General features: G+C 37.8%; 16 protein-coding genes, 2 non-coding genes and 2 pseudogenes across 29 annotated transcripts; 12 read left to right on the top strand and 8 right to left on the bottom strand.

Moving 5' to 3' along the window:
• Positions 1 to 7886: 7886 nt before the first annotated feature.
• On the top strand, positions 7887 to 14785 carry LOC103429763 (uncharacterized). The gene is made up of 7 exons (XM_029087681.2): positions 7887 to 8439; positions 8556 to 8906; positions 11967 to 12046; positions 12128 to 12244; positions 12385 to 13200; positions 13559 to 13775; positions 13940 to 14785. Exons 2-7 carry the CDS (start codon positions 8615 to 8617, stop codon positions 14338 to 14340), a joined length of 1923 nt encoding a protein of 640 aa, XP_028943514.2. The 5' UTR covers positions 7887 to 8439; positions 8556 to 8614; the 3' UTR covers positions 14341 to 14785.
• Positions 14786 to 15029: 244 nt separating this feature from the next.
• LOC114819308 (transcriptional adapter ADA2b-like) lies at positions 15030 to 20320 on the bottom strand. Its single transcript, XM_029087683.2, has 13 exons — positions 19731 to 20320; positions 19192 to 19247; positions 18763 to 18938; positions 18240 to 18305; positions 18010 to 18135; positions 17847 to 17922; positions 17414 to 17477; positions 17268 to 17326; positions 17055 to 17168; positions 16518 to 16734; positions 15997 to 16207; positions 15513 to 15785; positions 15030 to 15356 (listed from the first exon to the last, which is right to left on the bottom strand). Exons 1-13 carry the CDS (start codon positions 19778 to 19780, stop codon positions 15165 to 15167), a joined length of 1680 nt encoding a protein of 559 aa, XP_028943516.2. The 5' UTR covers positions 19781 to 20320; the 3' UTR covers positions 15030 to 15164.
• A 150-nt stretch (positions 20321 to 20470) lies between these two features.
• Positions 20471 to 22970, top strand: LOC103422494 (uncharacterized). Of its 2 annotated transcripts, none has more exons than XM_008360559.3 (5): positions 20471 to 21095; positions 21449 to 21667; positions 21999 to 22097; positions 22313 to 22414; positions 22550 to 22970. In XM_008360559.3, exons 1-5 carry the CDS (start codon positions 20601 to 20603, stop codon positions 22766 to 22768), a joined length of 1134 nt encoding a protein of 377 aa, XP_008358781.3. In that variant the 5' UTR covers positions 20471 to 20600; the 3' UTR covers positions 22769 to 22970. The 2 variants fall into 2 exon arrangements, with proteins under 2 accessions (XP_008358781.3, XP_028943517.2); XM_029087684.2 differs by having other exon boundaries at positions 20490 to 21095; positions 22534 to 22970.
• Positions 22971 to 27446: 4476 nt separating this feature from the next.
• Positions 27447 to 28784, top strand: LOC103446804 (PLASMODESMATA CALLOSE-BINDING PROTEIN 5-like). Its single transcript, XM_008385945.4, has 3 exons — positions 27447 to 27650; positions 28100 to 28354; positions 28627 to 28784. Exons 1-3 carry the CDS (start codon positions 27584 to 27586, stop codon positions 28659 to 28661), a joined length of 357 nt encoding a protein of 118 aa, XP_008384167.1. The 5' UTR covers positions 27447 to 27583; the 3' UTR covers positions 28662 to 28784.
• A 2252-nt stretch (positions 28785 to 31036) lies between these two features.
• Positions 31037 to 35647, top strand: LOC103446803 (CASP-like protein 2B1). Of its 2 annotated transcripts, none has more exons than XM_008385943.4 (3): positions 31037 to 31473; positions 31706 to 31838; positions 32535 to 32989. In XM_008385943.4, the coding sequence occupies exons 1-3, from the start codon at positions 31250 to 31252 to the stop codon at positions 32790 to 32792; spliced, it is 615 nt and encodes a 204-aa protein (XP_008384165.3). In that variant the 5' UTR covers positions 31037 to 31249; the 3' UTR covers positions 32793 to 32989. The 2 variants fall into 2 exon arrangements, with proteins under 2 accessions (XP_008384165.3, XP_028943513.2); XM_029087680.2 differs by lacking the exon at positions 32535 to 32989 and adding an exon at positions 35009 to 35647 and having other exon boundaries at positions 31067 to 31473.
• Positions 35648 to 40538: 4891 nt separating this feature from the next.
• LOC103446905 (protein NAR1-like) lies at positions 40539 to 45294 on the bottom strand (annotated as a pseudogene).
• Positions 45295 to 54759: 9465 nt separating this feature from the next.
• Positions 54760 to 55511, top strand: LOC103429732 (NADH-ubiquinone oxidoreductase 20.9 kDa subunit-like). The gene is made up of 2 exons (XM_008367860.4): positions 54760 to 55084; positions 55169 to 55511. The coding sequence occupies exons 1-2, from the start codon at positions 54931 to 54933 to the stop codon at positions 55315 to 55317; spliced, it is 303 nt and encodes a 100-aa protein (XP_008366082.3). The 5' UTR covers positions 54760 to 54930; the 3' UTR covers positions 55318 to 55511.
• Positions 55512 to 62019: 6508 nt separating this feature from the next.
• LOC103429733 (scarecrow-like protein 13) lies at positions 62020 to 65167 on the top strand. 2 transcript variants are annotated; one of them, XM_029087679.2, is made up of 2 exons: positions 62020 to 62268; positions 63202 to 65167. In XM_029087679.2, the coding sequence occupies exon 2, from the start codon at positions 63321 to 63323 to the stop codon at positions 64947 to 64949; it is 1629 nt and encodes a 542-aa protein (XP_028943512.2). In that variant the 5' UTR covers positions 62020 to 62268; positions 63202 to 63320; the 3' UTR covers positions 64950 to 65167. The 2 variants fall into 2 exon arrangements, with proteins under 2 accessions (XP_028943512.2, XP_017186243.3); XM_017330754.3 differs by lacking the exon at positions 62020 to 62268 and adding an exon at positions 62868 to 62960.
• Positions 65168 to 65743: 576 nt separating this feature from the next.
• Positions 65744 to 68359, top strand: LOC103412566 (uncharacterized). 3 transcript variants are annotated; one of them, XM_008351108.4, is made up of 7 exons: positions 65744 to 65898; positions 66069 to 66440; positions 66542 to 66703; positions 66797 to 66919; positions 67048 to 67198; positions 67300 to 67402; positions 68087 to 68359. In XM_008351108.4, the coding sequence occupies exons 2-5, from the start codon at positions 66131 to 66133 to the stop codon at positions 67185 to 67187; spliced, it is 735 nt and encodes a 244-aa protein (XP_008349330.3). In that variant the 5' UTR covers positions 65744 to 65898; positions 66069 to 66130; the 3' UTR covers positions 67188 to 67198; positions 67300 to 67402; positions 68087 to 68359. The 3 variants fall into 3 exon arrangements, with proteins under 3 accessions (XP_008349330.3, XP_070661765.1, XP_008349331.3); XM_070805664.1 differs by having other exon boundaries at positions 65758 to 65898; positions 66797 to 66933; XM_008351109.4 differs by having other exon boundaries at positions 65758 to 65898; positions 67048 to 67179; positions 68087 to 68224.
• Positions 68360 to 69583: 1224 nt separating this feature from the next.
• LOC114819342 (small nucleolar RNA SNORD96 family) lies at positions 69584 to 69673 on the top strand. Its single transcript, XR_003766398.1, has one exon. It is a non-coding gene; the product is annotated as a small nucleolar RNA SNORD96 family (small nucleolar RNA).
• Positions 69674 to 70137: 464 nt separating this feature from the next.
• Positions 70138 to 73960, bottom strand: LOC103429735 (thymidine kinase a-like). Of its 3 annotated transcripts, XR_011572252.1 has the most exons (5): positions 73490 to 73960; positions 71348 to 73250; positions 70970 to 71114; positions 70740 to 70861; positions 70207 to 70628 (listed from the first exon to the last, which is right to left on the bottom strand). XR_011572252.1 is itself a non-coding variant. In XM_008367863.4 (4 exons), exons 1-4 carry the CDS (start codon positions 73828 to 73830, stop codon positions 70376 to 70378), a joined length of 861 nt encoding a protein of 286 aa, XP_008366085.3. In that variant the 5' UTR covers positions 73831 to 73957; the 3' UTR covers positions 70138 to 70375. The 3 variants fall into 3 exon arrangements, 2 of the variants coding, with proteins under 2 accessions (XP_008366085.3, XP_070663013.1); XM_008367863.4 differs by lacking the exon at positions 71348 to 73250 and having other exon boundaries at positions 70138 to 70628; positions 73490 to 73957; XM_070806912.1 differs by lacking the exon at positions 71348 to 73250 and having other exon boundaries at positions 70138 to 70628; positions 70740 to 70831; positions 73490 to 73952.
• A 752-nt stretch (positions 73961 to 74712) lies between these two features.
• On the bottom strand, positions 74713 to 76949 carry LOC103429736 (putative yippee-like protein Os10g0369500). The gene is made up of 3 exons (XM_008367864.4): positions 76438 to 76949; positions 76001 to 76109; positions 74713 to 75056 (listed from the first exon to the last, which is right to left on the bottom strand). Exons 1-3 carry the CDS (start codon positions 76578 to 76580, stop codon positions 74973 to 74975), a joined length of 336 nt encoding a protein of 111 aa, XP_008366086.1. The 5' UTR covers positions 76581 to 76949; the 3' UTR covers positions 74713 to 74972.
• A 507-nt stretch (positions 76950 to 77456) lies between these two features.
• LOC103446800 (ras-related protein RABA5a) lies at positions 77457 to 80707 on the bottom strand. Of its 3 annotated transcripts, XM_029087677.2 has the most exons (6): positions 80481 to 80672; positions 80244 to 80290; positions 79462 to 79521; positions 79158 to 79288; positions 78597 to 79055; positions 77457 to 78052 (listed from the first exon to the last, which is right to left on the bottom strand). In XM_029087677.2, exons 5-6 carry the CDS (start codon positions 78934 to 78936, stop codon positions 77715 to 77717), a joined length of 678 nt encoding a protein of 225 aa, XP_028943510.1. In that variant the 5' UTR covers positions 78937 to 79055; positions 79158 to 79288; positions 79462 to 79521; positions 80244 to 80290; positions 80481 to 80672; the 3' UTR covers positions 77457 to 77714. The 3 variants fall into 3 exon arrangements, with proteins under 3 accessions (XP_028943510.1, XP_028943509.1, XP_070662612.1); XM_029087676.2 differs by having other exon boundaries at positions 78597 to 79288; positions 80481 to 80707; XM_070806511.1 differs by lacking the exon at positions 79158 to 79288 and having other exon boundaries at positions 80481 to 80653.
• A 1950-nt stretch (positions 80708 to 82657) lies between these two features.
• LOC103446801 (inositol transporter 4-like) lies at positions 82658 to 85669 on the top strand. 2 transcript variants are annotated; one of them, XM_008385942.4, is made up of 7 exons: positions 82658 to 82888; positions 83098 to 83263; positions 83386 to 83456; positions 83575 to 83910; positions 84018 to 84125; positions 84287 to 84889; positions 85101 to 85669. In XM_008385942.4, exons 2-7 carry the CDS (start codon positions 83131 to 83133, stop codon positions 85581 to 85583), a joined length of 1734 nt encoding a protein of 577 aa, XP_008384164.3. In that variant the 5' UTR covers positions 82658 to 82888; positions 83098 to 83130; the 3' UTR covers positions 85584 to 85669. The 2 variants fall into 2 exon arrangements, with proteins under 2 accessions (XP_008384164.3, XP_017190303.3); XM_017334814.3 differs by having other exon boundaries at positions 82883 to 83009.
• Positions 85670 to 85816: 147 nt separating this feature from the next.
• Positions 85817 to 85897, top strand: TRNAL-CAG (transfer RNA leucine (anticodon CAG)). Its single transcript has one exon. It is a non-coding gene; the product is annotated as a tRNA-Leu (tRNA).
• A 464-nt stretch (positions 85898 to 86361) lies between these two features.
• Positions 86362 to 87158, top strand: LOC103446902 (inositol transporter 4-like; annotated as a pseudogene).
• Positions 87159 to 89211: 2053 nt separating this feature from the next.
• LOC103412563 (U-box domain-containing protein 4) lies at positions 89212 to 92376 on the bottom strand. The gene is made up of 3 exons (XM_008351103.4): positions 90877 to 92376; positions 90417 to 90493; positions 89212 to 89469 (listed from the first exon to the last, which is right to left on the bottom strand). Exons 1-2 carry the CDS (start codon positions 92182 to 92184, stop codon positions 90431 to 90433), a joined length of 1371 nt encoding a protein of 456 aa, XP_008349325.1. The 5' UTR covers positions 92185 to 92376; the 3' UTR covers positions 89212 to 89469; positions 90417 to 90430.
• Positions 92377 to 105189: 12813 nt separating this feature from the next.
• LOC103446797 (cytochrome b561 and DOMON domain-containing protein At5g47530) lies at positions 105190 to 107606 on the top strand. The gene is made up of 3 exons (XM_008385937.4): positions 105190 to 106154; positions 106679 to 106933; positions 107029 to 107606. The coding sequence occupies exons 1-3, from the start codon at positions 105519 to 105521 to the stop codon at positions 107320 to 107322; spliced, it is 1185 nt and encodes a 394-aa protein (XP_008384159.3). The 5' UTR covers positions 105190 to 105518; the 3' UTR covers positions 107323 to 107606.
• Positions 107607 to 107945: 339 nt separating this feature from the next.
• Positions 107946 to 110887, bottom strand: LOC103422491 (inositol-phosphate phosphatase-like). Its single transcript, NM_001328851.1, is given in 12 exon segments — positions 107946 to 108237; positions 108396 to 108452; positions 108533 to 108633; positions 108711 to 108779; positions 109266 to 109309; positions 109403 to 109457; positions 109627 to 109711; positions 109785 to 109888; positions 110011 to 110091; positions 110437 to 110487; positions 110593 to 110648; positions 110764 to 110887. Coding segments are annotated over 12 exon segments (813 nt in total). The 5' UTR covers positions 110777 to 110887; the 3' UTR covers positions 107946 to 108140.
• A 3254-nt stretch (positions 110888 to 114141) lies between these two features.
• LOC103422492 (putative MO25-like protein At5g47540) lies at positions 114142 to 118249 on the bottom strand. 2 transcript variants are annotated; one of them, XM_008360556.4, is made up of 11 exons: positions 117894 to 118249; positions 117320 to 117481; positions 117117 to 117235; positions 116369 to 116443; positions 116079 to 116172; positions 115589 to 115648; positions 115227 to 115295; positions 114963 to 115061; positions 114742 to 114786; positions 114561 to 114663; positions 114142 to 114467 (listed from the first exon to the last, which is right to left on the bottom strand). In XM_008360556.4, exons 1-11 carry the CDS (start codon positions 118011 to 118013, stop codon positions 114394 to 114396), a joined length of 1020 nt encoding a protein of 339 aa, XP_008358778.3. In that variant the 5' UTR covers positions 118014 to 118249; the 3' UTR covers positions 114142 to 114393. The 2 variants fall into 2 exon arrangements, with proteins under 2 accessions (XP_008358778.3, XP_028943506.2); XM_029087673.2 differs by lacking the exon at positions 114742 to 114786.
• Positions 118250 to 121896: the final 3647 nt, after the last annotated feature.

The following is a 121896-nucleotide window of genomic DNA, read 5'->3' as shown; positions in this document are numbered from 1 at the left end:
AAAACTGGCTTTTTTTCAAAGCACATGGAGCTACGGTGCTCCTTTAATGAAAGGACCCACTATCAGACTACTTTTTTTTCCAAAAGCTTTTTTACAAAAAAGTTTACCAAACGCTCTGCTGATTTATTTCACAGCCGCTTATTCTCACAGCACAGCCGTTTATTCTCACAGCAGCTTTTTTTCAAAGCACAGTAATACCAAACCAGTCCTTAAAGAAGGAAGATATTCACCTTAATTAAAAAAAGTAGTTCTCTGAAGCTTCTAGCTGCCACACGTGCTACTACTATAAAGGACCCAAATAAAAGCTAAAAAATTGATAACCACTAACATTTTACGCAGGTGTATATATATCATGTCAGACTGATTGCCATGATATAACGTGTCCATATCCATATGCATGATGCATATGATGCATGAGGGTAAAGAAATGCTTATTATTGTAGAACATTTTATAAAATTAGCAGAGATCGTATAATTAAGAACAGTAGCAGCGGCACTGCACAAGGTTACCAGTACGTATAACTATATAAGAGATGTACTTTTTTAAGCAAAAAATAAATAAAACCATTATTTTCATAAACTGCGATCCTACTATCTGCTCTCAAAAGAAAATAAAGGAAAATAAAAACAAGCTATAATTTGAGGGATTATCACTGATTTTGTGAGATAAGTTGATGATTTAAGAAAAGCAAGATATACCAAATGGTTTAAATTTGAAAAATGACTCAAGAGTGCCTTATCTTGTGAATTTACCTTATCAAATTTCAGTACGCTAATGGTTTTTAATTTTAAGTTGAGGAATGACAATTGAGGAGAATATTACACGTTATCATATTCCTTCCCCCTTTCTAGTCTCCTTCTTTTGTTTTCATTCTCGGTTTGTCCTTGGTTTTATCTCAGTTTTTCTTGAGACGAGTCTCAAATATCCCCTGAGCTTGTCTCAGATTTGGGCTTCATGCCCCTTATCCGGCCTTTTCCACTTGCTTTTACTGTTTTCTGTCTTTTAATTTTCCTTTCTCCCTCCTCTCTAGCTGTGATACTTCATCCCCGTCCCACCATGTGCTCGAATTGGTGAGCTCTGATCAGAAATTGGATATCATATCCACTTCCCTCCCTCACTTCCTCTCCCCCAACTGACATGCCGATCTCAATGAAGCCAAGTGTTGATATTTTACATACCATTTAACCTCACTCTCTACCCATATGTGTTTGTATATATTTGCAGGGGTTCGTGAATGGGACTTACATGTGGTGTCTACTTTCTCAGTTTGGAGTTTGGCTTCTCTGAGGATGTGACGGCAGCTGCAGTATGGTCTTTGCTGCTAGAGATTAGGGTTTTTTATTGGTGTGGTGGAAGACCAAATTTTATGCACCTAAAATTAGTGTGGTCTCTTTGTGACCCAATAAGTAATTGACATGTATTTATTATCTTAATTTTTCTAAAATTTGTTTTCATAAATTTAATATATGTCATATATTTATTGGAGGCACAAAGAGACCACATTTATTTTAGATGCAGAAGATGTGGTGGACCTTCAGATTCATTTCTGACCCCTGCACAGTCTCCATGTGTTAGAATCTGATGGACATGTCCAGAACTGTCCAGAACTCCTATGGGTCGAGACCTTTCATTAATCTTTGACCAAAGGAGGCCCGGACAATGCTCATTCATTGGCCCAATATAATAAAATACCACACCCTTCATCCGTTTCATCTGTAGTAGGCTGCTCATCAACTCATCATGGCACAACACAAGGCTACCCGATAGCTACATATATATTAAATATTCTGTTCAAACTTAATCAAACGTATTACTTGGTTTTTAATTATACGCTCGTTATCTGGCCTTCACGTGCAAGGATCGATGAACTACTGTTCGAAGTTTGACATGGATATTGTAGTTGGGCTATGAAATGTTTGTTTGTTAAGTAGTGCCTCTACGTTATCGATAGTATGTTGATATTGTCTAACGAACTACTTAAAACAACACATATATCATTCACGCATCTTGAACAATATCTTCTATAATGTTTTAATTCCGTTGTTCCTAACAAAATGTACACTAACACGTTATTGATGCATTTTTAACAACGTCAATATATTATCCCTGCTCCCTCCCACTCCTTAATAAAGAATAAACGTTCTGGATAGAGATTTCTTGGAGAAATTGAGTCGAAAAGATAGCAAAATGCCACCAATTACTAGTTGACAAACTTGGATAAGATTTAATAGTACTTCGGAACAAGATAATTAAGGAAGAATTTAACTTTAGACTGTTCCCAATTTGCTTCTACGTGTATACAAAGTGTAACATATAGAGGTAATTAAACTTCCTAGCTATAGATGACATGATGATCGTCAAAAAGTAGTAATCTCTTTGCTTAATTGGCCCTTACTTACATGGAAGGAATCCATGGACATGGATTGATATATCCAGAACCATAACTAAAATCTGAGACATCAACCATGGCATAAAGCACTTGGGAGAAGCTGAAGATACCGCCCCCTAATATTACCAAAACGAGAATTGCAAAGATAGGGTTCTTCAACAATTCGTACAGCGGCGCGAAGGTCGCGTACAGAGCACCTGTACTCACCGTGAGAGCATACAGTCCATATCTCCTTACATTGTCCCAAAACTCTTCCATCAGCGGCCCTTTGGGGCCCAATGCCATCGCCTTCTGATCGTCCATCGCCATCAGCGTCGCTGCAACTCCCACGGAAACAGCTGCCATTACCCAAAACCTTGACAAGTTGTTTCCGGTGGAGTTTCTTGGGGTGGAAGTACCGTTGACGGACTCTTGCCGGATGAGCGTTACATTACATAACTTGGATTTTGTAGCGGATGCTCGTGTTGGTAGAGGAATATTGTTTGTGGCTTCGGAAGGGAGAGATGATAATATGGTTGGAGATTGAGGGTGTTTTGGTAGAGGGAGATGGGGATGAGAAATGAGTTAGGGTTCGAGGATGGACATGCAGGGTACTTGTGGGGTATTATTTTAGGAGGCGGAATTGGGAGCTGAGTGTAGACATGTTCATTTTTTGGGAGCTCTCAAGCATCTCGTAGCTTCCAAGTCCTAAGCTATACAGTATATCCACTTCTCTATTATCCTTTTTAGATTCCAAGTTTGTGGACATGGCCTTTACAAAAGATAACTTTGACAAGAAGAGGTGGAATATTCAATAGCCTGTTGGGTCCCTCAAGCCCTCACCAAAACAAATATGGGAATATTGGAGTGGGATATGCAAGAAATCTTCTACTCTCTTTCTAGCCAATAAATTTTTATCAATCTTTCTTTTTAACTTCTGTAATTTTTTTAAGAGTTATAAATTTATGAAGTTTGATGGAGTTTTAATGATTTTTTATAAACTTGATGTGAAAATTTTAAGCCAATTTCATTCAAAATCTCAAGAACAAAATGCATAATTTGTTAAAACCTAAAAATATAATGTGAAATCACTCAAATTTCATCCACATCATTCATCTTTTAAAATCGCTCAAAATTAAATCTTGATTGAATACATTAATCTTTAGATACAGGAGTTATAATTTCTTCATTTTAGTTTTTCACCTTTTAGAAAACCCAAAAACTTCTCTTAATTTCGCTTCCTCTCTTCCTTAAGTATTTCAATCGTATATAAATGATAATAATAATTACAAATTCGTTATCTTTTAACTTTGTTGATGCACAAAACCGGATGGTCTTGGAACAACGTAAATCCGACCGTGAATCTGCAAGAAATGTAAATAACACAAGATATATCGTGGTTCACCCCAAAGTTTGGGCTACGTCCACACTGATTGTATTGTATTTCTCTGTTGAAGAGGGAGAGAGAGAGCTTAGAGCTTAGGGGGTGTGAGGAAGCTTTGAGAGGGGGTGAGAGGCTTCAGAAATGGCCTCTGAGAGTGAGAGTGAGGCCTTTCCAATTGTGAGGGTGAGGGGTCCTTTTATAGAATAAGGACTCCTCACCTATTACATATTTGCCCCTTCCTTTATCCCATAATTACATTTAAGTCCCCTGAGTATTTGTACGAGATCTAAATACGAGGCCCTAAATATGGTATAAACAGTAGTCCCCCAAGTCTTCAGTCAAGAGAGTCTTTTGGCTGGAGACTTGAAATTCAGTCCATGTGTGGGCCGAAGTAACTAGATGTTATCTTGAACTGATGCTCGATATGAGGCGGTGCTCAATCTGAAATGATGCTCAACTGTCACATGTTGCGAGGTTGCTCGGCTTGTGGCTTATATTGCCTTGGTTGGCTCGGCTTGTGGTGTTGAAGGTGAGGGAGTCCCTTTTATAAAATAAGGGTTCACTCCTCAGTACATGAATAATGGGTGCTCTCTAATGAAAGTGAGGGATTCCCTTTTATAGAATAAGGGCTCACTCCTCAATACATAAGTGATGGGCTAGAGTCCCCCAAGTATTTTTCATGAGTGCTCTCTAAAAGTGAAGGAGTCCCTTTTATAGAATAAGGGCTCGCTCCTCAATACATAAGTGATGGGCTAGAGTCTCCCAAGTATTTTTTATGAGGCCCAGTTGAGGCCCAATATATGGTACATAATGTAGTCCCCCAAGTCTTCGGTCAATAGAGTCTGTTGGCTGGAGACTTCAAATCGAATCCATGTATAGGCCGAAGTGGCGGTTGTTCGGATGTGGTATTTGTATACCCTGCACTGAAGCTTTGTAAGTGAAGCTTTGCAAGTGAAGCTTTGAAGCTATAGCTCTGTAAATGAAGCTTTCGAAACTGGAGCTTTTGTAAATGAAGCTTTTGAAGCTAGAGCTCTGTAAATGAAGCTTTTGAAGCTGATTGACATGAGTGATTCTCATGAATGTTTATGTTGATTGACATGAGTGATGCTCATGAATGTTAGCATGAGTGATGCTCATGAATGTTGACATGAATGATGGTCATGAATGTTTATGTATGATTGTCATGAGTGATGCTCATGAATGTTTATGTATGAATGACATGAGTAGTGCTCATGTATAATTTTGAAGTACTGGGCGTACTTTTGATCACCTAGTTGGTGGTAATAGCAGCAGGCTGCTGAATAAATTTGGAGTATTGGGCGTACTCTTGATCACCTGGTTGGTGGTAATAGCGGCGAGTTGCCGAATAATTGTGGAGTACTGAGCGTACTTTTGATCACCTGGTTGGTGGTAATGACGGCGGGTTGCCGAATAATTGCAGAGTACTGGGCGTACTTTTGATGACCTGGTTGGTGCTATTTCAGGCCTATGGGCCTTTGCCCTCCACAACATGTCAGCCCATTTGTTTTGGGCTTTTCCTTTTTTTTTTTTTTTTTTTTTTTTTTTGACCCTCTGATGGGGTTTATATATATTGCCCTCTGATGGGGTTTATACAGATGTCTCCGAAAGATAATAAAAATAAATTACATCATTCGGGTGGGGTGTTTATTCCTTGCTTTTGCAGTGTTTTTCTGCTGCCCTCTCTTTGTATCTTCACCTGGTAAGAAATCATAATAATAGAAAAATCTTTTGCTTTTCTCTTTTGCTTTCTGCTTTTGTTTTTTGCTTTCTTTTTTCTGCTTTGTTCCCCACTGCTTTTCTGCATTTCTCTGCTTTCCCATTGCTTTGATTTTCGCTTTGTTGGTTGTAATTCCACTTGCATACATGAAACCGTGGGTGGCTGGTTCCCATGGCCGACAGTTGTAGGTTTACAGCATGGGTGAGCAGCGCAAGAGGGTAAACTTTGTCAGGAGCCAAAACCTTCTCTATTGTCTCCCATTTTGTTTGCCATTAAGCTCGAGAACTCTGCGAACTCAATGGTCCCATTTCCATCAACGTCAACTTCGCTTATCATGTCCTGAAGCTCCTCCTCCGTTGGATTCTAATCCAGAGACCGAATCACTGTCGCCAGTTCATCCATAGTAATGCAACCATTTTCATCATTTCCTGTGGCTAAGACAACAAGGTCGGCCATAAGCTCTCCGGAAATGAGGCATCTGAACTCTTTAGGAACGCCAGCAGTACCGCCGCCGCCGTGAAGCTTGAAAGAGAGAGACTTTTTGGACTTCAAGCCTTTCAAAGAAGACAAGGCTCTGATGTTGCAGAGGTCAAGAGAGACTTCCATGCCGGAGTTTCCACACCCAACAAGTACTTTCTTTTCCCTGAAATTTTCACCGGACTTGTACTCACACGTGTGCATATCTTCAGCTCCAAACTCCGATAAGCCGTTGATTTCTGGCACGACACACTCGGCATTTTCGCCGATGGCAACGATGAGCCACCTGCAAATGTACTCAACCTCAGACCGGGTCGACTCGGTTGAGGTAACGGTCTTGACTCTCCAGAAACCGCTTGTCTCATCGTACCTTAGCTGCCTCTTCCGCTGCTCAAAGTCAAGTATCTGCGTCAAAAGGCCTCCAGAAAAAGAAAAGTGGCGAGAAGAAGCGATTCTTTAGCGGAAAGTCTCTCCATTTCCTTAGCATAGGCAGCAGTAGCTCTGGGAACGTCCTGCTGAACCATCGCTCGGCATACGGACCGCTGGAAGCGAATTCTCCCGTCTCCGTAGCATTTCCGGCGACACTGCGGTGATCTACAGACGGAAACGGGTGCAGTGGTGGCGGTGGAAGGGAAGGCCGACGACGGCGAAGAAGACGAAGTCGAATAGCACAAGTTTATGGAAGAAAAACGCAGAGAGGTAGCTCTGCACCGACGCCATTGGAGAGAGAGAAACCCTAGGGGTAGCTGAGAGAGGAGAAGTGTACTGTTTTGAATCGTCGGGAGAGAGGAGAGACAGGTGGGTGGTTGGTTCGATCCTTCAACGAGTAAAACTGAGTCTATGGATCCAAAAGCAAGGATAGTGGTCCCTGAAGGTAGATATGGACTTCAGGCAATTGACGCCTTGGGCCTTGACATGGCGATTGGACAGGAAGGTGTATATTATTTCCATGACATGATTTCTGTTTCTTTATAATGGGTTTTTTGAAATCTGAAATGGGTTATGCTTAAAATTGAAGAGACATGATTGGAGTGGGAGTGAGGGATGTGGTGGCTCTGTGGGTTTTCTGGGAAAGCTTTGGGTTGTTGGGTTTTTACAGATTCTGCGGATTCAAGGTGGAGTGTGGTGAGGTCTCACGGTGGTGAGATGAAAAAATGAAAGAGAACCGACATAGCTTTTTGTGTCGTTTCCCACAGACGGCGCCAAATGTTGATGCACAAAACCGGATGGTCTTGGAACAACGTAAATCCGACCGTGAATCTGCAAGAAATGTAAATAACACAAGATATATCGTGGTTCACCCCAAAGTTTGGGCTACGTCCACACTGATTGTATTGTATTTCTCTGTTGAAGAGGGAGAGAGAGAGCTTAGAGCTTAGGGGGTGTGAGGAAGCTTTGAGAGGGGGTGAGAGGCTTCAGAAATGGCCTCTGAGAGTGAGAGTGATGCCTTTCCAATTGTGAGGGTGAGGGATCCTTTTATAGAATAAGGACTCCTCACCTATTACATATTTGCCCCTTCCTTTATCCCATAATTACATTTAAGTCTCCTGAGTATTTGTACGAGATCTAAATACGAGGCCCTAAATATGGTATAAACAAACTTGTATATACATTATCCCTTTATTTAAACTCTAAACCTCAAACCCTAGATTCGTATATACATTATCGTTACCCTCAATTCGTACCCGCATTCCAATCAAGAGAACTCTTGGGCTAAGTTAGAACAATACCTGAATTATAACCTTAATTGCATTTCATGGATGAATGCTAAATATTTTACGAAAATTAAAAGTATTCTTCGTCAGCTTAAATCACTTACCTAAGTCAATGGTAGTCGTAGATGACGTGGAGCGTACTAGCTACCACGTGTCGAAAGAAGACCGCAAGTTAAGCACGCAAATCCCACTATTCCCACTCTACCCCTCTCTCCCTGTTTGGCTCCTCCCATTTCCCCCTCACCGGATATCATGGGCTGCCTTGGTCTCCAAGCTCTGCAAACCCCTGACTCATGCCCTGCGGCTGCCGTCCCGCTTTCTCTCCCTCTCTAAACATTAGGTCACTCCCTTCCTCCTCTTAACCTCCATAGCCTTCTTTCCCAATCTGTCCTTCCTCCTTCCCTCTCTATCTCTCCTCCGTGCCCTTCTCACCAAAGCTCACTCCTTTTCTGCTCTGCTTTCAAGTTTCAGCCCACTGAAAAACCCCACCTTTTTTTTGTTTCTCGCTTTTCCGCTTTTTGGGGTTTCTTCGTCGTCCTCGCCGTCAATGGCATTTCAATCTCCTGTGTCGAAAGCCGCCGCCATTGAAACCAGCTGAGAGTGACAGACCCAGTTCGTCTTTTTGAATTTGGTCTAGGTTTTACAGCAACCCTAGCTCTCTCTCTTCATTTCCAGTTTTGGGCAGTTTTTTTTCTTTCTTTCTTTTGGAGGCTGTTTGGCTCCTTGAACTTCCGCCCCTTGAGTATACTAGCAACGGTAGCTTTTTTATTTATTTATTTAACATTTTTATGAAATTTATTGTGCATTTTCTTCATTGGGTTGGTTATTTGAGTACCAAAACGCTGATTTCTTGTTAAGTTTTGATTTTTCAGGTAATGTGATAAAAGGGGGCTTCTTGTTCTGTGAATTTGGGGCTCTCTAGACATTAGAGATGATGATGAATACTCATAGTTTTGTGTCATGGGAGGAGCACACTCTGTGTCAAGAGCGCGGTAGCCGTGTGGTCCATTACTACTTGAAGGAGGCATCCGGGGAATTAGTGCTCGCTGTTATAGGGACTGAGAGGAGTATAAGGCACATGCTGTATGTTCTTTCGGATGAGTTCGTGAAGACTTACAAGTCCAAGGGATTCATTAATGTATGTACCAAATGGAGAGCAAGAAGAGAAGTTGTAGAATGGCTTACTTCCTTGGTCTCGAGGCGTTGCTGGTCGGAGGTTTCAGGTATGTTATGCTATCTATTGCACTTTTTCAGGTTCCTTTTATGGAACTTTTTGAGTGGCATTGACTGAGTATGATGAATAATATCGTCCTATGTTGTGATCTGTGAGTGGAATTAAACTTTTGAATACAGGTTATCATAAGCATTGCCTCAATATACTGTTTAGATTACAATTTCAATAGGAAAGAAGAGTAGCCCTTGACGTACCATGTTTAGAATAACAAATTTCATATACATGGTTATACTTATACATTACTAAGGGGTAGTGATACCTTATGAAAAGGTCAAATTGGAGATATTTGTGAGATGACTGTAAATTTCTCAGGGCAAGCAGTAGTAGTAGGTCTCTCCATCATTGCATCTTTTATCTTATTATTTAGAATCTTGAGTTTTCAATTTTGTAAACTGATTATCATAATATTTGGGACCGCAAATTGAGATGATATTTGTCTAAGGTCCTCCCCTAGAATTGCACTTTTGAAAGAAGACACGGTTCCATTTATACTAGCATAGGAGGTTTTGAAAGTAATGAAACTATGTTCTTTAATTTGTACTTGGATTCTGTAGTGTAAGTGAGCATGCATGTGCATATGTGTGCTTTGTGTGTGAAATATAGAGTAGAATGATTTTATTTCTGAACATTTAAACATGTAGACGGTGAATTCTTATGTTAATGATGTGCGAGGTTTTCAAACTTTTTAAATATATGGAGTTGTTCTAATGAATAAATAATTTATGAGTTACGGATATATGGTCTTAAGTAAATTGCTCTGGTAGTCGGCTTTAGTTATGTTAATGGCATGGTGTTACTTATTTTTCGAGAGAAAATAAAATATACGTATTACAGAAGGCAAGAGTACAGAAAGGAGGCAAAAAAGGACAGATAAAGAAATTTTGTTGTCCCGAAACAAATGTCTCTTAATGAGGATATGTTTGTCCAACTACAGTTGCTCGGAATTTGTTCTTTTATGTATGATAAAGAGTTATATTGCCTTTGCCTTAGAGGGGCATTTCATTTTCTAATTGGGTGTGGCCTAGTGGGGGACTTACTTGAACCTGCCTTTGAATTCTGTTAGTAACCTATTTTAGCGTATCAAAGCATTGTGTTTTGCCGGTGCAGTTTTTCCTTAGGATGTAGTTCTATGCTTATGTTCTTTCCATAGAACGGATAGCTAGAGTATCAAAAGAAAGAAGGAAAGAAACTTATTCTTTGAGATAACAGTGATAAAATGTAAGGGTATTTCTGTCCCCAACAGATGTTTTATAACATGATGACTTTATATATGGCAAAAGACATTTCCAATTTTATATATAGCATATATTTTGTCTTGGCTCTGGCGAGGTAATTTCTTTTACATTATTTATATATTTGGGGGTCCAGAGGCATGCTTGAATTTGCCTTTGAATTTCTTACTATGACCTGTTCTAGAATGCCACAGTATTGTGTTTTGTAACTGATAATGTTTTCTTTAGGAATGTAATTCTAAGCTCATGCTTCTCCATATGGTATAGTTGATAGTTCTGGAACCAAGTAAACCATTCTTAATCAAATCAAAGTAAGTTTTTCATTAGGAATGCAATGTAATCAGATGATATCTGGGCTGATACATAATTCCTTTTCTATTAGTTGACAATTATTTGCATTAGAGAAATTTTACCTTCTTTTACCTTTCAAATATTTTCTGTTATGAGAAGGGAGGGAGTATTCCGGCCACCTTTCTTTTAAAAATGAAAATGATTTTGGATTTGGAATCCGAAAAAAAGTCAGTAACTTAAGTCTATACGTTAGTGATTTATTGTTAGAGGAGATTGCCTACATTAATTTGGTTTCTTTTGATAAACCGAAATCCAATTTTTTGTAAAGAAATATGTAAAGCCAATTATATTTCAGCATCTTTCCAAAAAGGAGAGGCTGGCTATTCGTGTCTCACTACCGTCATTCTTTATAAGCTCTTTCTGCCAGTTTGTTCTCATGTCACGTTAAACATCCTGGCCTTCTACTTCTTCAAACTTCACAAATCCACCGCACCTAAGGAAGCGATTGAGAAAGCGAGAGAGAGAGAGAGAGGGAGAGCTAGTATGAGTTCATCAACTGGATTTTCAACCTCAAATGATAGAATGGGTATCCGACCTTAAATTATGCCTATTAATTTCGTTTTCTTAGTGTTTTGTACCATCTTCCGTGTTTATTACCACGGTTTGATTGCTCACTGAACAATTTGGAATTATAGCCTGATGCGAATTATTTACTTTCTCTTTCTGTTCTTTTTTTCGTGGGGTGGGGGGGGGGGGGGGGAGGGGCATGGATGGTGAATCTTAAAATCCTAATTTCGTGAGCTTTGCTTTCTCACCTGTGAAATTTGGGAAGATTTTAGTTCCTGTAAGTAGTCTATTTGTTTACACCCATAGGAATTCAGAATCTGGCTATGGAGTCCTTGCTTCTGTTCAATGTAGACTATGTATCGAGTGTAATGTATCATACAGCATGGTAAGTGGGTAGCAATAGACATGCATATTTGATTTGAACTTTTCCTGTTTTGAGTAACATCTGAAATTGTTGATTTGAGAAATGACACACCTTTTCATTCCATTCAGCCTCTGTTATTGTAAGAAAGTTTTCATCTAAAGCCATAACGTTAAAGGGAAGCATTAAGTTATTTGGACATTAATAGGTTTGAATAATGATTTATCATATTTTGGGTTTTATAAGGCTTTTTTGTGGTTACAAGGTTTTGTAAGGTTTAATCAATTAATATTGTGAAATCAACATTTCGTTTACCTTATTCATTGATCATTAAATAAAGTTCTGAAAGCTGGCTGCTTGTGTACCTTTCTTTCTCATCCATTTTTGTGCTGACTAGTCAAGATTGGAAAGCATACCATGGTGCTATTTTGTCACTTGTTGATAAGCATTTTTTTAACTGCTGAGTTTTCAAATCCCCAAAATCAGTTCTTGCATTATGCCTCTATATTCATGTATGGTCTTTTGTCATGTTTTACTCTACTAATGCTCATTTGACTTTGAAGTATAATTTAAAGCAAACCTACTCATCCTATAACAGATTCACCAACAGATGAAACAACACAACCATTGCCAATTACTGGACTCGGTGCTCGCCAAACTTATATGCCTGATCAGATGGTATTCACATACAGTTATTTGCTAAGTCTGGATTTTGGGTTCATCGATATATTTTACTAAGTTCTCTCTTTCTTTTCATAGGTTCCAAGGAAATTGAAAGTTCACAATTCAGACATTGAATGGTCTGGTATTGCCTGGATTTGTGCCAAACAGCTCAAGCATTACCCTGCATTTCACAGGAATGGAGCTACCATTTCTGTAAGTATCAAATGATTTACTTCTTTTGTTGTATGACTTATAATTTCTACATTAGTGGTACTCTTTCTTTCCTTAAGTAGCATCTTTTTAATTTGCATTGATAAGCTGTGTAATGTTTATTTTGTGACCCTGATTTTCAGGTCCATTCCTTTGTCTTTATATTGGCTTTGGAAGAAGAAAGCCACTACCTAGGTTACGTGGAAGACATGTATGAAGATAAGAAAGGGCAGAAAAAGGTTAAAGTGCGTTGGTTTCACCACACTTGGGAAGTCACGGGTGTAATCCCTGATCTGAATCCACACCCCAGAGAAGTTTTTATCACACCTTATGTTCAGGTGATCAATGCTGAGTGTGTTGGTGGTCCTGCAACAGTTCTGACTCCTAAGCACTACGAAAAATGCTTAGCTGTTGTAGCTCATAAATCTTCCTCTGGAATCCTTATGTGCTTTCGGCAACTTGGGGACTACAAGGTTAAGCCCTTCAGTCTTGCTAAATTGCGGGGGTATTCTAATCAAGCAATTCTGTCTTCTCTAGATGTCCACATCTCCAAGCAAAAAGCCAAAGCGAAGTACCATAAATTATGTGATGAAGATGAGGCAGAGTTAGCACCTGATGATCATCTGAGGATGAGCCTTAAGAGAAACAAAACCAGCAAGGCGAATCAGGGACATTGTGGTGTTAAAAATTTGGTCACTGGGAATCATTTACCAAATTGCATTCCAACATACCCAAAGTTGAAATTAAAATTATCAACGAAAACCATGGGAGTTAAGATTGCTGGATCGGAGCCCATACACCCAGTTTCTTTTAAGGTTGATGAAAAGATGGAATTGCTCTGTCAGGATAGTGGCATACGAGGATGTTGGTTTAGGTGTCAGGTCTTGCAGACATCTCAAAAGCTTCTCAAAGTTCAGTATGATGATTTGCAAGATGTGGATGGATCTGGCAATCTGGAGGTATGCAGTCTTCTAGAGATCTTTGTTTTGAATTCTTTTCTGGCTCATATTAGAACGAAGGGAGCATGAGAAAACATTGTTTTAATATTACTATATAGCAGCTGACCCACTTAGTGGGATAAGGCTTTGTTGTTGTAAATATTACTATATAGCTTGGTTGCTATTCGTCTATTTGTGATTTGAGTGCATGATCTCCATGAGTCAAATTAATATAAAACAGATTGCCTATAAGTCTGTGTTCTAGTATGCGCATTTGCAAGAAATGTTTTTTTTTTTTCTTCATCTTTTTGGTAATTGGCTTGTTTGTGTAAACTAATCGCTGATTGAATTTAGATCTTCACATGTTTTTAATGTGTAGGAATGGGTCCCTGCCTTTAAAGTTGCTGCTCCTGATAAATTAGGCATGAGATACTCAGGCCGCCTGACAATCCGACCCTGTCGTCTCAATGATTCTACAGAGGTTTGTTTTGAGGTTGGAGTAGCAGTTGATGCGTGGTGGTGTGATGGCTGGTGGGAAGGTGTTGTTACTGGAGTTAACATTTCTGGGACTGATAGTATACAAGTCTACTTCCCTGGTATGCTCTCAGATAAAAAGCTGCTTTTATCTGATTCAAATTATGTTTTTACCTTTCAGAGTGCTTTGTTTAGTTGACTTGAACTTATCGAAACTGGTAAAATGTTTTATCTGGTTTTCCGATCAGTTATTGGGGTGAGTGATGTTTCTTGCAATGTATCCTAGGTGAGAAGAAGCTTATGAGTTTCCCGAGAAAGGATGTTAGGGCTTCCAGAGACTGGGTTGAGAACAGATGGGTTGATGTGAAGGCAAAGCCTGATGTATTCTCATACGTATCTGAAAATATCAGTTCTAGCACGAAGCTCTTATCAGTCTCTTCTAGCTCTATGGCAAAAGCTTCTTCTAAACTTGAAGCTGTTGAAGAGAAACAGGAATCACCAGATTTAGCCCCACTGGATGAGGAGTTGGGAAAGGTGACGAGAATGAATATGCGGAAGTGGCCTTGTACCAGTAATGAAGACGAGATTAACAATTCAAGCGATGGCAATGGCGGTGATGATTGTGCTTGCAACAAAACTGAGAAATGTGAAACACTAGAAGCCACAGAAGTGGCTGCACATGGCTGAGGTCGAGAATTTTGACCTTGCTGATAGGATCTTGGAAGGTTTAGGTACGTGGTTCTTGTAGATAAGACGAACCGTCGGCACAGGGGAAAAAGGGAAAAGAACTATCAAGTTTCTAACATCATGAGAATTGGAAGCTGTACAGCTTTATATCTGATAGATTTAAGTTTTTTTTTTTGGATATGAGCAAGTGCTCCAAGTAAATGTGATCCAATGGTGATCAGGTGTTGGGCTATTAACTCGCAGGAGTAATTGGTGTGTGCAAACTCGCAGGAGTAATTGGTGTGTGCTTTTTGCACACATGCCTCGTGTAGCAACTTCTGAAAATTTCCCTATATATGTATCTTAATAGTATCTTTTGAGTCATAGTTTTCTGTCTTCGGAACTAATTGTAAAGCTTATAAAGATTAAGACATCTTTAACTTAATTAGATGCACTTAACTGTTAATCGTTTGATCTTTCACACAACCGCGCTATGTTCTATGTTTGTAACCTTTCGTAACATGATAACAAATGTAGCTGTTAATCATTTGATCTTTCACGCAACCGTTATGTTCTATGTTTGTAACCTTTTGTTACATGATTACGAACATAGCAGACAAGTGAAAGATCACATGACCAGTAAGTACAATAAGGAAAGCAGAGACTGCCAATCTTTTATATTTTACTGTTAAGCTAGTGGAACAGGGTAGTTAAGAAAATCGGGAAATTAAGAAAAGAGGTATAGCAGAAGAATTTGCAAATTTGTTATTTCTCTGGAACAAAATTGATGCATACGAAAATAATTTACAACAAAAACAACACCAGGCCTGCAACAGCGTCAACTATCAAGGCTGAGCGATGCCCTTTTTCACGAGCATGTCATAAACCCTGTCGATCTTATTAGGTTCAATCTTGAATAGTTGATGGACATCTGATCTTTTACTGACTCTGCCACTGAAGATTTCAATTGATATAACTTCTTGCATCTTAAGGAAAACGGGTGGTGGCAATCTAATCTCGCTGCAGAGACGTTTCTCCTGCCATGGGACAAAAAATGTAGATTGTTTCAGAAAAAGGCTTTGAACAAACATAACGAGTACAAAAGAACACACTCAAAATCAATATTAGGAGTGCGCGGCAATTAGTTGTGCTTGCTTGTTGACAAACTAATGAGTTGGTAAATAAATACTTACAGCTTCAGACAGTAGATCTGATCGATAAAATCCCACTGTATCCAAATCGCTGGCAGAGCCTGAAGTGGCCTGTCCAGCTGGCCTCGAATTTGAGTCCTTGCCAATGCCAACAGACTCGAAGGACATGAACAAATTTGGACCTCCCTGACTGCTTGGACCAACTTGCCCACTTTCCTTTGCTCTGCGAGCATTTTCTTCAGCTTCCCTTCTTCGTTTCTGTAAAAGATATCTATCTGCATCCGCTGATGTACGGCAACCAGCAGCTCTGGCTTCCTGCAAGATTATATTACAAGATTCGTGAGAAAGGACTTAATAAAGCCGTACCAATGTATTTTTGCACGTCTGCTACAAAACAAGTGCTTATAGATTTAATAGTGAAAGGAAAGATATGGCTCTTGTCCATGAAAATGGACAATACATTCCAATTGGTAACTGAAAATGGATTAATATCCAAGAGCAGTTTGTTCTCTGCCAAGTATCATACCTTAAGTTCTTGAATTCTTTTCAAAGTACGATGCTCCGAAATAACTGTCTGAAGTAATTCGTCATGCTCTTCCTTGGAATGGAAACACATGAAGACATCATAGCGTCGGCATATAGCCTTTTCTTCAGGCGATAGGTCCTTCTCAAAAGGATTAGGATATAATAAATTTCTTTCAAGTATGAAATCCTTTCTACGCTTCCTCTCATCAAGTCTGCAAACAAATTATCCCCGTGAAGGTAAAAACATCAACAGCTTTACGTAATAATTGCTACGTCAAATCTCAACTTCAGGCAACGGGTCATGTTATATTGCTGAGTAAACTCAACCTCTACTCAATGTACATCAAAAATACAAAAAGCAGTTGAGCCAAAAATAACACACAAAACAGAAATCCTCATCGATTGCATTAATGATTAAATTTCATATTCTTTTTTTCAATTATTGCTAACTTGTCCTGCGTTATGGTACGTCAAGTTCTAGAAATAAATGGATGCACCAAAATCAACTTAGCAAGTGACTACCTCTTTGCGTAGATTCGCAACACTTTTAACTTCAGCTCACGCTCATCATTAGTGTCAGTATCCTTAAACTCCATGTCAGCCAATAGCTGCTCAGAATCGTTATCGTATTCAGTATCGAACTCCTGCCTTTTGGCATTATAGCCACTCGACTCAACTAAAGAAGGATCCTTACTCCCCAAAGTACTTGGGTTCTTTCCTTTCCTTTCTGCTTGAGGATCTGCCAGAAATAATAGAAACAAGTAAGATTCAGTAATTCATCACTACCATATAAAATTATGTACCCCGCACCAATACTTTTAACTTAATAATCACATACAGATAGAAGATGAGTAGACGTTAGCGATACACAAGAGAAATTATTCTTGTGTCACATGATTCCATCTTAGAGAACATCAGTCATGTGATTTACCTGAGAATAAACGCTCACACATGCAAACAGACAAGAGTACAACCATCATTTCTTAGCCTTAGTGTTTAAACTTGTTTCAAATTATGTTAGGGCATATAACCAATTTATTAGTGGAAGCTTTGTATCACCTTCCAGTTTAATGACACTGGGACCATCTTTAACCTGGGCCATGTTGGATGGTTTCTTGTTACCAGCTGCTGCTGCAACATTTGCACCACTAGAGCGAAGTCCAGATTCTACATCTGAATAACAGGAAAGCAAGGAATAAACCTGAGATTCGTCCAAGGTCATCTTTATTTGATAAATCGTTAACAGGGAGTCAAGGATAGATCTTATCTGACCAGAGTTGATGCTAGGCATTAAATGGCCAGAAGGGCCGCCTTTGTGCGTATCTTCCACTCTGAATAAATTAAGAAAACTCCCATTAAAAATATATCATGTGTACTAATAGTCTAATATCATGAATCTATTGGGATGATGACCATACTTGGTTCTTGAAGGAGAAAATGGAGATTCCTCCTTCACATTATGATCCCCCAGCGTAGGAAATCCTATAACAGTCACAGGTATTTGATAATAAGAAAAACTAACACCAACCATAAAATGAAAAAAATATAAAACCAAAACAACCAGAAGGCACACATAAACTACAAAGTATGTACCTCCTAATTCACCAGAATTTAAATGTTTTTTCTTATTTTAGTAGAAGAGAAATATATAAAAGCCGAATGCGGGAAATTCAACTAATCTGTGTCTTCCATGAGATTTATCATTAAATGTGAGGACCATTTGCATACATCAGCCACCCTATATGCAGAAATCCAGCAATACGAAAACAATTTTTTAACGAACATGCTACCGGTTCAGAATGGAAGGAATCAAAAATACCAAAACATAGAGAAGAAGTAATCATCACTAACCTTTCTTGTCCTCGCCATGCCCTTTAGCCATAGCAAGAAGCTCCTTTCTATTTTTTCCAACTACATGAGACATGTCCTTGAACAAATATATTCCACAACTTGATTACTTTTGTGACAAGTTAAAACTCAAAAGAGAACTGACTTGTTTAAAATTTCATTATACCGGAAGAGGAAAGTATGGTGAGTTCAAATAAACATTTGTGTAGTGTTCTATACATTGCTCTTTACTCTTCGTCCCAACATGCTCCGCAACTTCAGCCCAGTTCCCCAATCCATACATTTCAGTTGCCTACAATAAGGAATGTAAACAACAAAGACTGAAATTAGATACAAGTCAAATAGAAAAGGATCTCTAGCAACTTCATTTGAAGGATTAAAAACAAATCAAAATACCTCCAGAAGCAGTATTTCATCATCTGCATTCCAGTCTGGACAAATAAGTGGGAAAGATAAATTATCCTGTTGAAAGGGAAATGCAAATGTAAGCATAAGTGCAGCGAGGGATACATTTCATTGTCACTATTACTTGCATCATAACTGGATAAAAACTAGACTAACAACCCTGTTGTGAGAAAAATTAAATATATAATGAAATAAGTTAAAAAATAAACGCCTGACTGGACATTGTTTTTACCATTAGAAAAGCATTTTACAAACAGAGTTTCAGTTACATATAAGAACATAAAGAGTAAGTCAAAAGATAAGAGTCTTAGATGACAATATTCCTCTCAATTTCTCAACTTCATAGAAAAAGGAAGTCTAACTCGTTAGCTGTTAGATAGTTTCTTAAACAGGGATACACTCATTTCTAATTTACAAGACACTTCATTCACATTGCTCATCAAATAATTAAAAACCACGGAGAACTCTACTTAACAAGATACAAGAAAAAAGAGACTGAAATCTTAATACTAACCATAACCCTGTAAGAGTGGTTGCTTTTATGGGATGTCACCTCAGCTCCAACAGAAAAACACTCTATACATAGGTCAAAATCAGGGCACATACAACACTTGATTCGGACCTTCCCTGTGATGTCTTTATTGCAATAATTGCAGTGGTAAGCCCTTTTTCCTTCACTTGTTCCCTGACCTGCACCCAAAATTTCGAAAATTTGAAATGAAATAACAAATGAACAAAGAAAACATAACTATTTTTGGATGATTATAACAAATGAAATAAAGAATGTCATTTGACAAAGAGGAGACAGTGATTCTCTGTTGGCCTGATTATAACATCGTAATACCACTATAACAAGAAGTCGAAACAGCAAATTACAAACCATTTGTAACATCTCACTTTTAAACGGATTCAATTTATAACTACAAGATAGTGGGGAAAGTACCTGCAGCTGAAGACTCTAAATTTTCTCCACTGGAAGGATTCTTTTTTCTCCTTGATCTGCTTGATCAAAAGTTGGTAAGCAGAGAAACTTAATAAACGTCTTGAAAAGATAATGAAACATCAGTAGAATCCAAGTAGCAAAACGGATATTGAGTAAAGAATTCTGCCATAGGATACAGGCAGCCTGATGAGCAGAAACAATGCGAAAAATAAAATCAAAACATTTGCAAAATTATAACTTGCTACTTGGGCTTCCCTACATTTTCCGGGAAAATACAAATCCTACAAGTTATCTGGGATTGACTAAAATTCCAGGCAAGTTCACATTTTCCAGTTGACCGGACAGTCAGTCGTTCTCTTGTATAACAATTTAACAACTTTTAGATGTTTTTAACAAAACCAAAGTTCCAAAGCGTACCCCAAATGCCAAATTTTCCCAAACACCAATCAAAATCCCTAACCACGCAAAGGTCAAATGCAACTTCAACTAATAATGTACAACAAAAAATAATAAAACTTTAATTCAAAACCAACTAAAACCTTTGAGTGGGGTCCTCATCAGAGTGAAAGTTTCCACGAGAACGACCCATATCGTTGATTCCTGAAGCTGCGAGAGCTCGCGAGTAGCACCTCCACCTGCTTTAACTGTGCCTGTTCAAACTTCAAACGCACGTATATATCCAAGAAGCCTTCTTCAACCCCCAAAATTCGAAGCTGTAAACTGGGTCTGCTAGTTTTCCGAACTGGGATCAATGGGTCAATTCAGAAATTCAGACACTCGTGAGATATTCCCTCCTCTGAAGATTTGGGTTTTCGGGTTTTTGTGTGCCATAAAAAGCTTAAAGCTTTCAGAGGCTGCAAATAATGCCTGGTTTTGACTATGAGTGTAGTGCAGTAGTTTATAGGTAAAATCCGAGTTTGGGATTTTTATTTGGGTTATTCAGTTGGTGTCTGTTTGGTTGGCGAGAAAATGGCGTTTGCCAGACAAGAAAAGAACGAGTTTTTATTTTGGTCTGAAAGTAAAAACCAGTGGATATTGAAATGGACTTGATTTGGGCCGAGCTTTCGTACGTTGTAACTGGGTCTGTGAGGACTTAGGTTTGCCGAGCTTGCCCATTTCGCCATCGTCTTGTAGGCATGTAGTGGCATTTCCGTAATACGGATGCGGATCGAGGGGCATTACACAACCAACGAAACGAAGCCGGACGGCGCGGGTAGCTCAAAAAAATTTGAAATGAGACAGCGGTAAAACACCCGATGCTGACAGCGCCACGTGTCACTCCGCTTCCTTCATCTTCTTTTCATAAACTCATCCAAACGGCAGCAGCAGACAGCAGTAGTTGCTCAGTCCCTCCACCTTCCTCAGAAACCCTATCAGAGCAGAAGAGCTGAGTAAGTTTTTAGCTCACAATGAAGCCCTCGTCGCGGTACAGCTCGTACGATGCCCGCTCCTCAACCTTCTCGCACTTCTCCAACCCCTCGTCTTCCAGAGAGCTCAAGCACCCCGCTTCCTCACGCGCCGTCGTCAAATCCAAGCCCTCGGATCCCAACATCTCCACGATGGTGAAAAAGTTCATGGAAAAACGGTCGACTTCCAAGCCCAAGCCGATTAACCCGACGGGATTGGTTATTCCGTCGGATCTGATCGCCGGTGGGTTGAAAAAACCGGCTAAAAACGGGTCGGGTTCGAATTTCGCGGCGCTTGGTAGGAAGCTGTTTGGAAAAGAAGCGGGAACGGCGTCGTCGGATAAGAAGAAGGAGGTGAAGGCCTTGACTGAGGTCAAGGGGAACACCAGGACGCTGGCTATGGTGTTGAGGAGTGAGAGAGAGCTCTTGAATTCGAATAAGGAGCAAGAAGTTGAAATTACCGAGCTTAAATTAATGATTCAAGATAAGAACAGAGAAGTGAGTTTTTCACCTACTAATTCCGTTCCAAATTTCAAGAAGTTTTGCAGTTTTTCTGTGTTCAATCTATGTTTTTATGAAGTAGAAATTAGTCTCTCAAAGTTCAAATGTTTAAAGCTTAATTTTTTGATATCATTTGTCAGTAAATTAAAGATCTTTCTGAAAATTTGACAGGTTTACAGCTATAAGATTGGAGTGCGATATTTGGAAATTTAAGAATTAAGTAATTAGGATGGAAAATTTCAAAACTTTTTGAACAATTCAGCAGTAATGTTCTGATTTATTGTGATAAATTGGTGTATTTTGGTGCGATTTTTAGATAATGAGGCAGTGGGGTTGTTTGGAAAGTGCAGGTGGATAAACTGAAGGATTTGTGTTTGAAGCAAAGGGAAGAAATCAAATCGTTGAAGAGCGCAATTTTGTTCCCGGATGTTATGAATTCTCAGCTTCAAGAGCTGTTGGAGAAGCAGGGGTCAGAGCTGAAGCAAGCAAAACAAGTAATCCCAAATCTTCAGAGGCAGGTCACTTCTCTTACTGGTCAGCTTCAGTGCCTTGCAGAGGATCTTGCTGAGGTACTTATTTCCAATCACCATTTCCACTTTTTAATTAGTCTTTTCATGCGTTTAATGCAATTCTACTGGTAGGATTCAGTTTGGCAAAATTGTCTTGGATTCTGTCTTGTTCGGTTGTTGTTTAGTTCATCGGTAGTAGGTTGGATAATCGTGGTTGGGTTATTCACTTGGAGTTGGTTAAGAACTTCCTGGCATTATTCCACCTTTTCCAGGTGATGTATAGAAGGAACATCATGTTCTGTTATATGTGGAATATTATGCATATTGAATTCAAAGGAAAGAAATGCTGGTATCTTACAAATGTTATGTATTGATTAATTTGATTGAGCAGGTGAAGGCTGATAAAGGTTCAGTTAGGGCGTGTTTTCAACGTGGTGACACTTCTCCAAGAACCCCAACATATGATGACAAAGAATTCTCTAATTCTCTTGTAAGACAGTATGCTAGTAGTCTTTCTTTTGTTTACTGCAGTCGATAAAGTAGCAATTTCATTTGCATTTGGTTTTAAGTAACAGAAATCGGTAGCAACTTTTTTATGGTTCCAAGTCATTTTACAAATGGCTCCTGTCAATGTTGTCAATCACGACTTGATCTTCGATGTCATTTCCTATTCGCTCTCCAATAATAATATGTTCATTCAAATAGGAGTTCAGCTCTGGTGATCTGGCCAGCCCTGGTAGTCCAGATGACATGTTCCTGAAGGATTTAAATCCTTGCTTGACCCCATATGCAAAAACAAAGTCCAAGGTGACGTTATATTTCATTTTACATATTACGTGTTCCTTTGGTTCTAGTCGTTTCTTGAATGACTCAGAAACCCTACATGCTTTTCAAGGTTGGTTGCAAATCATAAATGTTTGCATTAGGGTTGATCTTTTGCAGGAATTTGACGAGATGGGCTATGACTCTCCATATCGACATGATGAATGCTTATCCGAAAACAATATGGAGTTTGGATTTAACTCTTGTTCCAGGAAGTTGTCCAAAAGTTCTGATTGTTGCCAGAAGTCCGAAACAGAAAGCAGATTAGCTCAAGGAAATCGGAGATCGGGTGATGCCAAACGAACTTATGGAAAACAAATTCATCGTAAATTTATTTAGATCAAAGGTCATATGGTTTCTATAAGTCATCTGTTTCCTTCTGTTATTTTTCCATCTTTTGTTGCATCTGGGAAGTATTTTTCCATCTTTTGTTGCAGAAGAAAAGTTTGTACATGGTGCACCTGAAGAGCATGAATAATGAAGAACTGAATGCTTTGTGGATCCCTTTTTCTGTTATATAATAAGCTATCTATTTCTTCAATCGATTAAATTATGATTTCTTTAGCATGCCTTAGGGTGCGTTTGGTACGCAGACGGGACGGGACGGAACGAAGGTGTAATTTTTGAAAAAGACATGGGGTATATTTGTCTTAAAATGGTAAAACATTGTGTTCCACATACGTGGAACAAACCCGTTCCAGGGGGGAGGTGGAACGCAAAAACACCCAAAATCTATCCCGTGGAACAGCCCGTTCCACCCATTTTTGGCGCACCAAACGCGGGACGGAACGCCTCGTCCCGTTCTGTCCCGTCCTGTCCCGCGTACCAAACGCACCCTTACTGAACGAACAATAACCAACAATAGGAGTACATTCGTTCACAAAACGGTAGGATCACATCTAAAGAACTTGTAATGTTTTCTTCAACTCTAACATAAAATATTTTCTAAAACTAAAAATTTCAATTTTTTTCACAAAAGCTGTGAGTTATAACTCATGTTTTTCAATTGATTTTGTGAACTTTTACAAAATTCATTACAAGCCATAGTTTGAGTCATTCTAGTTGCACCACATATTTTCTAAAATTAATTCAGGACATTTCAAAATTTCAACACCTACAAATTTCTTTGGGGGCCTCACTATCAGTTTATATTATTTTTCTATTTTTTCAACTTTAAAAATAATCAATAAAAAATAGTCTTGAGACCCAATAAGCGGTAGGATTCAAAAGATATTGCAACATTTTCGTTAATTCCCACGCATATTTCCTAAAGCTAAAATTTCAATTTTTTTCACAAAAATTGTGAGTTATAACCCACAGTTTTCTAATGAAATTTGAGGATTTTAACAAGATTCAATATAACCCAAATTTTGAGTCATTCTAGTCACACCACATGTTTAATAAACTTAATTTAGGAAATTTCCATGATGTTCGACACCTACAAATCTCTTCTCCTAATAAACATTAGGATCACATTCAAAGGTCTTTTAGCATTGCTTAAGTCCTGGTTGGTGAATGCAAATAGAGGTGATCTCCATGCACGGAAAACGTGGCGGATTTTGAGCATGCAGAACGAGACGGACTTCGCTCACATTAAATGCGACTGGCTTCTGACGCATAAAGCAAGACAGGCTCTACTCACGAAAAACGAGGCATGCAAAACGAGGGGGATATGTCGCTCATACAAAGGCTGGCTTGGCACACGGAAAAGACGGCATGCAAAACAAGGCAGGCAACACATGGAAACAAGGCACAAAAAATGAGGCGGGCTGGTGGATGAAGGATATAAATCTAAGGGCCCGTTTGTTTGACTGGATTAGGGAGGACTGGACTGGACTAAACTATAGTCCCTTGTTTGGTCTACACTAGGATTAGGTTTAATGACCTTAGCACGGACTCGCTCGGATTATACGCCTTCTTAGCAGTTCTTAACGAGGATCCCCAATTTTGGGCGGACTCGTAAGCCAGAGAAAACCACGAGAGATTCAGTCGTCCAAGAACCCCTCAACGTCGCTCGTCCTGCTCGTCCTCATCTCTGCGTCTTCCCTCATCGTCGTCCTTACCCTTCTCCCTCATCGTCGTCCTCCTCGCCCTCATCTCTGTGTCTTCCCTTATCTGCATCTACTCGGCCTCATCTGTTCCGAGTTGTCTGGTAAACTTCGAATCTTCGATTTATTTCGTCGATTTGGTTTGCATATTGTGATATTATTGAGCTTTATTTGATTTTGTTGTTTTGGGTTTGAGAAATTTTCAATCATAGAACTCTGCACTTGAACAAATTAGGGTTTGATTTTTAGGTCAAATTGAGATTAGAATTTGGGGTTTTTTCATATTTCAACTTTTCTTTCAAATCCGAACTCAGAAACATGGGTGACTTTACCTGTTTTGTAGCCTTTCACATTGCGGTTAAATTCATATATGTTTTGTAACATGAAGTACCACAGATGACTGGTCTTGCATTCATGCTTGTTTATATTGATTATCTATTTCTTGCTTCACTAAGTTTATGTTACGTCTTTAAGGTATGTCAAAAGGGAATTGCAGTGAAGTATTTGATGGCTTTATAATGTTTTAGGATTGTATATAGACTATAGAGCAATAATCTCTAGTTATATCATATGTTTGGCATGTTGTGCCTCTAGATGTTGAATTAGGTCCGGATTGATAGTCTAGCGAGAAAAAATTACTTGGTAAAGTAGGCAGGGCACAGTAAGTGAAGCAAAATATCTACAATTTTTGTATGCCTTAGGCATTATCTTTCATATTCCAGAACAATTTGGTAAGAGTAAACTAGGCAGGGCTTATAGGGTGAAACAACTAAAAAAAAATTCATTTTAAAGAAAAATGGTTAACAGTTAACTGGAATGTAGTGAGAGGGATACCCCTATGAGAAGTGACCAAGAAATGGCTATCAGATTTGCTAGTACCTCTCCTTAAAGTAGTTTTGCCGAGTTCAGAGAAATTGGTCTCCAGTGCATCTATGGCTTACTTGTCAATATGATCCCAAGGCTACATATAGACAAACACCATGAAAACCATCATATATGCTATTGATATGATTAATACAGTAAGAAACCTGAACAACTGGTTCACTCAGAGGGTTTAGACAGTGTAGAACATATTCTTCATACTGCTCGGTATTCACATTCTACTACATCTACTACGTGGTGCTTGTTTCAGTTGAATATAGGATTAGCATCATTAGTAATAAGGTTTGGGTGCTTGCTCATGTCTAGTTCTAACCTTCTTGATTCTGTTAGTATACAGTAATTCTGCATGCACTTTGTAGTCCTACTGCTATTTGAGCTTTGTCATTGTAATTTTCGTTTTAAGCTTCGTAGTTGGCTTTTCAATTTGAAGTATTGAAACTCTACGCAAGCGGAAAGCCGCATTTCATTTCAGATTTAGTCTTTTGAGCTATGGCTTTTATCTTGAAGCTCTGTTTGTCAGTACGCAATAGTTGAGACCATTCATGTCAGTTTTTCAGTTGCATCATAGTTCTTTGCTACAACTGTTAAAACTAGAGGAAGACAATGATCTTTGCATATGCTATAGTTTCAAGTTTTTTATTTTGGCTTATGAACTAGTCTTTGCATATACTTACTTTTTGGTATCAGGTTGGACTAGCCATTTAGGAAGCTTGAAACTCTGGTGGGAAAGTTGCCTGTGGTAAGAGAGATTTACACTCACTTCTACGACAAGATAGAGTGCAACTGCTACCCAAAATGCAGGCCAAGTGAAATGAAATGCAGCTAAAAGAGTATGCAAATGCAAAGCCAAAAGGACCCAACTACTGAGCCTATATCCACGATGTTCCATTCCCTAATAAGCTAAGCATGCCGAAACTAAATTCAAATGGTTCTCTTATCTCATCCAATCCATGTAACAGAATGTTTCAACTTAGTTTGAATGAGTCAACGATCTTGGAAGTATGAATTTTGTAATTTATGTATTTAGTTCTTAGTTATCTGTTATGTTTTAATTTGAAGAGTTTGGTTTCATCTCAAACTCTCTGTCAACTCTATATATATAATGAAAATATACATATGGCTAATTCATCTAGCCTAATTATACTTGAACTGAGATTTCTATCTTGGCATCATCCCTCTCTGCGTCTAACAACAAATCTCTCAACTTTTCCCATGGATCTTGTTAATCGTACAACCTTAGGATATGGGTGTATTTTGTTCATCCAATGCTACTCTTGAATCATTTATGTTTCCTTCGTTGGCAAGAAATTTTGTTTTTTGTGTTTTTATTGAATCTCACTCTCATCCAATATTATTAATTTTAATAATATCTTTAATAAAAAAGCAATTACAATAGAACAATAATGTAGTCCTAGTCTGAGAAAACACCAAACTGGTGACATTACTGTTTTCATTATCCTGCTTCTTAGTCCGACACTGCACCAAACGCTTCACTATGCTAGTCCAGCTTAGTCTAGTCTAAGCCAGTCCAACTTAGTCCCTGAAGCTAGTCCAGTCTGAGACAGTCCGGTGCAACAAATGCAGCCTAAATGTTAAGGTATTAGAATCTAAATAAGGTAACGCATGAAGAAAGAAAAAATCAATGAAAAAAGAAAATAAACAAATAGAAAATGATACGATCGGTGTCCCTCATCCCATCTTCTCAAGGGGATGTCGCTACTACTATAGCTACTACTGTAAGAACAAGTCGCTAGTTCTGTAGAAACTACTCTGATACTAAGTCGCTAGCATCATATCGATCGCACCTTCAATTATTTTCTTCTTTTTCAGTTTTTGTTTTGTGTTACTTAAATTTCTCAGAATTAAAGGCTTGAGCGGGTTTGTCAAAGTAATATGACCCCTTCTGCACTGCACGTATGTTAAAATTCTTCTCGTCGTGGTTTAGATTAAATTAGCATACGACTCAAAACTAAAAGATGAGGGCTTATTACGAATTGTAGAGAAAGTAACACTTAGCTTAGATTGATCCCTTATTTCGTGGAGAAGGAACGTATATAGCATGTTACTTCAACTTTTTTAAAAGATGAGAATATTGTTGTGTCAAAGTTTCTCCATAAATATAGATAGTGCTGGGCTGTCTGGTTGTCGGTGGAGATCTTTGAAATCCCAGTTACAAGTGTGGACTTAAAAGCTCTTGGAACAGAACAGCTTCCGTTGAATAATCATGTCTTCTATTTTCCTTTATGTTCTGCTAGCTCTGTTATTTTTGTCTCTAACTCCACAAAGATCTGGTAATATTCAGCTAACCTCATCATTATCTGTTAAAGTTTTTCTTATGTTGGCCTTGCATGAATGTGTGTGTATGAGAAATTTCATAAGGTAGATCTCGTTTCGCTGTTCATATAGCGAGATACTCGATATGTCATTCATATTATAAACTTTAATTATTATCGATATTGTGTTGAAACATAATATCGATGTCTATATGAATGTCGAAATATTCTGGCTACATATTGTCAATTTGGTTCAGTAATATTATCGTGAACAGTGGAGTGCGATTCCCTTAAGAAGTAGTTTCATATATATTGGAGAAACTTTTTCTTTAAGAAAGACAAGACAGGTTGAGAAAATATCATTGGCATATAAGATGAACATGTCATCTATCCTAATTCTGGTTGTTTACTATTAATAATTGACAATTAAGTAGTAATCAAATTGATTTATTGTGAAATGAAATTAGATGGGCAGCTAGATCCGGAATGGTGCATAGCAGATGAGCAGACACCAGATGAGGATCTGCAAATGGCGATGAAGTGGGCTTGTGAAGTGGGAGGTGCCGACTGCAGCAAGATACAAGAAAACCAAGACTGCTACTTACCTAATACCATGCAGGACCACGCCTCTTATGTCTTCAACAATTACTACCAAAGATTTAAGAAGCAAGGAGGAACTTGCTACTTCAATTCTGCTGCATTGGTCACTGCCCTTGATCCAAGTAATAATCATACCTAATTTCATCTTTGAGCTCCAAACTCTCTTAATTAGCATGCACTCATTTCAGTTGCTTAAATCGACAATACTTTATTTCAAACTATTCTAATTTATGGGGAGGAACATTCGAATTAAGATGCAATAGGACAAACACATTGCTGTGAGCAATTGGCCTAACCCTGTGCTCGGATCAATCTTTTGATGAGTCATTATTCATTAGTTTGTTTGCTATTTAACAGATACCATAATTCTTTCTTTTTTCTCCTTTGATTGCAGGTCATAATTCGTGCAAGTTTGAGTATCTTCCTTGAGGAAAGCGTGTGAAGATTTGGGGTAAAAGTTGTTAAGATTTGCATGTGGTATCACATACATACAGATCCAATGAAAATTTTAGTTTCTGTTCAATGAGAGGTGCCTCAGATTATTTTTCCAAACAGTGTTGTGATCGATGCATTGACTCTTAGCAAATTTTGTATGGGCTATGCTTAAACTAGTTAGTAGGCTTTGGATTCAGAGAGTAGACCCAAGTATTTTTATCTTAGGTATAAAGACCCCAGTATCTGGTTTGCGAATCACAGCAAATATTTGGGCCGGTTTCAGCAAAGTGACGTATAACCATTTCTTCACAAAAAGATTATAAATAAATAAATAAAGGTCAACCTATTTGTGGCCTTCCAATGTGGTAAATTCTAGGTCTTGTATGTCAAACCACGTAAAGATTGTGGATGCAAATTTTCGCTGTCTTCTCCTTTGGTAAAAATTTATCTGTAAAATAATAACACATAAGATTAAGGTTAAAAGCATCACGCTCCCACGATGAATGGGGGAGCTTTGATCAAAGAATCTTTGTTACCAATGTTAGAATTCTAAGAAGAATGTGGGTAGCAAATGACTTAGTTTTTTAGTAGGAGAATAGAGCTATTTATAGGGGAGTGGCCATTCCTATTTGGGGAATAGTGGCCGGCCATATATAGTGAAATTGTGTGAATAATTGCAAGATATTATGTGAAATAATATCTTGCAATTAACATGGCAATTAATCCTAAATTAAATAGAAAAATTGGGAGTTACATTTTGAATAAGGATTTGATGAGGAGCGATGAGAGGGATTTGAATCAATACCATTTTTATCACCTTTGACTCTTCTTTGATTGAGCTGTTATTAACCGTTGCATGAGTGTGGGAATCCCGATGTGCCTTGAGGGTAATTTTGTCATTTTCATTCAAAAGTCTACGTGTCACCTCCATAATTTTCTTGATTATTTTTTGCTCCATAAAGATCCCCACTCCCTCCCTCCTTTTGTCTTTCTCCCTCCTACCAGTAACCCCACGTGTTTCTCTTTAGATTTGGATATTGCCTATTGAATACGACGGACCCTAATCCGACGTTTTTACTTTAATTTCTTTCATCGGGTTTGATTTAAGGTTGGTGGCTCCTATAAAGTTCAAACAATTTGTTGCTCATGAACTTTGTGGAGGACTTTGGTACGGGGATTAGTGGAGGGAGTGAAGAAAGTCAGGGAGGCTTGGGATTTAGGTTTAAGGAAGATGATGATGAGGACGACACCATACCAGACCCAAACGATGTCAATCAATTGCTCACCACATGGCAAAATAATTTTTGTAAGATCAAGAAAGCGTTTCAGATTGAGACAATTTGGCTCCTCCTAGGCTAAGCTTTTGACTCCGCCATTACTATTGAAGATAAGTTTTTCTCCTCCCTCCCGTGTTGCGTTGCTTGATATCGGAGCAGTGTAACTCATTAATATCAAGTTGGGGACCCAGACACATGGGTTGTGAGCCATGTTTATAGGTAGAGCAACGTTCTTAAAACTGACACAGTGATGTGTAGCTAGTGCCAATTCACGTGAAGTTAGTCGCGTCCATAGGACCATAAAATATTTCTTTCATCTAAATGCGTGAAAGCTAGCTAGCCGATTGAACACGTTGAACAATGAAACAACATGATCATCTTAGCCTCTTCTTCTTCTTCTTCTTCTTAGCGTGGCATTAAAAGAAGATGGGGTGCTTCGTCACTTTCAGACATATATGTGTGGCTGGCTTTTGCCAGAGCCCTAGAAGGTCATGTCAACAACCACTCCATCCCTGATCTCTCCAACTCTCAAGCCTTCTCCATTCCAGTATCATCACAAAATCCATATCACCGGCCACATTTCAAGAAAGAAACATAGATTAATCCATAATCCACCTCGTTTATTGCTCAATAACACAACTAAAGGTCTTTGTGTAATCTTTCTTACGAATTAGACGAGTTTTTTGGGATATATTATAAGAAAAATTAATGAAAAAAGCTTGAAAACTTTGAGTTTTAATAATAAGGACAAAATAAAAGGTAAAGTGAATAGTACCATGATTGATTTTTAATATAAAAATGTGATTTTTCGTTAAAATGAACAGTACCGAAAACTTTTCGTTAAAGTTCTTATTATTATACCCACACTCTCACGTGAATTTAATAACACGTCACACAACTAAAACCAAGGCTCCATTATGTCCGTAATTAAGTGGATGGTGAGGTGCCCTTTATTCCTAGGTCTACTAGTCTTTCACCACTTGGCACTTGGCAGGCCCCTTTCCCCACTTGGCGGGCTTTGCATGCTGGCAGCAAAGACCCCCAATCACAAAATATTTGGAATTTATAAAAGAAAAAGGTTGCACATAAATAATATTAATACAAAAAATAGAAGCCTTCCTATATATCACCACTGTAGTGGGAAGTTGATGTTAGGTGGGCGCGTGATGATATGATAGTTCATATTTTCTGGGTCCGAGTGAGGTGTTATGTGGGTTTGAGTCTTTCTTCTTCTTGCTCTGTTTTAAGTGATTCTTCCCAAAGCACCTTTAGGCTGTTAGCAGTGTAAATTTTTGGGGAAGAAGAATGAGCTACTTAGCTGTTGGTGTGAGTCCTGGAAATGTTCCGGTGTATCACAGCACCAATTTAAAAGTGAATGATAGGAGGTTGAGGGTGGCAGAGTTGGTTTTGAGGTGCTTGATCTGCGGTCTAGGAGTTGTTGCTGCTGCTCTTGTGGGAACTGATACTCAGGTCAAAGAGATCTTCACCGTCCAGAAGAAAGCTAAATTTACAGACATGAAAGCTCTTGTGTACGTACATCTCAAACCTTCCTCCTATTCTCTTTCTCGCAAATGGTCATATTATGTTGGAGAGGAAAATAATTTCCGCCCACCTCTTATTTTTGTTTTTTGATTTTCTTATTCAACTTGACCACCAGAACTAAGCAGTGGAGTGCGAAATTCACCACCCTATTTGACAATTTTCTTCCTTTTCGTAGCTATTTGAGTCGATTTAATTTACCTAAATCGTTTTGTAATGTAGGTTTTTGGTGGTGGCGAATGGGATAGTTTCTGCCTACTCTTTGGTGCAAGTGGTGCGTTGTGTTGTGAGCATGGTTAGGGGCAATGTGCTCTTCAGCAAGCCCATCGCTTGGATCATTTTCTCTGGGGATCAGGTAAACATAATTGATTAACTGAATCAATGAAATTCTTAATTAGTACGTAGTTCCTTTTTTTATATACAAATAAGTAGTGATCGAAACCATAAACCACCATGAATGTAACAGAGAAAGCTTGAAGATAAAAGCTAAGAGAGGAAGACTGATTTTCTTTTTTATGTGAAGAATGAACATTACAGACCTTATCCCTTCAGGATAGTATATATAGCTCATTACATAAAGCAAACCTATATTTACACCACTTAAACTATCTTAAGACAACACATCAGCTCACTTAAGCTGACGTGTCACTAGTGTTATCTATTTAAGTAGCTCCTTTTGATTAGTACTACTGATTATTATTATTTATTGGTAGTTTTCGCATCCTTAAGTGCATTCAGTTAGCCATTGACTTGGAGTAATTTATACCTACTCTTGTGGAAGGTGAAGAACTTCTCTTCAATGGCCAGATGCCCTTATGGCGGTATTTCAAGACAATATTCTCTCGTGATTGATTTGGGATACCTTCATTAGTGTCATTTCCGACAAAGATATATGTGCTATACTATACCTAGTTTGTGATTGTGCATTAACCTTGCAATTATAATAGACAGTCAGAGTCAGCAGAAAATCCTTACCTCCTCTTAATTAATCAGAATTTGGTACTAAATTAATGTGTAAAAAAATGTGTCAAGATTTTTTGTGTGTACGTAGGTGATGGCATATGTGTGTGTGGCAGCAGTAGGAGCTGCCACACAGTCGGCGGTGTTGGCCAAGTTGGGGCAGCCAGAGCTGCAATGGATGAAGATATGCAATATGTATGACAAGTTCTGCAACCAAGTTGGGGAGGGAATTGCCAGCGCTTTATTAGTCAGTCTAAGCACAGTCCTGCTCTCTTGTGTTTCTGCTTTCAATCTCTTCCGCTTGTACGGTGGCAACAAAAACAAGACCACCGTCGCCAGTAGGTGGTAGGCCGGGCAGCTCTGTGAGTAGGAACCACCAAGAGTCCAAAACCAACCAGTTGCGTGTAACTAAAAAACTAGTCTCCTTTGAATTTGCAATAAAATTGAGAGCTAGCCAGGCTCTTGTACATGCAGTTGTTTTTGTTGATGAATTATACTCTGGTTTTGGAGGCTTATTAGTATTTGCAAGGTTTAAAATATTGAAAACGAAGCACCCTTCCTTTTCATCCTTTGATCTTGTAACTGAGAGGTTAGAGAGTCCTTAGACCTCTAATTCCCGAGTTAACCCCTGGAGACCTAGACCTTCTTCAGTCACCATAGAGGTTTTTGTTTTTGTTTTTTAAAAAAGGACTAGTTGGTTGCTTCATCACGGCATTCCACCTTCCGGGAGCCGAGAAGACTCACAGAGGAATTTTAGCCTCTCCCTGTACACCATCAAGCGATTTACTAGCGTCATGAATCGAACTCAAGACATACTATGTGAAATACAGGTCTGGAATTCGTCCCAACCACGGGATGATGTCACCATAGAGATTAGAGACGGTTCTCTAATTTCTATAAAATTACAAAAATTAAAATTCACTAATCTACAAGGAACCAAAAACAACAAGACGTTATGATTAATGATGGACTTTTCTGATATTGGAGCTGCTATCATTTGCTCTCCCCCTCGTCATAAAAAGCCCAAGGCAAAGGAATTGTTTGATATATTTTTCTTTTTCAATTTTTGGTGAACAAAATGAAAAGGTGAAGAAGCAACAGAGATGGGTGATAAACATTTTTAGACACACCATGATCCACAATTAACATCACTAATATTATTCTCGACTTCATACAACTAACTAGTTAATTTAGAAATTTCAATTAAATTATGAGTAAACTGTCGATTTGCCCTCTGAACTATCACCCAACTTTCGATTTGCCCCCTGAACTTTTTAATTGGAAAATTAAGGACTTAAACTAATTTTTTTGGCCGATTTGCCCCCTGCTGTTAATTTTTCATTCATTCCATCCAAATTTCTGTTAAATGGAAGCATATGCACAACATGTGTGGGTAGTTCGGTCACTTCATTCTTTAAAATAATTGAAAACCTTAGATTTCTAAAATATAAACCTATGCAAATATGTGTGATTCTATAGCTTTTCTGTCTGAATGTCTAGTGAAATGACGCTTTTGTCCACAAATGAGAGTTACGTGGTTTGCACATGATAAGAGTTAACGTTAATTTGGATGAAATTTATGAAAAACTAACGGTAGGGGGGAAATTGGCCAAAAAAATTAGTTTAAGTCCTTAATTTTCCAATTAAAAAGTTCAGGGGGCAAATCGAAAGTTGGGTGATAGTTCAGGGGGCAAATCGACAGTTTACTCATTAAATTATTGATACACGAGAAGTTGCTTATTTGGGAAAAACACTTGGCCCTTCAAACGGTATTAGACTTGTTATGATTTATGATTTCCCATGCTTTAATCAATTTCAAATAATGTGAGAGGAAGTCATGAATCGAAGTAATTTCAATTCTGATTAATGATCAATTTCTTCTTATGCAGTTGTGCTGCTGCAAAATATAAAGAAGCGTCCAATTAATAATCCACTACTTCCTCTTGTATCCGCAGCTTTCTCTTTTCTGCGTGCCATTCCATTCCAAAGACTCCAAAACAAAACATATATACATCCTCATATATATTTTGATACATATATAGAGAGAGAAATGTTATATACGTCGGTGTATTTGTCTCTGTCATGCATTATTGTTCACACCGCCCCTACATTCTTCCCAACAGAGGGCAGGAGTGAATCATTGAACAAAAGAACAAAGGAAAAGCAAATTATTCCTCCAAACACACCCTTCCATTTGCTAGTTTTAACATTTTCCCTTGGACTTTTCTCCAAACCCCCTTTTCTTTAGCAATGCAGATGCCTATCTGTCTCTTTCCACATACACTAATAAAATAAACCCACAGACAAACTAACTCCCTTAGATTTGGTCACACGACCATTTTCCTTTTGGACTTCGCAGCTTCTCCGCCGATTCTCATTTCTTTCCAGATCACTCAGAATTTCATCGAACGACTCGACCCCAATCATCACTTCACTTATTAATAAAAAACTACTTATAACTGATATGAAGCAGATTTATAGATACATATATATTGTCACTGTCCTATATATAGATGAACAAGAAGCCTAGCTCCTATACACTTTCTAACAGTGAAAATAATGGAGAGAGAAAGCCATGATGCCAAAGGCACCATTCATTCCTCCTCCATTGCTCTATTGCAGAAAAGGTTTAGAGAGATGCAGAGAGTGAAGGCAATGAGGGAGGAGAGAGATAGATCGAGAATGCTAGCTGAACCAAAGCATAATAAGCAGTTGATGATGGTCGATAGCAATCCCACCAGCATGCATTACGAGCAGGCAAGGGCAAGGTTGTTCTTCCACCACCACCACCCTGATCATCATCATCTTGCCCTTCCACATGACGATCATCGGTCATCATCACCATCCGGCAGAGTTTGTCCGTTCTTGTGGCCATTATTAATGAGTAAGCTTGAGGAGGATTACTACATATCTAGGAGCATCAATGAGACCCCGCTGTTGACCAACTTATTGCCCTCAGTCACAGCAGAAAACCCTAATTCGTTAGACAGTACTACTACTAGTTGTTCGAATCAATTCGAAGATTCCGATTGTAACTCTGATGTCAGTGATGTGGATACTTCCCTTCATCTGTAGTAAACGAGCTCATACTTGTTCTGATGTAATCATGCCATTGGGACGATATTATCCGAGGCTTGATTGGTTTTAATAAACCTGCGTTGTACGTCCATTGGTTTAATAAACCGGTCTTGCTGGTATAAGCAATATCTGGTGTAAGTCTCTGCTAATCAACATGTGTCATACGTTCAATAAACCTGGGGCTATAACACTATAGTATATAGTATACATATGATGTAGGTTCATTAGCTCTAATAAACCTGAGCTTTAGGTAAAAAGAACTTGTGAACAGCGTACCTGTGTGATTGGGGAGAGAAGGGTGTTTCAATAGACCATTTTCTTACTCAAGACGAACCGCAATGGAGGATCACAGCAAGAGAGATGAAGAAGATGAAAGATAATCACAATAAATCCCATTAGCATGGCCTGATACGGGTTAGAATATAACAATTATCTTGGTGTCAAGTGTGTTAACAATGCATTCATGCACAGTAAATTCTGTTCATTATTCGGTGTAATACCAAATTTAACATCACCCATGGAATGGAAGTGAAGCTAGCCTGTCCATCACAAGACTAATGTGACTACGTATATATGCACTTGGCATGCCTTAAATATCACATAGCACTTGGTAATGGCGTATATGAACACATTCGATCCAACTATACTTAAAAAAAAGTTATTATTATTAAGTGAAGAGGAAAAGGATTCAAAACTTATTACAAAATTATAAATAAAAAAAAGTTTCGAACCCGAAATGCATAAGGAAGTTTCTACTTGAGAATTGAGATCATTCGATCTAGTTATATATCAAAGGCTATCTATCATCAGAAAGAAAATAATATCCCCTCTGTTTTTTGTTTTTTTTTCTTCTGAACTTTTTGTTTCATTTGCAATTGCCAAATTTTCTTCAATAATTAAAATGCCGAAGACCCATTACCTCAGGTTGGGTGGGGGTGGCATCAAAGCAAAATGAACTTTAGATGTACAGTTTTATCTTAAAAAAAATTGGTGCAATTAGGAGTGAACCACTTATATTTAAACATTACATTATTGTATTTCTCTAATATGAGATTCTCTTTACATCCTACTTGGCTTGTATCGAGTAAACCTTTACACCAACAATAACAATTGCAGCCATCTAAACTGGAATTAAATTGACATCCTTAGTTATGATCATTATATTTGTTTTTAAACAGAAAAAAATTATGATCCTCAGTTGGGTTCTTATTTAAGTTTATTCCGAGTCACACATTTGCTTGCAACCTTTCTTATTTGCATGTGCATTTACCCAAACACAATGCAAATGGATAAGTATAGAGTATAGAAACTTTAATTGCACGCCTTGTCTAGATTAATTAATGTTTATTTTTCATCATCTTTCGATCTTTGGAGACTTGGAGTTTGGGGCTTCGAAATTTGAAAATAAACAATAGAGCGAGCCAGCTAGGGGACCCCTTGTGCTGCATAAAAGAATCATCCAATCCAATCCAGTCCACCTCCTTTTAGCAGCCGCAGCTTTCGTTTCTGCATGGCATTCCATTCCAAATACTCCAACACATAACATATATCGAGAGAAGAATGTTGGTACGTTTGTCTCTGTATAAATAAAATATATATAAATACTGTGTGGTTTTTCATATGAACATGGTGATTTCTCTTCAACTGCAAATTAAAGTTTGACATAATATAATGTAACTTGTTAAAACCAAAAAAAATAATTTATGTGTACATATCAAACTGTGAGTTATCTACAAGGAAGGACTCAAATCCCAAATGTTCCCTAACATATATAGTACAAGGAATTTGATTATGTAAAGAAAGAACAAAGAGCCACCAAAACAATAAAAAAGTTCCATCATCTTCAAAAGCTAAACCTAAAAAGGTCCTTCAGTTGACAGGCCATCATCCAACCTATTATTCCTCCAAACACCTCCCTTCCATGTGCTTGTTTCTATGTCTCACTCTCATTGGAATTTTCTCCATACCCTTTTCTGCTTTATCCTTTGCCTCTCCCCCGACATACACTAGTTAAAGTACACAAACGAAATTCCTTTTCTTTTTGGACTTTGCTGCTTGGCTGCGAATCTCATTCCTAAATTACTCAAATCACTTTAAAATTTCACCTCATCAACTTAATCCACTCATTAGATTACTTAACTGAAGCACGCAATCTTATAAAACATACATGCATCATGCCTGTAACGATCCTCAAATCCTATATATACATACACACACACACACACACACACACACAAAAGCTGAGAGGCCACTTCCCACAACCCTAATTCTGAATCTAAAGTTTAACTCTTTTCTGATCAAATGGATAGGGAAAGCCACGAAACGACTGTCGTTCATTCCTCCATAGCTCTACTGCAAGAAAGGTTTAGAGAGCTGCAGAGAGTGAAGGCAATCAGAGAGGAGAGAGAGACATCGAGAATGCTAGCTCTCTCCACTGACTCCGAACCAAAGCAGTTCACGGCGATGGATAGAAATCCCACCATGCAAAATCAGCAGGCAAGGTCAAAGTTGTTTTTCCACTTTGATCATATTGTCCATGGTCGCGGGACGTCAGCATCCGGAGGTTCTCTGTCCCTGTGGCCGACATTGCAGAGCAAGCACGTGGACCGTCCGCATAGGAAGACTGAGACGCTGCTTTTGATCAATTTATGGCCAACTTTTACAGACACCACCTCGTTAAAAACCTGTTCAAACAAATTTGAAGACTTGGATCCTAATTCTGGCTCTGATGTAGATACTTCTCTTCATCTGTGAACCAACTTATACTTCCTCCAGTATTAGTAACCGTAGTATTACTGTTAGATGACTTACTGTATTATGAATACTGCTAACTATACTTCTACGGTTGCGTAGTGCATATTTGCGTATTATTCTTCATGCATCGTATATCAACATTATTTGAGCTTCGATTTTGATGTATTTGGTATTGTGCTAGGATAGCACCAAACCAAATGGAACCAACTCAAGCTAACTCACAGGAAATTTATCAAATGAAATGCAAGAACAAAAATATAAAAGACACCAAGATTTTAACGAGGTTCCTCAACAGTCAGTGTAACTGGAGTACGTCCTCGGAGCAGTAGGAGCTCACCCAATAATCCACTATCAACCAATTGGGAGTTTACAAAGTGTTGGCAATCTCACAACCCAAATAACTCAATACACCCAATAGCTCTCACACACCACAGAAACAAATAGAGAAAGAAATATAATGAATAATTTTTTTTCTATACATATAGCTCAAAGCTATTACAACAACAATTACTTTGGTGGATGATTACTAACCAAATGAAGCATCAGCTTCTTCTTCCTTTTGGGCTCTCTGCAACTCTCCCTGCTCTCTGCAGAAAAATGAGCTCTCACTTCTCTCTTATTTTCCATCCGAAGAAAACCAATAACTATGGCTTTGAAAAAGCCACAAAGCAAGGAAACATAATCATGATGCCTCCTCATCAAGGAAGAAAATATCGGTAATATCGGAAATATCGGTAGTCCGAAAACACGGAAATATCGATGGAAATATCGGGATAATATTGATATCGATAAAAATTACATGGAAACCACGGAAATTGTAAGAAAAACTTGGAAATTTTTATTGAAACTTTGCAGGATGTTTATTTAGTCAATTATCTATTAGTTTATCACAAAAAATTGGAAGGAAATGCATTGCATGATGGATTTAACTGATTTAAGTTGATTATATAGCGAGCTGGCAAACATTGTGAGTGTAGAAAATATATAATAATTAATGAAAGAAGTTTAAACACACCATAATCATTTATATATAATGAATTAGTACAATATTTTACACTTTATACATTGCATGGTAAGATACATGAGTGACTAAGTACCACATAGAGTTCCTATGAGGTTCAAAATTTTCACTATCTTCATCATCACTATGTGTAGAGTAAGTGTATTGTGAAGAGTAGTTAGCAACCATGGCAATGGCTTTCAAGAACCGAAACCCAAAAGTCAATAGGAAACCGAATACTTCGGTATTTTTCGGGATTTTAGGATTACCAAACAAATGGGATTTGGAAACCAATCCCATATCGAAAATTTCGGTATTTTTCGGGATGGTTTTGGTTTGGGACTTTTTCGGTTTGGTTTGGGATTTTCGGGAATTTTTTCCAACCATACATGTAAGTGACCAAATAAAACATAGAAAAATTAAAAACCACATGCCATTGACTAAGTAATTAATTGACACAATTTAAAATATAATACCACAAAAAATTTGGAATATGTGCAAATTTGTTTCTTGCAAAAAGAATTAAAAACAAAACGATATATATAAATAGTTTAGCATGTTTTCACAAAAACGTAAGTGGTATAGTGGTCAAGTTGCTGAAGGAGTTAGATGGGAGAGGTTCGAATCCCTTTATGTGCATGTTTGAGACTTTTTAGAAATTTTCAAATATTTTTAGGTTCATCTCGCAATATTATATATAATATCGCGATAATATCGATATTATCGCGATATATTAACGATAATTAAAAAATACTCACGGAATATCGTTATATGAAAAAAACGATAATATTGCCGATATCATCGATTTTTAAATCTATGCTCCTCATCATGATGTTCCCTCATCATTTTGTCTTTCATTCTTTTGTTTTGTTTAATAGCCGAAAGTGGATGCCAAGTTGGCCACTAATTTAGCCACTATCCAACATTTGGCACGCTCATACATACAATTGATTACATGATATCAAAATCGGGGAAGAAACTCACAAAAGTGATTCCACACGCTGATTTTCTCTTTTGCATACTCATGTTTATTTAAACCTTTGAATTAAACAAAATAAATAAAAAAACAAACAAGGGTATGCAGAAAGAGAAGGAGAACATGAGTGCAAAAAGACAAGTATTGCAGAAATTATTTACCAAGCCAAGTGAGCGCCGATAAAAAATGGATATACAATGGAAAGCAAGATATATTTGTACTGAAATCAAAATAAAAGAATTATATGGTTTCTTACAACCGCATGCAATTGATTTTTTTCTATTAAGGTATGTTTCCTATACACATTAGTTAGGAAAAAACTGTGAACAAAATATTAGCTCTCTACATAAAAAATTTGACGACTCCCAGAAGATGACGAGCAACGGTACTCAAATGAACCGTCACTGGATGGTCGCCATTGTTGAGGAAACTGGCGTTCGGAAGGTGGCATTTACCAATTGTGCAATTGAGAAGTTAGGCATTTCACGATAGGGTGGTACTCTGTATGAAAGAGTCGCTTAGCTTTCTCTATCCAGGATGCTCGAGCCACTCGTCGCATAAGTTTTGCACCAAAGGATTTCCAAAAGGATCAGCTACCAAGACCTGTATAATATTAAAGGATTAGCATTTCAAAGCCAAAAAAAAATCACTATTCCCAGGCCAACGATAAAATAACAAAATAACTGACGATAAGTCCAACTCTTAAGTTTTCCATATAAGCTGCTTGTAATAACTGAATCAACTCCTTTCCGGATTGTTCAGGCTGTGGCTTAATCTGTCCTCCACCATTTAAGCAACCTGTTTAGTTCCAGTTAGTATTACTTCCAAAATCCCAAATCTACGTAATGGATAGTCAACGTATTAAAACACATATCTATTTGAAGGGTTAGCAAGTAGAAAAATTTCCAACCACCAAAAAAATACTGGAAGGGCAAGCCATGATCTCTAGAAAATGATAATCACATTTTACCAATTTTTATTTTCCTGACAACGCTTTGCAGGTTCCGGAAGCCATAACACAGTGCATATTTCAATAGTCTTCCCATCCACCTAAACGAGAGGCCATCAATACTCTACATAAAAATGAACAGAAAATGCTAATACAAGGAATTAGCCCCTAGATTTTCCAATTATACCACTACAAATACTATACGGATGCAAAATTGACGAAGCTTGAGTTACAATTACAAAAAAGCTACGCTACAAATGTGTGAGCAGAACTAAAAGAAAAACTTGACTTGCTTCCAAAGTCAGTTCCTGGAAGTCTGAATTTTTTAACTGAATTGAAATCAATAGGGCCCTTGACTTCTCTTCCAAAGAGCACTTCAGCAGCATAGCTGAATATTGTCTCCTCATAACCCCCTAAGCTTCCATGGACACCAAAAAGACTCCCTTCATTAAAATTTGTCAGCCTGGCAGAACAACATATTTCTTAGAATAATCAAAGCAGATAGGAGGAGCCTTTATTGAAACTTTTACAGCTCTTACATGTTATCTAGAGGGGACTCTTCTAAGCCTTTGAAATCTGCTCCTTTCAACTGCAACCACCAAAACGAAGAAAGAAAACAAAGAGTGGATATCAAGTCAGCACTATTTGGAAATCTCAAGTTGTAACCACTAAAGCAGAGATGGTAATAAGTATTTCTCACCTGTATCAGTTCTAAAACTTCCCCGGATGTCAACACCGAGTCTACCTCTGTAACCCTTAGACCTTCATTCTCATTATTTTCAGATTGATCAACTTCAAAAACGAAGTCATCACGTGAAGCCTCAAGCATTTTATCATAACAAGGCATCACAATTACATGGTAAACATCAGCTGTCCTGTCAAGTGAAATCATTCAGGGATATGTAAATAGTTCAGTATAATCGTTCAACTTCACCCACAGAAAGTTATATACCTAAAATTTTCAACACTAAATAAGCCCAAGGCAGAAGAATAATCAGAGGTGTCTGAACAAGTCTGCCTATGATCCAAGAACATTGGGTATGTCATAAAGGTTAACAGAAAATGGTGCTAACATATGCTAGGATCTTGCAGAAAATTGTCAATTTCCATTGTACTCGATAAGTTTCTAAGAAAAATATGATGTACGTCTTCCAATAGATGTGCTATCAAATGGTTTACAATAATCTTGGGGAAAAAAAAGAGGGAGGAACAAAAATATTTTGACATGCATAACAAGTAATTACACACAAGAGTTTCATCACTGATATAGAATGGTCCTACAAAGCAGGCTATGCCAACAACCGAAATTTCATAAATCATACATACACATTATCGAACAGCAATGATTAGAATTGTTATGAATACTTATCAAGCGATAAGTGCACCGCAGAAATTATGCACATCACAATTATCGGCCAGAAAAAGAAACAAAGGACACAAAACATACCTTAGACCCATTTTTTGGCATACATGAGTTTTAACAATAACTCCAATTGTTTGCTGGGGACTCTTCCTTGATGAAATATAAGGCAGAACATAGGATCCAAGTTGTTTTTCAGCATAGCATATCCAACCTGCAATAAACGTAGCTATTTTATAGTGCATCATAAAAATAATTTTCCAAATTTCTTTAATAAAAAAACCAAAATGTTAAACCCTGCTGCAAATAAGTACCGAACTATTATATTTAACCAAATAAAAACCCTGCTGCAAATTAGTACCAAACTATTATAGGCTAAGATATTTACACCTGGACATGCTGATGAAATCATGGGCAACAAAGATTGACACCTTTCACCATCAGATGACCGCCTTTGTTTGTACCTTGTGATGAACTCGTTACAATATTCAACAAGTGTTAAATCTCGACTGCAACTTGTGTCAAATACAGCCTTTACACCCAAGGACTTAAAAAAAGTTGTGAGTTTCCTAGAGACCTGGAAAATTGAAATTAACTTCCGATGTTAAATCCAATGACAAAAGTGTGCTCGACTATCTTATTGAATACATCAATACTGAGCAGTTACTGGGATTCTATTAGAAACAAGTTGAAATATTCTAGCTAACCTGAAGTGGTGAAATTCCAAAATAAACGGCAAGGGACGCTCTTGATTGGGGAGATAGGGAGACAGTGACAGATTTTCCTTTGTCAAGATTAAGAAGAAACTCATCCAAACTTTGCTTCTCCAGCATAACTGTCTCAGCTGATGTTACACAACCACTGCAAAGAACCCAAAACCATAGATATTATCCCTTTTGCAGGGGGTCATATGAATCCTAACTCGGTTATCTAGCTGGTAGTTCAGAAAGTTTAAGTCGGCTATTCTATCTTTACAGTACCTAGCTTTGCACAACAGATCAATACACCAATTCTATGCACGCAATTAATTTTCTGTGGAAATTGTGATATGGTAAATATCATTGCACGCATATATTGATAGTAAAACGTGGGCAAAACAGCAAGTCGACACACCAATTCGAAAGAAAAACGAAATTTAAATAAAAGATTAAAACTTGAACTTCGTAGCATCACAAAATAAGAGACCCAGTAAGCATGTGTACGAAAGATGATTTACCTGCATGCCAAGCAATCTTTGAGTGAAATTTTAACTGGTTCTGTTTTCACTTGCTTGCTAGAAGTTGAAACCTTCACACCAAAAAAATTACTAAAAAGCTTAAACATTACTAATTCAGCTCCAATTAAGCATAAATGCACAGGTAAAAAATGGAAGAGCTGAACCAGATAAAACAATCAGTAAAAGTAGCAATTTTTAGGGAAATTTGGATAAATAACCAAAGTTTGGACTCCGTATAGAATTATAGTCACTTTTTTAAATTTATGATAATTATAACCAAAAGTTGATGTGAAAGTACTAATATACCCTACATAGTCTCGAACTTTTCTTTTCATGTCAAATGTTGTTGTGTTGCTCTGGATTTGCACTGCAATGGAGGCACAAGCTTCTTTCTTTTTATTCATTCATCAAACACAAGGACAAGTTGCAATAACAACAGTAGCACCTTCCTGCCCAGAATTTCCTCTTTAGTGTGTGGCGTACTTATGTCTTTCTTCAACTTTTTGGCCATCAAAAGTGCCTTTGTTCGAATGGGCTTTTTGAACGGTCCTAAGTTAAGCTGTTCAACATTTTTTAACACCATCACAAACAAAAAAAATGGTAACGGTCAATATTTTTCACATGATAAATAGTCAATAACAAAAGTATGATAAGTAGTCAATAATAAAAGTGATTGTCAATGACTTTTACATGATAAGATACGCATAATACTCACATTTGCTTTTAAAACTTGTGAATGTTAAATATAAATAAGAAAATAAATAAAACTACAACTCCTGTAGGGATTTACCAAAAACACTATAATTCCTTTTGAAAACAAGTTATAAACAATCCACTGTATTAAAGAACATCAGTTGGTCTCTCCAAACTCTCTCTCTTTCCCTACGTCGGAAATGGAAAACAAGGAAGACTGGGAAACCATATCAAAATTTGAAGTCATGTTTCAAGAATTGGAAGAAAAAAGTCCTTGAAGAGTTCAACTACTTGAAGAAAATGAAGAAGACAATCAGGGATGGATAGTTGTGAACGACATGGTGCAGATAACCCAGAAATAAGTTCCTCAAATTGAGATATTGAAAGTTCTTGTAGCCAAGGTATGCTTGCAAGTGAAAGACTCCATCAACATTTCTGGTCGGTTAGTCGGAACAATTTTACAAAAAATGGACCAAAAAGATGTGGCGCAACTCATCAACAGCTTGATTGTGGAATTCAAGATTTTTAACCTAGAAGCAGGCAATAAGGTTCTTGAGGTTACATTATGGACCTATATGCATAAAATGGGAGAGATGCTGGTTCCAAATCAAGAAACTTATTGCTTGCTTCTGGGGTAAAAATCTTGAATTCAACAATCAAGCTCTTGATGAGTTGCGCCACATCTTTTTGGTCCATTTTTTGTAAAACTGTTCCGACGAACCGACTATAAATGTTGATGGAGTCTTTCACTTGCAAGCATACCTTGGCTACAACAACTTTCAGTATCTCAATTTGAGAAACTTCTTCCTGGGTTATATGCACCATGTTGTTCACAACTATCCATCCCTAATTGTCTTCTTCATTTTCTTCAAGTAGTTGAACACAGTGGATTGTTTATAACCTAGAATTACAGTGTTTTTGGTAAATCCCTACTGTACTGTAGTTTCATTTATTTTCTTATATATAACATTCACAAGTTTTAAAAGAAGTGTGAGTATCATGCATATCTTTATCATGTAAAAGTCATTGACAATCAGTTTTGTTATTGACTACTTATCGTACTTTTTTTATTGACTACTTTTGTTATTGACTACTCATCATGTGAAAAATATTGACTGTTACCATCATTTTGTTTTCATGATAGTGTTGAAAAACGTTGAACAACTTAGCTTAGGGCCCTTCAAAAAGCCCATTTCAAACAAAAGCAATTTTGATGGCCCAAAAAAATGAAAGATTCATGGTCGTTCAAGAGCTATTATAAGTAACTTAGCTGCCTGGCATATTTCTAAATATTTGGTATGGTGTGTCGTACTTATAATAGCTCTTGAAAGACCGTGAACCTTTATTTGGCATGGTATGTCGTGCTTCAATTTTTTTTCATTTCTTTTGGGCCATCAAAAGTGTTTTTGTTTGAAATGGGCTTTCTTGAAGAGCCCTATGTTAAATTGTTCAACATTTTTCAACATTATCACAAAAACAAAATGGTAACAGTAAAAAAATTTCACACAATAAGTAGTCAATGACTTATACATGATACGAATGATACTAATATAACAAAAGTAATTCTCAATGGCTTTAGACCAAGATCAATTATTTATTATTTACAAAAGAAATGTTATTACTTTTGTTATTTATTATTTAGTATTATGCGGGTAAGTCACAAATAAAGGTTTGCGGTCCTTCAAGATCAATTATTTATTATTTACAAAAGGAGCGTTACGGTGCTGTCAGTGTCCAGCATTATGAAGAACTTGGTCTTGTAATAGCAATAGATAAATCCGGCAAGCATATATATTGGGGTTATGATGAATCAGTCTTGTAATAGCAATGGTATGTCTTCGTTTTGCTCAATTGAGTTACGAATCAGAGTCTCTAAACTGCATGTACTAGTATTTGATCATGCAATAAAATACAGTCTGGAAAGTCATTTCATGTTATCATTCCCCAACTTTAGTTAGCACTCATGTGTAATCAGCTTGCAGCTTGCTGATACTGATGGATTATGCACGACGCCATCACCACTTCTTCCCTCAAATCCTTAATTCTAAAGCGCGCAGAGGTAAAGCTAAACGTCGAACCTTCACACTCTCGCCAGAGCCAAGCAAGTCTTGTTCAATTATTATTATTATTATCATCATCATTATTATGTGCGTTGCTTTTAAGTTTTTTCCCTAAAACTTGCTCTGGCGCCCTGACAATGGTTTGTTAAAACTTAAAAACTTAAAAGCTGCACTGGCATGGCTTGTATTTTAATACGTGAAATTTAGTGCAATTTTCTAATTTTCATCCCCTTTGAAAATTGAAAGGCAACCAAGTCTTCCACACAATGTGTTAAATTCCACACGCACACAAATGCCGCAGTAACCACTTGAGTAAAAGCGATAGGAAAATCTTGTTAATTCGAGCAACTTGGGTTTGAGTTGGTCCAAACCCACCCGCGTCTAATTGGGTTGGCCCAAACCCACCTACGTTTAGTTCGACTTTATCAAACAAAATTAACTCCATCTGAGTTGAGGACTTGCATGCCCAGTGCCCACATTCTAACTAACCCAAATCAACTTAACCCAATCCATTTAAACAAGAATTCTATTGCCATTAGGTGTCTTAATCCCATACTAACCCTACTACTCGATCAAAAACCAAACTCTACAATTCAACTTGTTCACTTCTTTCAATTAATCTTCTTATATATATCGATCCTCTTCTCATCTCTCGTCTATCTTTTTTCTTCCTCTCTCCCTCCTTAATTTGCCTGTCGCACGGAACGAAGCGCGCAGGATGGAAATAAATAAAAGTGTGCTCCAAAAATTAGAATATCTATTACAAGAGATTGCAGAATCTCTAAAGGAAGAGGTGGCTGTGATAAATAATTTGCGTCCTGAAGAAACTTATGCATCTTATTTGAAGCATTTGGCTGCTTCTACTGGAATTCTTGGAAAACTGGACTTGAAGGAGCGCAACGGCCATGCAGATCATGTGAGTGGTGACGGCAAAGAAGCATTATTGGACACGGAGGATTCATTCAGTGACTGGGTTCACGTTATCCACCCACTTGCTGATGAGTTTGAAGGAGACTCCTCCGTATCATCAGCCGTGCCACCAACAACAAAGTTTAATTCTGTGGCACGGCTGGTTATGTTAGGAATGTCGGTACTACAAGATAGAGAATGCACAAGGTAAAGTAGAAAATGGACACCAAGAATTTATGTGGTTCGGCAATTTATGCCTACGTCCACCAAACAAGGATCAATCTTCACTATATGAAAAAGATGAATACAACAAGAGTAGTCTTACCAAGCCAAAGACAAGGCTTGATGGATACAAGAAAGTATAACACACACTTTCTATCACTCTAAACTTCACTCACACAATGTGTAGTGGAACACTCTCACTCTCACTCTTGGAGTGGAACTCTAGCTTTGGACTTGATCCTTTGCTACTCACTCTTCTCTTGATTTGTTGGTTCACTACAACATCACACCCATATTTATAGGTGAGGGTTTGGCATTCTACTAGTTTCTAGTGTATTCTTCAAACCTCTAGCATAGAAAGATCTAGACTAGCCACAAAAGTGTGGCTTCTAGATCTTTCCATTTGCAACCAAGGAAGCTAGTACTCTCTAGCTTCTTCCATCAACTTAATAACATGCTAGAATTGTCTAGCATGCTCCAGCCATCTCTCTTGCTTACTAGAATAATCTAGAACATTGATCATGGGCTGGACCATATACCAACAATCTCCCCCTCCAGTCCATGAGGGAGGAATTCCGATCATGACTCCAAGTTACCTGGAGTTCATCCCAGCAGCCTTAATGCAAAATTCCAACTTTGATTTTGTGACTACCTTTGTCAACATGTCTGAAGAATTATTATCGGTATGAATCTTCTTCAGCTGTAGCAACTTGTTCTCGATAGCGTCTCTAATCCAGTGATAACGAATATCAATGTGCTTAGTGCGTGAATGATATGTAGTGTTCTTGCTCAAATCCAGAGCACTCTGACTATCACAATAAACGCCATAATCACTTTGCTTCAAACCCAACTCTTGGAGAAACTGCTTCAGCCACAACAACTCCTTGCATGCTTCTGTAGCGGCTATGTATTCAGCCTCGGTTGTGGACAAAGCAATGCACTTTTGTAACTTGGATTGCCAAGACACGGCTCCCCCTGCAAAAGTAAACAAGTACCCAGACGTAGATTTTCTACCATCCAGGTCACCTCCCATGTCAGCATCTGTAAATCCTTCCAAGATTGGTTTGGAACCGCCAAAGCACAAGCACATCTTAGAAGTCCCCTTCAAATATCTGAGAATCCACTTAACGGCTTCCCAGTGGTCCTTCCCTGGATTAGAGAGAAACCTGCTCACCACACCTACTGCATGAGCAATATCTGGCCGTGTGCACACCATTGCATACATGATACTTCCTACTGCTGAAGAGTAGGGAACAACTGCCATTTTCTCCTTTTCTTCATATGTTTTTGGACACGACTCTTTGCTCAACTTGATATGATTGGCTAAAGGTGAGCTTACCGATTTGGCTGCTTTCATGTTGAACCTTTCAAGCACCCGTTCAACATACTTTTCTTGTGACAGCCACAACTTTTTGGATTTTCTGTCACGAATTATATCCATGCCCAAAATCTGCTTGGCTGGCCCTAAGTCCTTCATGTCAAAGGACTTAGATAACTCTTCTTTGAGCTTTTTAATCATAGAGGTATCTTGTCCGACAATCAACATGTCATCAACATAAAGCAATAAGATGATGAATTTACCTCCAGAAAATTGTTTGATATAGACACAAGAGTCAGCATGAGTTCTCTTGTACCCATTACTCACCATGAATGAGTTGAACTTCTTATTCCACTGTCTCGGAGCCTGCTTAAGACCATATAAGCTTTTCTTGAGCTTGCACACCAAATTTTCTTTACCTTTGACTTCAAAGCCTTTGGGTTGCTCCATGTATATCTCCTCTTCTAAATTGCCGTGGAGAAATGCAGTTTTAACATCTAACTGCTCGAGCTCAAGATCCATACTTGCTGCCATACCAAGGATAACTCGAATGGAAGTCATCTTCACCACCGGTGAGAAAATCTCATCGAAGTCAACTCCTTTCTTTTGACCAAAACCTTTGACAACCAAACGAGCCTTGTACCTTGTCATGTTGTCGTCATTTTTCAATTTGAACACCCACTTGTTTTTCAATGCTTTTCTGCCATTTGGAAGCTCCACCAGCTCATAGGTATCATTCTTTGATAAGGAATCCATCTCCGACTCCATTGCCTTCATCCATTTGTCACTGTCGTTATGAGCTCTGGCCTCCTCATATGTTTCAGGCTCTCCATAATTAGTCAACATGATATACTCTGATGAAGAATACTTGGTAGACGGTCTTCGACTTCTGATGGATCTTCTGACCTGATCTTCATTCTCTTGTAGGGCTGGAGGCTCCCCCTGATTGGGTTCTCCTTGAATCTGCTCTTCTTGACTAGGCTCCACCTGATCAGCAATCTCATGGTCTGGCACATCTTGATCAGGCTCCTCTTGATCAGCATTATCTGATTCTGCAGGCACTTCATTGGCAGTTGCTTCAGGGATGTCATCGTGACTTTCTTCATCTGAAGCTAATGGATCAACTCCTCTGACTGCGCCATCTGGTTGTGCCTCTTTATCCGAATCCCCAATTGTTTGATCTTCATAAAAGACCACGTCTCTACTTCGGATAAACTTCTTCTGGTATGGGTCCCATAATCTGTAACCAAAATCTTCACCGCCATAACCAAGAAAGATGCACGGTGTAGCTTTGTAGTCTAACTTCGATCTCTGCTCTTTGGGCACATGCACAAAAGCTTTGCAACCAAACACCTTCAGATGAGAGTAAGACACATCATTACCAGTCCATACTCTCTCTGGAACATCAAGACCTAATGGTACTGATGGAGATCGGTTGATCAAATAGCAGGCTGTCCTTACAGCTTCACCCCAGAACTGCTTAGATAACTTTGCAGTCCTCAACATACACCTGACTTTCTCCATGATGGTTCGGTTCATTCTTTCAGCAACACCGTTATGTTGTGGAGTTCCAGGAACTGTCTTCTCATGACGTATGCCATGTTTTACACAATACTCTCTAAACTGGTGAGATGTGTACTCGCCGCCGTTGTCGCTACGAAGACACTTAAGAGGTTTCCCAATTTCCCTCTCCACCATGGCATGGAACTCCTGGAATGTCTGAAACACCTGGTCTTTGGATTTCAACAAATACACCCACACCCTTCGTGAAGCATCATCAATATAAGTAACAAAATATTTATTTCTTCCAAGTGACTCGACTTCCATGGGACCACACACATCTGAATAAACAAGATCTAACAAGTTTCCTTTCTTTGTAGATGGAACAGAAAAACTAACTCTTCTTTGTTTTCCGAATAAACAATGCTCACAAGAGTTTAACGACGTACCTTTGGCAAAGGGAATATGAGACTTCTTTGCCAAAACTTGTAGGCCTTTCTCGCTCATGTGGCCTAGCCTCTTATGCCACAAGTCTAGAGATGAGTCTTCCACAGCATTCAACTCACCTTTCAAAACCTTGGCATTTGATCGGTACAACGTACAACAAAGTCGTGCTCTTGCTACCACCATTAAGCCTTTAGTAAGCTTCAATTTTCCTTCGCCAATATGGTGATAATATCCTTGTCGATCAAGGGTACCGATGGATATCAGATTGAGACGTATATCAGGAATATGTCTCACATCTTTCAACATCAATTGGCAGCCGAGATTAGTTCTTAAGCAGATATCACCAATTCCAAGAATTTTGGAATAGCTTTCATTCCCCATCTTCACTATGCCAAAGTCACCTTCTTTGTATGTACTGAAGAACTCCCGTTTGGACGTAGCATGGAAGGAAGCTCCATTATCAAAGATCCATTCAATGTCTCTGTCAGAGTTGCCCATATGCAGACATTCACCAACAGACAATATTTCTGGTACATCACCACATATGACAGCGGTGGTATTGCCAGTATCATCTTTCTTCTGATTGTTTCCTTCCCTTTGCTCTCTCTTCCAAACTCGACAATTTTTCTTCATATGGCCTTCTTTGCCACAATGGTGGCATGCACCCCTGAACCTTGACTTGGATCGGCTAGGACTCCTGCCATGACCTCTAGGCCCTCTACTCTTGCTTCTTCCGCGGTTCTCTGTGACAAATACTTGGCTGCTATCTGTGCCAGAAGTCTTTCTCCTTGTTTCTTCATTGAGCATGCTATTTTTAACATTATCAAGAGTAAGAACACCATTAGAAGCAGAGTTACTTATACTCACCACAAAGGTCTCCCAACTGTCTGGCAAGGATCCAAGTAACAAGAGCGCTTGTAGCTCGTCCTCGATCGTCATTTTCATAGTAGCCAACTGGTTGATGATATTCTGGAAATTGTTCAAGTGTTCTGCTACACTTAAACCATCCTTGTACTTCACATTGATGAGCTCTTTGATCAAGAAGACTTTCTTGGCTGGGGTCTTCTTCTCGAACAAGGACTCAAGCTTCGTCCAAAACTCGCGAGCATTGGTTTCATTAGACACATGGTGAAAAACACTATCATCCACCCATTGTCTAATTGTGCCAATAGCCTTGCGATTCATCTTCTTCCACTCGGCATCGGACATGCTCTCGGGCTTAGCGGCATCTCCTTCAATTGGCTCATGCAAATCCTTGCAATAGAGAATGTCCTCCATCCTTAGCTTCCATGTTACCCAATTGGAGTTGGTGAGTTTGATCATAGTGCCACTTCCTTCCATCTCGTAGTACGAGCCAACCGGGCTCTGATACCACTTGTTAGGAATGTCGGTACTACAAGATAGAGAATGCACAAGGTAAAGTAGAAAATGGACACCAAGAATTTATGTGGTTCGGCAATTTATGCCTACGTCCACCAAACAAGGATCAATCTTCACTATATGAAAAAGATGAATACAACAAGAGTAGTCTTACCAAGCCAAAGACAAGGCTTGATGGATACAAGAAAGTATAACACACACTTTCTATCACTCTAAACTTCACTCACACAATGTGTAGTGGAACACTCTCACTCTCACTCTTGGAGTGGAACTCTAGCTTTGGACTTGATCCTTTGCTACTCACTCTTCTCTTGATTTGTTGGTTCACTACAACATCACACCCATATTTATAGGTGAGGGTTTGGCATTCTACTAGTTTCTAGTGTATTCTTCAAACCTCTAGCATAGAAAGATCTAGACTAGCCACAAAAGTGTGGCTTCTAGATCTTTCCATTTGCAACCAAGGAAGCTAGTACTCTCTAGCTTCTTCCATCAACTTAATAACATGCTAGAATTGTTTAGCATGCTCCAGCCATCTCTCTTGCTTACTAGAATAATCTAGAACATTGATCATGGGCTGGACCATATACCAACAGGTTAGATATTGGCTCGGTTTAACAGCAGACACAATATTGTCCGCGACAGCCGATATTCTCGTTTCGGTGACAGCCGCCATTCTTAGAATCATTATCACCACCATGCTCGATAGGGCTCGTGCACTTGACAAACTTAAAGGGATCCTGAAAGTTATTATTCAAGAATTGGAAAAGATAAACCCAGAAATACGGGAAATCGTTACTACCTTGGTTGCCGCGAAAGTCATGATCAAGCTTTCAGAAGAAGATGAATCTGAAGTCTCCAAGGGGTTCTTGTCGATCATACAACAATGTCTGCTCAAGTTCCAGGTACGTTACACATATAAATCTATATAAATTAGGTTATACATGGGGAATATACACATGACATTATTGTGAGCGCCTCTGTCGTATTTCAAGGCGTGGACATGTAACAGTAAAGGGTAATGTTAGGGATACTAACTTTTTAAACCAAATTTTAAAATTTTGTAAACCATAAACATGATTGTTGAGATTGAATTATTATTTAAGTGTTGATTGAAATGCTTACTTCCTATTGCTGACACGTCATTTAGTTTGCAAATTTGATCTAAAAATTTGGTATATCTACCAATGTCAAATATATATTAATAAAGTGTATTATTTTTATTTTAACCTAACAATTACGAGTCTTTAATATATATACTGATTTTTTTGTTATCAATGTTTGGAATTTTCTGTGCAGAAAAAATATCCGGACATCTTGGATGGAGAAATACAAGCTTCAGATGCATAAACTATATTTACAATTTTATTTCTTTTTTTATATTTCTGTTAGAGGTAAATAAGAATTCTTCACCAATAGGGAAGGAATAGTATTAAACCGTAATATTAGTTTATGTTACTATCTAATTAGTCTAATTGAATTAGTTTTTTTTTCTTTGAAAAAGTACAATTGAATTATGTTACTATTTGATTAGTCTAATAAATTAGTTTTTTTTTTTAACAAGTATAATTGAATTAGTTATGAGTAGTAATTCAATTAATCTGCTTTACTTTTTTTTTTCTTTAAATAATCTCTTAATTCCTTCATATCATGTTATGTTATGTTAGGATAGGTCCTTGGTACACCACCTCCAATTCAGATGGTATGAGAGGGTGGAGGGGTCAAAACATGGGTAATGGTGGTCTCAAATCATGAGTAGTCAGTCATGGAAATTTTCCGAATCTAGGTCGGACCAATAAAGTGACTCGTCTTCCGAACTTAAGACCTTCTCAAGGATTTCTTACAGAGTAATTTTGATTAAAAATTTCAATCACGTCATAGGTTCGAAGCAATTATTTTAGTTTATGTTCACGAATTTATTTTCACGTCTTCTAAAAAGCTAGAACGAACAAGTTGAAGTGTGCCTCACTAACTCCTAATTTCTCGACAACGCTTAGTGAAATACATATGCAGTATGGTCGAATAAAATTCCTCTTAACATTATTTAACATGTCATCTTTGACGATTTGAGTTGTACTTGAAATTTTCCGTTCAATATCATCGCTTTTGTACTCAAAAGGTTTTACGTGGACCTTTGGGCGCAACCAATTTATAATGTACTATAATGTATACGTGGTTTGGTTCCAATTGTGATTTTCATGTCACTTGTTCATAGGTGAGTAATTCGTAGAGGTACACAAAATAATGTTATGTACTCAACTCAAGTTATAAAATATGGATTTGTTTTTATATCTTATTGATAATACTCAAAAAGCGAGACATATAATTTCTAGTATAATACACAAATTAAAAAAATAGCACCACGTGACAGTATTTCTCGTACCCAAAAAGATTTCAGAGCGAAGGGATTACAGATTTGGGCTCAAAAAGTATTTATAAATGATGGCCCAAAATAAAGGCCCACCCCACCCACACTTCTAATATCCACACAGATAGTCGTCATCGTCTGCGACGCACCGAGTGTCAGTGGGCGAGCGAGACCTGAACTACTGAGCTCAACAAAGCCCGAGCCTGAAGAGTGCTACGGCGTCGCTTCCGAAGTAGAAGTTGAAGGAGAGAAGAAAGATGAATACAGACATCACAGCGTCAACGAAGCCCGAGTACCCGGTCATAGATCGGAACCCTCCGTTCACCACAGTCGTCGGCAACTTCAGCACCCTCGATTACTTCCGTTTCGCCACCATCACCGGCGTCTCCGTTACCGTCGGCTACCTCTCCGGTATCCCCATATCCCTTTCCGATTTTCACGCTTTCTTCGATTAAAGCAGTAATCTTGATTAAGTAATTTGTGTGAATTTGATAGGGATTAAGCCCGGGATTAGAGGGCCGTCAATGGTTACAGGAGGTTTGATTGGGGTAATGGGCGGATTCATGTACGCTTACCAGAACTCGGCGGGACGCCTCATGGGCTTTTTCCCCAACGACGATGAGGTAGCTCGTCACAAGAAATGAAAATGCACATTCAGTGTTCACATTTCTAGGGTTTCTCTCTAATAATCAGACTGTTCCTTTTGTGCTGAATTCATTCATGTGCTACTTAATCGGAAATTAAAAGTTGCAGTTTTTTGGATCCGATGCCAATGCTGTCGTTTAAGTGTGTTTTGAAATGTCATACAACTGATAATAAAATGCTGCTGTTGTTGATATGTTGCTATACAATGTTGTCCAACATTTTGTGGTGTTGGCTCTGAACAAGTTTATTTTATTTGTGATTCGTTCCAATTAATGGGATGTTAGCTCTCTGAGTTGGAAGTATGCGGAATTTTATCGTATTGGATCAAGCTTAACATGTAGTTTCCAGAGCTATGTTTTGCTTTTATGTAATTGTTGATTAAGAAGAATAGCTTCCGGTTCGGGAGAATGATCATTTACGCATTTTTCCTTTCATGATATCCTTGAATTGGTGATTGTCAAGCTAGAATAGAACCTTTAAAGGTCTTATTGTAAGAAAGTCTGTTTCTTGATATGCTTTTGTGATTGGCATATGAGAAGGACATAACTTCCATTAAGGAAAACATCATATTCACTGGAGATCGGTCAGACTTTGACAGTGCTAGTTACGTGATTTTGCTTATTGAGTATTTGAAACTTGTGAGCCTGTGTCTCGTTCAAGAGGAGACGGAAACAGGCGGAGGATGGTTTTGCAAAACAGCTGAGGGTTATAGAGTAGGAGCAGAAGGTGCGCGTAAAGGTAGGAAAAGAAGCTAAGCACTAGGCTGGGAGCGTTACAAACTGATTGTTCCCTTCACACGTTTGCTGCATGATTTCCTGATCTGGACAGATAATAGATAATAAGCTCTGTCATAAGCTTTAAGAGAGGAGAGGGAGAAGAAGGAGGGGGGGGGGGGTGGACGGGGGTGTGACCGGCTCAGTTGGGGTTGTTTTATGTGATAATACCCGTTATTTTACCCCTTCTTGAAAAATCTACTCAAATCTCTATGGAGCTTGTGGATTGTTCTATTAATTTGGGAGGCTGATGTTTGGTATAACGAAATGTCATGGGAAGTGGTTGAAGATTAATGATAACCAGTTAGGGCGTCGTTTCTAATGCAGTATTGCTATTCGATTATTATTTTTTGAACCTAGGCTTGTATGTGTTCTGTTTGTATAACTTGTAGCATGCACAAGCCCATACTAATATATCTTGTCTCTTTGATTGTTCCCCCCTGTAGTTATTTGTGTTGTTTGTATGCAAAATGATTATGTATGGCTGACTTTATACAAAGTCCATATCCATGGTGGAGATGAAGTAGGATTCTCTCCCATTTTTTTCTCCTCTCCTTCCCTCCCCTCCTATTTGAACAGTCATATAAGCCTCGTCAACATCTTATATTAATTTTATATAGAAAGAGAAAGACAAAATAGAGAATGTGAGAGGAGGAGAGGGAAGGGGATGGAAATAGGAGAATCCTAGTCCAGTGGAGATTAGGCTTTGTAATTGTAAAATTAAAAGTACAGATATTTATATCCACCATTGACTTTGTGCTAAATGAAAACAAAAGTATATATTAGGCTTTGTAAATTTAACTATTTCAGTAGAAATGTATGTAGGTTTTAATCTTGGCTCTGATATGATTTGGACCCGAACTGCTCCATGCAAATGTTGATGCACCTTGGTTGCACTCAGCTAGGTCTGCCGCAGCACCTCAGGGTTCAGTCATCAAGTTGATACCCTGAAGATGCGGTGATTTTGAGTCTCTGGATGATCTCGGAGAAACCTATCCTCCGTTACAAGAGTCTTTGTCGTGGTCTCCCGTCGTCCTTCATCCCCCGTCTCCATCTCCATATCCAATTTTTCTTTTCCTTCTCCACTAATCTCACCAGCAGCAGCAGCAGCAGCAGCAGCCGCAGGAGTCATCAAAGTCTGGAGGTATTCATGAACAGTTGGAACAAATGTTACTATCGGACAGTACATCGTTTTCCATTGAGTAAATAATGAAGGACCCACGTTGGAACGTCAATATCTCAATTCAATTCAATAGTGTCTTGAAACGCGGCTGGAGTCTGGACCCACGTAACACGTTGGATCCGGTGGGCGGCACTTACCGATTCATTCAACTACCTTCAAGGCTTCAAGCATAAATGCTGTAAATTATACCAAGTGTTAATTAATTAATCATTATTTCATTTTATAGTGTCACTGTCTTATTTTCATAATTAGTATTATAAAAATTATAAAATTGTGATTAAAGAAGAATGGTGATCTCATCCCACTTCCCACGAGCACCCGCACCAGGCAAAGCAAAGGCATGGTCGGAGTAGGTAAAGAGAAAGTCCTCCACCCACTTCCATACAAATTACAAGAGGTAGTTCCCAATTAAATATCAAATATTTGCATTTTGCTTCTAATTTTGGAAGCTTCCTTTTACGTGTGACGACCATTTTAAGATTAGGACAAAATCTTAATTGACACTCATATCATTTATGCCATATTTAAGGTCTCCCAACAGTGGCTTCCATGAATATTAATTAACAGCATTTACATTTTATATGACGACTCATGTTAGCACAACTCTTATAATATTAGTGAAGGCATGAGCTAGCTAGCTAAGAGAGATAAGAGAAATATTAGAGGACCTTACAAATGTTTGGCATACTACTCCTAGAAAGTTTATCCCTTTCTTATGATTTATAGCAGTTAAAAGTGAGTCTCATCACTCATGTCAACTGACACATTTTACGCACCGATGTTTTTTTTTTTTTTCAAATTTTAGACAAAAAAAAAGGACAAATCTTAAAGCGTGTTAAAGAAAGGCCATGGCAATTGGGAAGGTCAAATGGACAATACATCCTAATCTTACGACGCAAAGTCCAAATCTTCACGTGCCATGCAATGACTGGTCCCCCCCCAAAAAAAAATCAACTCGTTCATTAATTTATACCCGAGCAAAAATTTTAGTGTTGCTATCCCATACATTAAGATGGATTTCATTTCATTACCATTGGAATTATGTACTTGTATTAGGCTGAAATATGAAATTAAATGTCATACAAGAAAACCCTAGCTGCGAGAGAGGAAAAAACCTACCTCCGCCGACTGCAGCCCTTGATGTTGGGGTCGATGACCATCCTTCTTAATTCCTTCCTTCTTTCTTGTTTTTTTTTTTCTTTCTGTTTTTAGTAGTGATCATTCACTCGCTTTGTCAATGAGAACCTTTGTGTTTGTGGTTGTGGGTCACTCTCTCCTTGTACGGAGGAGAACTTTTGTAACAATTATGACTTACAGCTCAATCTCGAATCTTAGAACGATAATTGTTGTTCAAATATGAGGTGATGATTTTGTGGCTTGTGCACTTGGTAAGGATTATGTAGAAGAAGCTCAACGTTTGTTGGAAGTGATTTAAGCAGAGTTTTTTCCTGCAATTACAGGACCATTAAAGGGGTTTGGGATCTTTCTCTTATATATGAGGTCGTTCCAATGGTTTGATGGATTCACAGTCATGTTTTTGTGTCATTGCAAAGTTTTCAGGTAATGGTATGTGTTTACCTTGTGTGTCTTGACAGTGTAGGTCCGACTTGTAGGGTTTTGGCCTTATGAGCTTATCTTTCCTGTTAGTTATATGTGTAGTCTCCTGTGGTTGAAGAATCATACATCCAAGGAAATTGTTTTGTTTTGGTTGTGATTTCGTTATCTGTTCGCCTGACAAAAGACTATGAGTACATCTATTCTCATAGCAAGGCTTCCTTGTCGACAGAGCATCGTCCCTTGCCATTTCATCATAAAGAGATGCAAGGTTTGTCCTCGTGGATGTTATCTTTCCATTTGGTTATATGTGATTACGTGGGGCAGGTTTTGCATTGTCGGCGGTGTTTGTAATCATGGAATTGTATTTCCGGTCAATAATGTTCCTCGTTTTATTCAATTAATATTACCTTGAATAAAGAAATGTGTTATCGGAGTAGACCACTATAGTTCTCATAATTATTAATAATTTATGTACTATAATACGTAAGGAGATAATAGTGTTATATTTATAACGTATAATATATAGACTCGTACACCGACATATCCTCAGAGTATTTCGCGAAAATTGTAGATTGTGAATATTTTATGCAACTCCCATAAGGTACGTAGTCTTAAAGATATTTCTAATCCTAATCTTATTGGTTTCATCAATTGGGATCAATAAAAACCATTATCTTCTTGACGAGTACTTGCTTTTGTCGTTTTTCTTAATTAATTAGATTTAACTTTAAAAATGGTTTATCTGTCTGATTGGCTAGTTTCAGTACCACCTGCACGCATTAAGAAAATCCAAACCTAACTATGTTTTTAATCTTTTCTTGATAAATTATAATTAGGGTTTTGGAGGCTAACATGTTCAGCACCAGGCTCCGAATAACATCAGATCTTTTGTTCCTTGGAGTGGAATTCAAGACGCTGACACATTTTAATCATTGTTTAATTTCGAGTTCAAAAAACGTTGGTTGAAAGCTTTAAACAAAAATAAAATATTGAGCTAAGGGCACCACAAGGGAAGTTCGAAGAATGTGGGGCGTGGCAACCTTCCAGGCAAAAGCCCTGCTTATAAGATGTCCCTTCTTCTCCCACTATATTTACGAGAATGGCATTTGACCGTTCTGTCCCGAGAGTCCCTGCCCCGAAAGTCTCCAAATCATACCATGCAACTTCCAAGTGGACGGGAATCGACTGAAGCCACCCATGGTTTTTGTCTCACTTAACTCTCATCGATGAGTAGCCTTTGCTTCTTTAATTGCATAAGATTCTACAAAATATCAAATCAATATATTCTATTCGCATACGGTAATTTTTATAAAGATTTTACGTTGTATAAAAGTTAGTCATGTATGTTATTATCAGTATTCAGAAAATGAATATACTTGTTGCTCAATTTGTATTTTGATTTTCGCGGTAACGGTTAATTAGTCTATTTTTACTAAGTGTACATGTTAAAAGTTAATTTATTTTACAACAATACATGTTATTTCAATTAAGCTTGTATAGCTTGCTGCACAAACCTCTTACACACATAAACAAAATAACAAATATTTGGACTCAAATAACCTAATACATTTTACTCCTTTGGATAATATATATGGTAAAGCCCACTTGTCTCAATTAATAAGAGAGTTGTTTATCTATTTCATCTGAAAAATTGTCTCCAACTGGATTGTTTCTTAATCATCATAAACATATTGTGGAGCCAAAAATATTCACTAGGCGACACGTGGACTTTTGGACAAAAGAGGACAAAAATACCTTGAGGCATACCGAGGTTCCTATGCGCAAGCAGCCGAAAATTATCTTTCAACCAAGTCAGAAATGCCCAAAATAGGTAACAATTCAAAACCTATTTCATTCCATATATTTTTTACCTCACTTTCCCTCTTTTAGCCGAACAATTAGCTAATCATTCTATAACCTACCAAATCTTCCGCATAAATTAAGTTAATTGACAAATTAATGGGATTATTACCTAATAAACTCATTAATTTTCAATTAAGTTATCATTTAAGCCTAAAAATCACCCTAAAGGCCGGTTATCTCTCTCCAAAATGGGGGTTGGCCATTTCCTTTGTTTTCCCACCATAATTTGCCTTTTTTTACATTGATTAGCTAATCTTGTCAACCAATATTTTATTGATTAGCTGATTATACCATTAAAAACATTCATTTTATGTTTAATTAGCCAAATAAATTGGCTAATTAAACCTAAATTAAACCTAAAAACCCTAGCTAGGCCGGCCACCTCCTATCCCTATATATAGGCTCCCATTTCCACCAAAAAGCAAGGCGAATACTCTTGCAAAAATCCCAAAATTCTCTAAACACTATTTCTCTCTAAATTCTAACTTTGGCATCAGAGGTTCTTCGGCCAAAACCCCCCTATTCATCGTGGGCGTGTGAGACTTGTGGTCATAACCAAATGTGTTATTTATTTTGTAGGTGGAATTTTATCCAAGATCAAGGAGGAAGAAATTTGCATCCACACATATATAGAACAAAAGAGCCGAGTAGTGACCTATGTATAAACAATAGAGGATAATATTTGTTCTTTTATTTGGTTAAATTTTTTAAAGAATTAACGGTTCAAAACTCTTATGCATACCATGCTCCAGTGCATGGTAGAAAAATTCAAAGTTTTATCTCTCGTCTTCTTCCAACTTTCATGACGGATTAAACCCTTGTTAATTATTTATCTTTTTTTGTATTAAATATGTACATTGATATTGCTGACATATATTAGAGCAGCCAAGTTTGAGTCTTTGAGATGTTTTCCAATCGTGGATAGTTAACCCATAATTAACAAGACCAAACGAAGAAGACCCAAGTATACGATCATTTCTTTTAGCTCATTTTAAGACGATTAAACCGCACGTTGGATCAATGATTTAAGTTTATCAAATGAAGACTTAATAAGGTGAAATTAGAGTAATCATAGTTCATGATACGTGTATATATATGTGTGTGTATTATATAGGTCCTAAATCCTGTCTTAAATACGCTTTGACTGTAAGTAAAAGTCTACGAAGTACGGTAGTCCATTCGCCGTTTCTTTCTTAGTTTTCTACTCCACTTGCCTGCACACGGTCATCCTAACTCATGACCACACGTCGCGACGACGTTGTTCATGAGAAGAAGGTTAATATCGTCATTTCGTACCACAGCTCAAAGCATGTACACGGTGGTCCAAAAATTCTACTTAAAGGGGTGATCTTGTAATTAACTCTAAACGCAGTGGCCTTTGTTTCTCAGGCACAACTATAAAAAATCTACAAGGTCGCAGCACATAGTTCTAGGACAGGACAGAAGGATTCCTCTTTGCCTGCCGCCTGAACAAGAGGAATCTGAAAGCCTTTCGTTAAGGTTTTGCCGACCCACCAATCCCGGCTGACCTGAGCTGACTAATCCAGCTGAGACTTGTCTTCTTTGTGATTAAGGTAAGCTTTCATTAATTTCGACAAATTTCTTGTTTATGAATCATGGGTTCGGATTAAGAACGTTTGTTATGACTTGGGTGTTTGTTCTTCTGAGGATTTAAAGGTCAAGATTTAAACTTTTTGGATTAATTCATGAGAGCATGAGTTTCTGTTGGATTTTTTTTGAGGTGGACTTGTTTTACCGATTGAATTCTAATTTGGCGTCTGCAAATGGGAATTAAAAAAATTTACCATGTTTTTTGTCGCTATTATCTGCCCGGATTGTTTTATGTTCAATAATTTGTGAAATTATTTTATTTGAGTGCCATTTTTGTTGTTCCGAGATCAATTCATTTGAAGAAATCAAACGATTGGGGAATTTAGTAACTTTTTTGCTGTTAAAGTACCTTTCTTTTTGGTAGTAATTAATTAGTTACTTTTTCTTCAAATTATAAGATAATATGGAAAAGTTGAATTAATTAATTGCAAAAGTGAATTTTAACTAAATTCAAAAACGCGTTCGACATCCGTGTGCTCAGAAATTACACGTTTTACTGTTTGTTGGTCTGGGGATGTTGGAGGAGAAATTAGTAGTTAATTAGAGTAGTGGGGCTGTGCTGGTTAGGTTTCACCTGCTGAGTGCTTTTTGTTCTTCGGGTAGAGAAAAGATGTAGAATCCTGATTTATCTATGGCGGAGTTACGTGTTTGGTAGGTGAGTTTTCAGGTTCCGACCTTCCGAGTTTCTAAATAGAAGGGCGAGTTTTGTTGTTGTAGTGGTTTTAAGGATCATATTTTGCTTGTAAGGTATTCAATTTTGTTGTTGTGAGGTGCTGATTGGTGATCAATCTCGCATCTCGTGCCCATAATCTTTCGTTTAAGAACATATTTTGGTTGTGATCAAGCTTCTGGTTTTCTTGGTGTTTGGTTAACATAAACTTATTTCCTATGTGCAGACTTGGTGGTTCTGGTGATTTTTCTTCCAAAGATCTAACAGAGGGGCGATCAAGTCAAGTTTTAGGAACATAAGGTGAGAATTATTCTCTGGGTTGGGTCAATCATTTCATTTCCTTAGATGAAAACATCTCAGCAACACCGAGGTGTGGCTAGTATCCATCACAAGCTGTACCACCCGCCTGTGCAGCAGATAGATGCCTACGGGTACCAGATTTTGGAAAACAGTGTGTTTCCGGATACTGGTAGCCAAGGAAACAATGTTTCCTTTCAAACGGGCAAGGATGACGAAGAGCAGTTCTTTACCCTGGAATCATCTCCAGCCACTGCCTTTGTAGCCTGTGATTCCCCTTCTGCTGTTAGTGGCTTGTCTAACAAGAGTCCATTTTCACCGCAAGGTTCTCACTCGTGCTTGTCTGATCAACACCATTCGTCTGGCAACAATTATGGATCACCAACAAGTGGGTGCTCCGTAGTTGAGGATGACAACGAGTTCAAGTACAGGCTCAGGGAAGTGGAAGTTTCATTGCTAGGGCCCGACTCGGATATTGTTGACAGCCACTTTTGTTGTCACAAGAGTGGTATGGCAAGGTGGAGCCAGAGTCAAATAGCCACAATGATACCTAAGTTAAACCTAAAAGATGTTCTCTTGTTCTGTGCACACGCAATATCTGAAGACGATTTATACACTGCAACAAGCTGGATGGAAGTTTTGGGGCACATGGTGTCTGTCTCTGGGGAGCCAATGCAAAGACTCGGGGCTTACATGTTGGAAGGTCTTAGAGCAAAGTTGGAAAGATCAGGGAGTTTAATCTACAAAGCCCTAAAATGTGAAGTTCCTACAAGCTCGCAACTTATGTCATACATGTCTGTCCTCTATCATATCTGCCCATATTGGAAGTTTGCTTACACGTCTGCAAATGTAGTCATTCGGGAAGCGTTGGAGAATGAGCCAAGAATCCACATAATTGATTTTCAGATTGCACAGGGCAGTCAGTGGGTTCCCCTCATCCAAGATCTAGCTCGCCGGCCCGGTGGCCCCCCATGTATCCGGATCACAGGTGTTGATGATACTCAATCAGCCCATGCTCGTGGCGGGGGACTTCATATCGTGGGGGAGAGGCTTTCAAAGCTTGCGGCGTCATGCTATGTGCCATTTGAGTTTAATGCTGCTGCCAGATGTGGTTCTCAGGTTGAACTCCATAATCTCAGGATTCAACCTGGGGAAGCCATAGCGGTTAATCTTCCATACGTGTTGCACCACATGCCCGATGAGAGTGTGAGCACGGAGAATCACAGAGATCGTTTGTTAAGGCTGGTTAAGAGTTTATCGCCCAAAGTCATGACACTTGTGGAACAAGAATCCAACACCAACACTTCCCCATTCTTCTCAAGGTTTCGTGAAATGGTAGATTATTATACAGCAATGTTTGAATCAATTGATGTGGCTCGGCCAAGAGACGACAAACAGAGGATCAACGCAGAGGCGCACTGTGTGGCTAGAGACATCGTGAACATGATTGCTTGTGAAGGGGCCGAGAGGGTGGAACGCCATGAACCTTTCGGGAAGTGGAGGTCAAGGCTAATGATGGATGGATTTACTCCATACCCGCTGAGTCCTAAAGTGACGGACGCTATCAGGATTCTGTTGAAGGAATTTAACGAGAACTTCAGAATTCAAGAAGCAGACGGGGCTCTCTACCTCGGTTGGAAGCAAAGAGCCATGGTAACGTCTTCCGCATGGAGGTGAACCGGAAGGTGACCGCAAAACACTGTAAAACTTCTGTACTCGTTGTTTTATGACGCTTAGAGCATGAAGGACTGATTGTGTAAGTTTTTGTAGGATCTAGATTTTTGAGCTTCCTTGCAAGAGTTCCTAGTTTTAGGCACAAACGTGAATCTCGAACTTTGGTGATGTAAAAATGTTGGCCTTGCAAAGAAAGCGAATAGCTCTCACTTTTACTGTAATTTTACCTTTCTTATGCTTTGTTGCATTGCGTTACCTTTTTTGGCTTTTCACCAAACAAAAACTGCCTTAATTTGTATAAACTATTTGAAGATTGCCTTTTTATCCAGTAGGCTTCTAGTTAAACATCGGTATGCAAACTCGGGAGCAGTGCGAGCTCAAGTGAGATGGTAGGCGATTCCCAGCAAAGCTTTTAATCTTCAAAGGGATGAGGCTGCTTGTGTGTATTACGAGTTATATGCTCCGCGCTACGAGAAATGTATTAGGGTCACCATGCGTGAGATTGTATTAGGCTTAAGGGATTTCAAGCACTGAATTTTTGAAAATGAGTAACAACGTAAGTTATATGCTCCGTGCTACGAAAAATGTGATTCAAATTTGAGTATTGAGATGAAACAGCTTTAATTAATTTGATTAAAACCACATTTGCCGATAAATCTATTTTACTTTTAAGAGACGAAATTAAATTAAACAAAACATGAATTAATCATACCGATTACACGGTAAAAGCGACCACTTACTTGGTAACTCCCCGGAAAATACGGTTATTAACCCCGCGAAAACCAAAAACATTTTGTAAAAAAATAAAAAGAAAAGAAAAACACCCGCACCGCGATTCGATTCCATGATATAATCAAATGCAGAGGTTGCTGCTTTCTGAATTGTGATCACGGTGAAGGTCCTGGTGATCAATCCCAATGCTTTCGTCGCACACTTATCAATTTCACTGAAGGTAAATTTTAATTTGTTTAATAGCATGTTAATTTTAGGTTTATAATTTAATTTTCATTCATATATTATATAATATTATTCGTTTTTCTGTATTGATCCAAGAAAAATTATGGAAATAAAATTGAGGGGTAAAAAATTAATCTGAAAATTTTGTTGTTGCATGGATTTCAGAAAAAGTAGCAAAATTTGCTTGAAGAATTGGGGAGTCCGTTGCCAACGGATTTTGAACAGCAATGGAGGAGTTGTCGTTGGATAGATCGGAGTTGCGCAGAATGCAGAGAGAGCAAGAGCGGGAACGACGGCGCGTAAGGGACAGGGAGAGGAGGCAGTCTATGACCATTGAACAGAGAGAACGACATCTGGCTCGGCGTCGCAGGAACTATCAACTTAGACGACTGAGAGCTGAAAATGCTAAAGCAGGGGATTTCCCGTCACAGCAAATAAGCAACGAACAGGATGCAGCAGGGTCAGAAGGGAACAATGACGTCCGGGAAGTTACCCAGCTCGAAAACCCGACCACGGAACGTCTGCAGTACTCCCAATGTAAGTGTGTTTTTGTAACTGCGTTGCCATTTCGCATATTCAAAGTTACTGGCGGTGCGACAGTCATACTAAAAATTTGTCGCATTTAAAATGCGTTACAGGTTTGGAGGCTGCAGCTTCTAGATCGTCTAATTTATCAAAACGGTTGCGTTTGAGTCATATAAGGCGGCTTGCGCGGTCGTTGAATCATTTAGGCGGCGAGGTTATTGGTAATCACCAAATTGTAGCGGACGTGATTTCGAAGGGTGATACTAATGCTTCTTGTAAGTTTGATAGTGTTATGTTAACTGCAATGTAGAATTTTAGTTAAGCAGTAACTTAATTGTTAATGATCTTTAATTTTTAATATCAAATAGGTTTCCGAATTGGCGATTTTGATTCCGGGAGGCTTCCAAATGGACTGCGTTTCAATCGTGTTAAACGTCTTGCACGATCAATAAATTCTTCTACGAATGAGGCTTCTGTTAACGGCCCAAAAGGTACTAAACAAAAAGTAGGTGAAAGTCTGTTAGTCATTCATTTTTCAGTAGCCTGATGCATGTTAGGAACACACTAAATGTTTACTTAGTCCATGTAATTGTTACTGAGTCTTGCACCTCTGGTCCAGTTGAACAGATTCCGTCTGCAGAAGAGATTCGAGCGATTGGTGATGATAAGCCTAAATTTGGACAAAGTATTGATGTTAGAGGAGAAGTGGAAGGACCTAACATGGATGGTAATTCTCAGCTGCATTTTCAATGTGCGTAAATGAAGCAATGGTTGGTATTTTCGTACGCTTTTTTTGTTGTTGTTGTTGTTGATTTTGTACCAGAGAATTCCTCATTGGTGCGGTCAACGAGATTTTGTTGCCCCATTTCAGGATAAACACCCCCTCGTGTACCAACGTCAGGACGTGAACTTTAATCACACACAATAAATGGACTTTACGCAGCTCTTCTCTACAGATTTTTTAGTGAAGACTAGTAAGTTGGAAACTATTCATCTGTTTTTTCTTGCATTCATGTCTATTGATCCTCCATAAAAGATTAACTTTTTAACATTAGAAGATAAAATGAACTTTAATTCTCCACAACAAGAGCACGGGAGTGTGTATTCTGTGTCTGTTATCATTGTTCCACATATACAGGATATGTTACTTCATCGTCAAGTTGTTATTATCTCCTCTCATTACTTAAAATGACAGGGTCAGTTAAGTGTGACATTAAGATTGATTACCCCTTCTTTAGTCGAATATACACATTTGTCTCAGTCAGCATGAGATAACCAGGCAGTGGACTTGAAGATGCCCGGAGCCATTGATGATCAGCACACAGTAAATAGTGGAGTCGATAGAAATTGAGCCTTGATTTTAGTTGATTGATGGCTTATAGTAATGGTTGATTGTCGTTTGCCATGCAACTCGATTCAAGTTTTCACCCTTATCAACCCATTCTAAAGCCTTTGCCACCCACAGTATGGTATAACTATTTAGAGTTGTCAACGAACTTCAGAGAGTTTCGAAGCTACATTATTTTTCAGGCTTCCCAGCTTATAGTTTTATGTCTTTTGTTTCATCTAACATGCTATTAAGGAAAACAAGAAAAAGTAGTGTTAGGAAAAATATGCAGGACTGATTGTTTGTTTTAACTTTTCGTTTATATTTCAAGATTGCATGACAGAGAAAGCTAACAGGATGAGGAAAGCGTGTTGGATTCAGAAAACTTGCTGGCAAGGCTCGCCGATCTCTTCAAACAATTACTTGTAGTCGGAAAATCCATGAGCTAGAGTTACGTTTTGCTGCGCTGCTGCTGGCAGATTTTGATCAGAGGAGGAAGAGAACATATTTCATGAGGGTCTTGAAATAGGACGATACTTGTAGACCGCATTGTCAATGAATTAATTTATACAGATTTACTCATAAGTTCTTTTGGGGGTTTTTATTCTGGTTTTTTTGTTGATATTTTGATCAAGTTTTACTGTTCTGTATGTGTTTTTTTTTCAGGCTACAGTTACACACCCTATTTGTTTTCTCTGCCCTACTTTTTAAGGTTACACACCACCATTTGTTCTCTGCCTTCATATATATTGCCACCTTGTCACGTTTTCACGTTGGGTCAGAGTATGAACAAGGATTTCTCATCTTGCACTGCATGTTTCGGTATTTGAAGTCGATCACATACTACAATCGGTTTAATTTTCTCATATTACACACTACATGATTGGCTTCAGATAATGCATAATATCATTCCATGTGCGAGAAAGTTTTTCTTTAAACACGGAGCTCAATTTGACCCAAACAGCGTTGAAGGCCAAAGGGATCCCCATAGACTACTTACTGTGCATGGTTGATCTAATAGCCGGTTGACGATGCTATTGTTGAAAAATTTGCGTACATTTTGTTTGTTATTCTGTTGAAAAGTGTGTATTGGACGAAAAAGAAGTGCGAAAATCACGTCCCTTCGAATTTTGGTTGAGTTCGTTCCTCTTGGGCTTGATTAACATATGCAGTTATGCACTGGGCTTCGTATCGTTAGGGGCATGTCTCAAATATGTTCAATCTCCGGGCCTACATGCCTAAAACCTTCGGCCCAAACAAATGATAAAACCCTAATTTTGTTTGTCGGCGGCCGTATTAACTATCACTCGTTCCTAGCCACGCGATCACATCGGACGGTGGTGATGTAATGTGCTGACGCTATAAATACTCTCCCCCATGTAGAGAAATCATCAGTCTCTCTAATTTTCTGCTATTCTAGGGTTTAAGTCTTCGCCTCTCTTGCTTAGAGGTTCTAGGGTTTATCAGCAAAAGCTTGTTCGATTTCGTTCAATTTCTTTAGGTCTTTTCGATTTTCCGTTTTTTCTACAAAATTTGGATGCTTTTGTTGTGAATTTTGATGCGACGGGGGACATTGATCCGTCCCTAACTGAACGGAGCAGGCAGCCGATGATGCCTGTACATTCCAAAAGTTAACGTCGCATATCGATTGTTCGTCGACGTTGACGGTCCTCCCGGCTTCGGCTGGGAGCTCCTCCGTCGACGGTGGTGTCATATCCTATCGCCTTGTGGAGCGGTGTCACCGCCTTTACCATTTGGGACTGGCCATGAGACCTACATTTTTCTAATTTATATATGATTTTTATTTTGGTTTTGTTTTAAAGTAAAATTGCCGGTGATGAAATCAGTTATAAAACACACCATCTTTCGGGACTGAATGGCTTTTATGCCTTGCTGACTATCTGCAATTCTGAGGCAATTTTCTTCTTTCTCAAAGTTTCATATTTTCTACATTTTTCGATCATCAATTTTTTTTTTCATTTTTGCCTGCCTGCAAACTTCCTAAGTTCATTGGAGTGATTTGAAATTGGAGTGATCTGAACAAGTGACTTCCTAAGTTGAGTTGATTGGAGTGACTTTTCATTGAGTGATTGGAATGATTTGAACAAGTGACTTGCTAAGTTCATTGAGGTCGAAAGGCTCTTCTCCCACTCATTCTCTGGCTCTGACTCTTCATCATTCAACACTATCACCAACATCGTTAACATACCCAGCTCCCAAAATTGCAAAGTAGTTGGGTTTTAACAAAGATTGCAACTTTATTGTTGATTGTCGAAATATTTGGCGTTTAATACATTACTCTAAAAGGGTACCTTAGGTTTTTAACAAAAACACCAGAGAACAGAGATTCGATAAACCTGAGAAGCAAAGTGGCCATGGACATTTTCCAGAGATTCGCTTAAATTTCCTCAAGCTTGAAGGATCAAACAAAAAATGGGAAGCCCATAAAAATGTGAAAAGAAAGAATCAAATTGTCTGAGCTTAAATTTCATCAGCGGCTTCATCTGCAGGAGATGAAGTTAGCAGCCGCAGAAGGAATATATACATTCTTAAGAGTGTAAACTTTCCAATAAAATGTCCTAAAACACATCATCTACTTCCTGCTGACTGGAAAAGGTTACTATGCATATGACCCGCACTGAACTTGAGACTCCAGCACAACTCTCGCGGCTTCTATGGCTACCTGTCCAGCAACGTAGTGTTGCCGGCAGACAGGCATGTAAACGTCAGCCCCGCCAATCAGTTCAGTTTGCATCTCCTCCGTCTTTCTTAGCGTAAAGAAAGCACGTTTCCCACAAAGTTCGCATCGAGCAGTTAACTTGGTTACAGAATCAGCGAGGGGAACTATATCTAACACAGAACCAAATTTCCTCCTGCCATCAAATTTGGAGTTAGAAGGGAACAACAATATCCGATTGACAAACAAAAACTGGTCATTGCAAAGCCGCAACCGAACCTCAATTGGTGGACAATCGAATTATTACCTTAAATAGTCACCATCTAGTCCGGCGACTATTACTTTTTTACCATCACGATCAGCAGCTTCAGAGCAGAAATCATAGAGGTCTTCAAAGAACTGAGCTTCATCGATACCAATCACGTCTAGCTGTCACCGCGTATTCTTTATGAGTAGATAACATGAATGATACATGGCAAAAAGATGTTACCTAGATGACATGAATTGCTTATCAATCAAATGCCGGCGCTAAGATACCTGATCGTATGCCTCAGGGCTAAACTTTTGTTTGAACGAGGATAGATCTTTTAAAGGCCAGCATGGGAACTTGACCCCGTCATGCGTCACAATTGAATCCAATCCATATCTTGTATCCTTGATTGATTTGATTATAGCAACATTTCTGGCAAAAGGTTAAACAAAGGAATTAATGACTGATACGCAGAAACTAATTAACGATATGTAATATTTTTCAAGCAAAGGTTTGGAATGATCAGCCCTCTGATTACAAAGAAATCAGAAACCATTACATCGCAAGAAAATCCGAGCAGACACTTGGAACTTGCAAGTAGATAGATAATGTACAATATCATTCAGTCCAGCACTGCAGAACATCAATAGGGTGAATATCTCTACCTCTTTTGCTTACATCTTGTGATTAAAGACTTATTGGGAAGTTGACCGTGATAATACTTGGCCCATAGATTCTCCCCTTGGATGTGCTGTGCATACCAACAATCATGAAATTCCACCAAAATTTCGCAGAGCTCCAAGATTGCAGAGATCAACTTATCACCACCGTATATAACATCAACTCTCAGCTTCTAGTCATTAAGCTGAAGATTTATGAAACTATTTACTACAAACTTGGCAGATACATTATGTGTCATACCATCTACGTCTGTGCAGTTTCCTTCTTCTCACTGAGAACCTAAAGGACAAGAGCCAGAAGACACTCGCAAGTTTCATGTATCAGTGTCATGCATGGGGTTCATGTACTGAAATCTGAATATAAACAATGTTCTCTCTCTTACATGCTTTTCAACTTCCTAAAAAGTGCAATTTCTATCACTTTTGACACTGTTCTAATAACTTTGTGCAAGTACATCACTCCATATTCAATTGATCTTTCAGACAAGACCGAGAATACATCTCAATCATTGATTCATGAAGCTCTTATATATCAAGTTCTTCATACGACAAGAAAACGAGAGATTCCTAGGAAATGAGCTCTTTTCCTTAACATGAATTAGCTTCCCCTTACTGAAAAGCATAGGCTGAATCGTTTAGAGAAAAATCAACCAATTTAACCATTTCATAAATCTGTTTGGATTGTTTGTGATATGTATCACCCTTAAGAAAGAAATGGACCTCCTTTTGAACCTCTATTTTGCTATAAGCGGGCTCCTTTACTATCCCTGATTCCTTCATCATATCCCTAACCTTAGCAACATTATCCCACAACCCAAAAGTGGCATAAGCATTTGACAAGACCACATACTTCCCAGCATTCTCTGGTTCCAATGTGAAGTACTTCTTTGCTGCAAGCTTTAACAAGTCCCTATCTCCATGAATTCTACAAGCCCAAAGAAAAGCACCCCATATCACTGAGTGCTCCTTATAAGGTGAGTTTGAAACAAACTCATAGGCTTCTTCTAACCGCCCAACACGTCCTAAAATGTCTACCAAGGCTGCATAATGTTGTGCTCTTGGCCGAATTCCATAATCTCTTGTCATGGAAGAAAAATATTCCCAAGCCTCGTCAACTAAAGCTCCATGACCGCAAGCAGAAAGAACTGAGATAAAAGTAACATAGTTTGGCCTGAAACCTTCACTCTTCATCCTATGAAAAAGATTTAAGACCTCTACAACTCTTCCATGCTGACCATACCCAGATATTAAAGCAGTCCAGGTAATGGCATTCCTGTTTTGAGATGTATCAAATACCCTATGCCCGTCAGATATATCACTACATTTAAAGTACATATCCATGAGAGCACTACTGACTACAACATTTTGTCCAATTTGGCACTTTATCATGACACCATGAGCTTGCTTCCCATGCTCCAGTGTTGCTAAAGATGCACACGCTCTGAAGACCGATGCAAAGGTATACTGGTCTGGGATCAAACCCCTCTGTCTCATCTTGTTATAAAGACTCAACCCCGCATCTTCAAGCCCCTTTTGCACATACCCTGCAATTATTGCGTTCCATGAAACCAAGCTTTTCTCAAGCAACATATCAAGCAGAATGTGGGCAGTCCTTAAATCCCCTGATTTTGCATACAAAATCAACAACTTGGTCTTCAAATATTCATTGAGAACAAATCCCACAACAATCATATGTGCATGGATTCTTTTCCCCTTCTTATACTCTTTCCTAAATATGCATTCTTGCAATAGAAGAGCATAGGTGGCGGGGTTGAACTCTAACCCTGTGCGGCACAATAGCGCAACAGCTTCTACCAATCTTCCTGAATAGCAGAGTCCCTTGAGTGTTTTATCCAGTTGGCTGTGCTTTGGTGGCTTGACCTGAAAGCTGGAATATCTTACTGGTGATATATGTACTCCAATGAATAGACCCGAGACAACAGTACAAGACACAGAAACTGAATGTTCACCCCCGTTACATGACCACCCGAACATTCAAAATCTTAATACCCACTCAAATACTCTCTTCAGCAGCACAAACGAAATTTCATGTCTTCATTTATATTAAACATAAATTTTCAAACTTCAAAACTAAAAGATGCAACAGAATAAGTGGGGGAGTCACACCTGCCATCGCCTCTCTCGGACTGAACTTCACGAAGAAGCGTGGTGGTCTTTCCGGCGAACATGGGGCCGACGATGACGTGAGTCTCACCGGAGCGTTGGTGAGATTCTGCCTCCATTTGCACACATCTGATGTTCTGAGCTGAATAAATGGTACTTTTGGGGAGAAAAATATTGGGTTTTGGGAGGAGAATATTGGGGTTCTGGGAAAGAGTAGGAGGGCTGAAGGAGAAGGACTTGGAGGAGGAGGAGGAGGAGGCTAAAGATAAAGGTGTGATCTTTGAGATGTGAGGGACGGAGGAGATGAGGAGGGCCTTCATTCTTGATCTTGAAATACCTAACATCTCCTTTGCTCTTTGACCTCTGTCTTTGGGGGAGAGAGCAAGAGGGTTTAAGGGTTTTGCTTATTTCAATTTTATTCGAGAAAAAAAGAAACTGCCGCACTGCGACTGCCGGAAGACATTATTTGGAGAGCAGGGAACCTATAAAGTGCGTGGATCCATGGCAAATTTGTCATATTATCGTTTTGACCCTCCGGTTGAAGATGATTTTTTATCAAAAGACTATGTTTTGCCTATGACTATTTAACCTTCATGGTATAAAATATGTCTGGTAATGTTCATTAAAATATAATTTATTGCAGAATTATAGGACTAAAAGGAGTCATTTGGCCCTCATTCGGTTGTAGATGGTCTTACCTTTCTTGGGGGACAAACTTAGGCTGATTCTCTTTTACCTCTATGGTTGATGACTAATTTTGTCAATTGCAGAGCTAAATGTGCACTCAAAGCTTTTCCCATTCAAACACAAACTCTAGATACCCAAACCAAATTTTGGATTAGAGATTTAGGTTGATTGGGTTCATTAGAAGTCATCTCCTTCCTAGAAACATTTGGATTAGATATTCAGGGATGAGTTTTGACTCGGTTTAACAGAAACATAGAATGAAAATAAAAGATTAGTAAATCCAATAGCTGAAGGCACATTTTCTTTTAGGTGATGCATAGCATGAGCTCTTCCTTGTACTTCCTCTTTGACCTCTTTTTAACTCCCCTATCCCTTTCGTTAGGATAGGGGAGTTCTAAGGAACTTCAATCATTTTGGAGATCTAATAGTTGGTCGGGAAAAAGATAGTTGTAGAAGACCTGGACTGCACTGAAAACACCTTGAAGAGCATAATTCATGGACTTGATAAGGTAAGTACATCATGCCTTCACATAAGAAACTAATATGAAATCCTTGAATATCATTAGCATATGAAACCCGCAGTATGTGCCAATCCATGACATAATTCCAAGAGATCATTGGAATAAGGCACCAATAGAACACTATAATTGTTGTTCCGTGCTCCGAATCAAAAAGGTGTAATCCTAAATTTGCACCAGAGGCAGTCTGCATCACCAATCTCTACTTACAAAATCTACTTCAAAGTGTCTAGTATTGCAAAGAGATGTATTTTTTTTCGCAAACGTTCCCTGCTCAAGCATCACCAGCCCTCCTTCAACATTCGTTCCTTCTCTAGGATGAACATTCCTTCTTTATACTTTTCACTAGGTTCATAAGCCTTCTCCTGCAAGTATGATCATCAATGCATGGAGGTGGACAATGAAAAGCAGTTAGTTTAAACCAGAGCATTAACTTCATAAGAGACTGCTAAACATAAAGATTGGGCCACATGATCAGAAAGTACAACTTGATTATTTAGACAATACTTAAAAGCCCTGACCACCCCCACGGTGAGGGCCTCACCAGGAACTAAACTGAAATCTAAAGTTTTGAATAAATGGGGGCAGTTTCATTAAGTAAATCACGGATCCTACTAATTTAACAGCAACTGATCAGTTTAAAATTCATGCTTAGAGCATGGAGAGGGAGGGCGCATGAATAAGGCCCAACTGCAGCATCACTAAGCCAAAGATGCTAATTTAGTAGGAGTATATCAACCCCCAGTATATTTTCCAACTCTCAGACATCAGCCATACTCACTTGACTTGTGAGAGTGTTGAAAAGCATAGCATTTCTCAAATGGGTGGTGCTATCCACACACCTATTTTTACCTCTCACACACCCCTCTCAATTTTCGGCTGATGGATCGAATGAATTGAAAAAGATCAACAACAACAACAACAACAACAACAACAACAACAAAGCCTTTTCCCACTAAGTGGGGTCGGCTATATGAATCCTAGAACGCCATTGCGCTCGGTTTTGTGTCATGTCCTCCGTTAGATCCAAGTACTCTAAGTCTTTTCTTAGAGTCTCTTCCAAAGTTTTCCTAGGTCTTCCTCTACCCCTTTGGCCCTGAACCTCTGTCCCGTAGTCACGAATTGAAAAAGATCAATGGCCAAAAAAGGCAAAAAGGGGTGCGTGAATAGTACTACCGTTTTCAATTACATTGAATATAAGTAGACATGGGTATATATCATGCTTGTGATTCTATCCTTCCATTAAGTTCTACTATTCATGCATTATCATGTAACGAAACTTAAAAAGCGCGAGAAGTTTAGAACTTACATATTTCCAACCCAGAATTTGTAGGCAAGAGCTACAATGTATGTCATTCACCGTATGCAATCCGCTCGTGAGTTGCCGCTCTTCAATAGGCCCAAGAGATATATTTACCCTGAAAAAACAAATGATCAACGACCACAAGAAAACTAAGAAAATTTCCTTTGTTCGTATCAAAAGCATTAAGCCCAAATCATATCATACCACAAACTTAACCACTTTGGTAAGAAAGAGCACATCAATTCGACATTTTCACGCACACGATTTTAACCACCAAATTACTCAAATTATGAAATAACATTTATGCAATTGGTTCCACAAAAATTGATACTTTGATAATCGTCAATTGTGGATGCTTTAATTCAAGAAACAAGAATTTGAAGCGAAATAAAAAACCCTAGAGTGGTATTACAGGAAATGAGGGTTTGAATTTGGGGGCTTACACATTTCTGAAGAGATAGGCTCTGCCATGGCGGCCCTGAAAATCCTTGGAAACGATGTCGTCATGGGACGCGAAGTCCACCTTGCAACACCTGCACTTGAAGATCCTGGGCCCACTCAGCGTCTCTATGAACAGCCGCCCCATGCTTATTTGAATGAATTTTTCTATTCTGAGATTACGGAGTGAACCCTAATTTCCAAATTGATTGCACAATCAAACACACAAACAGAATATATTTGATCCGTTTACGTCGGCGAAAATGAGTAAATTGGTGTTTGTCGGGTTCGGAAGTGAAAAGATGGACCGGGTACGCCGTAATACGGGGGTATTTATGTCATCGAACGTTTTTCATGAGGGGCTGTGGGGCCTGGGATCATGGGATGGGATGGTTTCCTTCAATCCGATTTTTTTTGAGTCCACCCAAAACCATCATGTCAACGGATATCATCGACTGGTTGTTAGGAGGACAATACGATTTTTGCCTCCAATTTGGACGGACCATGGCGGTAGCATTCCTAATCAATTACGAAATAGACTTGACATATCACCACCAAATTTGCTAGTATGCGGATTTCGACCGTTAGATCGTTTGTTGCGAATTTAATGACCATTATATAACGGTCAAAATTTTCATGTGTAAAATACGTCCAAGCATATTATGCCAACGGCCTTATTTGACTGCAATATTTCCAAAAGATGAAAAAAAGTATATCAATGGTTACTCCTATTATAATATTGAGTCACAAGAAAAAACAGACATTAAAATTTAGGGGTGAAAAGGTGTATAGGATCGGATTGAATAACTCATAACAAGTGAATGATTTTTCCCTTTGAAGGGAACTCCATACCTTGCGGGTGGTGAATTATCCAACCCAATTCAATTCTAGGCACCAAACGAGCTTTTAAGGTCAAGAAAACAAACCAAGGCAAGCCAAATGGAGAGAAACAACATCTTATCTTGAAAATAAAGAACCAATAAATGAAAAAAACAAAGAAACTGGCCAAGTACAGTGCATCGAATACTGAATTTTGAACAATGTATAAGCTTTTCTAATCCACCTTCAGGTCATTTACATCTTCTACCTCAATTTCTTATCTTCAACTGATTGAGTGAAAACATGTTTCTTGAATGAACATTTAAACAAATTCAAGAAATTAGATCACAGGAGAAGGAACACAAGGAACATTAGTGGGAACCAAAAAAAAAAAAAGAGAGAGAGAAGAGGCTTGTCGGGACCTGCCAAAAAGATCCATCCACACCTCATGTGTTGTGTATCCCTAAGATGAACAGCACCCACCTTTTTTAGGCTCTGCTGCAGCTGCTTCTTGGCTCCCGTCTTGTAAAACCACCGTCTTCCCATTCCCTACCCAACTGGGGTCCTGTTTCTTGAGCTCCTGAGATATCATAACTTTGCGGCTTAGTATGTTATAGATCTCTTTCACAACCATCTGAAAAGCGGCAGAGACATTGGACGAATCTAGAGCAGATGTTTCCATGAAAAACAAACCCTGTGCTTCTGCCAAGGCTTTGCCCTCAGAAGTGGGTACCTCCCTGGCATCCTTGAGATCGGACTTGTTGCCAACAAGTATCGTAACTACGTTCATGTCAGAGTGAGCTGTTCAACAGTATATCCACCTGATCAATCCTCGGTTCATCACATTAATTAAATACAAATGCAAGAAATCTTTTGAATCCACAGGGGTGCAGGAAGAACAGATTGACTATTGAATCAATATTAAAAGCCACTACATCATTTAAAATTGTCCACTAAAGAGCATTTGACAAAGAATGTAAAAGTGTAAAATATAGTTTGAACGCATAAAAAGGATATTGTCAGCAGATGCCCATAAACGGTGAGGATGAAACATTCATCATCTATTTTTGTAAAGAAAGTCATTACTTCTCTAACCAAATCCCTACAGCATAAAGTGTCTCCATCATTTCCTCTAAAAATTTAAACATTTTAAAGGCTAACAATTCATACATACCATTCATTAGCATGTGCGATTCTTAATTGAGATTATTTATAAGGCAAGCCAAATATTGCATGATGTTGACAAAAAGTCTCCACTTGTTCAAGAAAACAGTCCCAGAAGAAAAACATATTTGAAAAGAAAGATTATAAGTAAAAATTCTAGAGATACCGTCAAAGAACTTACTGTGGAGTTCGTTAAGCCATCTGCCAATACTATCAAATGTCTGGCGTCTACTGATATCATATACCAGAAGAGCACCAACAGCACCTCTGTAATATGCGGATGTGACAGCCCTGAACCGCTCTTGACCAGCTGTGTCCCATATCTGTGCTTTGACCTCTTTACCATTGATATCTATCTTTTGGGTTTGGAACTCTACTCCTATAGTTGACTTCGAATTAGGGTAGAACTCATCTCTAGCAAATCTTGCAAGCAAATTGGATTTTCCAACGGCTGAATCACCAATTAAAACAATCTTGAATAGATAATCCTCGGTCTTTTCCTCTTCCGAATGAAAAGCCATTGCCCAAACTCCACAGATTTGTTACACTAATGAACCATTTTAATAATGAGTAGCCAGGGTCGATCTTTAAGGGACTAATAACCTACAAAATATCTACTTTTCCCTGTTCAAATGATTCTCTGTACAAAAGGAAAAACAGTTGGCTGCTGAAATGTGTAAGGCAGGGAAGGTATATAATGGAAAAAGGCTTTTCAGCAATACAGAATCTGAGACTGCCTTACAAAGCTAAGGTAGGATTACAGATAGTGGCCTCTAAGCCTCCTCTTAGATGCTTTCTACATATGTAAATCTATCTGGAAAGCTTTCTCCTTTTCAAATTACAATCTAGCCTTACAAAAAAAAGTGCCAAATCCTGCAGCATCAAGAAAGCATCAGGAATTACAGACTTCTAACGATGAACTGGATTTGAAATGTTAGAGGCAAGTTATTCCACTGTAACGATTATTACAAATGTCTTTGAGACTGCAACCTACATATGTACGCATTCTCCAAAGAATTTTACCCTCACACAGCTAAAAGTAATACCTCAATGCCTTCTTTGATGTTAATTTTGGCCTCCTCCCACTCCAGCTTTCCCTCTGAAGCCTAGAAATCAATGTCAATGGTTTACCATATTCAGTTATTCTTATAAAAGAACGCACCATGAAGCAAGGCAATGATGATGAAACAACATGAAATTTGACATTTCAAGAAGCCCCCAATGCAAAACATTATCGTGTGATCAAACATAAAGGTCCACATAACTGCACTATTCAGAATATCAACTTTATAATTGCCATTAAACACTAAAAGACCCAACTCATGAAGTAAATTACTTAGTACCATTACGTTAATCTTCAAAGTCAATTATATAAACTGGGGACTCCAATTAAAACCACACTGATCAACTACTTTCTGAGCAAGCTAAACCGAATGATCTGATCCCTATTCGCTCGAAAAAAATCCTAAGTTCAGAGAGGCAATTTTACACTATTTTTTACTTTTGAAGTAAGAATAAAGATTCACAATTTAACAAACAGCATGATCACTGTACAACTGAGACCCAATATTCGAATACAGGTGAAAAGTCAAAGGAGGTAAAAAAAATCATAGCTTTGACTGATTGAATCTCTATTAAAAATTTACCCAATTGAATATCATACAGTGGCAGCCTAAAAAGCAGAAACCCAGTAACAATCACTTGTCATATACACCAAGCAGGTCCAAAATTCAATTGAAAAATAATAACTTGTACAGTACATTATTACATTTATTGGTAATAATATGCACGAAACAGAGAAAAATTGAATTTAAAATCCAGAAATTACCAGATTGCGGGGTCAGCAATGGATCAATAGCTTGGACGTATCCAGAACTGCAACAATCCATAAAAATACTTTTCATTATCAACCCGTTACGCAAAACAATCCAAATGATAAATCAATGAATCGAAAATTTCAAAAATGCACGAAATCGAAAGTTGGAGATCCAAACGAGCCGCAACGCGTAAGGAATACAAATCCAAAATGTACAAGGTTGAGAGAGCGAGAGAGAGGGGGAGTGACCGTGGATGGTGTGATGGAGGGCAATAAGCGGTGGATATCGGCGGTGAACGGCGGTGATAGGAGGGGGGACGCAAAGCGGAGAGAGGTGAGAGGACGAAAGGGCAGAGAGAGAGCGTCAGAAGCACATATCGGACAAATAAGAGGGGGAGGAGGACGATGAAATCTAAGGTAATTTCGCAATATGAATAAAAACATGAGGGCTTTTCGTCTAAGCGTTGGAGTTCAACGTGAAAAGTTGAAAACAGAAACGGTAAAACAGTTAAATAGTTCAATGCTGGGCCAAGATAAAAAAAAGGGTATGTCGGATGACGTTTAATTTGGATTGAGGCCCAATCTGCAGACTGAACTACAGAGCGCCTACAATGAGGGGGTGTTGAGTAAGAAGTTTCGTCACGATAATCTACTCTTCTAGGGTTCAGAAGATTTACAGAGACATTTGAATCTTTTTTTATCATCATCATGTAATTCACAAAGCACCAGGGATCGAATCTAAGACGTGTGTGAAATACGAGCATGTAATTCGTCTCAAACTATTGGACTAGCTCGTGATGATTTACGGACTCGTGTATCTGATAAATAGAAAAATATGTCCACCCCAAGCACATCAAAATTCGTTGGGGCTTGTCACTACATTAAAGATGCATATATTAAATTGATATAAAATTTGTGTTAACGTCGGGTCGAATTTAAACGGACTATGTGCTGAAGTTGGGCTAGCCTGACTCTCCACCTCTAGGAAAGAAAATTACTTTGGTCATATTTGCAGTTGTGAATCCAATGCTACATGGCACTCAATTTTACGAGTGTTGTGGTTGTAATTTATCGAAATGTAGAAGTGGTACAAACTATACCGCATCAAATGTTAGCAAACGTAGCTTCTTGTTAAAATGGATTTGCCATGTAAACTTGACAATTCTAAGGAATGTCAACCAAACCACACTATCGATTCGGTATGGTGGGTCTTGACTCTTGAGAGCTAGCTAGGTACTCCTGCCTTTTGTTTTTTTTTGGTTCTTGGCAACTTCTTTTTACAAATCTTGCGCGTACTGCACGATCGTAATGATATATTCTATGAGGATTGGCCAACGTTTACGTGCGGGTCTTGGTAACGTATGGTTAGATTATTTTTTATCCTAAAAGTAGACCAGCACAGTTTATCTTTTTGAGGTTTGGGAATATTCATACGAAAATTTCATCTTGTTTTTAGTTATTATTGTGTGATTTACCAACTGAATGAATTAAACCTAGGATATATTATGTATAATACGGGCATGAAATTCACTCCTCCAATACTAAGTCCTTTCGTGATGGTTCGTGGGGTAATTCTTGGTTCTGCATGCATGGTTAGATTATTATTATTATTATTTTATATATATAAGTTAAAAAAAAATCTAAAAGAAGACTATTTGGTGTCTTTGTCATAGAAGTTCATCATTTTGAGGTTCAAAAAGGTTCACAAGTCATTTCAATTCCTCATAGCCACACCAGCACCGAAAAATCAATCCCATAACATTTCTATAATCAATAATCAGTTGGGAATAAGTCTTTATCCGAACTTTAATGCTTTATACTAATGTCCAAATATACGATAGTGCCTTTCTTTTCTTTATTTGCGACATATATAGTATTAGTTGATATACTTTGTATACATATGTATAGAGTGAAGATTCAAAACACATTTTTAACACATATGTTTGTGAATTCTAATTTGTGAGCTATATTAAAAATCCAACCGTATACTTTTTTTATCTTAATAACCTTTACACTTGATGTCGTGTTATGAGTCCTTGTTTGTATTGAAAAAAACAAAAATTTCTTTCATTCTTTCTTTGTTTCAAATTAAATCGCCTTAAATTTTGACTCACCATTTTTGTGCTGGAATTATGTTGACGACTTTGTACTGGAAATGTATTAGAGAGACCAAATTTTTAGATAAAATTTATATTTAAAAAATGAACACGTTTATTAACTGTTAAGTAATAATTCGATCATTAACTTGTATATTATTTAGTTTACAAAATTCTATCTAAAAATTTAATCCCTTATCATTATCATGTTCTTTTTTCCCTTATCCATTTGGAATCCTTTCCTAGTAGTTACTCTCACCAATCCCCACACTCTCACTCTTCCTTAAATGTCTTATGTTCTATTTGCATAAAACTCTCAACAATCGAAACAAATAAAGGAATAATTTACAAAATTATTTTATTTCAGATACGTTTTTGGACGAATTTATTTCATTTAGAACAAAACCAAATTCTTAAATTTGCATTATCAAACAAAATACAGGTCAATCTAGCGGCGGTGGACCGTTGGATTAAAACTTAGTCATCAAAATTCAAAAGTAGCCGGCAGAAGGAAGAACAAACTGGAAGAGCTCCACCGTAAGGCATACTCATACTAATACGGTAAAAGTTTCCACCACCGCCGTTTTCTTCTTCCGTTGTTGTTATTTGCTTGTGTGTTGAAGAACCACCAAAGGATTTGTATTTGGATTGAACATGTTTTGTTTCCTTGGTTTGTTTTATGGTATTAATTCGCTGCAAGAAAATTCAAAGGATTTGCTGGTGATTGAAATTGTAATTCAGCTATGTTAACGGGCGTATATGCGTTTCAGGGTTAGGATTAGTAGGAAGAAGGAGTGAATGATATGGAGGGAGGACACCCGCCTGCTAGCAAGACAGAGTTCACAGAGTGTTGGAGGACAACATGGAAGACGCCTTACATAATGCGTCTTGCTCTCTCTGCTGGCATTGGAGGCCTCCTTTTCGGATACGATACAGGTGCATTAAATCATACATAGCACTGTTAAAACCAGAAATTACTTTAAATAATTCAAGGGACAAATTCATATGCACGATTGCAATTTGTTAATTTTCTTGCGGCTGTTGTTGGAGTACTTTAGGTGTGATTTCTGGTGCATTACTCTACATTCGCGAGGACTTTCACGAAGTTGACAAGAAAACATGGCTGCAAGTGAGTTACTCAACATTTATCTCCTCATGTTAATAACTAATTAGTCTGGTTAATTAAGCTCATATTTATATGTATGTCAGCTAAATTTTTGGTATGTTTCATTGACATTGATGTGCAGGAAACCGTAGTGAGTATGGCAGTTGCAGGGGCAATCATTGGTGCTGCAATTGGAGGATGGATGAACGATGCCCTAGGCCGGAAAAAATCAATCCTAGCAGCAGATTTTGTGTTCTTCATTGGAGCAATAGTAATGGCTGTTGCACCAGCTCCGTGGGTGATCATAATTGGGAGAATTCTGGTCGGTTTGGGAGTTGGAATGGCTTCCATGACCTCGCCTCTCTACATCTCAGAAGCCTCTCCTGCTAGAATCCGAGGAGCCCTTGTCAGTACAAATGGTTTTCTTATCACTGGAGGACAGTTCTTGTCATACCTTATCAATCTTGCCTTCACTAAGGTACCAACTAATACATTTGAGGCTTTAGTTCAATATCATTTCAAGGTTTCAATTACCTTATATCCAAATTTCGACGTAATGATTTGTTGTACATTAACTTGCTTCAGGCTCCAGGGACCTGGCGTTGGATGCTCGGCGTAGCAGGAGTTCCGGCTTTGGTACAATTTGTATTGATGTTGTCACTCCCAGAGTCTCCCAGATGGCTCTACAGAGAGGTGATCTATAATCAAAGTCTTGCGTCCGTGTTTTTTGCGGATCATGGTCATAGTTACTCCAACATGTTGAAATTTTTACATCCATTAGTTTTTTGTATGATCATTCAATTTCCGTGACATATATAATACCATACTTAGCATTTAATTTTTCTGCTAACCAGAATAAGGCAGATGAGGCTAGGGCCATCTTAGAGAAAATTTATCCTGCCGAAGAAGTTGAGCGTGAAATGCAAGCCTTGCATGAATCCGTCCAAGCTGAAAAGGCCGAGGAGGGAGCTGCTGGAGAAGGTGTGCTAGCAAGGTTAAAGGGTGCCCTCAACAACCCCGTTGTCCGAAGAGGACTCTATGCAGGCATCACTGTCCAAGTGGCTCAACAGTTTGTCGGTATCAACACTGTCATGTACTACAGCCCAACTATTGTTCAGTTTGCTGGGTTTGCATCCAACCAGACCGCGTTGGCACTCTCTCTGATCACTTCAGGACTCAACGTGGTTGGCACTGTCATCAGCATGTTCTTCATAGATAGATACGGAAGGAGAAGGCTGATGATTATCTCCATGATTGGGATCATCACTTGCCTGGTGGTGTTATCCGGGGTGTTTTTCCAGGCAGCATCTCATGCTCCACGCATTAGTAACTTGGAATCCACACATTTCGGTAGCAATTCTACATGTTCAGCTTATGTTTCTGCTCCTAATCCTGGATCATGGAACTGCATGACATGTTTGAAAGCAGAGTGTGGATTCTGTGCTAATAAAGTCAATGTAAGTACACCTCATTTACTTTGAGGAAATGATATCCACACGCACTTTTTTTCCATCTGTACACACATGTTTATTTATGGCCGTCATGCAGGGGAAGAAGGGGGATGTGCAGAGTTCACTTCCCTCTCCTCCCTTCCTGATTTCCTTGTCATATAATTGTAAGAGTGACCTTATAAATTTACTTTGTTTTCTCTGTTGTTACAACTGTCAGTTTGCCCCGGGCGCTTGTTTGGCTTCCAATGACGAAATCAGGAGCTCATGTCGGGGAGAACATCGTGTGTGGTACACCAAAGGCTGTCCAAGCAAAGTCGGATTCTTTGCGGTGATCCTGTTGGGATTGTACATAATTGTCTATGCACCTGGAATGGGAACTGTGCCGTGGATCGTAAACTCGGAGATATACCCTCTGAAATACAGAGGGACATGTGGAGGAATTGCTGCAGTTGCGAATTGGAGTGCCAATCTCATTGTGAGTGAGACATTTTTGACCTTGACTCATGCTCTAGGTTCTGCCGGCACGTTCCTCCTCTTTGCCGGGTTTTCGGTCATTGGACTCGTAGCGATTTACATGCTAGTTCCTGAAACGAAAGGAATGCAGTTTGAGGAGGTTGAGAAGTTGCTTCAGAAAGGGTTTAGGCCCAAACCATTTGCTCCAAAGAGCAAGGAAGTTACCAAAAATGTTGAACTTTCTTGAGTTTCTTATATGAATTCTGAAACTAGTGGGTGTTCTAAAGGGACATATTTTAGTTCCAAGTCAGTCTGTACAAGTCTTAGCAGATTTTTTGTTTTCTTATTTTTTATTTTTGTTCTTATCAGCTCCAAGTAATTCATATAATTCATGATTAGACAATAAACATGTCCGTAAAAGGAAAATTTTCACTTGACGCAGACTATATTAAATCGTATTGGTTGGATTTAAACACTAGAGTCAAGATGGCCGAGTTGGTCTAAGGCGCCAGTTTCAGGTACTGGTCCGAAAGGGCATGGGTTCGAATCCCATTCTTGACATATATTTATCCTTTTTTCTGAAATTCCTTTTTTTGAAATTTAAAAATCTTTATAAAGCTGCTATTCTTCGTGCCTGTTTTTGCAAATTCCCGCTCGAGTTGGTACATCAGGTTTGTTCGCTATTTTTGCAAACTCCACTCGAGTTTGTATTTGTTCTTAGTTTGTACATCAGGAGCATCTTACTGCCAAAAAAAATACATGTTTGTATGATTTAGGTTTGCTGCATGCGTCTGCATATTATTTATCAAAACTACATGGCCATCTTATATAATTAACACATGGAATGCATATAGAAATGAAACATATAAACCAGTAAATGCAGTAGGTATAGTGATGCAATGGATAAAAAAAGAAGAAAATGGTCAAGGAGGAGACCCACCTTCTAGTAAAACTGAGTTCACAGAGTGTTGGAGGACAACATGGAGGACGCCGGACATTATGCACCTCGCGCTCTCTGCTGTCATCGGAGGCCTCCTTTTTGGATATGATACAGGTGACTAATAGTATCTTAACACGAACAATTAATTTATTCAAGGGACTAATTTTCTTTGGTACTAATTAATTTTATGCTTTGTTGGTGGTGGCGTGGTGCTGCATGTGTGATCTCCGGGCCATTGCCATACATTCGGAGGACTTTTGCGAAGTTGGCAAGAAAACATGGCTGCAGGAGACCATAGTGAGCATGGTAGTTGCTGCGCCATCATTGAAGCTGCTGTTGGTGAATGGATGAACGTCACACTTGGCGGGAAAAAGTCAATCCTAATCACGGACGTGGTGTTCTTCGTTAGGGAAATAGTTATGGGCGCAGCTCCAGCTAAGTGGATGATCGCAATTGGGAGAACTGTAGTTGGTTTGGGAGTTGGAATGGCTTCTATGACCGCACCCCTCTACATATTAGAGTCAGGGGCTTCTCCTCAGAAAATCAGAGGAGCTCTTGTTAGCAGCAATGGTATGTTATGTACGAGAGGACAATTCTTGTCAGACCTTATCAGTGTCACCTTCACCAAGCTCAAGGAACCTGGCGTTGGATGCTTGGAGTCGCCGGAGTTCCAGCCCTTGTTCAGTTCATATTGATGTTGTCACTTCCAGAGTCTCTAAGATGGCTTTACATAGAGGTGATATTATCATAATAGCTAGCTTGTATGTAACACAATTGCTATTAGTGACGTAAATGCTTATATTGTCAGATTGTGAATCTACATGCACCGACTCAATAACAGACGACACCAATCAAATGTTCAAATTCAAAGTCTAACATAAGATCTTACAACGGAAAGTGTCGCATATAACTTGGTATTGATGTTGCTTATGTTAAACAGAACATGTCGTGGAGAACACAGGACATGGTACAGCAAAGGTTGCCCTAGTAAAATTGGAATATTTGCAGTGATACTATGGGGATTGTACATTACAATGTATGCGCCCTGAAGGGGAACCGTACCATGGATCATGAGCTTGAAGATATACCCGCTGAGATACAGAGGGACTGGCGGAGGAGTCGCTCCAGTTTCAAACTAGCCAATCCCATAGTTAGTGAAGCATACTTGACATTCACAAAAGCGCTGAGTTCGGCCGGAACATTTCTCCTCTTTGCCGGGTTTTCTCTCATTGGACTCATATTCATTTACTTCCTAGTCCCTGAAACCAAAGGAATGCGGTTTGAAGAGGTTGAGAAGTTGCTGCAGAAAGGCTTCAGACCCAAGCTATTTGCTCCCAAGGACACCAAGGCAAAGCTAAACTTGAAGAATAATATGTCTAGATCGTGTTAAGTCTTAACTTTTGCTGAGGAATTACTTTGGAATGACCATATTTCAGATCCTTATTTGATGGCGCATTGTGTGATAATTGATACGTACATGTCACGTTATCTCCTTCATAATATGGCCCATCATGTTTTAGTTTTCTATAGTTTCCATTTGTTAGTATTTATAGATTGAAAAAGCACCTATAACTGCTTTCTAAAATACCAATATATGCTTTTCCATATATCCTTTCAAGTATTTATTAAAATTTCAACGTCTTTAATCGCAATTATGAGCACAAGGACTTTCTATAGAAGCATTCACATCCGCTCCCTTCATTATACCCTATGCTCTTTCACAATCAAACTTTATCCCACTAAGTGAATTTAGCTGTGTGAATCATAAAACGTTATTGTGCTCGATTTTGTGTCAAATCTTCCATTAGCTCAAGTACTTTATATCTTTTCTTAAAGTATCTTTCTAAGTATTCATAGGTCTTCATCTACCCTTTTTACCCTAACCCTCCGTCCTATACTCGAATTTTCTAACCGGAGCATTTGTAGATTTTGAGTTGTATCCAAACCACTTTAATCGAGTTTCTCTCATCTTATCTTCATTGTGGTCACTCTTACTTTACCTTGAATATCTTCGATCTTAATCTATCTTTTTTCGTATGTCCACACATCCAACGCTCTTATTCTCCCACTGCCGACAAAAATCCATTGTTTTTTTGCAAAGGGTGAAACCATGACCTAAGGTAGCAATATTCCATACAAATCAAGCACGGTTGCAGAATAAAGTTAAAATACACAACAATGCATGACTTGATACTACTACAATGACAACTCGATTGCAACTAAGTTATTTTCTCCCATCCTTGATGCATATTGGTTGAGGAATAAGTTATGCCCTCCCCATATTTGATGCATACTGGTTGAGGAATAACAGCAAACACTTTTTCTACCCGTAAAAACTTGTGACGCCCAAAAAGGGTTGTCAGAAAGTACGCACCGACAGACCATGCAATCGAGTAAGAAATGCAAATTGCAACCATCCAATCCAAACAAACAGCGGGACAAAAAACAATACTGCTCCTCCTCCGCCAGCTAATGCATCATTTATTTACTACCTATCGACAAACCACATATATCATCATTTTGAAGAAGATGAGGATCATCTCCTGATCTAGAGATTTTTAAATCGTATTCGTTTATCGTATATCGTATTATCAGAAATTATTTTAAATATTTTTATTTAAAATTAAATATAAATAATACCTGACAAAAACTAAAAGTACAATGTATAATAAATAGACACAATTTGAGAATATCTAAATCCTCATAAAAAGGATCCGGAAAGGATCTCATTCTCTGAAAAAAAAGTATATTAATATATATACACACTGCGGTGCACTGCACCAACAGCACAATTTTGGCCTTGGCTTGGATGAATTGCATGCAGTGGGACAGGTGGTGGTGAGGCAGAGAGAGGTGATGGTGCAGCACGAGAAATTTGTAAGTGCGATAAAAATACGGATAATATACTTCGTATTTTTATGTAAGTAATAAAAAATTATATTTTTAAATTATTAACTTTTTGACATATATATCTTATTATTTATGTCATGATAAATAGTATACCACTTCATATAACGATCACACTAAATCTCTCATGCAGCACACAGCAACTCACCTGCTACTTTAATACATTGCATTTCCCAATAAAATACTGCTCCCAAACGGCCGTTGTATCGCTTGCTGTTTGGTAGCCGAGATAGAACCTGAACTGTTTGCCATCCCTATCCCATTCCCTTCTCATCCCTTACTATTTCTGTATTCACGGTTAAACCACGTCAATATTTTATATTAATTTTTTTATAAAAATAATAAAATAAAAAACAATGAGAAAATAAAATATTAACGTGATTTAATCGTAACCACAAAAATAGAAGAGGATAAGAAGGATATGGAATGGAGGAGGGCTAACAATCCAGGTCCGCCGGGATAATTGACTAAAGGTGTGGAGAACAAAGGATCAAAGTTGCATTCTCTACTACGCAACGAATAAAGATGATCATCATCCACCGGACAACGGATAATGGGTCCAGATCACAGCACAAGTTGGAGAGAGATTTGTATGAAATAAAGAAGCCTAAGGGTAACGGTATCCCAAACATATGCGCCACTTCGTGCGTTAACTTACATGATTGGTTTGGAAAACTATCACCTTAGCGTCGCCCTCCCACAATCTCCAACATGTTCAACGTATGAATTCCCATCATACGGAACTCAGAACACAATCAATAAGGAAAGAACAGAGGTGATACGTTTCCAAACAGTTCATACTAAAACCGGATAATCGGTAAAACCCTTTTAGCAAAATTCGGGTTTACGCAAACAAAACACAAGGATCCAAATGACCCAAAACCACCACAAGGCAAACATGTATTCCACCCCTACAAAAAAACCAAGTCAATGGTAGATAAAAAGGAGGGAAAAGAGGGAAAGAAAATACCCAACCAAAAAACCTAGTTAAATTCATACATCTAAACTACTAAGAAGTCAGTAGTCTCTTGCTCACTAGCTTCCTCTAATCTCTCTCCCTTCTTCCTACAACCATATCATATTCTTCTTCCTAGCTTCTCAGCCACACTGTACAAAGTTACAACAAACCATGAAAACACCAACACTTCCATATACAAGTGCAACGGAACACTACTCAAAAACCACATACACAGACACAGAGTATAGCTTTTCCTCTCTGAGTAGTGAAAGTACCTCCCTTGGCTCCTCTAAAGAGCCGAAGAGGACGCTTCTTGTCTCGGTTCTCTCAAGTACCCAAGAAGCGTTTCAGCCTGCAAAAACAACCAAACCCCCATTATAAACCAAGCAAGCGAGCTCCACTAACAATATGATCGAACATCAACATCATGCAGCATCCAAATGCAGACTTGGAATTACCAAATGCATGAAAATTCGCATCTCATTGTATAGTTCCTTCAACCAAAAGCTTCAGCTGCCAATTTGAAATGAACAATCTTTTTTCTTTTATTCGAGCGATATTCTAATCTAATCTAAACTACGGGATGGGGTTTCGGTATAGGCTAATGTCTACAACAATATTAGCACCATTTCGTCTATACGATTATAAACAATTTAACACTTGAACATGCATATGTAATGCAATTTAAGTAAAGATTGTCGTACCAATATCCGACTAATGAAATAATCAAGATACCTTGTGCTTAGCTTTAACACTCCCAGTCTGCGAAAGCGCAACCAACGGCGGAATCCCTCCTTCCCTCACAAGCAACCCTCTGTTCCTCACACTCTCAGTGCACAGCTGCAACAGTGTCAACACTGCAAACTCCTTTCCCTTCACCGACCCATCCTCAATCGCCTCCACAAGCGCTGCCAGCCCGCCTTCCTCCACAATAGCCTCCTTTCCCTCCTCAACTCCTGCCAAGCTACTTAGCACCACCATCGCCTTCTCCGCCAGGCCCGTCCCCTGCTCCGCCACCAGCGCCACTAGCGGCTTCACAGCTCCGGCGCTCACCGCCCTCTCTTTGTTGGGCTTTATCGAGCAGAGCTTGTACAGAGTCGTCAAGGCGTCCTTTTTGCCCCTCATGGATCCACTTATTAACAGGGAAACCAGGGGCGGAATCGCGCCGCATGCTCCGATTGAGCCCTTGTTCTCTTCAATTAGCGCCAAGCTCAGCAGCGCACAGGCGGCGTTTTGCTTCGAGGTCTCCGTCCCGGTCTTGAGGACGTACACTAACGACTTTATAGCTCCGGCATTGGTGATTATTGCCTTGTTCGATTCGTGCAGTGAGAGGTTAAACAGCGCTGTGACGGCGTGCTCCTGCGTCCACGGATCGCTGCACCGCAGCAGAGGAATTAGAGCAGGGACGGCGCCGGACTCGCCAATCAAGGCGCGATTGTCGGCCCGGTTCTTCGCTAAAAGCCTGAGCTTGGCAGCAGCAGATTGCTTCACGGCAAGCGACGGCGATTGGAGGCCGTCGACGCAAATCTTGACCGTCGGCTGAAGATCCTCCGGCGAAATGCTTTCGATGATTTCGGTCGAGAAGTTCTCCCTCTGCAAAAACCCCTGACATGGCTCCGGTTCCGGCGCAGCCTCGGCTGATTCGGAGGTCGGCCCGTTTTCTGGCGACGGCAAGCTCGCGAGTCGTTGCAATTCTCCCGAGATGTCACTGCTGCAGGCAGAGAAATCGCTGAAGGCTTGGGAGAGCTGGAGGTACTCCTCGTCGGAGGAGGCAGACTTGGCGGCGGAGCTGTGGGTGCGTAAGGCGAGCTCGCCGAGGCGCATGTCGACGACCGAATCAGTTAGGTTCTCGGAGACAAAAGGCGATCTTTCGGCGGCGAAGGAGGTTCGGGAGTGGTCGTCTTGGTAGATGCTGGAGCGGATGGTGCGCATGGAGCGGCCAGTTTGGCGGTGGATTTTGGTGGAGGAGGGAGAATAGAAGTTGCGCGTGTGCGGCGGGAAGTGGTGGTTGGAGCCGGAATGGGAATCTTCAAGAGAAACCATTCTCAAAGCTCGGAGCTTTACAACAAATTTCAGAAATTTGCAGATGTGATTTGAGTTTTTGGGGAATTTTCAATTGGGGTTTTGTATTAGAGGTAGTGTGGAGTAGAGAAGGAATTCATGGCGTGGTGAAGTGCGGAATTGGGAGGGAGAGAGGGAGGGAGGGAGGGGGTGAGTGGAGAGAAAAGGTTGAAGCTGAGGGGCAGTGGGATTTATTTATTTTTAAAGGTCTCTGTCATATGTCATCTGTATATGACTGTATGTTTGTACGTATTGAGAGATTTATGACTGCTCGAACACAGACTGCTACGTTATTTAGTGCTATACAAGTGAAGGAATTTTTTTTTTTTAAGTATCTTTTCGCTTATAAAATGATATATCTTCATGTGTTTTGTGGAGTCATTTTTCTTGGGGATGATGTTTTTTTATATATTTGGTTGTATTAATAATTAGGATTTATTATGTCATTATTATATCATCGTTACGTGGTTGTTATATTACCATTAAGTCATTAATATACGATCAAGATCTCGTCATTATTAAAAACTAATTATTTCTACAACTAAATCTCAAAAACTAATTATTCATGCCTATTGCCATTTTTTCTATTTTGTCAGAGACGTATGAAGCAATATAGTGTTATTCATTTTGGGTTGTAAATGAAGGCTTTAGGTTTGATTTGCATTAACAACAACTACGATTTAATATTTTTTTTTGAGCTTGATGCTAATTGTATTTGCATAGAATAAAATATCATGTATAAAATAAGATGTATCGAGCGAAATTACAGAACAAGCAATGATTGAAAATTACTTCTCATATTATAATCTGTCTAAAAATGCTTAAGTCGTTATGCTCATAAGAACTTTTATTAAAAGCACTTCAAATTTTAATACAAATTAAGTGATTCATGAAGAAAAAAATCATTGAACAAAGCATTTTCAATTCCTTTTATAATTCGTGAGCATTTTAAAATTGTTGATGTATGTGACAATAACTCTCTAAATACTTTTCTTTGTTTATATGGTTGGTGTGAGTTTAAAGGGCGACGGAGTCACAAGCAAAGCTTCCTATGCAAAATGATCGCAGACCACATATTTAGCCAGAGGGTAACGACACCGTTTGGTAACACAAACAACGGCATGAAACTAAAAATTTAGAATTAAGGCAGGGGGCTGATGTGACCGTGGGCAGGGGCACAAATCCAGTTGGCTTTTTTTGATGCGACGGGTGCATTTTAGGTGGGACCCATGAAAGGTGCCACGCCGTCCTTTTGCCCACTTTCGAACCTCAACCTTTCGGTCAAAACTTGAATTGGCAAGCAGATCTGTGAGTCCGGGTGAAAAAAACAGAACCAATGGAAGTAGTTTTTCACGCACGTCCTTTTATTTACCGAGAATTAAGAGAGAGCTATGTGAAAGGAGGAGGACGATAACATAATTATGTTTCGATGGAAAATATTATTAGCATTTCAAAAATTTTATTTTACACTTTGTACAAATGTATTTTTTTTTTTAATATATAAAGTTTGCGATGTATAATATGATTTTTAAAATGTTAATAACAATTTCGTATTCCGATTAATCTTGCAATACCATGTAGCGGGATTATGCATTTTGTAAGGATTGAGCACATGGTAAGCACAATATATTTTAGAAATTGCTATCTCAACTATCCTGTTTCATGTAAATTTTTGTCACCGTAACGTGTATAAACAACAAGATTCAGCTAGAATAGGGAAGGGCACGTGTTGCCAGCTGCATCATCCTGTAATGGTTCTGATCAAGCCGTCCGAGTCTCCGGACGATGAGTAATATAGGTGCGAGGACGGTGGTATTTGGTGTTGGAGATGGGAGGGTCTAGAGAAGTGGGCCAAAGTCAACTACAAAGTGTTTTCCATAACCTGGGTATTGTGTCCAAAATCCACCACGTCAGCCACACGTGCCTGGCCAACACAGAGCCAGAGATGAAAGACCTAGTACTCTAATCATGACTCCATCAGTTGATTAACCACGTTTAGGGTTTGGTTTATGCAAGAAAATGGGCAAAAGTGCCCACTTATTTATGCTGATCACTGGTGAAGTCCTAATTACTAATTAGTAGTCCACCAGACAAAGTTTAATGGATTTGTTATTCAAAAGGTGCCTACCTCCTCTCGAAAAGGGTTCTCGGTAGATTATTTTTCTAGGAATTTTAAGAATTCTGTAATTATGTATGTTCATCGTATATCAGGCGTTCAGTTTTCGTTATATATTATTTATATTTAAATTTTAAATTATTTCTAATAACACCATATATGATAAACGAATACGATTATATGATCTCCAAAAAAAAGATCCACGGTTCACCACCTCCATCTTGTGATCTTCCTCTTATCTGCTAACCATGCCAATGTGCCCAAAAGTAACAAATTAATATTTGAACCTCGAGCCCGTTAAAGGTCGGGACACTATAATTATGATATTTGTTGACATCACCGATTTTAAGAGTTAACATTTCTGTATATACAAATATAATAATTAAAATTATAAAAGAGACGATTTCTAAAGGAAAAAAAAGTATTATTTTATTAAAAGAAATAGGTGATACTAGAGCCAAATATTGCCTATCCTATTCCAAATTGAAAACATTGCTCACCAATATAAACTTATAATATTACTGATTACGATCTTCTATGCGTAGATACAAAGAATTGGCTCACCTAATTATCAATCTAAACTAATATAAATATAGCTTAATTGTCTTGTATTTTTCAGCACCTAATAAACTTTTCTTTATGTCTGATCTGGTCTACTGTCCATCTCCTATATCTCCAATCAATTTATTTTTATAAATTTCATTGATATTTCCGCAGCCACGCCATTCAACAAAAAGTACTCTATATTATAAATTATAATCTTCACTCAAACATACGTACGCTTGTTAATGCATATATACAGATGTTTCATGAACAATAATATAACCGGATATTATTCGTTTCATTAATATTCATGATAAACTCATGTTAATCCTACATGCTGAGTTGTTTAGCACCCTAACTGCCCTTTTGAAAATCTGCAAAAGATGGTGTTTGTTCTTGGTGAACAAATATTCAGAGATGATATTATACAAACTTATTGGGGTGGATCAACCAAATATTGCCACGTTACAATTATGTTTGATTGATGAATTCTAATAATGTGGAGAGATTTTTCGGTGTGCCTAAAACATGTACTTGTATACTACATTTCATTATACAATTAGATGAACTCTTGAAACATAAAATTTATCTCTAGTTAAATTATGAAATATGATATATTACTCTGTATTTCGATCACACAAGAAAAATTCTCAACAATTTGCTGTATTTATTTGTTTATTCATTTGGTCTAGGACTTTGTAATATGCCGTATTTTTACAGATAATGTTTTGATATGATTATCCATCCTAGGTTATCAAGTAAAAAGTTGTAATTAGTTGATCAGCTCACTTCACTACACAGTATCTTTTACATGATAACGCGCATTTGACTAAAACTTTTAGAATGATGACGAACTTCCAGTAATTTTCTGTAATATTGTAAATGTTTGTAACTTGGAGATTAAACTGAAAATCCATCATCATTTTTAATACTTTATATTACTTATAACGCACGATTATTCAGAATTATAATCAAGTTCATAATAATGTTACACTTATTTTATTTTTCATACCATATACAAATATATTGTATAAATATGATATAAAAATGTGACAAGAATAGCATTTTTGTTAAGTTAATTAGAATTTCAGGGTTTGAAGATTAAAGAGGCTAATGATGGCTGCACAGACTTGCAACAATTTTATGCGCTTTTTGGCGAATGAGTTTTGATGTTTGTGGTTCACCATACTCGGCACTCAGAGCGACAACACATGAGTTGGAAGCCAGGCCGATTGACGTAATAATAATCCTGATTAAGTAAACACTTTTAGTGTGCAAACATGTGCTAAAGATAAGTAAATTTTACCACAAAACTAGTATAGAAACGACGATGCGATCATGGTGTCATACTGCATTAAGAAAACTCCTCACAAGCTAGAAGCACGTGGAATCGAAATTAGAACAGAATGAGGTGGTGTAAATAATGCAGTCGAGGTTCTACACGAAATTAAATTAAAGAGTGACTCAACTCCATATAAATTATTATATTGTTCTCAAATTGTTTGATTAGGTGTTTAGACTCTAAGCACACCTCTTACTCATGATGTTGTTTAAGCTTAATACGTTACTTACACATATTGATTAACGTGAGCCACGTGAATCTTTAAGCTCAATAAGTGAATTTGATACTACAAATAAAAGTTACGAGAATCCATCTAAATCAATCGATCATAGGAAGAATGACTCAACGTATAAATTCTTGTAACGTGTAAGGTTTCTAATTCCCCGATGCAAAAGTAATAGATATAAAAGACTTGACAAGTTGAACATGCATTAGTTTGTAGGGTTAAGATTTTATATGTACAAATTTGGGCCTGGAAGTTAACTCTCGGATTTTATAGAATTTTGATGGCAAACATCAAATTGAAAGCTCTAGCTAGCTGGTTGTGACATGCATGGCTGATCTGTTCGGTGTCCAATTTGCAAGCAATGTGCATTGGTGTGCCAATTGTTTTTCTGTTCATCTCTTGTCCACAAAAAATTATTAATTAAAATGAAAAGTTGTCAACGGTGATGAATAAACTGTATGTGGCTGTTAAGTAGGCTTCATCCTCATCCATTTGAAGTTGACAAGTCTGTCTACATGCATGCGAAACTATGGTTCGTGTTTGTCTGTACTGTTTGCGTACGATTTCACACCAGATCCTATATATGTACATACATATGTATTTATGTATATCTATATATATGCCTGTAATTAGGAGGTTATATTTTGCATAAAACGATTGACCAAAATAAAAATGTTTTGCATATAAGGTATGCACATCGGGTTGGCGAGTTTTCGAGCTGTTTTATATCTGTATATTATATATATATATATATATATTATTTCAAAACAGCACACCAGATTTGAAATTAAAAAGAATATATAATTTTCCACAAATATTATATATATATATATATATATATATATCATACTTAATTTCCCTTTCAACATAAATGAAAATCGATTAAAAGGCTAGTCTGTGTGTGCATGTAGACGAAGACGTTTTCAATACTATCGATCTTTAGTAAATACTAATAATGCATGTCCAAGTTCATCGACCATCTGTGTTTGATGTTAAATATGAACTTTTGAATATTACAGAATTGAAAGCTTCATATATTACAGAATTGAAAGCTTAATGTAGTCTCTCTCTCTCTCTCTCTCTCAGAATAGTAGGAAGATCAAAACTTTTAAATTAAATTTGTAAACTAAATAATGTGGTATTGGTTATTGATTATTACTTAATATTGATTAACGAACTTATTTTTTTATAGGTTTTTGTCACAAATGATCCCTGAAATTGACCCACTCTATCAAGGTGATCCCTGAAATTGAAAATCAATAAATGTAGTCCCTGAAAATGAGTGTTGCAAATCAATGTGGTCATTTCGTCACAATTCCGTTAAAAATTATGTTAAGTGCTGACGTGACACTTAAATGGTCCCACAAATTTAATAAAATATTATTTTGTGAATTAAAAATATTTAAATTTAAAAAAAAAGATGATTGAACACTGTTCATCATCTTCTTCCCATGAGAAATTTTTTTTTTAAGTTTTTATGTTTTAAATTCTTGACATTTCTTGAACTTTTCTCATTTTTAGCTTGATTTAGTGTTTTTTCATCTGGGTTCTTGAAATTTTTTGAGATTATTGGTTCTGGCAAATTTTTGAGTTAGATTTTTTGTGAAGAAAATGAGTTAGATTTCTAGGTTCTTGAAAATTTCCTGAGATTCTTGAACTTTGTCCATGGGATTGTTCTGGTACCCGTTTCTACGACGACGAAACCATCTAGGAGGCCATTGAAGGTTCGCCACACGAAGGTGGAGGAGTGGGGTGGGAAAATCCAATGGCCACCATGTGTGTGGCCAGGATCTTTCAACTGACCTGGGAACCCGACCACAGTTCCAACGGCGGCACTCTACCCAGAGAGTGGGAGGGGGTATGGGGTGGGGGCTGTAGTGGGAGGTTGGGAAGATGATGAACAGTGTTCAATCATCTCCTATTTCTTATTTTTTATGTTTCAAGTTTTTAATTATAAAATCTAAAAATTGTTTTTTAATATTTAAATCTTTTTTAATTCAAAAAATAATATTTTAATAAATTTGTGGGACCTATTTAAGTTCCATATCAGCACTTAACAAAATTTTTAACAGAATTATGACAAAATGACCACATTGATTTGCGACACTCATTTTCAGGAATTACATTAATTGATTTTCAATTTCAGGGATTACCTTGATGGGTGGGTCAATTTCAAGAAATATTTGTGATAAAAATTATTTTTTTTTATTGATGACACGCCATGTGGTTTAAAATTTTAATTTCTCCAACCTTATTCATTTAAAAATATAGAGTTTTAACAAAAAGTTCATAGTACTGTTCACTTTAATAAAAAATCATATTTTAACACTAAAAAATCAAACATGCTACTATTTACTTTCCCATTTATTTTGTGTTTATCGTTAAAACTTAAAGTTTTTAAATTCTTTTTATTAGTTTTCCTTTAAAAATACGTATTTGATTGATGTTATTGAATCAGAACATTACCTAGTGGACGATACCTCAGTTTTTAACTGCATTAGTTGGTGTGTATTCACTTACTGCTTTCCTGTGCCAAAGTAATCGATTTTTGTTATCTTTAATGGACTGCATGGCCCATGAGTCCTCACTTTTCTGCTTCAAATCTTTCTTCGTATCTTTTGAAGATCACCTGAATCTGTAAAACTGTGTGGCTATATTTGTGTGATGTACTGGATGGCTGTATTTGGACTTTCCAAGTTGCAAGCAATTAGGGATGATTTGAGAGTGAGATGCTTAAAAAAAAAAATATCCATGAAAAAAAGCTATGAGAATTTTAAGTGTTTGGTAAACTAAAAAAAAAGGGCTTATTTTAGAAGCTGTTGTGAGAATAAGCTGAAATCAAATGAAAAAGTTGAAGCAGCTATTTGCAGCTTTGAAAAACCCACTATCAAACTGTTTTTCTTTCCAAAAGCACTTTTACAAAAAAATTTACCAAACACTCTGCTGATTTATTTCACAGCCGCTTATTCTCACAGCAGTTTTTTTTCAAAGCACAAAAATATCAAACCAGCTCTAAGACTAATTAACTTAGTAAGAAAAGAATTAAAAAATGTTTTCATTGAAACGAGAAATTTGCAAAATTGACCACTTGCAAATATTACATTTGTATTTCTGGCCCCACTATCTAACATTTTGTGGTTTGTGTTTTTTCCTGCTTCGGCCTCAACCGATCGTTTGAAGACTAGAGAGTCCCTCACCCAAACATAGCTTAAATATTCTACGTTACTCACGTCAGCCCCTTTCTACTAAGTAAATTACTTCGGGTAAAAACATTGTATTAGAGCAACTCTCATAATAAAAAAAAACGTCAAGTAAACCTAAATTAAAGAGAATATTTACCCAAGAATACTAAATAAATGGGTGTGCCCAACCATGTTTAGCCTGCAGCAGACAGCTCCTGAAAATTAACCGTACTACTGGAAGAGGATTCTCTCATGAGGTCAGGATGGGGATCCTTATGATCAGGCCATTCGGATCGTTCAAATTTAATCTAACGACTCTAAATAGGAGGGTAATTTAAAAGTTATAATATTTACAACCATTGAATTAAATTTAAACGGTCCGGATAACTTCGTTAGAGGATCCCTATCCTGAGCTCCGAAGAGGATCCTCTTCCCCTACTACACATGACATGACTCACAAAAAGGGATGTTTACTACATGCAATTCAAATCTCAGGTACACATAGTGATATCATTGCGAAATACTGTTAGAGACCTCAAATTTAATTAAGACAATCGTATCACTGTACATAATGATCATAATTTCTATTTAAATGATAATTAAGCTTACTGTTGTTGGCGTTAATTGAATGTACAACGAATCGCACCAAACCTACAAACATGCTTTTAGATAGGGTTTGGGTTTTGAAACGTTTAAAAGTGGTTTTGGTAATTGGGTTTTGGTCATTTAATGGTGCATCATATTTCATGAGAATGGCAAAGCTGAAACTTGAAGGAAACTGAAAGATAAGTAGGCACGCACGATTGTCTTTCATCATAATATGCCAATGAAGCTAGCTTAGTGGGCACAGTGATTACGACCATGACCAAAGCCCTATTCCTTGTTTTCAAAGATGTGTATATCATGGCTGTATGGGATGGGATATGGGACAACGACCTTCGATTCTAGGTTAGGAGAGAAACTTGCCTACATTTTCGATGCTAGATTAGTGGCCAATATCATAAGTCATGAACTGTCAATTTATATGTTGTAATCTTTTTACGTGTTAATTTATGATTATCACGTTGTTGCATCGACAGAAAAAACATGCTGTTGCATTTCGGGTGCAAGAAAGTTCTTTCTCATTCGAGCGAGAGGAGGACAACAACCCATGATTCTTGGAATCTACGACCCCTGGCTGGCACCAAACCCTTTTGGCTTAAGCAATTAGCATGCGCAATCACAAACATCATTCACAAAAAACAAACAGTCTCTTGTGGCCTAAATCGAATCCCATTTTCTCGAACATTGGATTGATTGTTGGATTAAGACGTAAGAGAAAACTAATTAACATCAAACATGAAAATGCACATCCTTTTCTTCTTTCTTTGGTCTAAATAATATGTATCCACACTTTTATTTATTTACAGTTGTGAATTTTATTTGATTTATTCAATTCAATCATAAAAAATAAATAAAAATGTAAAGAAAAAGGTAATGCATAGAAATTAAGGAACTTTAACGAAAAATCATATTTTTACATTAAAAAGTCAATCATGGTACTATTTACTTTACCCTTTATTTTGTTCTTATCGTTAAAACTTAAAGTTTTCAAATATTTTTAATTAATTCTCCTTATAAATTACTTCGTTTCGGTTTGATTGATATGTTTGTTGCAAATTGCAGTCGTATTTATTAGGTTTCTTTGGCGATGGTTGCGTTGCCATGACTTCTGGCAGAAGCCACAATGATTCTCACTGCTGGCAAATGGTCCACCTTGTCTAATCAATCACCTTTTGGGTTCTACAGCACAGATCTGGAGTGTTCCTTGTTCACTGCGGATTCTGAATTTATATGGTCCTGGACTGGCCCGACTGGGTGCACTCGGGAGTGGTCGAGCTGGGGCCTGTCTATGAACTGGGTTATAATTTCGTGAGGCCTAAAATTTGGCCCATCATGACGTATCGTAATTCGATCAAGCCCGAGCTGAAGACAGCATTGCGTACACCCTAGGGCAGCACATGATGGGTCTTGACTCTTGACGTAAGTTACAGTTCAACGACTTTGTGTTCAAGCATTTTGCTACGAGTGTTGCTAGTACAGGCACATTGAATCTTCATGAAGAAGCAAAGTGTTTTACGAAATAATAGCACTTTCATATATATATGTCAAAAATGCAGTCAAAAGCGTTTTATTTTGTCAAAAACCGCTTGCAGCCACCTCAAGGCAAACTTAAATATTCTTACTATAACAACTTTTTGAAAAGACACTCGGAACTGTATGGTTGCCTTACGATCTGGGAGGTAGATTATCTGCCCTCTCACTTTCTTTGTTCTTTCGTGCTCATCTGTTTTATATGATTACAATTAAATCACGTTAATATTTTATATTATTTTTTTAGAGATATTAAGACAGAAATGAATAGTAATATAAGACGTGGTTTAACCGTAACCACACAAACAGGAGGGAACGAAAAGTAGGAGGGCAGATAATCTGCCTCTATAAGACCATCTTCAAAGATGTCAAATCCAAGGTGGAATACCATGTAATCAAATTTGAAAGTAGAAGCGTGTTCAAACCGATATGTCAATTCTAAGTGAATGTGGATTGACATATGAGTTTTTATATATCAAATTTGATATATTAGAAAATGTGATGTCAAATTTTTTTAATTATTTTATTGTGTGTCTCATTAATGCATCAATTATATAGCTTGAAAATGTATTTTAATTGATTTCTTTTTAAAATGGATCATACAAATATAATTTATAAAAAAAAAAGTATCAGTTGGAAAAATAAAAAATCTGACATTATTACATTAACCATCAAATTAACATTTGATATTTATTTTTTGACATCTCATTTAGAGATGCTCTAAATGCTTTAAATTTTTTATGCCAAACACAGTTAAAAACAATTTTTATTGTCTAAAAGCACTTTGAACCAGAAGTTCATGTTCTAAACCCTAATTTCACGGGATGGATGACACATGGAGGCTTCCATATTCTGACGTGATGGCTTATAGGCTTCCAGAGAAAAGGCGGACCGATGTGGAAGAATGGTAACGGTAGGTGAGGGGTGTAAATCAGCTTTTAATTGGATGGATTAATATAATGGACAATTAATGAAATATTAATTATTTATGCAAAGAGTAACCTTGTAGGAAAACCCACGAAGCTCTCTAGCTTTGGGTCAAAAATTAAGACCGCTTACCAATAAGCTCAAGTCATCCTCCTCACAGGCCAAGTCTTCTTATTGTAGAAGAGAGATGTTAATTTCAGCCTAACTAAGATTAGGTCGTCTATTAACTAGTCTTAATCCCACTTACTCCACCAAGGAATAAAAGATTGGTAGCTAGGATTATGCATGCATCACCAATATCTTCAGTCTTTCTTTTCAGAGTTCTTTAAAAAATGTAATTCATCAAAATGGGTAAGATTTCACTGAAGAGAATAACAATTACGTTCTCGTATTAAACTTACACAATTCAACCATCGTCTTTTTTCTTTCTACAAACTCTTATTTACTTATACCGTTTAGATTGAAAAAATCAAAAGAAAATCAATGAACAAAACCTGAATAAAGAGAAAATGAGTGCTGAAAACATATTCTTGTGTAAGTATCACATCTTGTTGTATATAAATTTTTGATACAAAGCAACATCAAAAACTCTGGATGACGCTGATATATAGAATTTGATTAGTACATATATATATGTTGACCCGTTAAACTTAGGCTTAAAGTTAAACAAACATTTGAAAACCACATTCCTGTTTAATTAATAGACAACAGAAAACGACAGGAGAGGCTGCCAGGAAATGAATCGTACATTTGTAATGGAAAAACATTCTTTTTGTTGGGCCATGCATTTTATATTGGTATGAAACTGTGTTGTTTTTGTGATTCAATTCCTAATCGCTGTGTGTTTTGTGATTGGAAATTAGAACACGCACCAGACCAGGGTACGTACGTACTCTCAACTTGTCCAGCTTGAGAGAGGCTGCAGGCCTTCAACTTTGTTAGCACCGACCTGCAGGGGCTGTGACCGAACATAGATGCCGATTTCCTTCTGTTCACCGCCTTCGCCGTGTTCGAAAGACGACGAAGAAGAAACGACGAAAGACCGCGGCAATGCATGAAGACCTGGAACCAGGTGAACGTTGGCTGTTGTGGGTCCCAGTGGGACGTTATGTCAAATTCTGTACGTCGTTGGAGTTTGGTTTGGTTTGACCAGCTACAGCAGCCAAGCCAGGCTTCAATTTGTGGAGATTTTCTGTTGACCTACTCAACTGTAAACCTAACCCCAACCTATCCCTTTGTTTCCTCCGTATATGCAGTGGAAATCGAAACGTTTTGGGCAAGACCGAGGTGGAGGAAGCAAGTACAAATGTAGGATATGTGATTTGATCAATTGAACGATGACCTTTATGAGAATCTCAAAGATTTTATAATTATATTCGTTTATTGTATATAATGCAATAATAAGTTATTGTAATTTTTTTTATTTAAAATTAAATATAAACAGTATTTAACGAAAATTAATTACACGATATACAATGAACGAATGCGATTAGAAAATTTTCGTAAGAATTCTAATCAATTGACCTGGTTTTTTTACACCCATTCAACACGTACGTACTGGAGCTTCAGTGGTACTTTGACCCAGCTTGTCGCTTTAATTTGACTTTTGTCAGTATGTCTTTAGTGCACCACCCTATGAAATTGCTCCAATGAGGACAATTAAGATGGTGTAGATGGTCAAATTTGGCTTTTACTTTGAACCAGTTCATATTTTGTACTATGGGTAAACGGATGTTGAGTTTAAATTTAGGGTTAATATTAATATATTTAATTTTAAAGAATTGTTGTTGGCATTTTAAAAAATCTTATTTTGGACTTCACATTTTCTATAATTAGAAAGAAAAATATCCTTGTAAGAAATGTATAATAAGATTTTTGAAACGTTAATAACAATTTTCTAATTTTATTGTAACATATAAGTTGATTATATCACGCTTCAATTTCAATTTATGTAAATTATTATTACCTCGTTAAACTATTACAATTTCTTTCCTAAAATGGTGAAATGAAAATCCTATGAATGAAATTATGAACTTGTAATAGTGATATCTTGATTAATTGACTTAACAGGATTAATTATAGATGAAGAGAACTTTCTGTTGAGTTACTTGCGGCTCACTTAAAAGTAATAAAAAGGAAAATCATCAACTGCTTTGGTTTTCGATGTTTTAAACATAGAAATATACTGTTATTTTACAAGGCATGTGGGAGGCAGAGTTTGGGAGAGACCTTGTTCTCGGAAAGGGATCATTTCCCGATCTTTTTCACTGAATCCATCACATCAATCAATCTGAATTTTTAAAATTTGATTCAACAGTTAAAGTTATTATAACTTTTAAAAAAATTCTATATTTTTAACTGTTGAATTAAATTTTAAGAACCTATATTGATTGATTGAATATATTTGGTAGAAACCATCCGGAGAGATCCCTTTCAAAGCCGACCGACTATCTTGTCGAAACGGTGATTGAAATGGAAGAACAAAGTTGGGAAAGCAAGCAAAGGCAGGTGTGAAAAGATAGAAGAAAAATAAAGTACATTTTTTTCAAAAGAAAGAAGTTTCAAACCACTAGTGAAAAAATGGAACCTTCCCCAACAGACTAGCCAACGACTTCAAAGACTCCACACGCCACCAACAACTCTTATATTTACACCCCATTTTTTCTTGCAACACCCCAAACTTCCTCACACCGCCTTTGCTTATTTTAGCAAAAAGGTCCGATCTTGTTATAAAAGCTCTCAACTTTTCCCACATTCTCAATTCCCCTTCTCCAGTTAAATAGAACCCAGTTGAGATTTTCCTTCAAAAGCACTTTTTTCAGAAGCACTTTTCAGGTTCTCACAACCATGGCTTCCACGGTGAGGCTTGCGGTGGCCTTCTCTGTTCTGCTCTCTCTCTTCTCACAATCTTCCTACGCCCAAACGACAGCCTGCGGGAACTACAAATTCACCAGCAACAGGATCTTCACCACCTGCAGCGACCTGCCTCATCTCAACTCCTTCCTCCATTGGACCTTTGACCAGTCAACGGGAAAGCTCCAGATGGCCTACAGGCACACCGGCGTCTCCGCCTCCAGCTGGGTCGCGTGGGCCATCAATCCGGATCTCAAAAGCGCGTCGTCCGCCATGCCCGGCGCCCAATCTCTCGTCGCTTGGCCGCAGTCCAGTGGGACCCCGAAGGTGTACATGTCGCCGATCCAGAGCTACTCGACCAAGCTGGCGGAGGGCAAGCTGACGTACGAGGTCACGGACTTGAAGGCGGAGTATCTGAACAACGATGAGATGATCATATTTGCAACCTGGGCGCTTCCTACCAATTTCACCACCATTCTTCAGGTCTGGCAAGAGGGACCTGTTTCGAGTGGCGCTCCTGGCATTCACAGCACTGCCGCTGCCAATCTCAAAGCCAAGGGGACTTTGGATTTGCTTTCCGGCCAGACAGCATCCACCGGCAGTGGCAGCTCAACTACTAGAAAGAAAAACGTAAGTGAATTGTGAATTGACTCAATTTTTCTGTGCTTTAATCTGATCCTTATACTGCATGTTCTGAAATTTGTTTCCTTTAGTGATCTTTTCTTGTTTTCAATTAATTCACAATTTTTCGATGCTTTGTTTGGTTTTCTTGATAAAAGTCTTTGATATTTCAATGTTATTATATTCATGAAATATAAATTAATTTTTTATATAAAAAGTATTTATTTTTTAATTACATCTGTTACATAGTCCCTTCAGCTATTGGAAAATATCAGTGTAAACTAATTTAAACTGTGAGTAGATTTAGAACTCAAGTAGCGAAATCCGCTCTAGATAACGTGGTTATGTACGCTTCTCCAAAAATATAAATTAATCTTTAATTGTATTAGTTGAGGAGGATCTGTTTGATTGTGTTAAGATTTCTTCGAATTGGTGGTCGCTTAATGGTTTTTGTAATTTAGAGTTTTAATTAAGGTCTTGAGAATTAGTCAAATCCCCTAAAATTTTTTGGTCATTTTTTATACAAATTACAGATTCACGGAGTGCTGAATGTTGTGAGCTGGGGAATCTTGTTGCCTTTTGGTGCCATGGTAGCAAGGTACTTGAAGGTTTTCAAGTCCGCAGACCCTGCATGGTTTTATCTTCATGCCGCTTGCCAGACCTCGGCATACGCCATTGGGGTCGCAGGATGGGCCACTGGTCTGAAACTCGGTAGCGATTCTGCCGGCATCCAACATGACACGCACAGAAACATTGGGATCACCCTCTTCGCCCTTGGAACGCTTCAGGTAATTCAACCTTCTTCTCTACCTAACAATGTTGTAACGTGTCTTTGATCTTTGCCCTAGCATGTACTAAGTGAAAGCTCTGAATCTGGATGCAGGTGTTCGCTTTGCTTCTGAGACCCAACAAGGATCACAAGTTCAGATTCTACTGGAACATGTACCACCACGCAACCGGGTACGCTGTTATCATCCTTAGCATCGTCAACATCTTCGAAGGATTCGACATCTTGAAGCCTAACAAGAACTGGAAGAATGCATACATCGGCTTGATCATTGCTTTCGCTGTCCAAGCTGCATTGTTGGAAGCTTACACATGGTATGTTGTATTGAAGAGGAAGAAGTCTGAAAAGCCAACGCATGCTGCGAACGGTGTTAACGGCTATGGTGCTTAGAGGTCGGAGGGACGAAAAGCAGAGTGCACGGAATGGTTTGTTAGACGGAGGAAATGGCTCTTTCGAGTTCTTCCTCCTCTTTCGCGGCCCTTCTGAATACATTTGTTGTTGCATCCTTTTGTATATTTATGGCATGAGTGTTCGAGTACGCGTGTGTGCTGAGGGAGTTCGGGATTAGAAGTTATTCTTTTGGTAAATTAGTCCTTGGGCAGTCCCTGCCTGAACTTTGTATTAGACATGCTGTCCGAGATAGAGATTTAATATATTTGTAACTTACTCATTTATACCTTTATTTTCTCCCTTTATAATTGATTTAATTATTGGGAAATGATTTCGGCACTCTTTTTTTTCATGCCTCACTTCTCTATTTTCTAAGCCCTTGGATTGAATGAATCGGAGAATCAAGGGACAAAAACCACATAGAGGAGTGCAACAACAACAACAACAACAAAGTCTTTTCCCATTAAGTGGGGTCGGCTACATAGAGGAGTGCAGAAGGAGAAAAACAGATGGAATTCATATCGCCTGGTTTTTCCATCTCATTCTAAATTTGTGTCTATATTTCACTTTAATTTCACATACTCGAAAAATCAAATTCATTTGTGAACCTATAAACATACAACAAATACAAACATTGCCAACGATATGTCATCAAAATAAGTTGGACAATTAGTATGTCATTGCACATGCCCTAAATACCATTTCAATGTTCCAATGGGTATTAACTTACACCCATGTAATTAAAATGAGGAATCCAATTTATTGCTTCATGGAGAGGATGTTTAACTTGAAAGATTTGATAGAGTGAAGAAGCTGACTCATTCCGAATCTCGCAAAACCTCAACAAATGCATCCTTAAGCAGAGGGTTTGATGCTGCTACTCTTTGAGATGTGATGCCAAACTCCTTACCAGATCTGATGCAGAAAATTACATCCAATTCTTGAAGGTAAGTAAAAGTGTGTACATATGATCTTACATGCAAGTTTCAAGTTTTGTTAACAAAAAGATAGACGTTTATTGCAGACTCAAATTGATTCTTGAATGATCTTAAGCTGAAGGTAAAGTTACTTACGGATCATACACACACCCTCCGGCTTCTGTAACAATCACAGCACCACCTGCAACATCCCTGAGGCACAAGAAAAACCAATGTCAATCACTTACCGGCTGACACTGAAATTAACAAGCATAGTAGAAAGAAGATCATACCAAGGACCCCCAAAGCCGAGCTCATAAAATAGATCAATCCTCCCGCATGCAATTCCACAGAGGTTCAGTGCACAGGAGCCGCTCATGCGAATAGATCTCACCTGCTCAAAAGAGAGATTAATATACAATTGGGATGCCAACACAACTGAAGATCAGCATTTGAAAGTTCTGGTTCTACCTTAAATAGTAAGCGATTAATTCTCCCTGTGGTTGCATCCACTGTTAGGTTATCACGTTTTACTCCAACCTGCTCTTCCAGTACAACAACATATGAGGGCTTTTAATATAAAAAAGGTTTTAACATTTATCATGTTTGCCACTGTATAACTCTTCATTGAACTAACATATTTATGAAAAAAAATAGAATGCATATAAAGATTCCAGCTTATATATTTTCGTATAATTCAGGTGCTATTATGCAGGAGCATATAATATACCAAAGCATCATCTACGGTGACATTAACTAGTCTTTGAAACAAGAAAAGAAATTGTTAATCTATACCTAATTTCTACCTTTATCCCACCAGAGAGTATTCAACACAATATGCATGGTTATGTGACTTACATTCTCATCCTATAACATCTTATCATTACCAATTTCTAGTCCCATTTTTTAACTAAAACGTTCACGGTGGGCTTTATTTTACATGGGGATTGGCTAGAGAAACAACAAATCAGCCCATTCATGTAAAACAATGATAAACCACCATCCGTCAATCAGTCAACTCTATACCTCAGTTGCAAGGAGAGACTTCACAAGTTCGTTCTTAGATGATACTGCAGTAATTCAAAACATTATTAAGCACTAAATAGGATTTTTTTTAATCATTTAGAAACAATGAAGTTGATGCTTAAAAACAGAACAATCACCTTTTATGGGATTTCCATTGAGAAATGCACCTCCTCCACGTATGCCAGTAAAGAGCTACGTATAAAGAACCCCAAGTTAGCACACTTTCCTCAGCTAGTACTACTTAGAGAGCAAGTTTTCATATTTCAGCAGAAGCTAGACCATTCATAATTGTATCATCTATTAGAACAAGAGTCATGGCTAACCACTGGAGTTTAACATTAGTGGAGATAAGAATCCTAACCTCGTCAATTATTGGATTGTAAACAACACCAACTGTAGGTATCTTTCCAATTGTAAGGCCGATTGACACACAGACAAAGGGGAACCTATAACAGCAATGAGAATCAATCAGCATAGCGAAAATAAACAAAAATCTACAACACAAGAATTGACTATTACCCATGTACAAAGTTAGTGGTTCCGTCCAGGGGATCAACTATCCATGTGGGGTCATCAGTCAGCTCCGTTACACCATTAGCAGCAGTAGTCTCTTCCCCAATGAACTAAAATTAACACCGACTAAGAAAATTCAGAGCATGTAGAGAACAAACTAGTCTTAGGAGATATAATGCTATTCTAAGCACCAATGGTGAACTCTGCTGATACATCGGGATGAAGAGTTAACCTTATGAGTGGGGTAAAGCTGCTTGAGATCATTAAATATTAGATCTTCGCATGCCTTATCAGTTTCCGTGACCAAATCCACCTGCACTGCCCAACAGATTGGAAGATTAACAGAAAAGTAATGTTTTGATCATGAAATGTCACTTTGCTATATCTTGCACCCAACAGTGAGCTATCTCAACTCACATAATATAACTTTCTCCATTCATATTCTAATTCAATGCAGCATTTGGCTGCCACAGGCGAAAACTTATTCGAAACTCTTTAACCAATATGTCTTCGATGCTTGTTAAGTAATCAAATTTTAAATCTTTCACTTGAAACAATTACGCTGACATTGAATCAGCAATTATACTTCTATAATCCAATTACCCAAATAACCATTTGATTAAACACCTAAAAAAAGAAGAAAAACAAGTTAAAAGACCTGGCCTTTGTGCTCCACATGCTTGGTCTCGTAGAACCCTTTTCGAATTATCTGCAATGAGATCATACAGCACACAGATTGCACACTTTGTTTCAATTACTGCTGAGTAAAAATTAGATGAAACAAAAATTAGTTAAAGGAGCGGAGGGGACTGACCTGGCCGGCTTTCTTGGCTGCATCAACGGCGGAGGAGAGGAACTGAGCAAGCGAATCTACAACCCACCACCAGATTTTGCAAAACAAATTGCAGATTAATTTATATAAAAAAGACGAATGACAGAAAAAGGAGAATTTTATTAGAGATTAAACGATATGAAGAGAATCTACCATTTTCCGCCATTTTTACGGTCTGATGAGAGAAGCAAATGCAGATTGAGTGATACTAGGAGTCTAGGAGATGTTAACGAGTGATGGGGGCGATGTGTTCAGTGTTCGAGCTTTTCACGTAGCTCCTGAATGAAGCTACCAGGTGACTCAAACTGATTAAATAATTAAATTAAATATATGGGCCATTCGTTTATGGCATAAAGTATATGCCATTTTGCTTGCTGTAGCTATGCCAATGTTTTATTTCTTCATCATAAAATAAAATTAAATGCTATTTTTCTAGTTATTATTATTCTTAAAATAACCTCTAATAATATTTGAATATTTTTTTAGTTTTTTTAGAAAAATAAATATTAAAGTGTTGATAAGCTCAGTCGAGTCTTTGCTCATTGTCAAAGTCTCTCTTCGCGATTTTTATTGTAGTTATAATTCTATAATTCAATCCATTTCCAGATCTCGAGCCTATTGCAACTCTTATTCCTTTCTTCCCTCCAGACCCCCAATGCAACCACTTCTCCCCTCCCAAATCCCACAACCAAACATCGCATTCCTAAATTTTCATCCTCATGCCTCCATTTCCAACATTACGACAACCAATCCAACCCCTCCAGTCCAATTCTTTCTTCTGGTCTCCCATTTTATTTTTCAAAATTTTAAGTAACTATTTCATCAGTAAAATGTTTGAACAACTATTATGAATGATTAAACTAGGTGAATAGAAAATGATAAAAATATTTATTTAAAGGAATTGAGATAGTTGCAGGGAGATGGTAAGCAGAGATTTTTTTTTTTTTTTTTTTTTTTGGAGTTGGTGCTTAGCTATAAGAGAGTTAAAATAGTGTCAAAATTGTTAGTGAAACATTCGTATGACATCAATTTAAGGAACACAAGACCTCTCTTACGCATGTCACTTCAAATGATTTAAGGAAGACAGGGGGGTGACTTTGAAGAGTGATGGGGTCGAGGGATATGTGTTCATGAAGCATACAAATGGGGATCTGTTTGTATGACTGTTTTACCCATAATTTGCCCTCCATTAGTCACTAATAATATTTTTTTTAGTATAGCGATATATTTTATACTAAAAGGGGGAGAGTTTAGAAGCCATATAATAAACAACCTAATTTGATATTGAATTTGTCATCCACGTGATTCGAAACTAAGACCTTTCACTTACAAAGAAAGATGAATATCACCAAACCTTAGTACTGAGCGAGCTAGTTCTAAACATGTGTGGTTTCATTTTGAGAAATACTAAATGGATTCTCTGAAAAATGGGAGTCTCCAAGAACCCTCACCCTCTGCCATCTTTTTTTTTTTTTTCTTTTCGGTATAACGTTTTATAATAGTAGTACAAATTAAGATTAAATATAAAATAACAAAGAGTTCAACTTTTGAGAGCTACTTAACATTTCTCTGTTCCTTTTGGATGAGGGTCTGGGGAGACACTGTCCATAAAGCTTCGGAAATTTCCGTTCATTTGTATATATAATGATCAAATGGGTCCAGATCGAAAAGGAAGAAAACGGAAAAGTACATGAAGCCAAAGAGACATCCTGCACCACATAAAATACGGAGAAAGAATAGGAAACTACTACTTGGAGTGTAGTACCAGATTCGCTTCAATTGTATATACTAGCCTTCATGCAGGCATGTGCTCACGCGTAGAAGGTATTTTTTAAATTACAGTATGTTATATGTAATTTACACGTTTTAAATATATTTATATGCATAAATTGACAAAAGAAAAGTCAAATATTCGAAGTAAATGAATAATATTAAATCATGCTAGAAGAAACCCCTTACAAATCAATTAAAGCAGCTGAATCTACATAAAAAAATCGGTCTCTAAAGAATTTACATTAAGAATAAAGAAAATAATATTTAATAAATAACTGATTGAATCACATTATTGCTTGTTCATTGCGAGGCTTAGACCACCTCCTCCCTTTTAGTGTAGATAATATCGTTTGTTAAAAAAAAAATCATTTGACAACTAATTTTATCATATTATTATCTACGTGCGAAATACCTTATTCTTGCTACGCGTTATATGCGTAAATTGATAAAAGGAAAGTCAAATATTTGAAGTAAATGAATAATCTTAGATCATGTTAAAAAAAAACCTCTCATAAACCAATTAAAGTAGCTGAATCCACATAATAAAATCGATCTCTATAAAATTTACATTAAGCATAGAGAAAATAATATTTAATAAACAATTGATTGAATCACATTATTATTAGTCTATTGTGAGGCTAAGCTCACTCCTCCCCCTTAGTGTAGATAATATCGTTTGTTAAAAAAAAATCATTTGACAATTTAATCACATTATTATCCACGTGCGAATGATCTTTTTTATAACCGACATTACACGCCTCTTAAAATGTTTTGAACGTGTTTAAAAATAGATAAAATAATATTGAATGAACAATTGATTGAATCATATTATTGCTAGCCTATTGTGAGGTACTAATTAAAAAAAAGTACAAAATAAGCACTGTTAAAATGACAAAAATACCTCTGCATTATTTTGGGATGTCTTTGAATTTTTTTGTCTTGAGGGCCTTTTTATCTTTTTATTTTTATTTTTTGGGTTGAAGCTTGATGACACAAAAAATACTATTCACCTCTTGTGTTGGCTTTATATGTAGATGCCATGTTGCTGTAGCTATTCCAATGTTTTATTTCGTCATCATAAAATAAAATAAAATAAAATACTATTTTCCTAGTTAATATTATTCTAAAAATAAGCTCTAATAACAAATATTTTTTAGTTTTTGAGAAAAATAAATATTAAAATGCTGATAAGCCTAGCCGGGTCTTCGCTAGCCGTCAAGGCCTCTCTTTCCGATTTTTATTCTAGTTAGATTTCCAGATCTTGAGTTAATTGCAACTCTTATTCCTTATTTCCCTCCCTCCAGACCCGAATGCAACCACTTCTCCCCTCCCAAATCCCACAACCAAACCTCGCATCTTCTCCTGGTAAGGTCATTATAGTCATTTGATGGTAAATGCCACTGTGATGGGGGAGATAGATTCATAGAATATGCCAATATACTGCGTTCGTTATTCCTTGTTCGCCCGTGATTCATAATTTCACACGTCTCGTAATAACAGCATATGATTGGCATCCGGAAGAAGTGCCAACTTGAGGAACCCTATTTCCAAACCAGAAACCAGAAGATGATCGCTGTATTCTCATCGTTACAAAAAGATATGCTGCTTTGATCATGAGAAACGTCAACATATTCCTACTAATTTTAGATTAAATACGGAATCCGCCGCGCCGTTACACGCAATGTTTTATAAAAACTTCAAATACGAGTATCTTCTTCAAGTCTATTATACGCAAATAATACGACACTAGTCTCACAGTTGAGTGAATTTGAACACATTAAATTAATGCGTGGTCAAAAAGTTTTAAACATTGGGATAACCTTAAGTACAACATCGAACATTTTACCAATTTATTTATCTACCTTTTGCAAAAACACAAGTAGTAACTTGGCAACTACACAGGAAGAAGCAAGGGGGATAGAAGATGAGGCTCATTTGAACGTTGAATAGACTCTGAAATTCACAAATAGAACAAGAAACTCAAGAATCCACATACATGACAAAGTTCCCTCATGAGTCTTTAGGTTCCATGGCAGCTATTTCTCTCACTACTTGAGCTTTGTCTGCCTCAAATTGTTCATCCTCTGCAACAAAACATTTGAAAAAATTGTAAACACAGTGCCAAAATGACAAATGTGAATCAGAATAACGAAAATAAAAAAAAAACTCCCATCTACCTTTATCTATCTTAAAATCAGCAAACAGTCGTAGAAGTTTGCTTCTATTGGCAACAAGTATGCTCACAATGTCGGCGGGTTTATTTTGATTGGCAGCAAATAGCTGTGAACACTAAAACATGTTAATGAAAAAACCTAAGAGTAACCTCAACATTAACAAATCAAAATGTATGAACCAAACCTTGAAAACATGAAATGCTTCGATCTGAATGCTCTTGCTTGACTCCTGCAGATGGAACCCCAAAATTATGCATGTACGAAATAGGTATACCAAATGCAACACAAATGGTATGTTCAAGGGCTTGCGTAACTTAAATTTTAATTCTATTCAATGGCCTGGAAGAGGGAGAGGGGAAAGTTCATGAAAATTAGCAAAAACCAATAGAGTAGAGTTTATCCTACTCTGAGAAGGTTCATAAGGATCCTCAAGTTGTCCCTTGAGCTCACATATCGAGTCATCACAGCTGAGTTTGACCGATCCAACAAAATATCTCCTAACAACTGTAATTAATAGAGAAGCATCTTCAGCAAACATCATAAGAAGCATGCAGCTTATTTCCAAAAACATGATAAAACAAGAGAGTACAAGGTACTTCAATCAGCACCTCAAGGTCATGCATCATATTATGTAAGAGACAGCTATTTGTGGTCAAATATTTATCATACCTTAACAGCTTGTCGTCTGGTAATGTAATTGGGTGATTCCAGTAGCTTTGAGTTATACTCCGCAAAAAACTGTCATAAAGATGGAAATATCAAATTTTGGTTAATTGGCAACCACGATAATATAAAAACCGAAGAAACAACAAAAAGTGCAAACGCATGTTTCACATTGACCATTAGCATGTAATAATTGTAAGTTGTTTCCCAGTTCTTATTTTCTTTTCACTTGAAGTAATTCTAATGTAATTAATCAATAATTGTTGATGCACGTTTCTTATTACCCACATGCATGTGTTCTAGGCAGATGAAAGGACATACATGAAAACAAGCATTTGTACAAAAAAAATAAATAAAAGCAACCCTACCCAATCATAGTTCTTGGAAAGAAAATCTGCTACAGTAGATTTGTGCCTCGTCAAGAGCTCCTGCATAGAGATGTTACAAAAATCAGAATAATTCTAGTGCAACTGCAACAAGTACATGAGTTGAATAAATAGCTTTACAAAAATGAAATATATCCTCAACTGATTGAACAATGAAAAAGTAATAATAAAAAGTCGTTCTTCTATTTAGATCAGCAAACGACACTAGAACCTGCATCAGGCTCTAGTAAAAGTTCAGATAGGAATACTATGGACCAATAAAGGTACTGTTGGAAAATCTACCTATTGGACAGGGAAACAGATAGCATAATCAACATTCCCCACATGACAAAGCATTATTGGCTAAACAATATAATGAATCATTTTGAGAATTCAGTTTATACCAAGGGCTGCAACAATGTTGAGTAAACTTTAAAAGAGTTACGACTTTTATGAAAATAAACACATGACAATATTGTGAGACTAACTTAACCTTAAAAGTTGCAGCAGCATCTGCCGCAATATCGAAATTGGGGAGTTGTATATAATCAAAGAACTTCTTCATGTGTTCTGATTCTAAAACATATCTGCAAACAAAAGAAAAAAATTCAATAGACAATTACACAAGAGAAAAGTTAAATGAGATACAATTGAGGTGGATAAAAGCTATGGGTTTTAGCTGCTAAATGATCCAAATGATAAACAATTTCATATCCCACCTCCTAACAACATCTTTCATAGTCAAATCGAAAGTTAACCAATGAGCCAGTTCAATTTGCTCACCTTGCAACGCTTTGGTGACGTATGCACTCCCTCAACATTGCACCATAATGCAGAGCCATGTCGGTGTTTCCATACCTACAAAATGTGGACTTTAACAATACGATGCCAAATAATATAAATCAAATTAAGATGATATACGCAAGTGACCCCTTACCACAGTGGTGGAAAGGTGTTGTGCTCTTGCACAACAGGGTGGGTTAGACCCCGCCGGTGGCTAATCTAACAAAATTTATCGTTTGACAAAAAAAAAAAAAAAAAAAAGATGATATACTTTTTAAAACCTCATCTCCCACCCTTTTTTACATAACACAAGAATACACAGTTTTGAAAAAAAAAAAAAAAGAGAATAGAGATCTGCCCATTTTTCTAACTTGAAGGGCCATGCACAAAGAACATAATAAATGCCGTGTTTTCAATCTAGTGAGCTGCAAAAAAATTATAAAAAAAATGTACCTGAGAACCTCAAAGCATTAAAAAAATCTAATTAATCAGCACGTTTGTGAAAGCATCTTTTGTAAACCACTTAATCCCCAAACTAGATCTTTGACTGAGAAAAAATTGGAAAGGAACTCATAAATGCACTCGTTACATAAGAAGAAGATACTATGAGCACACTCCTGTATCTCTAAATTAAATTTTGAGAGTCCATGATTGAAATATTTGGAAATGCTCAAAGCATCATTGCAAATAGAGTGTACACTACAACATAAGAGACCAAGTATGCAAAGTACATGGCAAAGTGGCTTACCCTTGGATCAAAATATCCATCAAATCAATGTTCGCTTCCAAGTAATCAGATGCAATCAACTTGGACTGAACTTGTTGCCTTTGCAAATTTGCAACAACTTGAGTGGCATCCTTTCGAGCCTGTACAACGTAAACGCAGAACGGATAATGGAGAATGTAGGCAATACAATTTAAGCTGAAGGAACAAAAACGTTGAATGTTTACCTCCAAGTTCAATTTCGGAAGACATGTAATAAGAAGTCGAAGTGTGTTCTCTTTAAAAAACTCATGGGTCAACTGGGCACAAGCTTCTGAAACGGGTTCAGACTCACTATTGCCGTAGAGAATGGACTTCAGCTCCCTTATGTTTTTACATAGCTCTGACATCTGCTCATTCACAAAATCCATACACAATATGCTTCAATGCTCAACACATACACAAACAATATCGAAGAAGTAACTACGATGAACAAAAAAAAATTTCATTTGAACAAACTAATTCAAACAGAAGAAATTCACAAACTAATTTTAACTATTTCAGAATTCAAAATCGTCAATTTTCAATGAAATCCGAATGAATAAATTCCTTAACCTGGTTGCTAAAAAAAAAAAGTTTGAAAATATAAACTTTGATCATCAACCAATCCCAAACAACTTTGGTAATAAAAAAAAACATGAACAATCCCAAATTCCCAAGTTTTCACAGAATAGAATATAGAAACAAGGGAGAACCGGATCAAAATTTCAATCAGATTGTATTGAATTGGATCGATTGCTTTAATAGATGGAAAATAGATACCTTTTCCTCGCGTTTGCTTTCGCGAGAATCGGGAGCGCGCTGGGCATAGACAAGTAAATCCCGGGTCTGACGAACGATGTCGGCGGGGGTTCGGGGCTTGGACTTGAATAATCCCTTCATCTTGTTGCTGTTGGCGCTTTGGCTGCGATGGGGTCGTTTATCCTGATGCTGCTGCGGCTGTTGCGGCGGTGGTTGAAGAGAAAGCCTTGGCGCCGTCAGAAGAAGGCTGGAGGAGGCTCTCCGCTGCTCTCCACCTTGGTTGGACGTACAGATTCCAATCGTTGTTTGTCTGTCGTGGACTCCTAATTGTGTTCCCTAATTTCCTCCAACCCAATTTTGCCTTTACCTTTTCACCCGATGAATCCATGAATTCTATTTATTACTGGAAATACATAGTTAAAATTATATAATAATTATTTTTAATACATAAAATAATTAAAATTATCTTATTTAACGAATTATTGGTATTAAACAAGTTTTTTTCATTTTTTTTTCTTTTTAACTTTCAATTTCTTTTAGTTATTTTGTTTTCAGAAAATATCTTGGAAGTTGAGTAATCCTTATCCCACTAACGGTTGATAGTTGCTCTCCGAAATCTGGATAAATAAAATGGTGGAGAGGCGTTGGGATAAATTTTTATGTACAAGTTGTTAAATTTTTTTATTAACCTCAGTTTACTACTTTGAAGTTTCTTGATTTTCAACTTTTGGTGTATGATCTTTTTTGCGTCCAAGTCTAGTACCTAAAATCATAATTATGAGACACCTTCATCAGTTAAGTTTTCCATCAGAACCTCTATTAACTGATGATGTGGCGGCGCTCACGTAGATAATGACTGGATGTCACGTGTCAATATGGGCTCATGTGAATATTAAAAATTTTAAAAATTAAAAAAAAAAAATTCTGGGCATCCTACCTCACCTCTCCCGACCACCACATAGACACCACGTCATCAATTAACGGAAGTTCTAATAGAAAACTTAACGGATGTATAAAAGTGTCTCAGAATTATAACTTTAGGTACCACTGGGACGAAAAAAACTTCATGTACTAAAGGTTGAAAATTAAGAAACTTCAGGGTAATAAACTGAATTAACCCTAAATTTTTTTATTCAAGATCCAACCACTAATAATATGACACTTGTTGTATAGGGTCGTGTTTTCGGCACACTGAAAAAATTATTGACAGAGAGCATGTGCACAAAAAAGGAGAAATGTATAGTTTATCAAGAGCGCATTTTGCTCACGAAGTGGTGGTAATGCTCACCAACCTAGTTGTTACCATTTAATGCATTTAAATTTGAGATTTGTGTCTATTAACTATACAAATCTTGAAATTTAAACTTATACAACGGTGATGAATATGGTAGTAAGCAATATCATCATCACTTGAGAGTGGTGAACAAAAATATTCTCATTTATCAAAGGAAACATCAGCAATTAAGTGGGCCTCACTCATGCCAGTTAGAGTATTAACAAATTTCATAACGGATTTGATGGAAAATACAAAAGTGAAGCTAAAATCAAATTTCAAGTGCAAAGTTGCAAATTTTGAACTTTAAATGATAAGGTGAAATTCCAATAGGCATAGTAAAAATAAATATGCATCAAACACTTAATTATTTTATTTTGCCCATGATTATGATATGAGGATACCCCATCATAATAAAATATTTATCTACTTTTCATAATCAAAATACAACTTAGAATTTATATATAAAACGGAGATAGCTATGAAACAATGATAAGTAAACATTGGGTGTTAGGACTCTTCTCCTTACCTAGCCAATTGAGTAAGGTTTTCTATCCATATCCTGTATATACGATATGATGCTTAGGAATGTGAAGTTGGATGTGAGAGCGACGATGGACGATGTACTTTGGTTGGATATGGATGTGTCGAACACCAAGCCAAGTTGCAACTTTAAGTTTAATTTGGAAGTTGACTTGTTGAGGCTCATGAACAATATAGCATGGCTTACAATATAGAAAGTGTTATTGCAGCTTGGCAACGGCATTCACATGTCATGCCTTCTCTCCCACTCCAGGCTCCAACTTGTTAATGCTTTGCTGCCTAAAGCCCGAACCCCATATCTTCAGGTATGCATGTACACGCATCAAGTTCAGCTTCAGCCTTAATATATACTTTAAGATCATCACTCATTTCCAATGCATAATATCAAATAACAACTCCAGTCCTTCCTAATTTTTAGGGTAAATTACACAAAACTACCTCAATTATAGGTCAAGCGACACTTTCATACCTTATCTTTTTAAAATGACAATGTCATACCTTATCTTTTTAAAATGACAATGTCATACCTTATCTTTTTAAAATGACAATGTCATACCTTATCTTACGAATTTGTTCTAATGTCAGACATCCGTCAGTTTTTCTGTTACTTTCTCTATTAAGTGCTGACGTGGCTAGAAGCGAGGTCCATTTACTAATCCAATTGGATTAAAAAATAATTAAATATTAAAAAATTAAAAAAAAACTATTTGTTTGTATAAAATTGTGGGATCCACCTCTACAAATCCTTCCCCGCGTCCCCCCTAACCTACCTCCACCACCCTCTATCTCTTCCCCCCCCCCCTCTCTTCTCTCTCCCTGCAACCTGCATCCCTAAAATCCCAAAACCCATAAACCCTTCCCACCCGTCCCCCCCCCCAACCTTCCTCCACCACCCACCATTTTCGATGCCAAGGAGGCTGACGATGGCTTCACCCGCAGCTCCTCGAGCTAGTTCCTGTTCATGTACAAAAAAAAAAAAAAAAGCAATTCGTCTTCCCCACCCATGCCCACTCCCAAATAATACACACCCCTTCTCCTTACCCCGAGCCCACGCCCAAATCGGAGAAACTCCTTCTCGCTCTCTAATCCCTACCCCCAAATCAAAGACACTCCATCTCTCTCTCTAATCCCTGCACCATCTGGATTGGATAGGAAGGGTGAGGTCGAACTCGAGTAGGGTCGCCTTCTCGAGATATTAGAGGTTTGATGAGATTTTGGGTTTTGAGATTTTAATGGGTATTGGGATTTTGGGGATACATGTTGCCCAAAGAGAGAGATTAGATAGCAAGAGGAGAGAAAGGGTGGGTGGTGGAGGAAGGGGGGGAACGGGTGGGAAAGGTTTCTGGGTTTTGGGATTTTAGGGATGTAGGTTGCAGGGAGAGAAGAGAGAGGCGAGAGAGAGAGGAGAGAGATGGTGGTGGAGTAGTTTGGGGGGGGGGGGGATTTGTATAGGTGGATCCCACAATTTTATATAAAAAATAAAATTTTTTTTTTTTTAATATTTAATTATTTTTAATCCAGTTGGATTGGTGAGTGGGCCCCGTCTTTAGCCACGTCAGCACTTAACAGAAAAATTGATAGAGATCTGACATTGTAACAAATTCGTAAGATGAGGTATGACATTGTCATTTTAAAAAGATGAAGTATGAAAGTATTGTTTAACCCATAATTGAGGTAGTTTTGTATAATTTACCCTAATTTTTAATATGGGCTAATTTATATATATATATATATATATATTATAATATTTATACCTTAATCTTCCTCAATCTTGAAGAATTATCATAGTTAAGTATATCAGAATGACTACAATTCTTAGAAAGATGATATTAATTAACCAAACCCACAAAAGAAAATGAACGACTAAGAATTAGACATCAACTATTTCTTCGTTTTCTTTATTATATGGTGAAAGATGATAAACTTCAAGCAATCCAGAGTTCACTAGTGCATACAACGCATTAAAATATGAAATGATCATTGTGCTGAAAATTAGTTAAATTCTGCCAATTGATGCAAAAAAGAGCAATTGCGTAAAATGCTCCCAAAACCTCTCCGACACAAAGGCGTGATGGTAACCGACGGCAGAGGTGGCGGCAAGATCAGCCACCGTCTCTTTCTTGGCAGAAATGACAAGCAGATATTTGATGCCGTCCTCCACTACGAACTCGCCCCCTTGACGTTCACAAACTCCAACTGTTCTGGTCT

The sequence above is a fragment of the Malus domestica genome, chromosome 10 (assembly GCF_042453785.1).
Source record: "Malus domestica chromosome 10, GDT2T_hap1".
Taxonomy (NCBI): Eukaryota; Viridiplantae; Streptophyta; class Magnoliopsida; order Rosales; family Rosaceae; genus Malus; species Malus domestica.
The sequence above is the reverse complement of the archived record's forward strand: the minus strand, read 5'-3'. Positions and strand labels throughout refer to the sequence as shown.

What these genes read in the sequence shown, in the direction of transcription:
- LOC103412566 (XM_070805664.1), top strand. Translation starts at nt 66,131, where the DNA reads ATGGAGGAGTTGTCGTTGGATAGATCGGAGTTGCGCAGAATGCAGAGA. An exon ending in GGGTGATACTAATGCTTCTT is followed by an intron (nt 66,704 to 66,796) that starts GTAAGTTTGATA and finishes AATATCAAATAG; the next exon opens with GTTTCCGAATTGGCGATTTT. An exon ending in CAAAAGGTACTAAACAAAAA is followed by an intron (nt 66,934 to 67,047) that starts GTAGGTGAAAGT and finishes CCTCTGGTCCAG; the next exon opens with TTGAACAGATTCCGTCTGCA.
- LOC103429735 (XM_008367863.4), bottom strand. Translation starts at nt 73,830, where the DNA reads ATGTTAGGTATTTCAAGATCAAGAATGAAGGCCCTCCTCATCTCCTCC. An exon ending in GCCCTGAGGCATACGATCAG is followed by an intron (nt 70,862 to 70,969) that starts GTATCTTAGCGC and finishes ACGCGGTGACAG; the next exon opens with CTAGACGTGATTGGTATCGA. An exon ending in CTAGATGGTGACTATTTAAG is followed by an intron (nt 70,629 to 70,739) that starts GTAATAATTCGA and finishes ATTTGATGGCAG; the next exon opens with GAGGAAATTTGGTTCTGTGT.
- LOC103446800 (XM_029087676.2), bottom strand. Translation starts at nt 78,936, where the DNA reads ATGGCTTTTCATTCGGAAGAGGAAAAGACCGAGGATTATCTATTCAAG. An exon ending in ATGGCTTAACGAACTCCACA is followed by an intron (nt 78,053 to 78,596) that starts GTAAGTTCTTTG and finishes ACTGTTGAACAG; the next exon opens with CTCACTCTGACATGAACGTA.
- LOC114819308 (XM_029087683.2), bottom strand. Translation starts at nt 19,780, where the DNA reads ATGGGTCGTTCTCGTGGAAACTTTCACTCTGATGAGGACCCCACTCAA. An exon ending in CACCATACTTTCCTCTTCCG is followed by an intron (nt 17,923 to 18,009) that starts GTATAATGAAAT and finishes TATTTGTTCAAG; the next exon opens with GACATGTCTCATGTAGTTGG. An exon ending in CAGATCTACTGTCTGAAGCT is followed by an intron (nt 15,357 to 15,512) that starts GTAAGTATTTAT and finishes GTCCCATGGCAG; the next exon opens with GAGAAACGTCTCTGCAGCGA.
- LOC103446801 (XM_008385942.4), top strand. Translation starts at nt 83,131, where the DNA reads ATGGAGGGAGGACACCCGCCTGCTAGCAAGACAGAGTTCACAGAGTGT. An exon ending in CCAGATGGCTCTACAGAGAG is followed by an intron (nt 84,126 to 84,286) that starts GTGATCTATAAT and finishes TCTGCTAACCAG; the next exon opens with AATAAGGCAGATGAGGCTAG. An exon ending in TCTGTGCTAATAAAGTCAAT is followed by an intron (nt 84,890 to 85,100) that starts GTAAGTACACCT and finishes TACAACTGTCAG; the next exon opens with TTTGCCCCGGGCGCTTGTTT.
- LOC103429763 (XM_029087681.2), top strand. Translation starts at nt 8,615, where the DNA reads ATGATGATGAATACTCATAGTTTTGTGTCATGGGAGGAGCACACTCTG. An exon ending in TTGCTGGTCGGAGGTTTCAG is followed by an intron (nt 8,907 to 11,966) that starts GTATGTTATGCT and finishes ATCCTATAACAG; the next exon opens with ATTCACCAACAGATGAAACA. An exon ending in ATGGATCTGGCAATCTGGAG is followed by an intron (nt 13,201 to 13,558) that starts GTATGCAGTCTT and finishes TTTAATGTGTAG; the next exon opens with GAATGGGTCCCTGCCTTTAA.
- LOC103429733 (XM_029087679.2), top strand. Translation starts at nt 63,321, where the DNA reads ATGAAAACATCTCAGCAACACCGAGGTGTGGCTAGTATCCATCACAAG.
- LOC103429736 (XM_008367864.4), bottom strand. Translation starts at nt 76,580, where the DNA reads ATGGGGCGGCTGTTCATAGAGACGCTGAGTGGGCCCAGGATCTTCAAG. An exon ending in GCCTATCTCTTCAGAAATGT is followed by an intron (nt 76,110 to 76,437) that starts GTAAGCCCCCAA and finishes TTGTTTTTTCAG; the next exon opens with GGTAAATATATCTCTTGGGC. An exon ending in AAATTCTGGGTTGGAAATAT is followed by an intron (nt 75,057 to 76,000) that starts GTAAGTTCTAAA and finishes TCATACTTGCAG; the next exon opens with GAGAAGGCTTATGAACCTAG.
- LOC103412563 (XM_008351103.4), bottom strand. Translation starts at nt 92,184, where the DNA reads ATGGTTTCTCTTGAAGATTCCCATTCCGGCTCCAACCACCACTTCCCG. An exon ending in GTGTTAAAGCTAAGCACAAG is followed by an intron (nt 90,494 to 90,876) that starts GTATCTTGATTA and finishes TTGTTTTTGCAG; the next exon opens with GCTGAAACGCTTCTTGGGTA.
- LOC103446803 (XM_029087680.2), top strand. Translation starts at nt 31,250, where the DNA reads ATGAGCTACTTAGCTGTTGGTGTGAGTCCTGGAAATGTTCCGGTGTAT. An exon ending in ACAGACATGAAAGCTCTTGT is followed by an intron (nt 31,474 to 31,705) that starts GTACGTACATCT and finishes TTTGTAATGTAG; the next exon opens with GTTTTTGGTGGTGGCGAATG. An exon ending in TCATTTTCTCTGGGGATCAG is followed by an intron (nt 31,839 to 35,008) that starts GTAAACATAATT and finishes AAAATAATGGAG; the next exon opens with AGAGAAAGCCATGATGCCAA.
- LOC103429732 (XM_008367860.4), top strand. Translation starts at nt 54,931, where the DNA reads ATGAATACAGACATCACAGCGTCAACGAAGCCCGAGTACCCGGTCATA. An exon ending in TACCGTCGGCTACCTCTCCG is followed by an intron (nt 55,085 to 55,168) that starts GTATCCCCATAT and finishes TGAATTTGATAG; the next exon opens with GGATTAAGCCCGGGATTAGA.
- LOC103422494 (XM_008360559.3), top strand. Translation starts at nt 20,601, where the DNA reads ATGAAGCCCTCGTCGCGGTACAGCTCGTACGATGCCCGCTCCTCAACC. An exon ending in TTGCAGAGGATCTTGCTGAG is followed by an intron (nt 21,668 to 21,998) that starts GTACTTATTTCC and finishes TTGATTGAGCAG; the next exon opens with GTGAAGGCTGATAAAGGTTC. An exon ending in AAGAATTCTCTAATTCTCTT is followed by an intron (nt 22,098 to 22,312) that starts GTAAGACAGTAT and finishes TCATTCAAATAG; the next exon opens with GAGTTCAGCTCTGGTGATCT.
- LOC103422492 (XM_008360556.4), bottom strand. Translation starts at nt 118,013, where the DNA reads ATGAAGGGATTATTCAAGTCCAAGCCCCGAACCCCCGCCGACATCGTT. An exon ending in TTTCCAAGAACTATGATTGG is followed by an intron (nt 115,296 to 115,588) that starts GTAGGGTTGCTT and finishes TCTTTATGACAG; the next exon opens with TTTTTTGCGGAGTATAACTC. An exon ending in AAGCATTTCATGTTTTCAAG is followed by an intron (nt 114,664 to 114,741) that starts GTTTGGTTCATA and finishes TAGTGTTCACAG; the next exon opens with CTATTTGCTGCCAATCAAAA.
- LOC103446804 (XM_008385945.4), top strand. Translation starts at nt 27,584, where the DNA reads ATGTCTTCTATTTTCCTTTATGTTCTGCTAGCTCTGTTATTTTTGTCT. An exon ending in TCTAACTCCACAAAGATCTG is followed by an intron (nt 27,651 to 28,099) that starts GTAATATTCAGC and finishes AAATGAAATTAG; the next exon opens with ATGGGCAGCTAGATCCGGAA. An exon ending in GGTCACTGCCCTTGATCCAA is followed by an intron (nt 28,355 to 28,626) that starts GTAATAATCATA and finishes CTTTGATTGCAG; the next exon opens with GTCATAATTCGTGCAAGTTT.
- LOC103446797 (XM_008385937.4), top strand. Translation starts at nt 105,519, where the DNA reads ATGGCTTCCACGGTGAGGCTTGCGGTGGCCTTCTCTGTTCTGCTCTCT. An exon ending in CAACTACTAGAAAGAAAAAC is followed by an intron (nt 106,155 to 106,678) that starts GTAAGTGAATTG and finishes TACAAATTACAG; the next exon opens with ATTCACGGAGTGCTGAATGT. An exon ending in TCGCCCTTGGAACGCTTCAG is followed by an intron (nt 106,934 to 107,028) that starts GTAATTCAACCT and finishes ATCTGGATGCAG; the next exon opens with GTGTTCGCTTTGCTTCTGAG.